We start from the raw sequence: 144179 nt of genomic DNA on the forward strand, positions 1-144179 counted from the left end.
TATATTATCAATAGTCCCCAACACTAGCTTTCTTGTGGGCTCAGAATAACTCATTATATTTTATTCTCCCAAGCACATAAGACAGCGCCCTGCACACAATAAGCACTCAATAAATACCATTGATTTCTAATAATCCCATACAGGAATATAGGCTAATTTTGCAGAGTTTATTTTCAGACCAATATCATTCCTTAGAATTCATTTCTGAATGTTGATCCTAGTTTCTTAATAAGTTCATTTCATAAGATAATTACGCTTTTGTCACACCGAGAGCCAACCATAAAAATAGCACTGGCCTGTCGGTTGATGGTAAGCCTAAAGGAAATCGGGTAGTGGGCCCCAAACTTGGAATGTTATATACTCTCCTTCTTTCTTGTCCCTTTTCTTGGGATCCTGGTTTGTAAGAATAATGAGAGCATTAAGAGCTTCTTATGTGCCACCCTTGTGCTAAGCGTCAGGGTAGATGCATGCTATTCAGATCCAAAACAGCTACATGTGACTCAGGGGACTCACAGTCTTAAAATATAGAACAGGTATTTTTATTCCCATTTTACTGTTGAGGAAATTGAGGCCCAAAAAGCTCAAATAACTTGTCCAAGATCACACAGTAGGGAGGGACAGAGCCAGGACTATGAACTGGGTCCCTTGATTCCCAGTTGCATGCTCTCTTCATTAGACCACACTGCCTCCTTTCGCATGTTGTATGTAAGTTTTTTCATTTGGTTGGAAACAAAAACGTGAGCTCTCAGTCTAAAGGCATGAGAAAGCGGGAGTAAAAAACTATAGGGAACCTAGGAAGGGGACTAATACAAATGTTGGGGACAGAATGACTTTTGAGGTTCAATGATTATGAAAAATGATGTGTGATGTGGCACTTTAATAGGATTTTAAATAGGAGGTCTTAAAAATGACTTCCATCAAACTGGCCCTTGAACCAAATAGCATCCAGTGCTAAAATGAAATTCCATTTATGCCTCACCTTACCTCCAGATGATATAAGATCTTCTTTCCTTGGGACCCAAAATCAAGGGACAGGACAGCCACAGCTGTCACTGCTGTAGTTCCATGAGCATAGCGGGATTGTTCTTCCAGGGAAATTACTGATCTTCCCTTAAATAAATGCAGTATAGACATACATAAAGTGACAATTACTTACCAATATTACATTTGGCATCTTTTGAAATACAAAGTAATGGTTCATTTTGAAAATAACTCATTTGGTTGGTAGTTCAGGGTCTTTGATGCATCCCAATGTGTTAATATTTATAAAGTGGGAGGAGACTAGTGAAGGGGAGTTTGGGAGGAATAAAGAAAAAACTACTTTTAGAATTTGTCATTTCTCAAATTCCCATCACTGGCCTGGCAGAATCCTGGACATCATCATTAGATACTTTATTTCGTAACTGCCACCTGAAAGCACTCAAGATTTTAGAACTTTAACAAAGAAAATCTATTCTTTAAACCAGGTTAACAATTAGCATTTTAAATGAGTCTGTGAAGTAGTGAAAAAAACATGCCAACAGCAGACAATGCTGCCTTTTTACCATCAAAATCTGCTGACTAGGAACAACTTGTTTTGTTTTTTGTTCAAAGTTTCACGGATAAATTGGGTTAAGACCAACCATTAAGACAGCGAAGATAAGTTGAGGATAAATTGGAGGAGTTTTTTCAGAAGTTCTTCCTGGTTGGTCAAGTTGAAGTTGGCAGGAAATGGCATCGGGCCCTTCTAGAAACAAACAGGTGTGTGCGCTCCCTCTCCTAGTTCACCGCTACCATCTGCGCCCACTGCGAAGCATCGATGTAGAAACACACTGAACCCTCACAACTAGAGAAAAGGCCATATACGTGGGATACAAGATACAATCAATGGTGTTTACTGAATGATTCCTGTGTGCAGAGCACTGTACTAAGCACTCTATGTCCTGAGCAGTGAATTAATTGGGCATTTTTTTTTAAAAGTGTTGGTACTGTCCACTGATGGACATGAGCCACAGCTCAATACGTCACATCTTGTAATTCAGTGGGAGGAGATGAAAATGACACTGTTACTTTGAAATTGAAGAGCTCGCTCAACCTGTGGCATTTGCATACTGATGATCACATTCGCTGCTTTTTTGGATAGAAAAAGTAATTCTGGAATATACATTTTACTCCTTAACCAAACCTGATTTTCCCTACTGTTCCCATTATTTGTAAACATTGTGTCCATCGGCACTTCCCACTGGGTTGTAAGATGCTTGTGGGCAGTGTCTTTTGCTTCTGCTATTTTACCAGGAGTTTAGAGTACTGCGAGAGCTCGGTAGGTGCTCGAAAAATATCTTTTTAATCTTCGTATTGTGGGCACGGAATGCGCCTGTTTATTGTCATACTGTACTCTCCAAAGTGCTTAGTACAGTGCTCTGCACACAGTAAGCACTCACTAAATACGACTGAATGCATGAATGGATTGTAAACTTCTCACTAGGTTGGAAGCTCTTCAGGGGGAGAGGGGATCATGGTGACTGCATTGTGCTCTCCCAAGTGTTCAGTACAGGGCTCTGCCCACAGTAAGCACTCAATAAATTCAACTGACTGCCTCTTGCTACTAATTCAGGATTATCCACTTCTGGTTATTTCCCCCCAGAGTACTGTCAAAGCAGTGGACCTGCCCTGTCTAATTTCAAGAACCCAGTTAGAGGAGTCCAAGTCAAGAAAGACCCCGGGATAAGTAGCCTCATGTTGATGCTGAGGTTTTACATCGTTATGTGGCTCTGAGACAAAGGGGTGGGGCGTGTAGTGAGTTTATCATTATCATGCCTGGGCCCCATGATGCTGTTGTGAACCTCTGTGGTGCTGAGCGCCACCCCAGTCACGTGGGCCTAGGTGGATGAGGCCAGGAGAAGCACAGCGGGAAGAGATGGCACCGATAGAATCTGAAGCGGTGGCCAGGGATCTGGACTGGATTTTTTGTTGGATGGCTGGGGCAGGGTCCTGCCACCTCCCACATTACCCTCTATTAGTAGTAGCTCTAATTAGGTGATGTGAACATTCTGAATTTAAAAAAGACTTTCAACACCATTCCAGAGGCACCCAAAACATCTCACTGGCCTCCTCCCTCCCTCCCCCGCTTAAAGACGGGGCCACCTGGAGCCTGGGTGCACATCTATTAGTTCTGAGATCCACGGATCTTCTAAAACAAATAATGCAAGTTGTTGCTCTCTTCCGGCCCCCTAGGCTCTCCTTCGGCATTTACATCCCTCCAATCCTTTCCCATTGTTACCAACGGATATTATAATAGATACTTATTTTTATCATGTATACTCTTAAATAGGCAATAGCATGGACATAACAGATGTGAATACTTTTATATATAGGATTTTATTTTGCACTGTCGTAATCATTTTAGTATAGGTCCAAGGGAAGGGTGAAAGTAGGAGGAGGAGGGGTGTGAAGACAGAGGATAAAAACACCACGTTGAGTAAACTACCAAAATTTTTCCACTTTTGGCTTTTTTTTTTGAGTGTGGGGGGTGGATTTTCCACCTGGTAGTTTTACTGTCACAACCCCCTTCAAAACAGACAAGATGCTTATCATATACTAAAGATTACAGGTTGCCACTAAAAGAAAGACTTTACACAGTCACTGTACATCTAGATTGAAAAACTGTCCTGCAAGAAAAATAGACCTAGAATTCAAGTGGATAAATGAGAACACAAAACATTACTTTAAGAGTCGATTAAAGTCGTCATAATATGCCATTAGAATAAGGTTATTTCTTCCTCTTGGTGCTGTCTGAATATAGATATTTATTCCTGTTGTGGTTTTCTCTCATTACACTGTATTTTAACCTCTAGAATTCATTAAGGCAAACAACAATCTATTTCTGAAGAAGAGTTGGGGGGGAATTGTGGAAAAAACAGCAAACATTTGGCATTTAAACAGGTTTAAACACATGTAGCCTTTAGTAATATACATTAAGCACTTTTCTTGAACTTGAGGATAGTGACAAGAGAAAGATGAACATGCTAACTGTCAAAAAGGTTTAAAATTCAGCATCCAAGCGATTCCTAACAAAGCTTCTGAAATCTTCAAGCTCTAAACGGTAGAGAATTTATGCAAATGCATTAAAGAATTTTAGCTTGGCAATACACCCAAGCAGGTTATTAAACTATATATACAGAAAGTAAATGATAAATACAGAATTAAAAGAGTCCTTCTGTTTTTCTTTTTAGCCGTGAAAACTGACAAAACTTTTGAGGACAGTTCTACAATATTCAACATCAGGTAATCCGCAGGAACTGGAAACCTAGCTACACAAACTGATTTAAAATACTCAGGTGACTCTGTAGTGTTTAATACAATTCAGTTTGTAGTCAAGGGCACAAGACAACATTTAACAAAAATAATCACATCAATTGACCTAGAAATCAAATGCAAATAGATATGAATACAATCTCCAAAATCTGTCTTAAGTGAACATTAACCATTTATTCAAAGTTATACAAGAATTTAAAGGGTGAAGTCTTCTTCTGGGACAGAAAGCCATTTCACAATAGCTTCATGTCTCAGCTGAGCAGTAGAGGGGAGGGGAAAGGAGGGGGAAGGAGTGAAAGAACAAGTTAGTAGGCCCCCGCCAGGTGGCTAGAAAGTAAAAATAGGCTCAACAGCAGCCTCCACCAGCCTGCTGTCCTCCCTGATTGCCTGGGTGCGCTGTACTAGTAGCAGCATGCTGAGGGCCGATTTTAATGCCATTTGCCTGAAAATCAAAAAGGAAGAAGAAGTAAACTGGATGGCTGTCCTTCATCAATCCATTCCTGAATGACATAAAATCTTGCACCTTCAAAATCACATTTCCAAAAGGGCTCCTCCCCCGCCTCCTCCCAGAGCAAAGAGATCGAGCGAATACTCCCCAGTGACTGGTAGAGAACACAGAAGTCAAATGATAAGGGTCCTTTAAAAACAACAACAAAAAGCAAACAAACAAACAAAAACCCCAAACAAACAAAAAAAAAACACCTACCCAACAGCCACCCCATTCTCTAGTTTGAAATCACAATTCTAAAGTCTGGTCAACCGAGCAGGCGTTAGGGTGAGCTGGGTGTTTTCTAAACTCCTTACGTAAAAGCCTTCTAAAGACGAATACCAAATGAACGGCTAAAGGAAATAGAAAATGCTGGAAGCCTGCGCTGATCTAACACACGGTCCAACTTTTCCACTCCAGACAGCAGCGTTTCTTTTCCGTGTTGAATCAGCTGTACAGGCTAAGGGCATACGAGTGTTCTGTGTCATCAATAATTTCTATGATCCCCAAAGACATGGCAACTTGCCAAGAACCCACACACAGCGCAGTTCTTTCATTCATCAAACTCACACTTCTATCTTAACCCTCACTCCCTCAAGTGGATTTTACCTAAAAATACAGCACTTTGAGGGAAGTAATACAGTAGCTTCAAAAATTAAGCTCTTAAGGAAACTTTGCGTCACAGTAAAGCTCAGATTTATAGAGCTTGGCAGTTGTGCTGCCACGGTAGTAGCCTTGGGGTTTCTGGCACTGGCTCAGTATTGACAGCAGCTGATGTGGTTTCTTTTCGCTCTTTGACTCCTCTTTAATAAAAAGCATGCCCTATGGCTCATTGGTTTTGCCCCCTCTGGGCTGGTAGCAACTTCTTGAGGAATCGAGGAGCCAGACTTGGCATTAAGCCAGATAAATAGCATGGACTGTTGGCTCTTGACAGCATACTGCAATCAAAGCTCCATAAGGCACAGTAAAGGAGTCAGGCTACGTACTCTATGAAACTCGACAGAAACAATGACCGGGCCTTTTTAAATAAAGCCTCCAATTACTGGTCGATTTATATGGCCTCGGCCTCTGAGTGGCTCCTCCTTTCAACCACCTCCAGACTTACTGCCTCAGGATCCAGAGAGAACAGGTTGAAGGAATGATTCCTGGAATCCCGTGAGGAAAAGTCCAGGATACTCAGAAAGAGGGGGAGGCTTTGGGAAGAATTGGGACCATTCTGCATTTCATGGGTGGGTATTGCTGAGGTAACTGCTGCATCGCCTCCTGGGGCTCCGCTGACTTCTTTTGCTCTTGCTGGAGCGTGGGACCCCCACATCTTGAACGCTTTTAAGGGCCGGGACACTGAACAGTAAAATCCCCAAGTTCCACTGCTTCACATGTAAAGTGAAGCCTGAAGTACAGCCTCTGACAAAATGAGGCCCAGAGTCAGGGATGAACAATTCAGTGATCTTGTGCAAAAGCTCCACTGCCCAGAAGGGAGTTTTTAAAGGACCAGAGATCAACAGCTCGTATTAAAACAAAACAAAATCTGTTTATTCATTCATTTGAAAACCTGATTTGGGATGAATTTGGTCCTGTTTTTAAATTAGATATTTTTGCCTCTCACAAAGGGCGGCTCAGAGAGCACATCTGGCAGTGTAACATGGCTCTTCCATTTGTACTCTGGAAAATGATTCCTGAAAGCAGATGACACCATATGGAGAAGTGGTTGAAAGTGGATTTTCTTTTCCTCTTAAGGGGATTTTATATGATTTTGTGTGGCTGCATGGATGGAGAGGGTCACTTATTTTAATCCACTTTCATCACCACATTACAGGCATCAATACCAAACTGGAAAGCATGAATATATCAGTACTACTGTACCACTATAAACCAAATTTTCAGTTGGCTACCATAACCTGAGGTGTGGTACTTTTTCCAGATACAAAACTCAATAAATGTTTACCTCATTATTAATATCAAAGACTCCTTCTTGGATTTTTTCATAAATTTCTTTTGCTGTATTAATAAATGCCTGAAATGGAAAATTAGGAAATTAGGTCAATTTGAGGGAAAACCCCCCGCAACGCCATGAAACCCCCCCCCCCACTACCCCCGAAAGCCCAATATATAAATACAACACCCTCCACAATCCCTCCACTCCTCCCTTCCCCCCTGCACACTCTAGAACAGGAAAAAAAATGAACCCATTAAGCCCTTATAAACCATAACACACCTTTAACGTTATTGGTTGCCTTTGCCCCGAATGCTATACATTTCCTGTTATTTCACTCTTGGATGGCTCATCTACAAAGATTCTCACATTTCCTATGATGGAAAGTTATGGCTAACAAGATAATGAACGATATCAGACTACAGGGTATTCAAGATGAAGAAATGATCGGAAAGGGAACCGAGTGTCTGTTGCCACCTTGATGGCACACAGATTTTTCTATTTTTGTAATCCCCAAATGAGAACCTAGGATATGCGCTTCTGTGTAGATTGATTTAGGTAATTAAGCTTATCTCCACTGCCAGAATTAAATCCAGAACTGGTATTGCTACAACTATTAAGACAGTTACTTATTAGGTAGAATATAAGCTAACTGGTTGCACAGATGAAGACAGGCAAAAAAAAGTAGACGTTCGGATGTGAAGTCCTGAACTTCCACTGACAGTGGCTCATCGCGGTCACCCGAAATTATACGTCAGATTCTCTTTCGGCCGCAAGGGCCTCTGAAAGTTCACTCAAAAGGATGCCACCGTCTTCTGCCCTGGCCCGGTACCAGTGATACGGATCTAATTCAAACATAAGAAAGTAAACAGGGTTCATGGAGAGGAACAAATCATACCTTTCGTCATTTCTACACTGGAAGCATTTTCCTGCTGAACCTGCCACCAGAGCTTTGTTTCCTAATTAACAGGACTGATATGTTTTCACCTTTAAAGGCCTTACAGCTCCCCAGAGTAATCAATCTACTGCAGCTCAATTACTGCACCAAGCACACACCGCAGCCGGCAGAGGAGACTTGAACGACTGCGGCAGGCATAGGGAGATATGAATATGCATAAACTCTAAGTGGGTGATCGAATCATCACAGAGGGTCATGAGAATTTGCAGCAAAATAATGAGAAGAATTAATCATTGCAGATTCACAAGGCACTTAGGAAGTGAGTACGGTTTTCAGACGTGCGTTTAGGGTTGAGGAGAAGCAATTGGCTTTCGGCCAACGATGAATTGATTCACATTCCTCAGAAATGGAAGTTTTCCATATAAAAAGGGAAAACTTATCTTTATTTCCAATAACACACCAATTACTGTGATGGCCTCAACAAACAAGGCTAATTGAAAACTATGGTCAAAAGCTGCAAAAATTTCCCCAGCTGGGATCCCTCATGGGAGCAGCCACTTGTTCACATTTAACTAAAACAGACAGAAGCACAAAGTCTTGAAAACGAGTTTCGATAACATCACATAAACAAGCATTTGACATCACAGAGGAATGGGTTAGGCATTCCTCTTGCTGCACGGTAGCTGACCCCTTGTTCGATCAGTTGAATCTGTTTCAAAAGTAAGGACAAATTGGGGCATCTGGATGAAGAAAATAAGGCCATTTTAACCTTGATCGGTCACCACTAAACTTAGGGCTACTTTTTCTCTGTCACTGTAGGGGCATCTGTGTTCACTGTGTTTTAGGTCTGGAAGCCACATAAGTGGGTTCCAAGGGTAGAGGCTTTCATTTTTCGGTTCCTCCCGTAACAATTAAGGAGTCCTTAGAAAAACCAAAAATTCACAGATCAACCAGCCAAACAGGGGTAGTGGTGATTTGTGATCATGCACGCTGTGGTCATTAGATTAATATGATCCCGTATATCCTAAAACCGGGTTTAAACTGCAATCTCTCTGCCCCGGAAAAACTAGCCTTCCCAATCAATCAGTCAGTCAACATTTATTGAGAGCCTACTATGTGTAGAACACTTTAGTAAGCATGGTACAATACACAAGAGTTATTTGACACATTCCCTGCCCACACTGAGCCTATAATCAAGAGGAGGAAGCAGACATTAGCATAAATAAATCATTTCCACTCAAGCATCACCTGTTCCCCACATTACGGCGATACCCAGGGTGGTCACGGGCACTGGATGGGCATTATGTGCCACTGGCTTGACCCTAGTTGGAATCATCTCCCCTCTGGGAGGATTGGGTTCATCCATTTGAGGTTAATTAACCCTTAAAGGTCATCAAGGCTTTGTTTAGATGCCGGAAGAGATCATTTACCAAGTGCGACCCCAGTGCTCTGAAAGCGTTAATTCAACTCTCAGAGAACAATAGCCATTTGCAAGGTCAGAGTAAAGATGCAGACCAGACAGTAGCAAAGAATGCAGTTTTTGCTTCTTTTGGGCATTGTCTCCAAAATGGCTAGCTAATTTTCTGTGGGAAAGGCAACTGGATATTCAATCCAGAGTGGACCATCCAAAGGTATCATTTGATGGATACAAATAAAACTGAACCTGAGAAATAACAGGGATGCTACCTTTGTTTTCTTAAACAATTCTTTGTATAAAGACAGTAAACCATCTGGATCAAAATGTTGTTTACTGTAAAAAAAAAAATTTAAAAACTACCTAGAGGAGAGTTATTATAGATCTGATTAAAACAATTACTCTTTCGATGGGTATACCGGATCTCTAGCAATTTTAAGTACCAGTCATCTACTTTCCACAAAACTAGGTTCACTACAATTAGGAAACTTTAATAAATTTGCTACGAGGGTCTAAAACCATAGTAAACTGGGAAATGGGCTATGGGGACTGGGATGTGGGGACAGCCAAAAGACAACCGCCTTTCAGTCGACAATCCATTCAAACAAGATCTCCTATCTGAGGGTCAGAGCAGAGGCAACGCCTGCAGAACGTTCGGTGGCCTATTCCTGTTTAGATCCCAGGATCCTCGGACGGGGCGTATAAAGTATCAGCATTCTCTTCTAACTTCAGTGTGACCGCTGATTTCCAAACCTCTCTCAGCACAGATTCACTTGGACTAAATCTTTCGGCTCCCTTTCGGCTCTCCCGTCCTTTTTTAGCCCTTGGCATATCTCCAGGCCCACCCCACTTTCCCCGCGCTTAATGCCAGCTCTCACTTCTTGTCCCCTTAAAATCGTAGTTGTCTACTTTCAGTCGTCACTCCTTGCCCCATCCCAGTTACTGAACACCTCATACCACAGATATGACATCGGAAGACTGGAAGCGCTTGGACGACTGGTTTTTGCTGGCCTAACAGAAATGGTAGGAATGGGAGACGGGAAGGGGTATTTTAAGTAGTGCACTTTATTCAGGTAAGAGGTACCTTGGGCACAACTGCAATGGGACATTTTCATTTTCTGTATAACATACTGCCATCTGGTGGCTAAATTAGTATGAGAAAAACCTATGGAGAATAGTTTGCCATTTGCAAGGGTGTCTTGGACCATCTTGTGGGAACTACAAAGGCATGAATTACTTCTACTACAGAAAGCAAGAAACTAACTTGATATATACTAACTATATATTATAGTGTAATATATATAAAAAACATAATATAACTATATTGACCCGGTGAATGCCCATAATTGTGGTATTTTTTAAGTGCTTACTTTGTGCCAGGCACTGTACTAAGCGCGACAGTGGATACATGCAAATCAGGCTGGACACAGTCCCTGTCCCACGTGGGGCTCACAGTCTCAATCCCCTTTTTACAGATGAGGTAACAGGCCCAGAGAAGTGAAGTGACTTGCCCAAAGTCACACAGCAGACAAGTGATAGAGCCAGGATTAGAATCCATGACCTTCTGACTCCCAGGCCCACACTCTATCCACTATGCTGTGCTGCTTCTCAGGTGCAGCCGGAATTCAGCTTCTTTTATCACAGAGGAGTACTTTGCCATTTTGGGTTCAATCATGTTCTCATGCCATTCTTTCATTCATTCAGGCATTTTTATCGAGTGATTAATGCGTGCAGAGCACTGTACTAAGAGCTTTGAAAGTACAATTCAGCAAGAGAGAGACAACCCCTGTTCACACCGGGCTTACACACTGGAAAGCCATGAACAGCAGGGGTTACAGCACAACACCTCTGCACCCCTCCAAGTGGTTTTCACAATTTTGAATGGGATAATGTCAGGTATGAAGCAGCGTGACCTAGTGGATAGAGCATGGGCCTGGGAGTCAGAGGACCTGTGTTCTAATACCGGCTCTGCCACACGTCTCCTACGTGACTTTGGAAAAGTCATTTAACCTCGCTGTGCCTCAGTTACCTCATCTGTAAAATGGGGATTATGACTGTGAACCCCATGTGGGACAAAGAACTATGTCCAACCTGATTTCCTCATATCTACCCCAGCAATTAGAACAGTGCTTGACACCTAGTAAGTGCTAATTAATACTACTGTTTAAAAAAGTATAGAGTTTCTTCCAATTCCTCTTCTCCACCATTAAGCAGAAAGCCCTGACAGACAATGCTAAGCCAAAACATTACCATGCACCCGAGGCCTAAATCCTCCCGTCTCCCAAACACCAAAACAAAACAAAAAAGCAACCCAACCCCCCCAACAAAACCTCAAATAGACAAGCCCAGATGGAGAACTATAAATAATAACTCCTGCCTCACATTACTTTTTGGACCCAGATTTCACCAGAAGGATAAACTGGCATGACAGAGCTTGGGTGTGGTGAGAGAACACACAGTGACCTGTGGAACTATTTGTACAGTCAGGGATATAGGGAGCAAAGGCCGAGGAGTGGAAAGGTGGTTACGTTAAGCAGATGTGCCTGGCCAAATTTTGCAGGAAGGTGCATAAAGTAAAGATTTCTGTTACGAGGGCCTAAAAATAGAATAAATCGACAAACAGCTTTGGTTTGGAAGGGCGGGGAGCCAAATTAACTTTTCTCCGATGCTTAGTTCAGTGTTCTGCATATTGTAAGTTGCTCAAATACTTTTGAATGAATACTTTTTCAAACACCGGGAAGGAAAAGCTAGCTACTGGGGACAGGGATCAGGCCTATTAACAACCCTATCAATCTGTGGTATTTGAGTGCTTATTATGCATTCTCCCAAGCCTTGGTACAGTGCTCAGTACAGAGTAAACACTCAAATACTACGACTGAGCTGCTTCATCTCAAATTGCACTACCTTCCTGGAACTAAAACATTAGTTCTTTTAGAACCATTAATAGTCACTCTTCCATTCATCATATAAAAAACTCTTTATGGGCAGGGAACATGCCTGCTTATTCTCTTGTATTGTACTCTCCCAAGTGCTTAGAACTGTGCACGTAGTAAGTGTTCAATAAAAACCACTGATTGATTGAAAATGAATCCTGGCAGAGTACCTACAAATGAAACCTACTGCTAATTTTCGCTTCCAATTCTGGAGATCAAAGAAGCCTTTTGTCAAAGCTCACTTTTAGCAGTTCTACCAAAAGGTCTCCCTTTCCTTTTTAGTTCTGCCTCCCTTTATGGTGGCATCCTCTTATCCATGGGATGTGTTTTGCAAAATGCCTGTCTCACCTAGGTGGTCTGTGTTGCAGGGCCCAACGCTCCAATTAATCAATTTCCATCCCTAATGGGAAGAAGTTGGGGTGAATGGAAAGAAGCAATACGCTAGTAATGTCACGAATAGGGATCACAGGATCTCAGATATTCTTCTTGCTCCCTGGGCCCCCTGTAGAATTTATTAAAAAAAATCACCCACTGATCAGACTGCAGACTTCCTTGTTGCCTTCCCAACATGCTAGCCTGTTTGATTCTCAACACACTACCCTGTGTACAACTTTAGGGCATTTCGCAAAAGCCGAATGGTTATAATCCAAGCACAATTGACCAGGAAGGGTAATAATAAAAATAATTAAAAACCAAATAAACCAGTCCTCATCTAACCTGAAAGGCTCCAAGAGTTTAGGGGATGGCAAGCTTGAAAATCTAGCTCATTGAGACAAGTGTTTTCATACTGCTTCCAGGATTAATTCAGGGGTGTCTGTCTGACAACCTGAGCTTGTTTGGATGCTGGATGCTGCCGGTTTGGGCATCTTTGACTTTTCCTTAACATGGAGTTTTGAGAGAAGCAGCGTGGCCTAGAGGAAAGAGCTTGGACCTGGGAGTCAGAAGATCTGGGTTCTAATCCTGGCTCTACCAACTGCTTGCTGTGTCGCTTTGGCCATGTCACAACTTCTCGTTGCCTCAGTTTCCTCAACCATAAAATTGGGATTAAATACCTGTTATCCCTCCTATTTAGACTGTGTGCCACAGGAGGGACAGGGACTGCGTCCAACCCAATTAACCTGTAACTACTCCACCACTTAGAACTGTGTTAAACACTGATAAAGTGCTTAATAAATACCACTAAAACTGACCCCATGGAAATAAAGCATTATAAACAACTGGGTGTACTCCTGAACGATCATGGTCAGAAACAGCGAGAAAGGAGATGAAATCTGGGAGCAGCGATTGGCATGTAAGCATCTTGAAAACCGGGCCTATGTCTTGTGCTCTGGAGACCACCCAATTATAGCATGAGCATTCGATTAATATTAAATAACATATTCTACTGCAATGTTATTATGTACAAGAGCCTACAAAAAGGTTTCCATATTGTCTACTGCAACATGGGCAACCACTCATTTGACATTTTATAGTGTATCCATGATCTTTCTTCTTTAGGAGCACTACGAGAATTGAAAGTGAACCTTCCTCTCTAAGGTGTTTCACTTCGCAGTCATTTTGACCTCTTTCAGAGTGGCTTTCAACTCTCAGTTTTATATTAAGAGTATCTTTCCTCAGCAGTTCATGACTGGCTATCTACTGCTAAGTCTGAATTTCCCTTCTCATGTTCTTTTGATCCCATGGGTCTGTCTTACCTGACTGTCATCAACAAAACACAGCCAAGGCTGTTTCCATCACCTGAATCACTCTAAGGCGGAGTCTGCACAGGCCAAGCCTAACATGTTTGAAACACACTTCACAGAGTACATATATTTCTTAATCCTCTCAACAAAATCTGGCTCAAAAAGCCGGTCACAGGGCATTGTCAATTAATACTTTTGTACTGTAATCTAGCATGGGAGAAGTAGGAAACCCTTGGCTGAGGACACACAGGTGGGGTTTAGTTTCCCTGAGAAACCCCCGCATCTCACTGCCACCACTTTTGAGGCGGGGGACTCCGCAGAAGCAGGTCAGAGGCTCAGGGCTGGAAACCACCAGAAATCCTGGGCAGGGTCTGAGGGGGGGACCAGCAATACACTTGGCAATGCTTTCATGGGGGTAAGCCTTCATATCAGAATCAGAATCCCAGGGCCTTGAGATGTGTGGTTCCTGGCTGTGCAACTTTCCCTGGCATTGATGGTAGGAATGGGTTGCAAGAGAAGATGAGAATTGGAGGAAGAAGCAGGAAGAAGCAAAGAGAGTTGCTTTTACTCCCTGCACTCATCGTAGTCCCAACTTCCTGCCACCGGTGACAGGAAGCAGGGCCGAAGAGCATCCCAGAGTGGGTGTCTCTCCTCTGGGAGGGGCCTCCTTAGTATATGAGCTTCTGCCTCTATAATTTGGCATAATTTGATGGATCTGGTCATAAAGTCAGATAATAATAATAATGTTGGTATTTGTCAAGCGCTTACTATGTGCAGAGCACTGTTCTAAACGCTGGGGTAGATACAGGGGATTGAGATTGTCCCATGTAAGGCTCACAGTCTTCATCCCCATTTTACAGATGAAGGAACTGAGGCACAGAGAAGTGAAGTGAAGTGACTTGCCCACAGTCACACAGCTGACAAGGGGCAGAGTCAGAATTCTAACCCATGACCTCTGACTCCCAAGCCACTGAGCCACGTTGTTTCTCATCTGCCCTGTTAGGCCAAAAAGTTAGGATGGAAATTTATACCTTCTCACCTTAGATCCCAAGCTTGTTGTGAGCAGGGATTGTATCTGTTCACTGTGGTATTGTACTCTGCCAAGCACTTAGCACAGTCCTCTGCACACAGCAATCACTCAATACAACAATGAATTAATTATAAGCTCAAAATCAGGGAACTGGTATCATGTACACATACATAAAACTTGTACATGTATCTTGACTGTAAGCCCCATGTGGGACCTGATTATCTTGTCTCTACCCAGCACTTAATACAGTACTTGGCATATAGTAAGTGCTTAAAAATCATAATCACTGTAACCGATGAACTCTTCCAAGTACTTAGTACAATGCCTAGCACTCAGTAATCAATCCATGGTATTTACTGAGCACATTCTTTGTGCAGAGCACTGTCCTAGGCACTGTACTAGTACTACTGTACTAGGGAGAGTACAGTATAACAGAGATGGTAGACTCTGCCCACAAGGAGCTTACAGTTAAGAGGGGGAGACAGACATTAAGATAAATTATGGCTACGTACATAAGGATTGGGTGAATACCAATTACTTTCTCAGTAGATGATCAATAAATGCCACTGGATGATGAGGATTCTGCTCTTAACTTCATTCTCTCTATGGGGAACCTTCTGGCTCTGACCTAACATGGAATCCCTTCATGAGACATTTTTAATTCATTGGGCTCACTCATCCCACTGCTCCTGGCAGTTTCTGGTTACTACACTGTTCGGTACTGAAAGCCTCAAAAATTGAAAAAAAGTTACCTTCTGCTTTTAGGTAAAGAAATTAAATGCATTTCCAAAAGCCCATGAAGTTGAAGAACCAAGTCTGCATTTATGAAGGAGGAGCAAGTTAGTAATCTTTGTCTTCCTTCTGCTGATAAATGGCAAGAAGGCTTTAGCTTTGTGAATTAAGCTGAAGTTTCCAGGTACAATCCTAGGCTTTCAACACCTACGATTTATCAGAGTATCAGCTTGCCATTTGCTTAGAAAAAATCATGCTATTTGGAGAAGCTACTGCTTATCGCCACAAGAACTTGGCGGACTCTCACGCCCCAGAATTTCAAGCTAGAAAGCCACCACATGAACTCATAAAGCGGAGCTCAGATGTTTAAGCATCGAAATATTTCCATTTGATCCCTAGATTGGAATCAAATGATATTTATTGAGCACTTACTGTGTGCACAGCACTGTACTAAGCACTTGGGAGAATACAACACTACAGCTGATAGGTACGCTGTAACAAGATTACAATTGAGAGGGAGTGTGTCCCACCTAACCATTTGAAGTTGTCTTCTGCACCAAGACTGCATCTTTTTCTTCCCACGCAGTTCTTCTAAACCTTCAGTAATCTTTCAATTTTTGTCTGTATTTGGGCTGATGGAGTTACTTTGGAACATGTGCAGGTCATTCAACTCTCTAGAGAGTCTAGATTTTCCTCAGATAAGATCTGGGGGGGTTGGGAACCTCACCTATATGGGAGGACACTTCGAGAGAGAGAGGGGTGAACTTTGGGCTTCATCACCAATACTATAATTACTTTTTAAGCACACCATAATGGGTCAAGTACTGAATCACTATTATCACTAGATTATATAATCCTTGATAGCAGGGAACCTGGGTGCTTTCCTTTTTATCCACAGTCTCAAGCATATAACATAGTGTATTAGCCTCAGAAGGTACTCAAATACCACTGACTGATAACTGGGAAAAGCACCAAAAATTAAGGGTCCCTGCTCTTGAAGATATTCCAATCTAAAATAGTAAGCGCTTAACAAATACCAACATTGTTGTTATTAAAATGAGGACAGGGGCCCGCATGTATGAAGAAATCCAATTCTCAAAAAGTCCAACTCTCGAAAACTGCTTTGTATTAACAGGAATGCAATACAATAATATTATTAATGTAATAACAATGCATTTCCAAAGTTACACTCAGTTCTGCCAGAATTCATGTCTTCAGGATGCCTTTTGGCTACAGCAATGGCAGTAGATAAGGGTACATTCTTTCGCTAACTTGAGCCACGTAGGGACAGCAGAATGCACTGTTGAAAGAAAAGGCTGTATGAACTCCACAGTGTGAGTTTTCCTTAATGTGGGATGTCACAGGAGCACATTATAAGAGGCCTGGGTATACATGGTCTGAAAGACTGGGTGATTTTTTTTTTTTTTTGAGGCATTTACAGCTACAGAAGAGGTTACCAAGGGAAATTGGAATAAAGCCCTGCGAATCTACCTTATGCAGGCAGGGAAGGGTTAGTCAGGCAAGGAGGAAATGATTTGTTTGTTTCTCTTCTGGATAAGGGTCTCATAGTGAGCAGAGCAGAGATTGTCCTGAAACCACCCGGGGAGAAGCCTCACGACTGCCATACAGGTACAGTGGAATAAAAACAAACAAGAGGGAGGATGGTTTGAAGTGTAGAAAGAAAAGAGTCATCTTGGCATTTTCTCTTTCAACACCCTAACTGTTCAAGCTGGATTTGCTAAGGTTTGTGTCTTGAGAAACTCAATCTCAAGAGAGATCATGGCTTTTCTCCACTGATTTTTATTGTCACTTTAGATTTGAAACAAAACACCTCAAACATGATAGAAATTAAAAAGGAAAAAAAGATCTCACAAATCTTAAGGCCATTAAAGAGCAGAACAGAGCCATTCTCAAATCTCATCTCCTCCAAGCGGCTTTCCCCAGTTAGATTCTGTTCTGCCCAGTTTATATCCCTTGCCGACTACTTCAGCACGTCTGTGCCAATTACACACTCATAAACCCACAACTGCCGATAGGCACAGAAGTATCTTACACACCCTATTCCTTACTCATCTATATATCCATTTTTCTCCTATCTGTAAACTAGTTTTATTACCTGCCTCCCCTACTAGATTGTAAACTCCTTGAGGGTCAGGATTGCATATATTCTCTCTATTGTTCTTTTCTCCAAGTACTTAGTACAGTGTTCAGCCCATAGCAGGTCCTCAATACTACTGATTGCTGTAAGATCACTGCTGTTAACTATAAGACTGTAAGCTCACTGTGGGCAGGGAATGTGTCTGTTATAGTGTACTCTCCCAAGTGCTTAGTCCAGTGCTCTGCACAGAGGAAGTGCTCAATAAATATGATTGGCTGATTGATAAACTGCATGGGAACACATTTATGACACATTTATGTGAAAATTTACAACTTAAACTCTCTTGCTATTTCCAATCTCAAGATTCAAATATAACTGTTCATTTTCAGGCCAGGAAATAACAACTGAGAGGAAATCTGTCAGCAAAATCTGGGATAGTGTTTATCTTTTGAAATAATTTTGAATGGGTGTTCTTACTTACAGAAGGTTGTCATTTTGAAAACAGTCTATATGTTTAAGTTCAGGCCAAAAGAGGGTTGGATCAGTGCTTAGAACAGTGCTTGGCACATAGTAAGCGCTTAACAAATACTATCATCATCATTATCAGAGGTATTTATTAAGTGCTTGGGAGAGTACACTAAAATCAAAACAGAGCCTTTACTTACAAGGGTGCCCACAATCTAATGGCTCTAACAAGATAATGAAAGCTGTACAAGATAGATGGGAATTTTTAAAAAAGTCACTGGTATCTAAAATAGACAGTTATTAATTTCTTATTCTCTGATCAAACAGTAAAGCTGTCTAACTCATCCACCCTCTTCCTTGGTATTCAGAGTAAACCGGTATTAACAAAGGCATTCAGCTAAATCCAGTTCAGTAAAAATTTCCTTACATAAAGTAGATGTGCATCAAATCATCTCTGCTGATGTGACTTTTCATCAGAGACTCAGCAACATAAATTTTGGCCATAACCTTTTTGAATTACAAAATTAATAATGAGTACATTAAAAAAATAAATTTGGGGGCCTCAAGTTTTTCCTTCATAATAAAGCTAAGCTGCTTATTGTATTATTCCATGGTTGAATTTTGGGGGAAATTCCTAGCATTCTAGAACCCCATATTTGTTATACTGTTACTCCAAAACACTGCTAAACTGAATATTCCCTTTTTCCAATGGACGTTAGTTTGCTACACAAATTCATCATAACATCTGTTTGAATTTTCAGACTTTGCTTCACAGAGCAATACTTTCTCCTGCTTCTACATATTCTCTGGGTTCTTGAGTTCTGTGCAGTATTTGCCTTGAAAGTGTGTTCGGTGTCCCATGAATGCTTTCATTAGTCTGTTAGACCCATGAAGCTAACTACTTGGCACTGCCCTTGATTATCACTCTCAGGTACAATCAATTCCTCAGTCTTATTAAGGAATAATAGGGACAGGGTGGTTTTGTGAACTTTTTTTATCACAAAGTTCTCCATGTAACTCAAGAGCCTCTAATTATCTCTGCTGGCCACAGCTAGCACCCAGCAGATGTCAAGGAAAATGAGCAAAATATCTTGCCTCTTGAAGCTACCGAATAGGGGACTAAATCCAAGATTTGTTCCAAAGATCCTATTCAATTTTTACTAAAAAGGTTTTCACTGAAACCCTTAGTAGCTGGTTTTCGGCACTTATGCTTCAATTTGTCTTTTAGGCAAAATGCCTTACCAGATTCTATTACACTAGATGTCTTCTGGGAAAATTTAAGAATGCATTTATGAACAATTTTGGTTATTTTGTGAAGTGCTAAGTATCTTTGAGAACCAAACTGTTTTTAAAATGGCTGAAGTTGAAATCATTGTTCTAGTTAAATCTCCAAGGTCAAATTTCTGCCCAGAGCAAATTTTTAATAGTAATATAAACCACAGAAATGAAGTGTCATCATGACCCTAGCTATATTCACACTATTCAAATAAATTCCTATTTTCTACAGTAAATCAGGGTTCATATTCTGACCGAAAGCAGTCAATTCCTGACTACGGACTGATCGCAAGGAAACCTAATTCGGATCAGAAGACTGAGTGATGCGCTGCCAGCCTCTTTGAGCGACTCTCATTAAGTCTTCTAATCTCTGCATATAATTCCTCTTTTCTGAAATGGAGGTATTGCTTATGTGTCTCACAGGCTCGCTGTGATAAAGCAAACAAATGATCACCAGCATCTTGCCTTAAAAACAAAAATTAACTCTCCCCCATCCTTCCCAACCGACCCAATCAGACACTCTCTGGTACCTCCGCCCTGGCAGTAGGGGCCTCTAATAGATTTTTGTACCCAGCTGGCTGGAGGGGGCTATGAGCTTAAAGTCCTAGATAGGTCGGGCTTTGGGAGATGGGGTCACGTTCTGGGCCGGGCTCCTCCAGATGGGAAGAGAACTGTTTTTCTTCCTACTTAGACCAAGAGCCTCATGTAGGACAGGGACGGTGTCCGGCCCGATTGCCTAGTAACAACCCCAGCGTCTAGTACAGTGCTTGGCACATAATTACTAAGAGGACTGCACCGGGTGGAAGTTTGACAGTTGAGGATTTAAAGACTGTAGTAACCTATCTGACCATCCTCCCTACCTTATGTGGGATGGTCCCAAATGTCCCCTTGTTCTGCCACGCAACATGGAACTTTCAAGTGGGAAAACTATGGTGAGGGTAAGAAAGCCAAGGGGCAGTGGAACAAGAGCCCGGCGTAAGGAACGTAGTATTCATTCAATAGTATTTATTTATTCAATAGTATTTATTGAGTGCTTACTATGTGCAGAGCACTGTAACTAAGCGCTTGGAATGTACAATTTGGCAACAGAGACAATCCCTGCCCATTGATGGGCTTACAGTCTAATCGACTGATTACAGTCTAATTGACTAATCGGTAACAGCTGGATTGCTCCATAGCTGCCGCCACCACCAGTAGCTGCTGGAATCCTTGATTCTCCTCATCCAGAGAAGGATAGCCAACTGACTCTGTGGCGGCAGCCAAAACCGTGCTTAACCTCTGCCAGCTCTGTGTCGAGCAAGTAGGTGTGGGTCTCTCAGCCAGTTTTCCCCATCCCCTTGCCTGCTGTTTTTCCTTTCTTCTCCCACCCAAATGTAAATGGACCACTGGACTGCTCTCAATTCCCCTACGAGCAATAACAGTCTCCTTTCACTTCAGGACAACTGCCCAGGTGGATACATGCCCCCTCCACCTTCTCTTCTTCCCTTGGTCCATCCTGGGGACAGTTTTGTATTTCTGGGGACAGTCTCAGGCTTTCAGGTGAAGCAGGACTCTGCCACTCTATGGGAGGGATGGACCTCCCAGCTTTCTGACCTAGACTCCCAGACTTGCTCAGCGTAAGTCCTTGACAAGCCCTGAGAGTTTCCTATCAGGGCTCAAAAGCTACTCAAAATGGTAGCTTCCTGGCCTGGTTGCTCTCTGTAGTGTGTTCCCTCCAATTCTCGTCTCTCATAAAATTCCCATCCCCTTGTTGTCTCTGGCTCAAAATGAAAAGTTGGCACCTCTGTTACAAGCCTCAGAGATCCAGGGGATTTAGGAACAGGACAATTCACGACTCTGATGCTCCCAGGAAATCCAGAGCTGACCTGGGGGCCTGCACACCATTTCAAGCCAAATGGAGCTTTGGATTTCCCTCAGGGGAAACAAGTGAACTTCACATCCCAGGAACATCAATTAAGCACTAATAATGACGAGTTGATCCACTCTTTGGAGAGAATAAACAGTTATGAAGGAATACTTGGTCCTTGGCCGAAAATATAATAATCATACTACTACTACTACTACTATTTGTCAACCGCTTATTCAGAGTGCTGGGGTGGACACGAATTAATCAAAATTAGAAGCAGCATTGCCTACTGGATAGGTCATGGGCCTGGGAGTCAGAAGGACCTGGGTCCTAGTCCCGGCTCTGTCATTTGTCTGCTGTGTGTCTTTAGACAAGTCATTTCACTTCTCTGTTACTCAGGTACCTCATCTGTAAAATGGGGATTAATACTGTGAGCTCAATTATGTCCAACCTAATGATCTTCTACGTACCCCAGAGCTTAGTACAGTGCCTGGCAGATAATGATGTGTATATATCTATAATTCTATTTATTTACATTGATGTTATTGATGCTTGTCCACTTGCTTTGTTTTGTTGTCTGTCTACCCCCCTCTAGAATGTGAGCTTGCTGGGTAGAGATTGTCTCTATTTGTTGCCAAATTGTACTTTCTAAGTGCTTAGTACAGTGCTCTGCACAAAGTAAGCGCTCAATAACTATGACTGAATGAATGAACATAAGAGCTTAACAAATGCAAAAAAAAAAATCAGGTCAGACACAGTCCCCGTCCCACGTTGGGCTCACAGATTAAGTAGTAGGAAGAAGCGTACAATGGAATTAAGACTGTGAGCCCCATGTGGCTCCCATGTCACACAGAGACTGTGTCCAACACGATTAGCTGGTATCCACCCCAATGCTTAGTAGAGTGTCTGGCACATAGTAAGCACTTAACTAATACCACAATTGTTAATATTAATAAATACTTCATCCCCAAAATAGAGCTCCCATTCAGGAAAGGGTGAGGAAAGACACAGAGAAGAATCCATCTGTCATCACGTTATGATCAGTGGAAACCAAGTCTACACTGTCATTTAAAGGTAACTTTTGATAACAGTATGAATATCCTGAGCCACTTTTCCTCAACCTCTTGAGGACAACTATCGGAGAATACAAGAAACAGAGTTCACCTGAAGCATTTCTTCTTGACTATTTCTCCAATAATGGAGAAAAACATGGAAGACTTGTACAGATCCAAGTTATTTTCCTTCCAAATTAAAAAAACAGAACTAAAGGCACATTACTCACCTCTTCTACATTAGAGGCAGTCTTAGCTGAAGTTTCCATGAAGATAAGTCCGTGTTCTCGTGCAAAAGCTTCACCTTCTTCTTTTTTCACTTCTCTTCTAGATTCTAAATCACTAAACCGAAGGGAGAATAATTGCATTATTAACTTGGTACAAGATGAGTTCTCTATGGGCAGCACCTCATTTTTACAAGATTTAAATCTTGAACCACATAGATAATTTGGGGCTGCGACTAAGGGGAGCAGGACATAGAACACCAACACCACCACGACTCCTTACTACCAAAGTTCAAAAGAATTTCAAGTGCTTAAAAACTGTCAGATCATGACACTGATGGCATCCCTGATGGCACTATCCACAATTTGCCCACAAGGCATAATGGCTAGGCACTCAGAACTAGGGGAAGAGAGTGGAGGAGGAAAGCCAAAAGCAGAAGAACCTGGACCAAATAGGTCCTTTTCACATCCATGCAAGCAGGCCCTCAGGTCTTGGAACTGGTGGTGGGGAGAAAGGAGAAAAGGGAGTGGCAGGTCCCCCTTGAGGCAGGCATCTTTACTGGTAAATTTTCCCTTTGCGTCTACTATTCTCTTCTTTCTTATTTCCTTTCCTTTTTATCTTTTTCATGCTTAATCACTAGGGCAGGCAGAAAGCGATGGGTGAGATGGGTCACTGAAGCTCTCAGGTTTCCAACACTACAAGTGCAAAAATAAATGTGAAATCACAAACAAGCACACACGATCTGCTAAAGCGGGTAAGTCAAATGTCCCCAATGAATAGCCCTCATGGCGTGCCCAAATTCTTGCTGGAAGTTCAGTGTGCTTTCCATCACCAATTAATTTCTCCCTGTTTCTTCCACTTTTTGGGTGGCAGCAGGAGGGTCATCATCCTCTCATGTCCTACGAAATCTCATACAGAAGCCCAAATGGCAGACTGCTGACAGCAACAGTGACCAAATAGAGGAGCTTGGATTGGAAAATGGGGCAGTGAGATTTTGGCTGCCATTCTCGACAGTTTTGAAAAAATACTTCACCTATTTTCTCTGGGCAATCTTTATCCATATGAGCCTTAGGAGGACAAGAGCTGCTCTATGCTGTTCCTGATGCCCACTTGCGGCAACGCTGCTCAAAGCAGGGTCTGCAAGGACCCCCCAGAGGCCTGGGGGCCCTGCTAGCATCACCTCTCTGAGGTACTTTCACTCTTTGCCATCAGCCCCTTCCCCAGGGAGGCACAGCTCTGTGGGGTGGGTCTGTCTCTTTTTCAAAAAGGCCACTGCCCTTCATCCACATCTTTAACAGGGGGAACAGATGTGAATGGAAGCTGGCATGATCTGTCCTTCAATTGAGCTCCCTACGAGCAGAAAGATAGTCAGCAGAACCCTTCCAAATCAGCCTCAGACAGAAAGCTACCCCTGGCTCTTTTTATGGTATTTGTTAAGCTCTTATTAATTACTACTAACAGTATTTGTTAAGCACTTACTATGTGTCAGGCACCGTACTAAGTGTTAGAGAAGATACAAGCTAATCAGGTTGGACACAGTCCCTGTCCCAGAGGGCTCACAGTCCTAAACACCATTTTACAGAGGAGGTAACCGAGGCACAGAGAAGTGACTTGCCCATGGTGACACAGCAGACAAGTGGCAGAGCTGGGATTAGAACCCAGGTCTTTCTGAATCCCAGGCCCGTGATCTATCCACTAGCCCATGCTGCTTCTCTTGTCTCTCTCTACACCTTCGTTCCTTTAGAAATCTGGATGAGAAAGACTCCCAGACCTGTCTCATCCCCACCACCACTTCTTCCCACGTCACATCTCTTCCAGTTCACCTTTGTCTCCGCCTGTATATCTTCCCCCAGCTCATCTTTTTCCTGAAGGTGAGCCCAGAGTCCTCTCCGACTCCCTCCACTATCAAGGAGTAACATTTGCTGTGGCTGCCTCCTCTGCCTCACTTAAATCCTATGCCTTCCCTTTCATTCCTTAACATACTCATCCCCTAAATCCTTTCTCTAAGCCTTCTTAGAGAACAGGACTTCTACCATCACTATCGCTATAGGCACCTGCCTCCAACCTCCCTCCTCTCCAACTGGTTCCACAAGCTACAACAAATATAATCTCTCATCTGTCACTACGACTAGGTCACTGTCCTCCTCAAATCCTTTTACTGGCTCCCTACTGCTTTCTGAATTAAACTAAAAATTACTCACATTCAGTTTCTAGGCCCACCTCTAGTTCACCCCTGCCTCCTCCTCTCCACTTACTCTTTGCTACCATCAAACAGACCTCCTCCTCCACCGAGCCCCCACACTCCCCTTTCTTCGGCTCTGCTTCTTGTTTTACTCAACACCATCCCCACCTTATGTCAACTGATTAACCCGTTCCCTTTTCAGTAAGAATACAGCGGTATTTAATTCCTGTTCTCCGTCTGACAGACGATGAGTCCCTTGTGGGACAGGGATTGGGTCTGACCTGATGATCTTGTAATCACCCCAGAGCTTAGTATAGTGTTTGACACACAGTAGGCATTTAACAAGTACCACAATTATTTTATTATTAAAAATAAGGAAATAAGTTCATAGTTCCATTTATGCTTTCATGTACAATTTGGTCGTTTGCCTCTCCGTCCTCAGTTTAGGTTGTAATTCCTTGAGGGCAGGAACTAAGAGTTACATACAGTTCTATGAAGAATGGTGTCAGGCACTCTGCAGGGTCCTGTTAAATGTCTTTGATTGTACTACTTGAGACGAGGCTGATCTAGTCTACAGATGCCATCGTGCTGAGTTCACTGGTTGTATAAGTGGCACTTTTTATTGCACACAAGGATTCAAGATGATCTCATTAACAATGAAATTCTAAGTTTTGATTCAAATACTACTTGGATTAAAATACAAGAGTTTATTCAGGAGATAGATTCATGTATTACTCAAGTCATCTGTCTTGAAAGTGAACCTAAAAGGGTTCGTGTACCAAATATTGGGATCCGCTAACATAGCTTCACTATCTGTGGTGGATATCAGTCTGTATTTTCCCCAAAGAAAATTCAAGTAGAATCTAACCTTGGCCTTAAATTCAAAATGCTGTCTATCAGATGCTTTTGGAAGAAATGGGGTTTCCTCAGGTGACCTTAACTGTGTGTCAACCAAGGCCATCTTTCCAGATAAAACTTGAAATATGACCATCATGAAGTACATCTTTTTGGCAGAAATGAAGTTTGTTCATGAATGTGTTGAAATCATACATTTTAGCATAAAGATGACTGGGGAAGGCAGGAGGGGAGGGAGTACATTGTAGTGAATAGGAAAGACTCAACAGACATAGCCTAGACTGGGTTAAGATATGCTACCGGGGCTCCATAAGGTTTTGAAAGCAAAAGTAAAGAAAGAAAACAAGGGGGAGGAAAAATAAATCACATTCAGAAATATTTTACGAAACTTAGAAACTATAAAAATAATCTTTTAAATTTTTCAAATAAATGCTATGTCTTTCATTACGTTTACTTTAAATCATCTGTCTCTCTTGCCAAGACTTTTGATGTTGTTGCTAAATATAGTAAGAAAAGGATTTTGTTACTTCAAATTCCTTCAGGGAGTCTCATATTTCAATTTAGGAAGTAGATCATTTCAGCAGTAAGGGCACTGAAAAGTATCTGCAGTGGGGAAAGGAGGTTTCTGATTCCTACATTCACAGTAACTTCATTGGCTAACAAAGATTTGCACATGGAGGATTCCCAGTGACAGTCTCACGAGTTTGATGATACAGTACTCTTCTGTTTAAATATCATTTAATCAGTGGTATTCACTGAGTGCTTCCTATGTGCAGAGCACTATATTAAGGGCTTGGGACAGTATAATACACAAGAGACATTATCTCTGCCCATGAAGAGCTTGTGATTTGTTGGGGGAAGATAAACATTAAGATACATTATAGTCAGTCAGTCACATTTATTGTGTGCTTACTGTGTGCAGAGCATTGTATTAAGCGCTTGGAAGAGTACAATATAACAGACACGTTCCCTACCCAAACTGAGCTTACAGCCTGGGGGGTGGAGGGGCTCCATTATTGTGGTGTGGTGTAGGCGGGATGACTATCAAAGATCTTAAGAGGTACAGACCCAAGTGCATAGTCAACGTAGAAGGGAGGGTGAATACACAGGAGAAAAGAAAGGTTAGTCAGGAAGGCTTCTTGGAGGAGATACGATTTTAGTAGGGCTTTGAAGATGGGGAAGGCATTTAAGAAATAGTCTAGCTAATGGACAGAGCATGGGTCTGGGAATCAGGTGGCACTAGAACTGCCACCTGCCTGATGCATGTCCTAGGACAAATGACCTAACTTCTCTGTGTCTCAGTTTCCTCGTCTGCAAAATATGGATTAACTACTTGTTCTCACTCCCCCTTCAACTGTGAGCCCCGGGTGGGACAGGGTTTGTGTTCGACATGAATATCTTGACTCTACCCCAGCGCCTAGTCAGTAAAGTGCTTGGCACATGCTAAGCACCTAAAAAACCTCATAACTGTTACTAGCCTATTTTTTATTTTTTTTAAAGACCATTACAAATTCCTCACTTGCACATAATCTTGTCATTTCGGAAAATGAAGGGGGGAGAGGAGGATGGTAATAAAACCTCAGGGCCCTGGTGCTGTTGGACGTTGTAGTCCACGCCTACATTAATTAGTACATGCGTAGCTCAAGACAGCCATTGGCCACCTCAGGTCTGACATTTCTTTCAGGTTCCTGGGATCAAGAGGCTCAATGGGGGACTCAAAGTGATTTCAGTATGCTCTTGACAAGTGGGTTGAAAGACTGCCCAGCACAGAACTAGGAGGGGCCTTAGGAGCCACTGAAGGCAGCTCTTTGCTTCCCTCTCAAGAGGAGAGCCTTGTATTCCACAACTAGACATCAATTCCAGTGTGTAATGATCTACCTGATCAGATATCACAGATTTCTTTCTATCTAATCTACACCTCCACACACACCAACAAACTGAAATTCAAATTTCCTCCAGATTTGTTCTCAGTGGACATTGAACACGGCTGAACCAGGGGACATAAAACTCAATTTTTTCAGTCTACTTTAGCACACAAAGCTCAAGGAACATCATCCAAGGCACTGAGTGTCCTGTTCCCTTTTTTATAGGGTCTACAAATATACACCAACCCTCTGGTTTGATTCTGATATTTGTTCAATTTACTGACCCAGGTTTGTGCCCTCAAATAATTTACATGCGTAGAAAAATCAAATTTCTTAAAAAAAGACACAAAGGCTTACCGTCAGTCATGAGCTAAGCCGCTGAACAAGCCCTTTGCTAAACTGCCACATCAGCCAAAGTTTAGTTCAGAAGAAGAATGCCTTTCCCTGTCAAAACCCAGTTGTGATATTTCATTTACCATGATCTCCTCGACTTTGCTGTCCATTACCAACCATGGCAGCACTGATGAGGCCTTAGCCAGTTCCTTTAGTTGAGAACACCCATTCAGGAATCAGATCGCTGCCTTGCAAGACACAGGATAATGCTCTCTAATTTTTAAAGAACGATTATTAAATGGAAAATATGAATTTAATGAGTTTTGGCTAATTTGTGTGTACGTCAAATGATCATTGCTGACTACATTATACAGCATTCCACTGCTGCAATTATAAAGGAACTACGTCAGAAAAAATCTCATGTCTTTATTCTCCCTCTCTTAATTACAGTAGAGCTTCGTTGGAAGAGAAGGGAAAAAATGAAAACTAATAATAATAATAATAATGTTGGTATTTGTTAAGTGCTTACTATGTGCCGAGCACTGTTCTAAGCGCTGGGGTAGACATAGGGGAATCAGGTTGTCCCACATGGGGCTCACAGTCTTAATCCCCATTTTACAGATGAGGTAACTGAGGCCCAGAGAAGTTAAGTGACTTGCCCACAGTCACACAGTTGACAAGTGGCAGAGCCGGGATTTGAACTCATGACCTCTGACTCCAAAGCCCGTGCTCTTTCCACTGAGCCACGCTGCTTCTCTACCCAAATGGGTGTGGCATTTAGACTACAAAAAAATGTAAATCTAAATTCGGAAGCAAGTTTTGCTACTTCCTTTAATGCTAGGGCACATCAAATGATTTAAAAAGCTTATCAGGCTGATGTAACTCATACAATTATAGTTCAGTTTCTGAAGTCATCTTTGGTGAACTACGTACCAATGACGTGTACATAAGAGAAGCAGCACGGCCAGATGGAAAGAGCACAGGGCCAGGAGTCAGAGTATCCGGGTCCTAATCCTGGCTCTGCCACTTGTCTGCTGAGTGACCTTTAGCAAGTCACTTCTCTGTGCCTCGGTTTCCTCATCTGTAGAATGAGGATTAAATCCTACTCCTTCCTAACTAGACTGTGAGCCCTAAGTGGGACAGGGGCTGTGTCCAACCTGATTATCGTGTATCTGCCTCAGTGTTTAGAATAGTGCTAGGCACCTAGTAAGCACTTAGCAAATATAATAATAATAATGATTACATAATACATTATTATTATTAGGCTTTTGAAAAACTTCAAAATAAAAGATAGAATGTAAGTTAGGCTACAATGTCAAAATTTGAGAGGAGAGCAAAGACAGAATCCCTCCACAAGGTACCAAACACTGTCTTTCACAAGTCAGAGGGCTTTGAAACCACCAGTCATTAGTGGAGGTTTCTACGAGAATACTGGAATGGGGCAGGCGAAAAAACAGAGACCCCGGGGACTGGCTGGTAATCAGATACCTATTGTTTCGCTTCTTTGCCAATGGTGCAAAACCAGGACAGATTGATAACAAATGAAATTCATTACCATCTGGAAGCTGTTCGATGCTTTCTGGAAACGTGAAAAGGGTTAGTGATCTCAGCCCAATGGACTGGCTTGCAATCATCAAAACTGTCGATGGGAGTAGCCTCTAGAAGGGGCTGGCTCTTCTAGGGTGGGAGGGGAACACATTGGAAAGTTAATGAAAGTAGATGAGTTTATTAGGCCAACGAGAGCAATGGGTCTGTGGGTAAGCAGGTTGAAACTGGACTATTTGGCCCTTTTTGATAGGCGTTAGTTCCCGTATAGCAACATTAAACTCTTTGGGCACAATTAAAGAAGACTTAAAGGAACTGCAGAAGTTTCTGGAACAGTGTGGCAAGAAACTACACCTCATGCTTCCCCCATCTGCTGTCCCTTAAACTACTACCACACAGACAATTGAACATATTCCTTCATGTTGATGCTAATAATCCTCACTGTAATCAGAAACACAAAAAGGAAAACGTAGAGCAGGTTTAGAGTTACGAGAGGGCGAAATGTCAGACAGTATTTGAAGACTAAGATTCAAAGATATTTGAAGATTCAGACATTTGACACTCTTTCTTCTAAGAAACTAGAGTGGGCCTGGATTAATTCAACTCTAAACTAAGAATTTGCACAGATCACCGACACACTGCATCCTTTCCCCTAAAGGACAGTGAAACGCGGCAGCCTTGAGCAGTGAGCATGATGGATTCCCAGAGAAGTTGGGTGGGGGGGATGTTCGGTAATGTTTTGGACCCTGTGTACCATTTTCAGATTTTAAGTCAGTTAAAGGTTAGGGGTTCCAGCAAACTAAGCAGCTACCTGGGCACTGCCAATACTTTTTACTGTTAGAGGCAAAATCCTACATTCTAAAATATCAGAGTTTGTGTCTTTTTTTACCTTTTATTTCCAATAAGCATAATGACCATGTTGGAATTGGAATGCTGGCGAGCATCTTCTAACCAGGTTGTCAAATGGTTGAAGGTGTCCCTCCTGGATGGAAACAAGGGTGAAAGCTTGACTGTTGTTACCTTTAGACAAAACAATTCATTTCCTTCGAAGAGAACCACGTAGGATGGGAGGGCCCGGGGAAAAATTTGGCATTTTACTTTTCACTTCATGTACATGCATGAAGCATCACTGGAACCCAGAAATCCCCAAAACATCACGTAGCCCAAATTCATGCAATCCCCACTCTGTGGAGCTCATTTATTACATTTGAATATTTCAATTCGGAATACTTCAAAAATCACAAATCTCTTAATTATCGACCCCAAGACCTTATCCCACCTCCCCCTTTCCCTTCATACCCATCCCATATCAAGACGGAACCAAGCTACGAAATTCTCACCTTGTAATATCATACACTAGTAGGGCCCCTGCGGCCCCTCTGTAGTATGACCTTGTGATGGAACGGAAGGACTCCTGGCCAGCCTGGCAGACAGAAAAAAAGGTAGATTTCCTGGTTTAATACAGTTTCCTAGGAGGACCCACTACATTACTCACAAGCAGAATTTAAGTGAGTGGAGAAAAGGTGGACGACGGAGAGTGGCCACCTCAAGGGTATTGGGAACCAGCTAAGCACATGCATGAGACCCGCACAGCCATGTGAGCGCAAATACACAGACACACACACACACACACACACACACAAAACTGAGGAACAAGACCTCTAAACCTTTTTTGGCAATCCCTGACAACCCAATTTACTGAATGGCTTCACAATACATGAATCATTATTAAGGCACAGAATGGACTCCTAGCAACTAAGCTCTGAAGACAAATTTGAAAGGAAGCAAATAACCCAGAGCTTCACATTTGAATTCAATAACCCGCTCCCTGGGGCAGCTGTTGACACTAGAATAAATAAAGCCCATTGTAAATAAATGATGAATGACATCTTTACGCCCACCATCTGCTGGTGTAAAGGTTGTTGGAAGGCCAAGGATGCAGATTTTATCCGTTATATCATAAACTGCAGCCAGCTTTCAACAGTCTTCAGATGGAATTTTTTCAGTAATCATTTTATTATGAAAAACAGAAAATGGTTTTGAATTTAATTTTATCATTCTGCTCTACACTTAATCAATTTCCTCTGTTTCTGAAATACAATTCTTGTCAAAAGCCAACAGGATGTAAAAGTCATCTTCCTAACCCACTAGCGAAACAGACACCAGAGATCCTGAATAATTAGCCAATTTTCCTTTCTTTTTTTTTGGCAATATTAACATTCTGTTATAAAAGGTGCTTTACAGGGTATGCCCACTGCCTGGAGATTAAATGGCAGCTCCAAGATTTTATTAAAATCTGATGTCTTTAATCCTACCTAATCTTAGAGAATAAAAATTCACATCTCCACGCTAAAATAGCTAGTTTACCGTAATCTTTGTCCAAGTTAAATAAAAATTCAACAGTTACCTGAGGATTCGGTTCTCAGATCTACTCACACCTATGGCTCTACCTGTTTTCATCCCTACCCTCAATTCTTCAGTGGATCAAGTATCTGTCTCCATTTTCCCTGGTGCTTGAAGACCTCCATATAAAATGTTTCTCCCTGAATTAAGTGCCCCAAAGTAGCTCTTGTGAGCTCTTGTGAGAGAAGACCCTGATCAAATGTGTTATTTGGCAAATTACATTTGGGGTTTGCCAGGTTTACAACCAAACCTGGAGGCTAATGCTATCAGCTGCAAACAGGCACTAATTCATCTGAGGAGAGGACAGGGGGTCTGTAAAATAACCAGGCCCTAAATGGAATATGGCTTGGATGGCCCAAAGCTCCACCTCCCCAACTCATCAACTGGCAGTGGAAGCAAACATTAGCCAGCCCGGCCAAGCCTGGACCGGTCTGCTCCACTTCAGGGGCTGGTGGGCTGCCAATGGGATGATGGAATTGCCCTCCCTCTGCCTACCCCGACGGCCTTCCTTGGAAAGCTGAATGCCTCCTCGTCCGGGCCTGCGGTGAGAGAAAGGGAGCTTTCCTGGACCAGCGGAGATAAATTCCAAGGTGAATCACTGGAGTTGAGGTCTGCCAGACTGAAATATTAGTGTTCGAGTCTCAAAGGTATCTCAAATATGGGCTCCACTCTTCCCTGCCATTCCTCTGGTGGGGAGATGGCGGTGTCTCTTCTTACGACCCTGGATCCTACTAGCTTCTGCTGCAAGTTTTGGGGCAGACTTTGATCATAACAGCTCAGGCCTTGGCGACCTGAGACATCCCCGAAAGGGGGTTTATGTGATATTCTTCCTAGTCCAGCAATATTAGACCTTCAGGGACTGATTGAAAAACCTTCTTGGGCAGCACACCTATGTAGATAAACTGGGGTTCACTTGTCATTGGTGAAGAAAATTTTTATAAGATTTTAAAATATTCAAAAGTTTTACGTTTCCTCAAGTAAAAACAAATAAGTTAAGAACAAACGAGCTCTCCATGAGCCCAAGATAAGTGGCCTCTTTCCAGAGAGAGGTTAACAAAAAACAATTCTGTTCCAAATTCACACAGGGAGAGTAGGGGCAACATTTTCCTTGCTTGGATCCAGCTGGGAAAAATTAATTAAAGAATTAATCGGTCACACTGAAAGCCATCTTTTGGACAAGACATTGGATGCCAGGTAAAGATTCTTTGGTTAACATTAAGGACTCACTTCTCAATTTAGACAACGTACACATCAAATTCAGAGCTACATTTGAGGATTAAAAATGTAGAAGTTATACATAGTTCACACAAAAACCGAGAGAGAGACTGTATGTTGGAGCCCACAGTGCGTTTTTAAAAATACTCCAGATCTAGTTTTTCTTCAAAGCCCATCCCATACGTGGGACCCAAGAGTTGAAGAAAACACAATAACATCAATTAAAAAAGGGTTGAATTGCCTCCACTGCAGTTTTAAAAATAACACTTTCCCTAAAGACTGACGATTTCTTTCTCCACAAACAACCTATCCCACCCCAGGTGTTCCTAGTTGGAATTTGGCTTGATAATGACCTTTCTCAGATGGGTGATGAGGCCTGCCCGGGTGTGGAGAAACTGAAGTCAGGGCTCAGTTTGTGAGGCTCCTGAAGCAGACCCCAGCGGGCATGACCTATCACAATTCCAACTGGGCCGTCCCCTCCCGCCCCCCAGCTTGTACTCAACATCTGGTTCCCTCACTTGAGGCAGCTTTTTTGAATTGTATTTCACCCACAATTCCACACCTGCTCTTTAATTCCTTTCACCACAATGAGTTTGAGAAGGTTTTAAACCTTGAAGCTGCATCCTGGGGAGGACTCTTTAGGAGTATTAAATTTAACAGGATGCTACCTGTTATTTGATATGTCCATGATAGGTCTTTTGTCAAGAGCCATTAGCTGGGAAACAATAGGCTGGGCTGGAGGTTTAGTTTGCTGGCCTACTCTTCAGAGAAGAGGTGGTTTGGCCGCTCTTCACTGGGCAGGGTTTTGGGAGCTAGGTTACTGGGATTATTACTCAATTCTTTCTTAAATTTTAAAAAAAAGAACGGGATGGTTTACTGCAATTCTCCTAATGCAATCAGGCGTAGCCACCTTGTTTTTCAAACTTAAGCTGAAAAGGGAATAAACCTTTTTGAAAAAAAATCAATTTAACACATAGAAAACTGCCACAAGTTGTAAAAAGCCTGGACAGATTAATATAAGTAGCCTGACACTCACTGTTGGACAAGATTCACCTCAAGCCAAGAAACAGACGAGATACCTCGTCCAGGCAGCCATGGCCGAGAGAGGAGGAAGCAAAGAATATGGCTGCTGGGGAGAAGTTGCAAGGAGTTTTACACAAGGTTGGAGACCATCTCTGTCAATCAGATCACCAGAGGATGAAACAGCTCAGGAAACTGGGTGGAAAGCATAGATTCCATTTCAATATGAATTTAGCCAACTGGGGAACTGATTAATGACGAAATGAAATTGAGTAGTAGCATAAGACAGTAATGGCGAGAGTCCCTCCCAACATGAAACAAATACGGTAGAACTGCAACAAGTGGGAAGCTAAGGACAGTGGGACTTTGAACTGTTAGGAAGAGGTGAGGGATGATGGACAGGAGGGGAAGTAATGGGGAAGGAAAATCCCCTAAGTCTGGATCGTCATGGTTCTTTATGTGGCTACTACCCCGAACACCGGTGCCAGGCCTTGAGCAGAACGACCACAGGTTGGAGTGGGACTGGACGTTCTCTGTCAAGAAATATCTAGCCTGGAAGTGAGTTTTTACTTTGGGAGTAGGGGTTCTATAACCGGGGGCTGATTTTTAAATTTGAATTGCTTGTCATTGCAAAGCTAGTGACCTATTTGTGTAAAATTTCTATGGCCGATTTGAGAGCTGCCTAAAGGAGAAGACCCCTAGACAGGTTCACCTCTCCAAGCCAGGGAGGAGGAGGGGGAGGTATGAGAGCAGTTAGGGAGTTGCACGCAATCCTGGGGGTGAGGAAAAAAGTGGGGCGATCAGCCTTGCGAAGGAGAAGCAAGTGGGATCGAGGGGCCGAGACCCCCGCAGCAAGGAGAGAAAAGGAAGGAAAGGGTAAGGGGAGCAATGGAAATGGGCCAAAGAGGAAAAGGTACGGTGGATAAACAATCAAATGGAGAAGGGAAGTAGAGACTGGTAAGTCAAGACAAGGAGAAAAGAGCCAGCAAAGGCGAGGAACAGGTGAGAAGAAAGTCATAGAAAGTCACCATCAAAAAGGAGATCAGAAGAAGGATATATACTGCCTAAATGACAAGCAAACGGAAAGAGGGAAGAGGAAATAAAGGATGTGTATAGCTACGTAAATAAGGCACACTGTGTAAAAATCCTTAAATACTTCTCAAAGTTTTGCAGGACACACTCAAATAAATCACAGCCAGACATACATACCATAACTCTTGTATACATGGATGCACTCACAGAACCTCCCTACCACATACGGTCATGTTGGTGCAGACTTTTGCTCTCATATTCACCCATGCAACATGTTCCCCTTGGACACAAAAATACTCAAGCTACCCTATGCACATGCATTTCACACATGCATGTACTCTTAAGAGCAGCCTTAGAAAGACAGAAACTTCAAGGCACAGAGATACCCAAACAAATCAAGAGTGAAAAAAAGACAGAGAAAAGGAAAGAAGCGGAGGGAGGGAGGAAGACAGGGAGGGAGGGATGCACACAGAGGAGCCCCGGAGCAGGACAATAGCAGCAGAGGGAGACCATTACAAGAAAAATACAAACAGGATGGGAAAACAAGGCAAAACCCGGGTGAAGATGAGAATTTCTCTTTGTTCTGAACTAAAGAACCTGGGGTGGTAGACATCCCTGAGGTCTTTGAAATTGGTTCTTTAAAGTGAATGGTGGTCTGCACAATTCCATGTGGCAAAATAGCCATTCATTGTTGGAGAGAAATAACTCAAATGGTTTTATAACCCTAACCTATATAAAGGTGGGCTGGTAAAGTCTGAAGACTACTCTGTTTTTACACCAATTTAAGGTTATGTGGCATATCTTTCTATGTTCAGAAACCTCCTCTTTGCTAGAAGTGCTGAAGACTGAGAACGTTGCTGTACTTAGAAATGCAGGCAGCACTGATGCAGATAGATAGGGTCAGACACAACCTGAATGCCTCGATGCTTAAAGAACACTCCAACAGTTGGAAAAATGTTAGCCGATAATATTTATAGCTTTAGCTACAGAAAAGTACAAAATGAGAACCACTGAAATCCTTCAACAATAATTTTATTTCCATATTTTGTGAACTCAATGTTATACACTGATACACCACAGATTTTTTGATGAGTGGCCTTTTAATCAAACAATGGTATTTACTGAGCACATACTGTGTGCAGAGCACTGTACCAAGCACTTGGGCTCAGAGTACAATACAACAGAGTTGGTAGACACAATCCTTGCCCTCAACACAAATACAAACATAAGAACAGATATTATGTGACACTATAGAGTTTTTTTTAAAATACGAAGAACCGTACCACTCAAACTTCAGTGGCTTAGGTGGCCAAAATCTCAAATCCCATCCTGCACCTTAAACCAAGAGTTTCAAATCAACGAAAAAATTCTACGTTTTCTCCCTATATGTGAACTTGCCTTTAACACTCACTTATCCAACATGACTTGTCTTTCAAACTCAATGTTTCAGCTTTCCCCATTTATCAGACAGAGACTTTATGTACTACTTGCTACCTACAGATTTTAAAGGTGAGGGTTAGCGCATTAATGACCATGAAATGCTTTGAGATCCTTAGATGAAAGACACTGGTGAGGACAAAGCATGTGGCTTATTTTTCTGATTCTCTCCCCACCCCCTGACCCAAATCTACTTTCTCTCTTCCTTGGGCAAGTTAGATCTTGGAGCTAGTTTCAAACACCCTTGTTCTGAAGTATCAGCAATTGGGAAGTGGGAGCAACTTTACTCCAACAACCACCATCCCCTTTTAAGTTCCCTAGTTGTAGCCCAAAATGAAAGTCCATTTTTTAAGTTCTCAAGCTGCAATATTCCAAAACCAGCTGGAGCTTTAACACCTTTGAATATTTAAAACGGACTTTTAAGATACTTGGTCAGAGTCATAGCTTGCCGACGGGTTAGATGGAAACCCTGGGGGAAAGGAAAAATCTGAAAAGTCGCTGCTAGATCTCAGCCTAAGCCAAGTGAAACAGAGACAAACGTTTACATGTTGTGACCACTGAACTGCTAAAAGGTGAAGTAGGTTCTGGAAAGTGCGAGGAAAAAAATAATCTTCCTCTAACAACCTCCTCCCATTCCCATCCTATGGGGCAAGTCACTCTTTTCCTGCTGCCATCATTCACTGCTGCTTAGCACAGCCAAGATTCAGACAATCCTGGAATGAGACTAAACCCACTACCACCTAGACTAGAAAAAGGAAAAGGCAGTTGTTAACATCTCCTATACCAGCACGTGAGCACGTGCACACACGCCTCAATTTGCATTGTGTTCATCGTATAAGATTTAGCTGTGATGGAAAGAACAATAAAAGTCAAAGGAAAAATGATAATGCTATTAGTCCCCAGGCACAGTGCACTTGAAACACTGAATTGGGTAGCATTGCCAACAATTACTGTTAGGGTGAGCCTGTGACAAATGGGACTGCGATCAAGGAGAGGAAAACGAAAAATGCTAATTAGAGGGAGCCAGGATCAGTACCGAGACTAAGAAAGTCAGTGAAGCAGCGTGGCCTAGTGGATAGAACACAACCCTGGGAGGCAGTAGGACCTGGATTCTAATCCTGGCTCTGCCACAGGTCTGCTTGTGTCATTGGGCATGTCACTTGGCTTCTCTGTGCCTCAGTTCCCTCCTCTGCAAAATGGGGATTAAGACTATGAGCCCCATGTGGGACAGGGACATGTCCAAGTGTATGCCTCAGCGCTGAGTACAGTTCCTGGTACACAGTAAGCACTTAAATGCCATAAAAAACTCTTAATTTTAATTTGTATTTTTGAAGGCTGTATTATAGCTTTAGTCTAGGCTTCCCTAGTGGAGAGAAATCTGAACCAAAAACCAGTTCTTTTCTTAGAGCAAAGAAAACAACCACATGCTGTGGGTCTTTGGAAAGCAGTTTGGTCTAGTGGAAAGAGCACAGGCCTGGGAGTCAGAAGACCTGAATTCTGATCCCAGATCTGCCACTTGCCTGTTGTGTGACCTTGGGCAAGTTACCTGACTTCTCAGTTTCCTCATCTGTAAAATGGGTATACATTATTCCTATATATTATGACCCTCAAATAGGAAAGGGACTGTGTCCAACCAGATTACTTGGTAGTGTACTCTCCCAAGCGATTAGTACAGTGTTCCGCACACAGTAAGCACTCAATAAATACCACTGCTTGGTTACCTTGTACCTACCCTAGCACTTAGGATATAGTGCTTGGCACACTCTAAGGTCTTAATACATATCACAGGTGGGCAGAATTGACACTTAGTAGGAAATGAGTACAGTTGAAAATCCAGGAATTTCAGTTTCCAGACTCCATGAAAAACTTTTGAACGTCACCCAGCTTCTATCTAATCAACTTCGCTGCCTCTTACTTTACATCTCTTTCCTTAATTCCATAGTGAAGGAGGGTGGATGAGGGGAGGAAATTCCTTCCAGTTGCAAACCAGAATTAGAACTATTTCTTTCAGGGAGAGTGAATAAGTACTTAAAAGCCAACAGCTCAGAATGCTAGAAGCTATACTTTGCCCACTACAAACAGACCCCATTTAAAGCCTTCTTGGAGGATTTCATGGGCCTTATATAATGTGCTTTAAATTTGAGCCATGAACATGAAGAGAACTCCAATTTTCTTCACTCACTAGTATTTCCTTGGTCAATGGGATATTAGTGAATCCTGATTATTGAGAGCACAGGATGCTCTCAGAAAACCTAGTCTGAAAAATGACTGATGAAAAGAGCAAATGGAAACTTAACTTGGGGGCTTTGTATGGTGGACAGAAATATGAAATGTTATTGTATTAAATTCTACACATACCTTAAGGCACCTGGGTAAATTAATATAGGCTCAGAAAGTCAGGGAGGAGAAAAATTAGGCAGGACTACATCAGCCATTGAGCATATTGGAATCTACTAAGTAGTGAAAATGGGATACGATTCAGTCAAAGATCAAAATGGAAGAAGAAAGATTCTGCAGCTCTAAACGATACAAACAACAATTCATTTACCAGGCTTTTAAAGCACTGAAAAAACAAAACCACCTAGACTACCCAGAAGTACTAGAAAGTGTAAGGCACTGAGTTCTTCATTGAACAGGCAAGCAGGTTTGTGTCCCGAACCAGAAACCACTCTGAAGGACATATCGAGGCCAACCTCTGGAAGACCATAAACGGTCTTAAATTCTAGCCTTTTAGGTGGTTATGAGGTTTAGAGCCAGCCAGACATTTGACAGTGGCCTCACCCACCTGCTTTGAAAGATAAAAGCTAACAGAGATGTGGTTGAGAGAAAAAGCTATAGAGGAACTCAGACAGACTGTGAGCCTTATGTGGCATAGGGATTGTGTCTGACCTAATTAATTGGTATCTGCCCCAGTGCTCAGCACATAGGAAATACTTATACAATTATTATTACTATTACATTACTTTTAGAGAAATCTAAAAGGAGTTTACTTTCCACCTAATATTTGGAAAGTGTTCAGTCGCTCAAGTTGCCATAGGTTTTGACCTTCCTAATTTACCTAAAAATAGGGTGCAGGTACAGGAGGTAACCCTGAAGAAAAAAAAAAAAAGCAGAATCCTGACTTACTGTAGCAAGCACTAGATTTAAAGTTATTAATCGACAGTACTAGCTATACTTACTGTGTCCCAGATCTGAAGTTTAATCTGTTTTCCATCAATAGTTATCATTCGAGCACCAAATTCTACACCTGAATAGAATAAAGAAAAATTATTAGCAAGTGAAAAGGAATGCATTTGGCAGAAAAGGAAATAAGCTTACCAAGTCCACTGCATTTTAAGGTAAACATCTGTTACACTTTAGCAAAACAAAACAAAAAAACCCAGTTTCTAACAGCAAGGGCCACCTCGTTAAATATTTCTTAGAGTAGCAATAGTAGCTAAAATATTTACTAAGCGCTTACTGTGAGCAGAGCATGGTACTAAGCAGAAGGAAAGAATACACAGGTGGGAATTAGACATGTTCATCAACACAAATTGCTGATCCAAGCAACTCCAAAAACGATCAAGACAAAGACGCACAAACTAGATTCCACCTTGACCAATTGTGGCAAAGAGCCAAATCAGAAAGAGAAAGAATGTTTTATTATGTGTGCTCAATAAAATTCAGGCACTGAGAAAAAAAATACGAAAAGAGCCTCAAACTTGGAGAACGATAACAGTAAGTGGCTGGAATGTTACCAAATGCCAGGCTATCTGATATCCCAATTCTTGCTTCTAATCCTCGACCCTCATCACACATTCCTTAACTCACGACGTGTTAATGGGAAGTCTCACTAACATGGCCGGAGGAAATGAAGATGCAAGCTTGTGGCTCTTTTCTTCGATGCCTTATACAGTGACAACCAGCAAAGCAGCTACTGATTTCCTTCCAACACTTGAGCCACCAGGGGCCTGCTGGAACAGCACAGGTTCTAAAAATCAACTGAGGCAGGACTGGGCAATTTTCATATGAAATCACTGAAATTTGTGTTCTTTTAGGGACAGCCATCACTTGCTCCCCCATTTTGAACGTCTCCGATGAAATTAGCCGAGGGAGCCAGAAATCTTAGTTCAGTGCTCTGCAGACTGTAAGCACATAATAAATATGACTGATTGATTGACTGACTGATGGTCAGAGGAAAACAGTCTTTGAAGTACAACCTGCTCACCCACAAGGGTGGGTCTGAAGAGGATATTTATCTTCCAGGAGTGGGCAATACATGTGACTCCTCCAGGCCTTGTCTCACAGACCAAAAGAACTTAGAAATTTGCCTTTGAAGCCGAAGACAGAAGCCTGCGAGCAAATGTTCACCCGGGCTGAGGAAGGGGATCATCATGGTCTATAAGAAGGGGTCCAAGCCAGGAGTTTGGGGAATGCTCCGCTTAGGGAGTAAGATATGGGTGGCAGCAACTGTCCCACCTTTCGACCAATGGGCACCTGCACCTCAGGGCACAGCAGAAATCCTGACTCTCATGACCTTATTTATTCAGTCATAACTGGAGAAGGGGATGGACAGTGGTGAGGGAGGCTAATTTTGGAGCAGTGAACATCTGTGAAGGTGACTCCTGAAAGGAATAGCACATATTATCAAGTCATTACTGAGTGCACTGTGCTGCAGAATACTCGGATCAGAGCCAGGGTGGGAAGAGGATACACATGGCCCTCAGGAGCCAGATGTCATCTTGGCAGACGAACGGCCTGCAGTTGTCTAGGGAAGGGCAAGCAGCCCAGTGCCAGGATTCTATCTCTCCTCTCACACCAGGAAATGGCTCCCGGCACTCATTTCCCCAACTGTGTTTTGCGGGGAGAAAACAAAGGTCATTTTTTTCCCAAGATACAGCATTTACTGCTGCCCTGCCTGCATGCTTAATTGCTACTGCATTACCAGAGCCCAGCTAATGTGCTTTGCTATCTGCTTCTCAATATGGAAGACCTTCACCTAACCAATATTTTAATCACTGAAAATGCCAATCACAAACATTTCCTATGTAAAATATGAAAATGTATTTCCTGGCATTTAAATGCTGAGTTTTTGCCTGTGATCAAGTAGCTATTCCTGGAGATTACTGGTCAGAGAGGACATGGCCAGACAGAGAAAAGAGTAATGAAAAAGTCTTCAGTGAGTCTGTTTTCGAAAGGGAAGGCACTTGGGGTCCTTCATCTGAATTTCTGACTCTGAAAGGTCACGCTAAATCTTTCATGAGTCTCGGCTGCAGCCTATACAGGGCAAACACTTGCCTTTCCACTGGAATGGCCTTGTTTTATCCAAGACATTCACATCTTCTTGGTCTGTTATCAGGATTCGAATCTCTAGACTGGAAGCTCGTTGTGGACAGGGAATGTGTCTGTTTACTGTTACACTGTAATAATAATAATGTTGGTATTTGTTAAGTGCTTACTATGTGCAGAGCACTGTTCTAAGCGCTGGGGGAGATACAGGGTAATCAGGTTGTCCCATGTGAGGTTCACAGTCTTAATCCCCATTTTAGAAATGAGATAACTGAGGCACCGAGAAGTTAAGTGACTTGCCCACAGTCACACAGCTGACAAGTGGCAGAGCCAGGATTCAAACCCATGACCTCTGACTCCCAAACCCGTGTTCTTTCCACTGAGCCACGCTACTCTCCTAAGCACTTAGTTTGGTGCTCTGCACACAGTAAGCTCTCAATAAATATGACTGAATGAATGCATGAATCTTCCTTAGTGCATCAGCAAGGCCATAGCCGAGGCAGGCTGATGGCTCATTCAGCTCAGTATTGGGGCTCCGACAGCAGCAACAGGATGTTTGACATTGTTAAGCCCGTTTATTGTTCTCCATAAAGTCATTACTTTATTAAAGTCATTTCCAAGAACTGAAGTCATTTGGAAAAATAAATATTTTACGGTATAAAGGTCTTGGTTTCTCTTTCGTAAAATTACTTTTGAATGTTGTACTTCTTCCTGAACTAGGATTAATTTGCCTCTAGACAGTAAGCCCTTTGTAGGCAGAGACTGAGTTTACCAATTCTGTTCTATCATACTCTTCCAACCACTTAGTACATTGCTTAGCACACAGTAAGCACTCAATAAATGCCAATGATTGGAGGAACAGTTTTATTTTTTAGGATTATAGATGTGTCATCTAACATCCATAACATTTACCTAGAAGAATTTATGACAAACTTCTTGTCCCTTTTTGAACCAGTTGCTATTTTCTGTCCACATAATACTTTTTTGATAAGAAATTCTACCTTCCTATCACCCGCTGGGTGAAGTAGTGGTTCTTGTTGTTTTTGTCTTATATATTGCCTTCAACTTGCATGGATATTCCCTATGCCTTGTGTTGGGGGATTTGGTGAACAGTATTTCAATAAATCTGTTTACCCTGTCGATAGCCTTCATGATTTTGTAAACCTCATCAGATCATCAGTCCTCTCTATAGGCTTAACTAGCTTAGGCTAGATCCATGCTCTGGAAGGCATCATCAGAAATACAAATTGCTATGTATTTCTTCATGTAAAACAAAAATCAACAGTATTTTGTGGAGTGCTCTCTGTGTGGAGAGCCCTGAACTAAGCCCCTGGGAGAGTGGAACAGAGCTAGTTGATAGGATTATTGCCCTTAAGCAGCATGGACTGGTGAAGCGAACACGGACCTGGGAGTCAGAAGGACCTGAGTTCTAATGCCGGCTCTGCCACGTTTCCTCAAGTCACTTTACTTCTCTGCGCCTCAGTTACCTCATCTGTAAAATGGGGATTACGACAGTGAGCCCCACGTGGGGCAGGGACTGTGACCAACTTGATTATCTTGTATCTACTCCGGCACTTAGAACAGTGCTTGACACACAGTAAGTGCTTAACAAATACCACCATTCAGGAGTTGACAATCTAGCAGGGGAGACAGACTCTAAAATGAATTCAGGTAGGGTTTCATCACTCTCCAGTGGAGTCGATAATCGGGGGTGCTAGCACTAGATGTGCTGTCCGTGAACACCTGAGCAGTTGCATAAGATCCATCCAGGACTCAGATCAAAGGATACTGATAGTCCTCATGTGGTGTGGCATCCACTTTTGGGGCATTACCAGGTGAGGAACATTGGTATGCAGCCAAATTAGCATCCTGGGACTCCTGCACATTGGCAGGTAGAAATAGGTGGGGAATGGAGAAATAAATGGTCCCATGGAGCCCCAGTGATCCCAAGCTTCTATCACACAATCTAAAGTTAGCAGCCAATTCTGTATTTGGGATATAACTGGTGGAAAAAAGGCTTGGCTGGCCTAAGATGCTGAGCTGTTATCTTAACCCATCTGTAACTTTTCTAATCTCAAAAAACCTTCTAGAGTCTCCTACCCCAAACCAGGGTGTCAAAAATCAAGCTAGCAGAATGAATAGCTTTCATCTGCACCACTGGTTGCTGTTCTTTTGGTGTCTCTCTACTATCCGACGTACTCAGTGCCACCAGAAAACACTTGGACCACACTGTGAGGTGATAACAGGATGAAAGAATTGAGGAACATTCTGACAACTCCCATCCGTGTTGTGCCATATCCAGTCGGTGTTGGGAGAAAGGGTTGTATACATGCACAGAGTGCTGAACCCACATATTCCATAACGAGATATTGTGTGTGAATGCAACACCCGTGCTACAGAACTGTGTGTTTTTGAGATCTGGAAAAATCATTCAAAGGTCACTGCTGTGATTTGCATTACAGTACTCGGCACCCAGTAAGTGCTCAGTAAACACCACTGACTGATTTGCACTTGGTCTTCAGTAACATCCACGTAGCAATGGTGTAGAAAACACATGATCAACCAATCAATGGTATTTATCGTCTACTCTGTGCAGAGCACTGTACGAGGCAAGTCAATTTGTCCGATGTTTTAATCTGGGAGTCACAGAATAAAACCTATTTCCCAGTCTTTTCCCCAAAGCAAAGCTCCCACACAGCTAGCTGCAGAGCTGCAGCATTTGGTGTCCAGCTTCCAGGAGACAGATCATCTGCCTGGTCCTGGCTGCCTTGAACCTCAGTGGCTTTAACAATCCCTTCTACACTTCAACTTTGGCATTTTCTGTTGTGATCCTTTCCGTTTTGTGCTACAAATTCTATCCCAAAGTTGATCTTCTCTGGGAATCCGGTTCAGCTGTGGACGCTGGGATCAACACAGCCCAGCAATCGGCTCCTGGGAGGAGTTCCTAAATCCATAAAAGTAGCCCTACATCATAATAATAATAATAATAATAATGTTGGTATTTGTTAAGCGCTTACTATGTGCCGAGCACTGTTCTAAGCGCTGGGGTAGACATAGGGGAATCGGGTTGTCCCACGTGGGGCTCACAGTCTTAATCCCCATTTTACAGTTGAGGGAACTGAGGCACAGAGAAGTTAAGTGACTTGCCCACAGTCACACAGCTGACAAGTGGCAGAGCTGGGATTCGAACTCATGAGCCCTGACTCCAAAGCCCGTGTTCTTTCCACTGAGCCACGCTGCTTCTCCATACATACAGCATGGCTACTTTCAGTCCTGATTTGAAGACATTCAGCTAAGTGCCCCTAACTTGGATCTCCCAAGGAAATCACCGCCGAGTCCAATGGTGACCCAGTCTGTGCCCAGGTTCATTTCCTTACCCCCGATGGCTGGTGAGCTTGAGGGGAATCTGAATTTAGTCAGAACCAGGGCTCTGTTTGTTGGCTTCCCAGCCCGTTGTGGGCAGGGATTTTATCTATTTGTTGCTGAATTGTACTTCCCAAGGACTTAGTACAGTGCTCTGAATCCAGCAAGCACTCAATAAATATGACTGAATGAATGAATAATAATAATGATAATGATGGTATTTGTTAAGTGCTTACTATGGGCCAAGCACTGTTCTAAGTACTGGATGAGTATTCAGTGGCTTTTGGGAGAATTTGGGTAGATGAATCAGTGCTTTTAACTGTCCTATGAACTCAGATGGATTTGTTTTTAATAATTGTTGACGTATCAGGTACTTCAAGAATTTGTTTTAAAAACTATCGCTCCCATTTACTCCCGCTGTTATGTCGGTCACTTTTTGTACTTCTATTCACATCCTTTGCCGTCCACTTTTACCAAGGCTTATTAAAAATTATTGCTATTTAATAAAATCTTTCTGCCTCATTTCCCATCCCAATCTTTTCAACTCCTGTACAGATTAATTTCATGTGTGTAAAATCTTGCTAGGTTTTAGTTTGGTCTTTTGGATTTATTTCCCACAGAAATGAGCACTGCAGTTTGTCAGCTCCCCATATCTTAAGGAGCACGAGAAGGACCAGACACATAAATGCCCCAACAGCCAGATGCTCAAGGCCATGTCTGCTCCTGGGAAAAATGTCAAAAGAATCCAATTGGTCATTGCCTGCTACTCGGCAGTTGTGGTAATTGCAAGCCCCTTTTCAATCTGACTGGAGAGAGATTGGCATCCAATGCTCCCTCAAAACCCAGGACGGTTGGCCTTGAAAACAGCCGATGGGCTCGTGGAGACAAGGTAGGATGCGGGCTTCCCCTCTGGTGCTGGAGTTTGCAGGATTCACAAATGATGTCTGGGGCTGCTATGGCTCTGAATTCGACTACAGGCAGGAGACCGGGAATGGGGAACTGAAATGCCTGCAATGCTCTTTATTCATGCCTCCCTCTGGAACTTGCAGTTACACAGTCCCAAAGACTGTGAAAGTAGCAATTCAATCGATCACTGGTATTTACCGAATACCTGAATGCAAAGCACCAAATCAAGCACTTGCAAGAGTACGCCAGGACCGAGACACACCTTCCTAGCTCTTGAAAAGCTCAAGTCTACTAAAGTACACGTCTGAACCAGAAACTGTGGCTCAACCAACAGTTTCTTTAGTAGTACTGGTAAAAGGAATATATTTACTGTTTACTGTAATGCAGAGCACTGAAGTAAGCATGGGGAAAGAAAACCGAGGGGGGAATTCGACATGGTTTCTTTTCCCTGGAAAAAATCAGTTGGGGATAATACCGTTCCCTGGTTTGATAAGACACACTCAGAGGAATGATACACAATCCAACTGGCTTTTAAGGGTTTAAGGCTGAGCTTGCCAATAGTCAATGATCGGTGCTTCATTAGCTGTGGGCTTGCCACTGCCGCCCTGCCCTGTCCAGCTTTAGAAAGAGTGGGTTATTGCACTTCACCATTAAGGCTTTCAAGTGGGAGAGCTGGAGTCAAGCTAAGCCTTCCTCCCCACTACTAGCCGATCTCTACAAAGTTGCTGTTCCCTTCAAACACCACACTGAGGGAGTCTCCAAGGCAAGAATCTGAGTGCCACCTCAGCCCACACAACCTACACAAATTGGTACCCGAGCTGGGAAACCAGCACTGAAACAGACTGAATAAAGCTATGCTGCAAATACCTTGAGTTAGCAGTTTCCCAGGTTTACAACTAGGCATCTTGCTAGTCCCCCACCCCCCACCTTTTTTCCCAGTGGAATATACTCTAGAACAAATCTAAAAAGTAGTCTTTTTTCAAGATAAGAAAAATGCACTTTCAGAATCACCTTAAGACAAATGAAAAGAATCTTATAAAAATATATTAAATATCTTTACATTTGCCAGAAACAAATATTTTTTACCCATTTTTCCTTTAGAATTCTTACTTGTCAGTACTCAGTTACATTAAACAACAGTGAAACAGAATAACAATCTCCTCTTTCAACCACCTACGCAATTTCAGCAATTGAGGAATTATAACTGATACCATGAATCATGCCATCTTCCCCCCACAAGCTTCACTAAAAAAACCCAAAAACCTTTTCCTCTCCTTTTGAGTCTCCTTATAAATAGGCCATGAAAAACTTACCAATAGTAAGGTCATGTACTGGTTGAAACCTCTTGTCTGTAAACTGTAGCAATAGGCATGATTTCCCAACACCTGAAAGAAAGCAAGAAACACAAGGGTTATATAAAACAAAATGTTTAAATGCGAAGAAGCTGTGGAAAAGAAGAACTGAAAGTGTGAGCAGACAGGAGAGGAACATTTTTTTTTAAGGATCACACCTTTTCATTTCTTTAAAAAAGGTCAAGGGGCTGCTTGCTGTTCTTCATATTTTATAATGCCATTCATTTAGATCACTATTTTGCTCTTTTGCACTTTGCTCCTTTCCAAGTGTTACACTTGGAAACAAGGTCTTAGTATAGTGCTCTACATACAGCAAGTACTCAGTAAATACAATTGGATATATTGTTGTACTGTGTTGCTTCCCCTATCAGCACAGGTGACACACACCCAAGCATATAGACAACTACTGCCTGTAGTCACCCGTGACACCATGGGCCAGCTGAAAAGGTTAGAGAGCACACTCTCCTTTTAGGTCTTTTTGGAAAGATCACTACTTCAAAAATGAACACACTGTAGACAGAGCAGATTGTTTGAACTCAGGGGGTGGGGCGGGGAGAGGTGAAGCTGGGGGGTGAGAGAAAGAGAAAGAGAGAGAGCGTCTGCCCCATTTTACTGTTCAGAATACTTTCTACTATACTTTTCCCTACTTCTCAGCGTGGCTCAGTGGAACTATGGGCAAGTCACTTAACTTCTCTGTGCCCCAGTTACCTTATCTGTAAAATGGGGATTAACTGTGAGCCTCATGTGGGACAACCTGATTACCCTGTATCTACCCCAGCTCTTAGAACAGTGCTCTGCACATAGTAAGCGCTTAATAAATACCAACATTATTATTCTCAGTAAGACACCTGATGGCACTCAGCAGCAGTAGGCTGAAAGAGTACCTGTAGATGGTACTATAATTTCACTAAAACTGAGTTAATTTGAAATTTAGACCACCCAAAGGAAGTAGCTGTGGAATTAATGGGGCTCACATGGGCGGCTCATTTTGTCTGCAGGAGAGTGGAGCACTTAAGCTTGATTCCTCAGATAAAGGACTTCTGAATGGCCAATTGGTTAGCTGTCCCTAGGGAAGGGGAGGTGGGAGAGCAATCAAAAGCTTACTTTGTTTTCTCTTTGGCTCTCTCCCTTCACACAAGCAAGGAGGGTCAGTCTGTGATGGACAGCAGGCAAACCGCATTCTTGAGGGCCTCTGGCTTCCCCTCTCCTTCAGGTTTGACCCCTGGGGCACCTTTGCAGCCTAATGGAGACTTGGACCTCCAAGGGAAATCTGGAAGGACCCAGGTCTCTCCAAGCTACCTCACCAGGCTCCCTGGTAGCACTTCCTGGTTCACTTGATGCAGTCTAAAAGCAGTTAATTTGGACTAACCAATCACATCCCTTTTACTGCAAACTTCAGTTTGTTGTTTCATTGGTTCTGCCACCCCATTTATGGTTGATTCAGCCTGGCTATTTGAATAGGAACTACTTTTAATGAACACATATGTAATAAAGAAAATTTTATTGTAGTAAAATTTGTATAGATTCTGCCTAGACTGTAAGCCCATTGTGGTCAGGGGACGTGTCTACCAACACAGAGAGGCAACGTGGCCTCGTGGAAAGAGCCCCAGCCTGGGAGTCACGGCACCTGGGTTCTAATCCCGGTTCTGCTACATGTCTGCTGTGTGACCCTGGGGAAGTCACAACCTCTCTGTGCCTTAGTTACTTCATCTGTAAAATGGGGATTAAAGCTGTGAGCCCCATGTGGGACATGGACTGTGTCCAACCTGATCACCCTGTACCTACCCAAGTGCTTATTATGGTGCCTGATGCATAGTAACTGTTTAACAAATACTAAAAAAAAACCACAAAAAAAAACAATAAAAAAAAACCCACCGTTATAATGTACTCTCCCAAGTTCTTAGCAGAGTGCTCCGCACACAGTAAGCACTCAATAAATACCAACGATTGACTGATTATAGACCCACAGCCCCATTTGTTTTGAGGATGGTCTAATTTTTTTCAGGACCCAGGCTTCTTGGCCCACACTGACTTGCATGATTAAACGAAATACTGATATTGTAACTACTCTGATGGGAAACCAGGAAGCACTTTTACAACATTATTTCAATTTCTCAAGGACTCTGCTCATTTGGCCAGACCTGTCTCTACCACTCTGAATTAGCTCTCAAGAGTGACAGAGCCACAAAGGAATTTCAATGCAGAGACAGTCAGCAATGGAAAAATGAATAAGCCCATCCTATTTATCCACATTTCCTTCCTGCTCAGCTCCCTAGCTCACTAGTCTTCTCTCTCCTCATGCCCAGTTAACTGTAGAAAACCTAGCCATTTTCTCTGAGGGTAAGCCTTCCAACAAGCTGAAAATTTGCAAATAAACTTGCCCAGCAAGGTGAGTCACTGAAGATATCGTTAACCCAGTTGGACTTCATTTACAAAACATCATTTCCAAATCCTGCTGTATTTTTGAGAACATTCCACACTGCTTAGCATTATGGAAGGCCATCATTCATTCAGCACAAAAAACATATGGTAGAGTAAGAGTAATAGCATCTATTAAGTGCTTACTTGGTGCAGAGCTCTGCACTAAGCACTGGGAAAGAATATACCTGTGGGAATTAGACACGCACCCTCTCTCTTGAAAGGCTCGCAATCGAGGAATACAGAAGGTCAGGGAGGACTGCAGAGAGACACATCAGGAACAAGGAGGGAGGGAAGGAGGGAATTCTGGAGGGGGAGGGAGGATGAGTGACAACTTCTCCAAACAAAAGAAGATAAAGACCACTTAAGGCAAATTCTCAAACACTAAACTGTAATGTAACCATACGAATCAACCACGAATGCAGGGGTCTAAACAAAATACACCGAGGTCACCTTAAACTTTCTTTAGCTTCCTTCCCTGCCCTCAAGGTAGGTTCAAGCTGTAGTAAAAGGGGTGGGGGGCGTCTAGTAACTCCACCTGGACAATGCTGAGCAATAGAAATCTGCAAAGTCAAGATTCAGATACAGAGATACTACAGGTGTCTTCAAGATCAAGAGTCCATACTTCCTTCACCCCTTGTGTGGGCCCCTGTCTTCTATGAATAGATATCAAAGACAGCCAAAGGAATGTAGAGGCCCAACTGGTACAAGGGCAGGAGAGAATGAACTGTGGCTGAGTCATCATTCACCTGCTAAATCCAAGGCCATGAGGAAACCATCTTTGAACTCCTTTGTACAAATCTAATGGCATTAATAAATATTCCCTTTCTTCACAAAAAAGAACAGATGCTATTTGTTCAATTCAGTGCATTTATTGATCATCTACTAGATTTCCGGAAGTGTATTAGGCATATGCTGTTATAGTCTCCCAAGCGCTTAGTACAGTGTTGTGCACACAGTAAGCACTTAATACGACTGAATGAAGGAATATGAGAGGACAATAAAATGAAAGCACAGTCCCTGCTCTCAAAGAGCCTAGTTTAATGCTTGATACTGAGAAAACAATTTGCTTGACCAGTCCTGTAGAAAATTAGAGCCCTATTCTATGATAGATGATAAATTTGACTCAATTTCTCCATTTTGGGTAAAATGCTACAAATCAAATGTGTTTTAATTACTAGAGAAACGAGGAGTCCAATTGGAGATGTGATATAGTACAATTTGGCTGAATTTGAAACACAAAAGCACTCTGAAGATTTTTCAATTGCTGAAGTCTATGGGTCTCAAGTGATCTGCTCTAAGCAGTCTGACCACCACATACTAAAACTAATAAACCATGATGACAACCATCGGCAGCTGACCAAATAAATGGCACATGCTTGTGTGCTTAAGCTAAAGGGAAGACTACAATCAACAATCTTGAAAGGATCAATGTTCAGATCAAGTAGCTAACTTTAGAAGATCCACTCCGACATAGTTCTCAGCTGCAGGCATGTATGGATCTTTCAATGTGTCAGTTTGACATGAACCTTTCTTTAAAAGCAGCATGGCTCAGCGGAAAGAGCACGGGCTTGGGAGTCAGAGGTCATGAGTTCGAATTCCGGATTGGCCACTTGTCAGCTGTGTGACTGTGGGCGAATCACTTCACTGGGCCTCAGTTACCTCATCTGTAAAATGGGGATTAACTGTGAGCCTCACGTGGGACAACCTGATTACCCTGTATCTACCCCAGCGCTTAGAACAGTGCTCGGCACATAGTAAGCGCTTAACAAATACCAACATTATTATTATTATTATTAAAAAAGCAAAATAAAAAAACAGAAACAAGATGCAGATATTAAATCTATTGCTGGATGAGTTTAAGGATTTTCAAAATCTGTAATGACTAATTCAAAAGAGCTGAGTTTATATTTGATAGATCTCTTTTGAACACCTTCAAGCAGACCATCAGAAGAAAATGTCTGAAGCTAATCTGGTTCTGCTCTACCCCAGATGGGAGGAATGAGAGAGCGGGAAAGTGAAAAAGAGATGGGCCTTGCACAGTTGTTTATTATTACTGTTATTATTATTATTATTGTCCGACTCAGGGGTTCAGGTCAGAACTCAGAAGCAGCATGGCCTAGGGGATAGAGCATAGGCCTGGGAATCAGAAGGACCTGGGTTCTAATCCCAGTTCTGTCGCCTGTCTGCTGCGAGACCTTGAGCATGTCACTTCTTCTCTGGGCCTCAGCCATCTCAAGACTGTGAGGCCCACGTTCATTCATTCATTCAGTTATATTTATTGAGAGCTTACTGTGTGCAGAGCACTGTACTAAGTGCTTGGAAAGTACAATTCAGCAACAAATAGAGACACTCCCTGCCCACACGGGCTCACAGTCTAGAAAGGGGGAGACAGACATCAGAACAAGTAAACAGGCATCATCATCAATTTAAAAATATGGAACGCTTCATGAATTTGCGTGTCACGGTACATGGACTGAGTCCAGCCTGATTAGCTTCTGTCTAACCCCGGTGCTTTGAGCAATGCTTGGCACACAGGAAATGCTTAACAAATACCATAAGAAAAAAAAATGAGCTGTGGACACATCGTGTGTGGGTTTGGAGATCCCGGTTCATTTGGGAGGGAGACCAACTCATCCCTTGGGAAAAGGGCATGGACTTGATTCACTCTGAAAGCACTAAACACCCCAGTAGTCAAAGACTGACCTGTCCAGACCTGAATCAAGAGATACGGGTAGAATGAAATCACTTTTAGGACTCCAGAGAAGGCAATAGAGTTCAGACTCAGCTGTGTTTTCAGCTCCTTGATGGCCTTTTCCCCCCATACAGATGTAAACATACACATAGTAAGCACTTAAATACCATAATAATAATAATGATAAAAATAATTATAACATCTAATGTATGCATTATAATCCTGTAAACTCTACAAGTTTTTTAGGGATACCGACTCCTCTAAGTATCTGATCTTAAATTGTGGCCTAAAAATCACAAGTCCTGTACTTTCCCCAGTCTGTTTCTCCACAGCAAGCATTTAGAGAAAGGGGACAGGGTGGGAGAACAGGCCTGATGGACCCAGATCTGAGGGGATTCTTCTAAGAAAGTCAGGGACTTGAAACCACGAAGGAGCAGGAGATGATCTGCCACTGTAACCACACAGTGCACTGCATCAGTTGACTAATAATGGCTATTCCAGGCACTCACTTGGGTTGGAAACAGTATTTATTAAGGGTCCGGTATGTATAAAGAACCATACCAGGTGCAGAAAGCAGAGGTGCCCCAAAACAGAAGTGGCAGTCCTTCCTTTTCAGTGAGATGAAGATCTATCGCTATGGTCCGGTATAGTTTAGATGCCCGGGTGCGACCCATACCTCCCAGTGAGGGCCAGTAATTAAAGAACTGGGGGTCACTGGGAAGATGGGAGAGACCAAGAACCATAAAGTGCTGCCCCGTCTGCCCCACCCCTGGTCAAACAGTAGTGGTGACGTGACCCGATCAAGACAATCAACAGAGTATAGTTCCACCATTTTGCCATAAGCCAATGAAGGACAAACCCGTTGTTTAAGTGAGAGCAAACTGCATTTTTTTCCCTGCAGAAGAAAAGCCTGTGAAGTTTAGGAAATAAGGGGGCACTTGCTCAGATACCAAATGCATTTATCTTTCTAGACTGGAAAGAATGCATGATATTTGGCATGTGGCCCTGTGAGGAAACTACTTTGAAATCCACACACATCCATGACCGGCCAACATTGTTCACTGCCCTCACTGCAGGTCCTGACCAGTTTTTTTGTGGCGTGGGATTGTCTAGCAATGAAGTCGCTTCTCATTTATCACCAAAGCAGCCAAAAAATGTGCACTTTTCAATCTTCCAAAATATATACATATAAAAAACTTAGAGGGAATCAGCAAGTCCCATTTTAACAAAGAGTAAACTTGAAAGATTAAAGTTCTTTCTCCACAATGTTAATTTGGTTTAAGACGAGCTTAATCTAAAAAATCAAAACAAGGGCTAAACCCCACTCGATTTCCCATACCAAGTTTAAAACCCTGGCAACCAAGATTGTGGGGGATTTGGAAGAGATGGGAGGGGAAATAGAGCCAGCAGGATTCCCGGCGACCCTCCCCTGGCCTCTTCCCATTCCGGTAGAAAGTGGAAGTGGAAATTGCTGCCGTCTGGGACCACGGTCAGGTGATGCAGCCCAGCCCGGAGTGAAGCGTGGAGTTCCCCTCCACCCGCTCAACCACAGACACCAATTCCTTGTCAGCAGCTCATAGGTCCACTGCAGGACATCGAAGGGCCGGGGAAGACGATCCAAACCTTCAAGTTCCTTTCTCCCCGATTTCCTTAGTCAAGCCCCAGGTGGGCCAGCAGAGCTCTCGCTCTTTCCTGAGCATAGGGACTGGACTTCCCCACGAGCTGAAGATCAGAGGCAGGAACTGAAGCAGGAGATTATGTACTCTACATTCCCGGCGTGCACAGATTGCAGCATTTCGGTGTCCAAGAACGATAATTATGTAAAGATAGGGTGGTCTCTTATGCTCGTTAGAACAGGAGTTTACAGTCAGGGGCTGGCCGGCCACTGTAACTTCAGCAACAAACCCTTCTATTTAAAGCAAAAGGAGTTTCCACCAGCTTTTATTAAAACTTTAAAGGATTAATTTCTAAACACATAGTAAGAATTAGGAAATCATGTACATAGACAGGATCTAAGAACTGAATTTATTGCAAATGTTGGAAATGACAGCCAGGAGGGTTTTATTGTAGAAATACTTTTTTGTGAAGATTTCACCAATGATTTCATCTAATACAGGTTTGGTTTTCTTTTTCTAAAAAGCTCAGTGTGGGGGAGTAACATGTCTACCAACTCTGCTATATTGTACTCTCCCAAGCCCTTAGTTTAGTACTCTGCACTCGGTAAGCTCTCAATACCACTGACTGATAGGAATATATATATATATATTTAAATGGTATTTGTTAAGCACTATGTGCCAGGCACTGAGTTAAGCGCTGGGATAGATCCAAGCTAATCAGATTGGACACAGTCCATGTCTCACATGGGGCTAACAGTCTTAACCCCCATTTTACAGATAAGGTAACTGAGGCACAAAAAATTTAAGTGACTTGCCCAAGGTCACACAGCAGACAAGTGGCAGAGCTGGGATGAGAACCTAGGTCCTTCTGACTCCAAGGCCCATGCTCTAGCCACTAGGATATGCTGCTTCTCTAGTGAGGATGATTAACCTTTCAATTAAGAAGCCAAGGCATTTCATTATTGAAATACTTTGTTACAATCAATCTTTGCTAAAATTAATATAATTTGATTGTTTCCGACGGTAAAACAAGATCAAGAAAGGCAGAAAACTCAACTGCGGGTTTTTGGGGTTTTTTTGCCATTTAACATTCTTTTTATTTGTGTCCTATGACCAAGTTCTGTGGGGTACAGTGAACCATTGTCATACAAAAGGCTAAACCGGATCACAGATAAAGTGAGAGTGCACTGACTCCTACAGGACAAATTTTAGGGTAAAAAGCCCTCTGAATAGTATTTCTAAAAAGCTGAAGAATTTTTCTATGGGTCCAATTTCAGAAGAAAAAAAACTAAACATTTTGCCAAATTGGAAATTAATTATATCAACTGTTTTTTCTAGGTATAGATAGAACTAAAAATCACATTTAAAAACTATGTACGGTGGGGACATTGGTATTAACTAGATTTTATAAAACCACATATACATTTATCCATAACCTAAAGGCTCTGCAACAGAGAGGTTGGGAGTTTATGAACACTAATTGAATGTGGACATTACTAGGGCCAAATGGGGGGGGGGGGGTGCCAGCAATGCAGAAGTAGTGCTATGCAGGCAACTTATTTTACTAAACATACAGGGCAGGTAGTAAAGCCTGGGCAGCACAGTGCCCTCTGCTATTTCTGACAACTTCTTGACATAACTGTAGCATAGCTTTATCTCTCTATTGCTCCTCTTACCGCTCCCGGCCACACACATCTCCTTTGAACCTTTTCCACCCTACCCCACTCCATACCCCACCCGGATGTTGAGAAGCAGCATGGCCTAGTGGAAAGAGCCGGGGCCCGGGAGTTGGAGGACCTGGGTTCTAATCCCAACTCTTCCATCTGCCTGTTGGGGGACCATGGGCATGTCACTTTTCTGCACCTCAGTTCCTTCCTCTGTAAAACAGGGATGAAATGCCTGTTCTCCCTCCCCTTTTGTCTGTAAGCTCCATATGGGGCAGGGACTTTGCCTGATCTGATTAGCTCAAATCTACTCCAGTGTCAGTGATTGGCACAGAGTAAGGGCTTAATATATACCATTATTATGATTATTATTACTATTACTCAAGTAGTGGAATTTTGGGGTTTTATTTTCTTCAATCTGTCACCAAATCCTGTCGGTTCTACCGTCACAGCATCATTAAAATCCACCCTTTCCTCCATCCAAACTGCTACTATGCTGATCGAACATTTTATCATACCACTCCTCGACTACAGATTCCATCAGCCCCCTCACTGACACTCCTGCCTCCTATCTTTCCTCATTTCAGTCCATACTTCACTCTACTGCCTGGATCATTTTTTTAAAAAAAATTAAAAAAAAATTCAATGCACATCTTCCCACTTAAGAACTTCCAGTGGTTGCCCATCCACCTCTGGATAAAACAGAAACTCCTTACCATTGGCTTTAAAGCACTCAATCAGCTCTCCCGCCTCTGGGACTTCCCACTACGAGCCAGACTGTACATTTCCCTCCTCTAATGTCAACCTACTCACTGTGCTTTAATCTCAACTACCTTACCATCAACCACTTGCCAGAATCCTCCCTCTTGTCCTGGAACTCCGTCCCCCTCCAAATCCAATAGACCACTATCCCCACCTTCAAAGCCTTATTAATAAAATCACATCTCTTCCAAGAGGCCTTCCCCATTCCCTCTCCATTCTGCATCAGCTATGCACTTAGATCTGCAACCTTTAAGCACTTGATAATCACCTCATCCTCAGCCCCAGAGCACTTATGTACATATTAGTAATTTATTTTAAATGCTGTCACCCCCCCCCGCCCCCCGCATCTAAACTGTAGCTACTGGTGGGCAGGGAATGGGTCTACCAATTCTTCTGTATTGTACTCTCCCATGCATTTAGCACAGTGCACTGCACACAGTAAGTGCCCAATAAATACCACCTATTGTTAGGTTGGTTAGTCTGACCACAAAGACCTGGCCAGGCCCAGCTGGCTATGTTGGTTAATGGTTTAGCTGCACATCAAAGTTCTGGATGAAAAAATCTTACCCATAGACCAAAATTCGTACATACAAGGGTCTTAAACACTTCATCCTCCTGCAGTAGTTACTGAGGGCCCATGGCCGCATAAAATTGCGGTAGAAGCTTGCTTTTTATTGGATGAGACAAACAGGCGAAGATTGAAACAACTAAAATAGGTACATGAACTCCACGGTAATTACAAAATTGAGGAGGTCAATTTTGTGCTAGCAAGGAGATGGTATAGGTTTCCTGGAAGCGAATTTGAGCATTAAAGGGTGGGAGGAGCAGAGAAGCAAGGAGGTTGTTGTTCCATACCTAAGGGCTACTCTGAACAAAGAAGGTGGGAGAGGAAGGACAGGCTGGATGGATGCAAGGAGCAAAAACCTTGCTGGAACGAAAAGTGCAGGCTGGGATGGAGTAGAAGGGGACTGGGGAAGGGAAAAAAAAAATCAAACTGGCCCTGCAATATAGTGTGAGTCATAACATTTTAATCATAAAAAGGCATCTGTGATTTTTTTCCATATTCTCGATGAAACACAGTCTTTTCTAACCATTTCCTGTTTCTCACACCCTGATTAAACCATATACAGTACCATCACAGACCTTTTAAAGCCATCTGATTGCTTCAGCCTAAGCACTGACTTAGCAAGCAATCCTTTTATTGGCTTCATGCCACCCACCTCAAAAGGGGCATGGCAATAAGATGGTAGGCTTCTACTCCAATTCAAAATAGTACCTTAAGTGCTAGTCTAAAGAAAATCATAGGGCAACTTGCAAGTACAGAGGAAGCATGAGGAAGTTGGCTTGTTTATTTCTTTTTGGAAGAACCTTGCTGTTAACTATTCAATAAGGCTGCAGTCTGCCTCAAACAACATATAGACTGAAAGCAGACTACTGAGAGACACCGTGGCAGACAAAACAACTTGGTCTGCAGCAATCAGGAGAGGAATTGCTCTCCTTGAGCAGAGCCTTCAGTGGGTTCGGGAGACTGACGAGTTTGGAAAGAGAAACTGATGCTGTAAACAACAAACTCATCAGCACAATGAGGGACAATTTTGACACGGAATGGCGGCATGGGTAGACCTTTTCAGTCACATCAGTGGATACGATCTCCTCAGTTTCAGAGAAGCAGTGTGGGCTAGTGGATAGAGTGTGTGCCTGGGGGTCTGAAGAGCTGGGTTCTGGTCCTGGCCCTGACACCCGTCTGCTGTGTGACCTTGGGCAAGTAACTTCTCTATGCCTCAGTTACCTTATCTGTAAAATGGGTATTTAGACTGTGAGCCCATGTGGGACACAGACTGTGTCCAACTTGAGTATTTGTATGTAGCCAGTGCTCAGTACAGTGCTTGGCACAGATTAAGTGCTTAACAAATACCATAAAATAAGAAGATCAAACCTGGTTTCTACAAATACCTTGGCCCTAATACACTGTTCTCCCTCCAACAACATTCAGTGTAGTATTTACTGAATGTGCAGAGGACCTAACTAAGTGCTTGAGAGGCTACATTAAAATTAGAAGACACGATCCCTGCCTTCGAGGAGCACACAGTCTAGCAGGGGAGAGAGACACGAAAATCAGTTATGGATGGGAGAAAGAATAGGGAATTTGTACGCGAGGCAGTGCTTAAATAACAGGGTATGCAAGTTACGTAAATAGATGTTGAAGTGGCACTTGAGGGACATAAACTGGAAGTAACAGAAAGACTCCTAGAGGAGAAGTTAAGAATTTAGAAGGGCTCTGAAGGTAGGGAGAGCTATGGTTGATGAGTGGAAAGGGAAAGACTTCCAAGAGGGGGAGGATGGGAGCATGAGGTCGGGGGTGGGACGGGCATGAATGACACACTCTGCATATGCTAGTTTGAGAGGACTGAAAAGGGTGGGCTGGGTTGTAGGGGGAGTCCTCCTGCCACCTTGAGGCTCAAAGAACAGGTAGTGGAAGAGTGGGTGTTTAGTATATGTTTCGCTGATAAGGAGACTGAGGCAAAGAGCAGTTGAGTGGCTTTCAGCAGTCTGGCAGTAGAGCCAGGATTGGAATCAGGGTCCTTTGACTCCTGGACCCAAGTCCTCTCAGAATGAGAACGAGATAGAGAGAGTATGTGTGTGGTGGGGAAGTATCTCTATCAATTCATTCAATCATATTTATTGAGCACTTACTGAGTGCAGAGAACTGTACTAAGCCCTTGGAAAGTACAATTCGGCAACAAATAAAGACAAACCCTAGCCAACAACGGGCTCACAGTCTAGAAGGGGGTAGAATCTGACACTCAATCTGACAGTGTGGACAACACCCTCCTCTGTGTGTGATTCTGCTAAACCCATCCCTAGTCCCCTGAACCAGCTGTCTCCTGATCAAGAGTTGATGAGTCCTGTAATGGGCCCTGCAAGTAGTTTCAGGTTTTGCCTGCTGAAAGATTGGTTGGGCAAGTACACGGTGGCGACTCTCAGGCAGTGGCCCATTGAGCTTCACACTATTTGAGTAGCACATTGTTTTTTATAGTGCAGATTTTTGACCCAAGGAGGTAAAGAAAGGCAAAATGAAGTCTTCTACGGTGGCTCATAATTCACCTCTGCCTCAAAGGTGGCACAAATCTCTAACAAGCAGCTTGAAAAGAGCAAACGACAAGAGTTAGAGGACCTGGATTCTAATCCCAGCTCTGCCACTTGCCTGCTGTTTGACCTTGAGTAAATTCAATAGTATTTACTGAATGCTTACTATGTGCAGAGCACTGTACTAAGCGCTTGGAATGTACAATTCGGCAACAGATAGAGACAATCGCTGCCCACTGACGGGCTTACAGTCTAATCGAGTAAATCACTTCATTTCTCTGTATCTCAATTACCACATCTGTAAAATGGGGATTCAATACCTGTTCTCCCTCCCCCATTGGATTGGGATTCCCGTGAAGGACAGGGACTGCATCCAACCTGATCTTCTTGGACTTACTCCAGCACTTAGTGTAGTGCTTGGCACACAGTAACTGCTTAACAAATATCATAAATAAATATAACCTAAAATGGGAGAAGAGTGAGTAAGGAAGGGGGGGGGGGCGGGTAGGGAGAGAGAGAGAGAGTGACTGTTAGTTGAGTGACTTCGAGCTGATGATCAGGGAGGATTTCTGATTGATCAAAAAAATAATGGGTAATTGTTTCAATATTTCTGAGAAGTGAGCAGATGTACAGAATGACATTTTAGAAAAGCAACCTGGGCAGCTGAGTGAAGTACATATTGGAGATGGTGGATACTGTTATTGGTAAAGGGGATGCAGGGGTCAAGCCAGGATACAAGCATCGGGCTGGCATGGTGGCCATTTAGATGGAGAATTGGATCCTGGAAAAACTGGGGGAAAGGTTGACAAGATTTGGCACAGATTGAATATAGGCATTGAGAGGGAGAAGTCCAAATCAATCAGTGGTATTTACTGAGCACTTGCTGTGTGCTGAAGACTGTAGTAAGTGACTGGGAGAATACAATAATGTAACTAGACCCAATCCCCCACCTCAAGGAGTTTACAACCTAGTGGAAGATGATGCCAAGTTTGCAGGCTTCACAGATGGGAAGGATGGTGGTGATGTGATGGATTCCTACCCAAAATCATTTCAATCTTGGGATTGTAACTGCAATTTTATGGCATTTCTGGTTTTTGATACGTTTAAAGAGTGGAAGAGAGAGACTCGCAAACTCATTCTTGAAGTTGTCTAAATTTTAATTTTGACATGTAAGTAAATCAAAAGAAAGCCCTCAACATACCTAGTTTCTATGCATCCTTACTAAAAGGAATGAATTAATTGGGGTTCCCAAAACTTAAGACTTGAGAGTCTTTAAAGATAGTGTAGAACAGAGGTTTTATTTATGTATTCCAATTCAGAAGTAATCCACAATAAAAGATGCCAAAGGTACAGCCAAGCTGATAAAGTCAATGCTTTTGATAGTGGGGCTCCAGGAATTCACTCTTCCATGACACAGGCAGGGCACGCCTTGATAAGAAGTGCTCTGACTCAACCTCAAGAATAAACGTGAATGGGGGTAAGGAGGCCTTGGCCCAAGCATAATCCCTGAGTTGCTCACTCTCTGCAGGGCTCAGCTACCAAGTGGGCAGGCCCTCATCCAGTTCCCCACTTGACTGGGATGTGGAGATCCAGGAAGGCAGGCTGAGTCCTCGGCTGGGAGAAGCACTGTGCCTCCATATCGCCTGTCTCACCACCGACCCCCAGTCCACTTCCCGCCTCTGGCCTGGAACGCCCTCCCTCCTCTAATCCGACAACCACTCTCTCCCACTTCAGAGCCTTGTTGCAGGCACATCTCCTCCAAGAGGCCTTCCCAGACTAAGCCCCACTTTTCCTCATCTCCCACTCCCTTCTGCGTCTCCCTGACCTGCTCCCTTTGCTCTTCCCCCCGTCCCAGCCCCAAAGCACTTATGTCCATATCTGTAATTTTCCTTATTTATATTGATGTCTGTCTCCCTGTCTCTAGACTGTGAGTTCGCTGAGGGCAGGGAATGTCACTGTTTATTGTTGTACTGTACTTTCCCAAGCACTTAGTAAAGTGCTCTGCACAGAGTAAGTGCTCAATAAATACGACTGAATGAATGAAAGAATGAGAGATGGGTGTCCAGCAGCCCCTCGGTGGAAAAGCCCCATTGGCAGTATGGAGTCACAGCAGGGACTCAGGAGAGTAGGATGTGAGTAGCCTCCAATGCCAAAAGACATTGCCATTGTCTTGTGGAAGCAGCAGTCTCTCTGCTAGATGCTATCAAAGCTCCTTGTGCAGAGGGAATGTTTTCTGTTTTCTGTGGTACTTATAGATTGATTCCCAAAACATTTAGGATGGTGAATTGACACTCAGAAAGCATCATTACTACTAATAATAATAATTACGGTATTTGTTAAGCATTTACTATGCAGTGAGCGTTGTTCTAAGCGCTGGGGTAGATACAGGGTAATCAGATTGGCCCATGTGGGGCTCACATTTTTTAATCCCCATTTTTACAGCTGAGGTAACTGAGGCACAGAGAAGTTAAGTGACTTGCCCAAGTTCACACAGCAGACACGTGGCAGAGCCGGTATTAGAACCCACGACCTCTGACTCCCAAGTCCATGCTCTTTCCACTGAGCCACACTGCTTCTCCCATAGTACCACTACTATTATTAGCCTTTCTGCAGACTCAGCAGAGCCCTTGGGCCCCAGACTTTTGCCTTTCTCCACCCTCCGGGGTTCTGCTCTTTCTCCCATTCCCGCAGTTTCTCTGGGTTTTAGCCATCTCTCCCAAGATTGTGGCCCCACCTTGCCCTGTGGCTCTGGTTCTTTCTCTCTCTGCTCCCCACACCTGGGGCATCGTCATCAGTGGTATTTATTAAGGACTTACTGTGTGCAGAGCACTGTACTAACCGAAGTTGGAAGACATACTCCCTGGCTTGAGGATGGGACTATTACTTATACGATTATTCTCTGGGGGGGCTTGATTTTGATGAACCACATTATATTGTAATCTTCCATGAATTGAGGGGAAGCGCTTAGTACACTGCTAAGCCCTTAGGACAGTGCTCTGCACACAGTAAGCACTCAATAAATACGACTGAATGAACTGAATTTTTCTTCCTCTGTGAATTATCTTCACACAGTAAGCACTCAATAAATACGACTGAATGAATTGAATTTTTCTTTCTCTGTGAATTATCTTTCCATCTCAGATCCTAAGCAACTCCTACTGCCTTTAGAGAACACCTTTCTCAAAAAGGAATTTACCAAGATCAAGTACAGCTTGGCACCTAAGACTAAGAAACACGGACACATCCACCCACACTTGTCCTTCAACCTTTGTAGTCAACAATGCTGATTTTATAATACTCCATTCAAGATAACTCTGGACATCACTATAACCTTCGATCAATCCAGCAGTTTTTATAAACTGTGCAATATGGGATGAGATGAAGATTCATGAATAGTCTCACTAAGGGGCAACGCTTCCTTCCACCAAAACGTGAAAAAGTAAATTAAGCATCAGCCCATGAGTAATATTCTTAAAAGAGGGTGTAGTGACCATCTTTCCAGCAACTTTTCCCTTCCTGCCCTTCAGGAAGCGTCTCCCTCTGTCAACTAATCGATAGTATTTATGGAGGGTCTAATGTGGACTAGGCACATGGTCTCTGGATCTGACAGTCTTGTGGGACTTGCAGACACTAAAATAATTCACAAAATAATTGTCAATTTGTTTCTTCCAAATCTCATCCAATAGGAAATATTGACAATGAAGACCCAGTAATAATAATAATATAATAATAAGTGTGGTATTTGTTACATGGTTACTATGTACCGGGCACTGAACTAAGCACTGGGGTAGATACAAGATCACTGAATTGGATACAGTCCCTATCCCACATAGGGCTCACAGTCTTACCCCCATTTTACAGATGAGGGAAGTGAGGTACAAAGTTAAGTGATTTGCCCAAGGTCACAAAGCATACAAGTGGGGGGAGCTGGGATTAGAACCCTGATCCTTCTGACTCCCAGGCCCGTGCTCCATCCACTAGGCAATGCCGCTTCTCCAATAGGTATTTCATCCCTGTTAAACAGGTGAGGTAACTGAGGTACATAGAAGTTAAGTGCCTTGTCCAATGTCACACAAAAGACAAGTGGCGGGACCAGGATCAGAACCCAGGTCCTCCTGACTCCCGGGCCCACGCTCTATACACTAGGCCATGCTGCTTCTCCGATATGGGGAGGTGGGAGGGGAGAGGAGAAAGTGAAGGGTTCCTAGACCGCATGCTGGCTATTCTCCTGCCTTCTCTACTCACTGCATGGCTTAACATCGGCACCAAACAGGGAGCAGGGTGGATACTGGAGTGGGCGGCCGCTTCTTCACTCATTCATTCATTCAATCAATCACATTTATTGAGCGCTTACGTCGTGCAGAGCACTGTACTAAGCCATCGATCTTCTGCCTGTTGAATTCCTTATCAAGAGTCTGGTAAATTATACAGCCCTCGAGGGCAAGAAGCATTTCTAAATAGCACTTTGAAACCCCAAAGTACCTAGTGCCTCTCTTGCAGAAGATAGTCCAATAATGCTTGTGGCTAAAAGTGAGGGAAATTTTATCCCAGGCCCCCCATCCTCACTTGGTATCGTTGCCACCTGGCCGGTAGGGCATGAACATACGCAGGGCTAACCACTTACACTCACAAGCCTGTCGCAATGAAATGAATCATGCAAAAGAGGAAGGCCTTGAGAGAAGTTAAGTTTCATCTATGAGAAATCAGGCAAGTACGAGTCTATAGTGACTCACCGATTTTAGCTCTGTAGCTCCTGCTCGCTGTCAAAGGATGAATTGTTATGATACTTGTAAGTGTGTGAAGAGGAGGTGAAAATTTGGCAGGCTGGAAAACTGTGGGGGCTCGATGCCTTTTTGTAGCCCATTTGCAAAGATGAAGTCACATGCCAGGTGGTCCGGAGACTTTGAATCCCAATGGATTAAATCAAAGAATCACAGAATCACGGCGCTAGAAAGGATCTCGAGACCATCTGGTCCAGCCCCCTGCCTCTAGGCAGATGACTGTCTGTTCTTTTCTTCAAGATCTCTAGAGAGGGAGAACTCCATCATCTCTCTTGGCAATTTCTTAAGCTATTCTATTACCCTGCCAGCTCGAGTACTTCTAATGGCCAACAAAAATCTCTCTGGCTATAATTTAAGCCCAACACCTCTTGTTCAATCCTCAGTGGGCAAGAGGATCCTTCCACCTTAAAAATCCTTCAAGCACTAAAAGGCAATTTGTAACAGCAGACTCAAACAATGTCAGGTTCTCCTTTGTCAACACTTCATGGCATTGCCCTGTTGCTCTATAATCTTTTTCAGGTTCATGACCAGCACTGGACACAGTACTCGACTATGGATCTGACCAATCTAAAGTCTTAGCAGAGGGATGGCTTCCTGATTCTCTCAGGGTAGATGCCTGTTGATAAGTGGCTGTATCATATGGGTGCGATATTAGAAAAATTACAAGTTGCCATCTCAACCTTCTGGTCAACTATGAACCCCGCCGCCCCCTTCAATTCCTTGCAAGTCCTTTTCTGCTGTGCTGAGTCTAGGTAAGTTTATATATGAGTTGCTTTCTAATGAGCTGCCTTGCATTTGTCTATTAATTTTCTTCATCCTTTTATAAGACTTTTCTCTTATTTTCCAAGTCATTAATTAAAAAAAATAAACAAACCCAAACTAGTTGTGAGACTAGATCACAACTAATCTTTGTGGAACATCACTCAATACCATTATCACCAACACAATTACTAAGCATATTATTATTTAGCATGCATCATACTAGGCCTTGGATGAAAATACAATGAAGATTAACCGAGAGACCCTCTCCTTTAGACAGTTCACTACCTAAAACTGGGAGACGACACCCTTGAAAAGTCTAATTCTGAAAAGTTAATGAAGTCCACAATACCTGGTAACAGTGAACATACTACACCATCTCAGATCACATATCTCTCAATGGTCTCAGAGAAAGGAATATTTTTGTGCCAGCTCTAAGACCTTGAAATTTCCAACCCCAAATTACCAGAATCAGACCAGAACTTCAATTACATAGGTATTATGTGAGCAGGGTGGGGGTGGCCCAAGCCGCAGGGAAGGGAACAAGCCACAGTAAAATTGGGATTTCCATCAGCACTTAGAACAGTGCTTGGCACATAGTAAGCGCTTAACAAATACCATTATTATTATTATTAAATGGAAAGCCACCTGTTAGACAAGAAGATGCCTTAAATAAGCGCATGCACATTAAGTGTTCAAGTAAGCAAATGCTTATTACATTCAAGGGAAATATGTGACGATTCTAAGAAGGATACTTTAAAAGTTGATTTGAGAACACTGAAAGAGCGCTGTTCCAGAACCAGAGATATGTACCTGGCCATTTTCTCATACTGCTTCAGCTTTATAAGTGCTCTGTGTAGGAGAATTAAAGTTCTTCTTAACCCCAGAGAATCAGTAGGAGGCTGCCTATGCAAACACTCAATTATTGAGAACAATTAGGAACAAGATCAGCATAGAAAGGTAGAAAAGCACATCTCCCCCAGGAGGCCTTCACTGACTAAGTTCTCCTTTCCTCTTCCTCCACTCCCTTCTGCATCACCCTGACTTTCTCCCTTCATTCATCACCCCCCTCCCAGCCCCATAACACTGATGTAATTTATTTATTTATATTAATGTCTGCACTCAAATACGACTGAATAAATGAAAGAATTCCGGATAACGGAATTATTGTGGTTTATGCTATGCGCTGCCTGGGTGCCAAGCACTGGGATAGATACAGAAACTTCAGGTCCCACATGGGGCTCACAGTCTAGGCTAACTGTGGGCAGGGAATGTGTCTACCAAATCTGTTATACTGTACTCTCCCAAGTGCTTACTACAGTGCACTGCACACAGTAAGTGCTCTACAAATATGATTCAGTAGGAGGGGGAACAGGTACTGAATCCCCATTTTGCAGATAGGGGAAATGAAGCACAGAGAAGTTCAGGGACTTACCCAAGGTCATGCAGCAGGCAAGGGGCTGAGTTGTTGTTCTCAAAACTTAGTTACATGGGTTGTAACATTTGTAATGAAAAACATCAAACACAAAATTAAAGGATCGAAAAAAGGACCAAAAATCAAAGGACTTAGACATTACAGCACATTGAGCACTTTCCCTCTAAATAAGCTATATGTGGTTGGTCTTCACTGAGCTCTATGATAAAATAAGCTCAGTTCTCCTGTAACGTTGGGGTTATTTTCTTGAAGAAAATACACACAACTTGGCCGATGCCATGCACATGAGCGAAGCTTTTCTTCCTACACTGCACTGCGTACTATACAGATATCACACTTCTAGAAGAAGGTTCTCTAATCCCCTAAACATACTTTATCCAAAGCATGTAGTGAAATAATAGTCTTTGATAATTGTGGAATTTATTAAGCGCTAATATGTGCTATACTACGTACTGGGGTAGATACAATATAAGCAGATCAGACAGAGTCTATGTCCCACACGGAGCTCACAGTCTGTGCAGGAGAGAGAACAGGTACTTCATTCTCCTTCTTACAGATGAGGAAACTAAGGCACAGAGAAGTTAAGTAACTTGCCCATGATCACACAGCAAGGAAGTGACACAGCCAAGATTAGAACGCAGGTCTCCTGACTCCCAGTCCATGTGCTTTCCATAGGCTGTGCTGTCTCGCATGGAAACGTTCTTTATGGACGGAATGAGAGAACAGAAACTCATCCCTTCCTTTTCATTTTCACTATTTGTCACACTGCTTACATACTCTGTGTTTCCATGCCTTCGACACCTGGACCATGGAGAAGCAGAGTGCCCTGGTGGAGAGAGCATGGACTTGAGAGTCAGAAGGACTGGAGTTCTAATCCTGGCTCTGCCACATGTCTTTTGTATGTTCTTGGACAAGTCACTTCCCTTCTCTGTGCCTCAATTGCCTCATCTGTAAAATGGAGATTAAGACTGAGTCCCATTGTGGAACTGTGTCCATTCTATTTTGTATCTATCCGAGCACTTAGTACAATGCCTGGCACATAGTAAGCACTTAAATGCCATTAAAAAAAATAAAAAGTAGTACATAAAGCGTGTATCTCCAGAAAAGGTCTAGGTAACTCGATATGGAATCTGTAATTGTGAGTTTTTTGTGGAATTATATTTAGATGTTATTAAGTGATGCTATCAGATTAAAAACACGGGAAGGAGAGTAGAAAGGAGCAGAGATTGGAAGATGTGACGAAAGCAGGTCCATTCTGACAGCTCGCTCTAATATGAGTTCCACTTGGAGGTTCAACTCCAAGAAGCAGAGGGAGATTCAGCAGTGTCCTGGCCTAGGTGGTTAAGGAGAGAAAACACTATCCTCCTCACGCTTTAGCAGCCACTTTAGTAAATTTGGAAACTGAATTCTGAATTGAATTATATTCAGCTCTCCGCATTCAAAGACGAGAGGGAAATAATGAAACACTTTTTATGCTCTGCTTATCTGATTCGTTTACCGACACTATAATGAAGCAACTTCAGACTACATTTTCCCCAAACCCCGGTCCCCAGGAAGATTACTATATTACTTGGAAATCAATTAAGTCTTCAATTCTTTTATTTTGCTTCTCAGGAATTGTCACAGGGGATTTCATTTTGCTTTGCAAAGTGGCAATTCTCCCATTGTAGGCAACACTTTACTAATGCTTGAGAGGCTCACTAATTCAGCTCAATCAATATACTGATTTATTTACTCTCTGCAGAGCACTGTACTAAGCGCTTGAGAGCGTACAACAGAGTTAGCAGGCATGATGCCTGCCCCCAAGGAGTTTAAAACTATTGGGGGAGACAGGCATGGAAGTAATGGAGTAAAAGATATGTACAAAAGTGCAACGGAAGAGTGTGGAAAGCCAAATTCTTAAGTAAAGCAGAAGTACTCATGTAGTAGTTGTGAGAGAAATGGGGAGGAAAGGTGAGAAGTTTACAGAGAAGTCTTCCTGGTAGAGATGGGATTTCAGAAGGGCTAAACTCTGTCTGGTGCTAAATTGTGATGGGAGGAGGAGGAGGCAGGTCATGAGACTCTGGAGGAGAAAACATTTTCCAAATCTTAAGGGCTAGCAGGAGATGAGACTGGGCAGGTGTGGGAGTGAGATTCAGTTAGATGAGTCCCTGTGGAGCAGCAGGACCTGGTTAGCAGAATCCATTCAAGACAACTGGTGTCTTTCACTTAAACCATGTGCGTAGATGTCAGATCCCAGGTACTCTTATAGATCTCCTGGCTCCAGGGTATGTGCACCCCAGGCTTCTAACTGGGGCTTCCATTTAAAACCCACCACCTGGCTGCGTCCCAGAAGCAAAAAAGACTGTCGAGGATGCGGCTGAAAATAAAACCTCTGTAGACCTAAGGAGTGCACTCCTCAATAGTAGTATTTATTGAGCGCTTACTATGTGCAGAGCACTGTACTAAGTCTGGGAGCGGACCGGGTTTGGGAGGGAAGACGAGGAGCTCAGTCTTGCTCATGTTGAGTTTTAGGTGGCGGGCCGACATCCAGGTGGAGACGTCCCGGAGGCAGGAGGAGATGCGAGCCTCCTCAAAGACTCCTGGGCCCCTGCTGCGCGTGCTGGATAGCTAAAATGCCGTTCTTTCCCTATATACCTCTCAGGTTGGTGATGCCTCTATTTTAAGAACCCACATAGATTTTGGTGCTTTCGTCAAAAGGCAAAAAGATGCAATGTGGTCAACTGAGTATTACACTGAGGGAGTAACCTGAAAGATTCTGGTGGGCCACGCCAATAGGTGGAAACCAGTAGGTTCACTAGCCACCACCAAGTTGTCCAAGTATACGGAACGCTCACCATTGCATAGAATGATCTCTAATTCTTCTGATCCTTCATGTGCAAGATCTTATCTTTCTTCCAGGAATAAGCCCAAGCCCTAGGAATAGATCCAATACCTTACGCAGGTGTCTTTCACTTTCACCCTAAAATTAGAATGACCATCTAATACGACCAATCGTTTTGTGACCGCATATGTTAGGACATGTGCTTCATGTTGTGCATTAGCTATTGCCCATTTCCAGAATTCACTGAAAGTCTTCACCTTATGGGGTCCGGGCTCCCCTTAAAAGTTCATCCTTTCCTTTATATGCCTTCAGTCCTGCCAAAACATGTTACATTTGTTATGCTTCCGAAGCTGTATTTTGAAGGCCTGGATGCAATGTGCTCTCTGTGGTACAGGACTCTTGCCAAACTGGCACATAAAAAGAACATACTGAAATAGCTCTAACGTGTATCAACAGTGCTACAAAAACAAGGTCCCATGCCCTTCACGACTTTGTGATGGGAAGCAGGAGAGGGTAAGCAAATGGGAAGATGGAAGCATGCGGCACTTCTCCCAAAATCCTAAAACAAATATCCAAGAGAGTTTGAATTCTCCTGGGGACCAAGTGACTGCTTGAGGCTGCTGTGGCAAGGACAGTGGAGGGTGTCTATCAACTGCTATTGAAAACACTGCCTATTAGTGTACATTTAAAGTGCTATTAGTCCATCGGATTTATAAAAGCACCGCAGAAGTGGAGAATACTTTCAAACTTGCTATTATTTTTTTTCACCAAACCTGAATAACGTAGGCTCTTGGTGCTCTCAATACAGTCTGAGTATTTTGAATAGGAAGGCTTTGATACGACCAATTACCTTGTGATTGAATATTTTAGAACTTTATAATTCTGAGAGAAGTAGAGAGAGAGCATAAGAGATGACTGAATGAAAGTTACAGCTAGTTATTTTATCACAAGAGTTGCATGAATAAGTATTCTTTTGGTCTTTGTTAAGCACTTATTATGGGTCAAGCCCTGCATTAAGTGTGGGGTATATACAAGATAGCCAGATCAGGCACGGTCCCTTTCTCACATGCAACTCAGAGTCAAGAAGGAGGGAGAACAGGTACTGAATTCCTATTTCACAGAGGAGGAAACTGACACCCAGAGAAGTGAAGTGACTTGCCCAAAGTCACAAAGTAGGTAAGTGGCAAAGCTGGGATTAGAACCCAGGTCCTCTGAATCCAGGTCCATGCTCTTTCCATTAGGCCACGGTGCATTCTTGTGAAACCTTATGTGAAGGAGTCTGGTGCTGTAGTACTCACCCACTGCCACACCGCACACATGCGCATAAGCAGCTGCTTCAAAAAAGCAGCCCACGGAGCCCAAACAGGCTTGAGTGGGTGGAAGAATGTTCTCTAGTTCTCCAATGGCATTCTAGCCAAAATACACATTGAAAACATATGTTAGGGCTGCCCTGAGAGTAAGATACCACAGCATTTCAGAGGGCAGGGTTTAGGAAGGGAGGACTCTTCATCCTCTTGAAACACTTTAGGTTTCTTTTTCGGGCACTGCTCATTTTTGAGTAGTTCATTCATCTACAAATGAACTGTAGATGGGCAAACATCTCAGAAATGCATCAAACATCCTCCAGAGATCCTGGGAGATACCTTATCATGGAGTAAGGTACACTTTTACCAAAAGCTTTAGGAAGGTGACCACAAGAAATAAGAAGACATTCTAGAAACTCCCAGAATAATGAGGTTTAGAATTTTTTTTTATTATGAGGACTATATAAATATGGAGGTCCCTCATATAATTGCCTAAATGGGAGCTCATTAACCAGCTATTATAAAAACCACAGAGATTAATTAAGGGACACCACAGGGGAGTAACATTAACATTAACATTACAGGCTGATGTAAATATTTGACATCAGGCTTCAATATCTTAGGTGGAAATATCACTGAGGCCCAGACTGCCAAGTTCCCTGCACCACAATCTCACAATTCTTGTTCACCTTTAAAGTTTCCTCTACCTAGTCTTTCCATTTCAGGGATCAACATTTCAGGGATTCCTTCCTTCCTTGTCACCTTCACAGTCACTACCCTGGTGGTAGAGAAGCTCACGCATCATCCATCAGATGGATGACTAAGCTTCTGCACAGTCTCCTTCCCTCCAGTGTCTCTTCTCTACATTACCACTTTCCAAATAGTGCTTCTAAAACTCTCATCACAATACAGTACTTCTCTCCTCAAGAGACAACAGGATGTTGCTGAGTGGAAAGGGCATGGGCTTTGGAGTCAGGGCTCATGAGTTCGAATTCCAGCTCTGCCACTTGTCGACTGTGTGACTGTGGGAAAGTCACTTAACTTCTCTGTGCCTCAGTTCCCTCATCTGTAAAATGGGGATTAAGACTGTGAGCCCCACGTGGGACAACCTGATTCCCCTATGTCAACCCCAGTGCTTAGAACAGTGCTCGGCACATAGTAAGCGCTTAACAAATACCAACATTATTATTATTATTAAAAGATTCCTCATCAGTTGGCTTTCTAATGCTTACAGCTGCCTCTTCTGTCCTACTCAAGTCCTTGCTCTCTACTTCCTCCGGAATCCATCCAGTTTTCACTCTTCCCTCATCTACTTCTGACCACCTGCCACTCAGCCTGGCCAAACCATGACCTGCTGCACCTTTGCACTCTCTCAAATGCTTAGTACGGTTCTCTGCACGTAGTAAGCACTGATTAAATACGATTGATTAAAAGTCCTTCTAGAAGGCCACCTCCTGGGAGGCACCTGTTTTCCCCACCAGCCCAATTACAAGCACCTCAGCACTCACACTCAATTCTCCAACAGCGTAGAGGCGATGTTCCTGGTGAACTTTATATGAACGTTCTATGAACCTTATAAGAACATTTTAGGAAGTGTGCCTTGACCTGCATGCACTGCCCACCTGAGCAAAACTATTTCATTAGACATCGCCATCACGTCCCATCCAGGTGGATGCCTGCTATCGGAAGAATGTTCCCCGATTCTCTTACAACGTTCTAGCCCGAACAAGTAGTGAAGAGACACATTATGGCAGAACTGGGTGTGTTTTACTTGCTATTTAACTCATGACTGTTGTTTATATATTCACTGATTCTTTTAACTACTGTACAGCCATCAAGCTCTGCGTGCATGCCTTCTTTATTACACTGTAAACGCCTCAAAAGCACTGAGACCACAACTTTTAAGATCATCAGCATTGCTATTACTGAGTCAGACCAAGGATTCGGCCAGGATCCAATGTTGGCCACAAGAATCTCTTTGAGGAACTGGGTGATATCTGCTCTCTTTTGCATCCATCCTAATGTTTAGGGTTGCATCATTCAACACCTCTATCTTTAATCAGTCAATCAGTGGTACTTATTGAGCACTGCGTGCCAAAGACTATATTAAGCACTTGGGAGAGCACCTTTAGCACCTTTACTCACTTCACCCCCAATTTTCCCTCTAGTAGCCCATTATGGATCACTCATCTGTAAATTTATCCAAACCCTCTTGAACCTGTTGATATTTTTTGCCTGCACGACTTCTTGTGGTAAATCTAATCTGCTTACCACCCACATTGTGAAGCAGTTTTTCTATTCCCTAAGTGCCTATTACAGTACTCAGCACACTGTAGGTGCTTAATAAATTCTGTTGATTATGTTAAAATGGGATACATTATAATTTACATATCTTCTCCCTGGAGCAATGAAGATTGGCTGATCTCAAAACATTGAGATTGGAACTACGGTGGTTTTTTTTTCCCCACAATTTCTCCCTAAAAATAAATGCTGATTAGCTATTGAGGCTCTGAAGACAGAATGAAAATGAAATCATTAGATCAGGAGGCCAACTCCATGGCAGGAATAGTTATCCCGGAACTTCTTAATAGTACTTCTGAGGGGGCAAAAACCAGCCAAACTACATGACCTGTGCAGATTTATTTTAACCTGAGTCTGGAGAGTCTTTCATTTTAGAAGTGCAGATACCTCAATCAATCTCCCATGAAACTAATTTCTGTCTCTCGTCACAAGATTTACATCAGAGCCATTTCTCTTTGATGCTAGGGACTTGGTTCTTTATAAGTTTTCAACAGAAAGTATATTGTGGAAATTGAGCGGGGATCATTTTATGAGCAAGGATTTAAAGAAATAACTTTTTTCATTTGCACTGACTGAGTCTGGTCCATTCAGTAGGTTTCAAACATGAAGTTAAGACAACAACAATAATAATAATAACAATAACAACCACAATGATATCTATTAAGTGCTTACTATGTGTCCAGAAAAGTGGTAAACACTGGAATAAACATAAGATAATCAGATACCACTCCTGACCCAAAAAGAGCTCACAATATAAGAAGAGGTCGGGAGAACCAGCATTTCAGTCCCATTTTACAGCTGAGGAAACTCGGGTCCAGAGAGAATAAGTAGTGCAGATCACTGTATTAAGTGCTTCGGAGGGTACCACAGAGTTAGAAAACCCAATCCCTGCCCTCAAGGAGCTTAGACTTATAACAGAATTTGCCATGGTATCTGCACTATCTTAACAGTTTTCACATTTATAAATTACAGATGCATAAAACACTATGAAAACAAATCCAGCCTCTTACTCGAACTGCTCTAAAAGTGCTTGTTCACATATATTAAGTGCTATTACAGCACTTTGCTCTTCACTTTGCCCCAAGGAGCTCAAAGTGTTCAACATCCCAGGAAATTGCAAAAATTGGGGCAAATTTTAACTGAAATGAAACACAATAGATTTACTCAAATTAAGAGCAAGCAACAGAGCCAAAATAAGGAGTCTGTTTTCCCAACACACTTATCTATATCTCCAACTTCGGGTCACCCACAAAGTGCAAGCCTTTTGGGTTGTCTCCTAATCTATGCCTCCCTCCATATACTAATATTTACGCTCACGGTACTAGGCCGATTTATAGAATACATCCAGTCCTCCTAAAATATGGAGACTTCGCTCTCACAGAATCCCATGGGGTCCAATATTCTCAGGGTGCCCAACATCACACCCATGCACACATGTGCACAAGCCACTTCTTCAATCACTTTGGCTTCCTGAATCCAAACAGGCTCACACTGATGGATGGACGGTCCCTGATTCTCTGACAATGTTCCAGTCAAAACCTGTTGTGAAATTTGGGTGTGACTTACTTGGCCTGAAATAATAATTTTCTTCTTCACAGCCATGTTTAAGTGCTTTCATAAGGTCTCCTCATTGCTGTTTTATAACTAAAAGGTTTACTTCATTGTTATTGTAGTCAACTGTGATATGGTGTATTAAGACTTTTTTATGGTATTTGTTAAGTGCTTACTCTGTGCCAAGCTCTGTACTACCTGCTGAGGTAGACACAGGCTAATCAGCTTGGACACAGTCCACGTCCCATATAGGGCTCAGTCTTAATCCCCATTTTCCAGATGAGGTAACCGAGGCACAGAAAAGTTAGGTGACTTACCCAAGGTCACACTGCAAACAAGTGGCAGAGTTGGGATTAGAACCCAGGTCCTTCTGATTACTTGGCCTATTCTCTATCCACTAGACCACACTGTTCCTCTGACCTGACACATACTACTGCTCCTGACAGACTAGGTGAGAATAATGATTTTTATACTGATATTTAGATTTGTAAGATCCTCTCTCATGAATGTGAAGCCCTCCCATATTTTTAGAAGAGAGGCAAGGTTTAAGCTTCCCCATCTGACCTAGAGAGTAACTGAGGTATAGAGAAGTTACTTTCCCTGTGAGTGTGGACACACGAATGTCAGAATTAAAACCAAAAGTCACTTTCCCTAACGCATTACAATAGAGACCTGTAAGGAATTCACTTCTCCTACACCTTCCTTTTCTTCTTCGCCCCCACCCCCCACCCCAAAAACCCAAGACAGATTGTGGAGCTTTTCTCTGTGGTGCAATTTCCTCTAATGCAGCAATCAATACAACTCTAGAATTTATAGCCGGGGACTGCCACATCATCAGCGCTGCTCTAACCTACTCCATCTTTCAATCTGAAGTCGTGCAAAAAAAAAATCCCTTCCGAAATCAGATACTGGAACATTAATAGAGGAGCTGTGACACCGAATACCTAACACCTGAAGTGATCTGGTTTAATCATGAGACAAAGCACCGCCGGATCCCCTAAGTGAAACCTCAACAGCCGGGCTGACATGATTGAATGTTCGGGTGGGGGGGAGGGGGGAAGTGCGTCTGCAAAAAGACGTTGGCAGGGAGCTTTTAAGAAAGAATTTTCAAAGTAAGAGATCCATCTGCTTCCAGTGGAGAGCTGAGGGCCCCAAAATGAAGACGTGTCTAAATTTCCGAGTCTGGAGGGGGGGCATCCACGGCTCCCCGCCTGAGCTGACCGTCGTTAGGGCGTGATTAAAAAAATAAAAGCGAGGGAAGGGGGTGCTCGTCCCGGAGAGCTGTCGGGGGGCCTGGCAGGAGGGTCAAGGATTACAGAAGTCGAAGGTCACCGGTGGCCTCCGCCCGGACGCTTGGACGGAGCCGGGGGTGGGGGGGGCCTTCCCGGGCCTGGCAGGAGGGGGAAGGAAATCCGGGAGGGAAAGGCGGGATCGTCCCCGTCCTCCTTTCCCAATCCGGGTTGGGTTGGGGCCTCGGGGAGCCGGGATGGGGTCGGGAACGGGGGCCGGGCGGCGGGCCTCGGGGCCCACGTCACCGCCTCCACCACTGCGGAAATGGAAATCATGGAGGAGGACCGGCCGGGGGAGGTCGGCGGCCCGGCTCCGCCGCCCGGCCCGGCCCCGCGGGCCCCTCCTCTCGCTGCCCCCCGGTCTCACCTGTGTCCCCGATGATGATGTACTTGAAGAGATAGGCGTAGGCCATGGCCGCGACGGTGGGGGTCCGGGTCGGGGTCCGGGCCTGCCGGTGGGGCCCGCCGCTCCGCTCCGCCGCTCCGCCTCCCGCCTCCCGCCCCGCCCCGGCAGCCGCTGCCCGGGCCTCCCCCGCCCGCGGCCCGAGCCCAACACGGCGGGGCTGCCGCACCGATCACACCCCGCAACACAAACCCCGACCGACAAAAACAGCTCCGCCGCCGCTCCCCCTTCTCCTCCTCCTCCTCCTCCTCCTCCTTCTCTAGGCCGCCGCCACCGCCGACCCGGAAGTGCTGCCCACGGCGGGGAGGAGCCGCCGGGCCCGGGCAGAGGAGGGGACAGCCACCGTGGAGGAGGACTAGGCAGGAGAGGGGGAGGATGGAGGGAGGAGGATTAGGCAGGAGAGGGGGAGGATGGAGGGAGGAGGACTAGGCAGGAGAGGGGGAGGATGGAGGGAGGAGGACTAGGCAGGAGAGGGGGAGGATGGAGGGAGGAGGACTAGGCAGAGGAGGGGAGGATGGATGGAGGACTAGGCAGGAGAGGGGGAGGATGGAAGGAGGAGGACTGGGCAGGAGAGGGGGAGGACGGATGGAGGAGGACTAGGCAGAGGAGGGGAGGATGGATGGAGGACTAGGCAGGAGAGGGGGAGGATGGAGGGAGGAGGATCGATGGAAGAAGAGAAGGCAGAGGAGGGGGAGGACGGAGGAGGACTAGGCAGGAGAGGGGGAGGACGGATGGAGGAGGACTAGGCAGAGGAGGGGGAGGACAGATGGAGGAGGACTAGGCAGGAGAGGGGGAGGACAGATGGAGGAGGATCGATGGAAGAAGAGAAGGCAGAGGAGGGGGAGGACCGATGGAAGAAGAGAAGGCAGAGGAGGAGGAGGACAGATAGAAGTTGGAGGAGGAGAAATGGAGGATGGAGGAGGACCGATGGAGGAGAAGGCAGAGGAGGGGGAAGACAGATGGAGAAGAAGGGGACAGAGGATGAGGACGGCTGGAGGAGGACCTTTGGAGGAGGACTAGGCAGACAAGGGGGAGGACCAACGGAGGAGAAGGCAGATGGAGGAGGACCTATGGAGGAGGACTAGGCAGACAAGGGGGAGGACCAACAGAGGAGAAGGCAGATGGAGGAGGACCTATGGAGGAGGACTAGGCAGACAAGGGGGAGGACCAACGGAGGAGGAGAAGGCAGATGAGGGGGAGGATGGAGGAGGACCAGGCAGGCGATGGGGAGGACGGCAGGACAAGCAGAAGGGGGACAGATGGAGGATGAACGAGGACTGATGGAGGAGGAGAAGGCTGATGAGGGGGAGGATAGGAGGACGAGGAGGATGAGGAGAAGGAGGACAGAGGAGGAGGAGAAGGCTGATGAGGGGGAGGATAGGAGGACGAGGAGGATGAGGAGAAGGAGGACAGAGGAGGAGGACCAGGCAGGACAGATGGAGGGTGAAGGAGGACCAGTGGAGAAGGAGAGGAGGAAGGAGGAGGAGGAGAAAGCAGACGAGGGGGAGGACGGAAAGACAGATGGAAGAGCAGGAGGATAGGAGGAGAAGGCCGATGAGGGGGAGGACTGAAGGACGAGGAGAAGGAGGGCAGATGGAGGAGGAGCATGGGAGGAGAAGGCAGATGGGGAGGATGGGAGGAGAAGGAAGAGGGGGAGGACAGATGGAGGAAAAGGAGGAGGCTGGAGGAGAAGGCAGACAAGAGGAAGAACAGATGGAGGAGAAGGAGGACAGAGGAGGAGGAGGAGGATGGTTGGAGGAGGACCAGGCAGGCAAAGGAGAGGACAGATGGAGGATGAAGGAGGATCGATGGAGGAGGAGAATAGGAGGAGGAGGAAGAGGGGGAGGACAGGAGGAGGATGGATGGGAGGAGAAGGAAGAAGGGGAGGACAGAAGGACAGGTGGAGGAATAGGAGAAGGCTGCTGAGGGGGAGGATGAGGAGAAGGAGGATAGATGGAGGAGGAAGACAAGAGGAGAAGGAAGAGGGGGAGGATAGATGGAGGAGAAGGAGGATGGCTGGAGGAGGAGAAGGCAGATGAGGGACAGGACAGATGGAGGAGGAGAAGGAGGACATATGGAGGAGGACCAGACAGACGAGGGGAAGGATGGAAGGATGACGAGGACAAGAGAAGGCAGACAAGGGGAAGGATGTGAAGATGAGGAGGACAGAAGGAGTGTGAAGGAGGACAGGAGGAGAAAGAAGACAAGGTGGAGGAGGACGGGAGAAGAAGGAGAACAGGAGGAGGAGAAGGATGATGGGGAGGAGAAGGAGGATGGAGAAGAGCAGGAGGAGGGGAAGGATGAGGAGAAAGAGGACGGGAGGAGAAAGTGGAAGAGGAAAGGGAGGACGGGGAACAGGAGGAGGAGAAAGATGAGAAGGAGGATGGAGAAGAGGAGGCCAGAGGGAAGACTCCTTGTTGAAACTGCCTCCTCCGGCCCCTGCCATGGGCCTTACAGGTCTTGGGGTTCCTAGGGTCAGTGTCCTGCCCCGTCCCTGCCCTGACACACACCCATTCACAATCTCCCCATCCTCCTCGGGCAGCACCTGCACAGGGACTAACCCCAAACCCTTCGAGGGCCTTTCTGCTTCCTCAGTGTCTCTTTGCCCACTTGTAGAGGCCTAATTCTTTATCAGTAGTATTTATTGAGCACCTACTGTGTACAGAGTGCTGTGCTCAGCACTTGGGAGAGTGCAGTTTGGGTCTGTTTCTCCATCAGCAGCATGAACTGAGTCCTTGTATGCAGAGCACGGTATCGGGATGTTTGAGAACATGCGACAGAAGTAAGACAGTCATTTTTCGTAGCATTTTGACTCGTTGAAATTGATGTGCTTGTTTTAGAGGGTTTCATTTCTCTTCAATCAGTCTCTCCACACAGTACACACACACAACTACCCTCCACCTCTTTAGAGGATGAACCCATTTTGGGCACCCGATTTTGGCCTAGGGGCTGTGTCTGGATCAGTGTCCAAGCATCCTTCCCTGCACTTTCCTTAAAAAGCATTTAGCAGTGATGGATAAAATCATCAACCCACAGAAGGCACAAGAATGTTTCCTGCCTGAAAACATGGAATAGTTGAACTCAACTGATTAGTAGTAGAGGTTCAGTGCCAGAGTCAAATGAATTTCTATTCACCAATGTCCTACGTTAGTACAGCATTACATGTAGATTAAAAAGTTTCTCCACCCTACTGGGTCCTAAATGTTTTATGGCTTTGTTTTGACCATTCTGCATACTACTGTATCTAGTACAGAGTTGACACTAAGTAATATTGACTGAATGGAGATGTTTTAGTAAGAATATATTAGGTCACAAAGGGCATCAGTAAGTAGCCTGAAGATATTTAGTGCCATTGCTGAATCATTTGCAATTTTTAGTCACCACAACCTGATTGTTTGGCCTAATTTCTTTCAGGCCTTGAACCTGCAGCCTCTGCCAATTTATTATTTATGGAGCATCGTTCTCCATAATTATGCACTTTGTAGTGATCACAGTGTTACCTTAACTCAGGGTAGATGGAAGCTGTTTAAAAATATTCAGGCCCTTTCATATAAGGGAGTGAAGAAAAGGAAGCAGAGAGAAGCAGCGTGGCTCAGTGGAAAAAGCACGGGCTTTGGAGTCAGAGTTCATGGGTTTGAATCCCGGCTCGGCCACTTGTCAGCTGTGTGACTTTGGGCAAGTCACTTAACTTCTCTGTGCCTCAGTTACCTCATCTGTAAAATGGGGATTAAGACCGTGAGCCCCACGTGGGACAACCTGCTTCCCCTGTGTCTACCCCAGCGCTTAGAACAGTGCTCAGCACATAGTAAGCGCTTAACAAATACCAACATTATTATTATTAAGTCCTATAACCCTTTCGGAGAACAACATTTCCAAGAATGCTGAAGGATTGCATTGGCCGATCATGTGGGAGATTGGAACTTTTTGGAAGTAGTTCTGGTCAGTAGGAGCCTGGGAATGGCATAGCCAATTGGCAGATCAGACTTATTAAATCCAAAAGAAGGTGGTCCTTGGTCACTCATGCTATTCTTTGTGCGATCTGGTCTGTCTCTTCCATGTCTGAATGTTAAGTAGTTGCAACCCTGCTCGTATATTCAGACCCAGGAATGTTTGCGCAGTGTAAAAAAATTAAGGTTGGGGTTCTCTTCCTTTATATTCTTTCCTTCTGAAGTTCTGTATCCATGACTTTTGTGGATGATTTGAGGATAGAGGAACTGTGAATTTTTCCAGAGTTCTATCAATAGCTGTGAAATACCATCTAATAAAGTGTCACCTGGATCATAGTGGCAGCTCTGTGGTGTGAAACAGTATAGTAATGGTAGTATTAAGCACTTATTGGGTACAGAGCACCATATTATGTACTGGGAAAAAATATATAGGTGGGAATTAGACACAATCCATGTGGGGGCAAATCTAAAAATATAAGGGGAAATGGAGATTGGTGACAGACAGAAAAAGAGAGATGAAACAGAATGCTGGAATGACTTAAAGCATGGACAAATATATGAAATAATCAGTAGGGTACTGTAGCTAGAGAAGCAGAATTTCAGACTCCTCATGGCTGAGCTCATCAGTCCCACTGTGATAAAGGAGATTTTGAGGATCTCCAAATCGAAAACTTGCCCAAGCTAAGGGCAAATAGAAATGCAGTGCCAACCTAGAGAGGACAGGGACACTCGTGTCTCGCTCCCTTCTTCCTGGCGTCAACTGACTTCATATATACAGCTCAACGCATTAATGCATTTGCAGGGCCGACTTCATATTTACAGCTCAACTCCACTCATATCTGGCTGGGGTGCGTCAGCACTTAGGGAGGCCAGTGTTGGCCCTCAAAAAACTCCTAAACCCCTTGTGATGTCCCATGCATTTTGTCGAAACACAACAATGTGATGACATCATGCAGTCGCCATGACTGTGGAAACCTGCCCAGTTCCTTTGGAATTCTCCCAGACCTAGGCCTCTTCTCTGGGCTACTCTGATTCCCCTCCCCAATTGCTGCAGTGCATTTGTGCTCCCCTCCTAGGCCTTTCTGAACCCAGTTGCCATTCTAGTCCTTAGAACTTAGTGGCAGAGGAAGGCTGAATGTTTAAAATAAAAATACCAGACATAAATGTATCTGGTACCACGCAACGAGACAGTTGAATCCAGGACTGTCCATCTTAAACCCAGATGACTCACCTCCCTATCTGCATCAGTTTGAAAGGAATTGGTAGATTCTTCCCATTTAATGACATAATAATAGTAATAGTGGTATTTGTTAAGTGCTTACTGTGTGACAAGCACTGGGGTAGCTGTAAAATAATCCCACAGGGTACTCACAATCTAATTAGGAGGGAGAAGAGGCTAATAAAAGAGGCTTGGAAACAAAAATTGTTGCTTGTGGAGACAAGATTGTTCTGGTATTTTCATTCATTCAATCGTATTTATTGAGCGCTTACTGTGTGCAGAGCACTGTACTAGGTGCTTGGGAAGTACAAGTCAGCAACAGATAGAGGCAGTCCCTACCCAAGAGTGGGCTCCCAATCTAGAAGGGGGAGACAGACAACAAAACAAAACAAGTAGACAAGCATCACTACCATCAAAATAGATAAATAGAACCATAAATAAATGCACTTCATTAATGAAATAAATAGAGCAATAAATATGTACAAACATATACAAGTGCTGCGGGGAGGGGAAGGGGGTAGAGCAGAGAGAGGGAGAAGGGGCAATGGGGAGGGGAGGAGGAGCAGAGGGAAAGGGAGGGCTTAGTCTGCGAAATTCAAGGAATTTCTTCCTTGAATGTGCTTTCTGATTGGTTCCTATCCCCCTTGATTGATAACTTCTGCCCAGGGGTGCTGGCGGTCTACCATTTCCTCATCACTTAACTTTTCTTTGTCTGCTTCCTCTCCTGTAAAATGGGGATAAAATAACTATTCTCTCTCCCCCTTAGTCTCTGAACCTATGCAGGACAAACTCTGTGTGATCCAATTGTGTCTCCACCGCAGTGCTTAGGACAGTGCTTGGCATATGGTGAGCACTTAACCAATGCCACAAGTATTACCACCACCCCCCTGACTGCAGCCTGCTTGGAGTCAGGATACTCCCTTGAGACCACTCAGACCTGGAGCAGGATAGAGAGACAGAGGGAGAGTTGAAGATGGGGAGAGGAGAGTCAGAAATGTGCTGTCAATCAGGCAGATGTAAAATATCAGGGTTGTTCTCCTCCCAAAACCTCATTAATTGTTGATAAAGACTTTGCTCTTCTCTCTCCCTCTGCTGGGTAATGATAACCCAGCCCTTTGCCAAGGGCAGCACCCAAAGGACAATACGGGCAGTGTAACCGTCTGTCTTTTGGGTTCCCGGGGGCTGTTGCTTTGCAGATATTAGGAGATAAGTGGCAATGAGGGTTTCAGGATCACATTTCAGGCCTTCTCTTCCAAAGCTTCCCTCCCCATCCTCCTCCCCCACCCTCCCCCCTCATCCAATTGCCTTTATTTCTGCCTCTGACAGATCCCCAATCTCTGGGATTTTAACCAAGGACATATGGAGCTGCAAGTAGGACAGCTGACCATTGTAGGATCACATTTCATTTCTAATCTGGAGGCCGGGAAGATATTCGCTACCTTTTTTTCACTTCATTACCATTACAACGGCTACAATAACATAATAACGACAAAAACAAAACGCGAAGACATGCCTCCCCCTTACAAGGAAGGGTGTGAATTTGAAAGTTAATGGTGGCTGATTTAGCCAGAAGTCATAGATCCTGGTTGCTCTCTCATCTCACCAACTGAGCATCTCTATAGATTTATCTGTCAAGAGCCTGTTCAAGTGACCAAGAATTGAAAATAGTTGTGCTCATTACCAATAATTGTTTTATTTACAGGACAGAAAAATGAAGAAAACTGAAAAGGGAAGGGAAGTAAAGCCAGGTACTTAACTTGCTCAAAGTTGCATTAAATTGTACTGTCTCCTATTGAAAAAATACAACTGGGAACTGGTATGAACTATAAGAAGATATTAACAATCATGGTAATCATCATAGTTAGTATTTAAGTGCTTATTATGTGCCAAGCACTGTACTAAGTGCTAAGATAGATACAAGATCATCAGGTTGGATCGTGTGTATCAACTTTATTCTACTGTACATTCTCAAGCGCTTAGTACAGTGCTCGCCACACAGGAAGTGCTCAATAAATACCATTAATTGATTGATTAATTGATAGATCAGACAAAGTCCCTGTCTCCCATGGGGGTCACAGTCTATGGGAGAGTGAGAACAGGAACTTAATCCCCATTTTACAGATGAGTAAACTGAGGTACAGAGAATTTAAATGACATGCCCAAGGACATACAGGAAGCAAGTGGCAGAGCTGGGATTGGAATCCAGTTCCCTTGATTCCAGGTCCATTTTCCAGTCCTCTGTTTTTCAGCTGATCCGTCCCCTGTCTGCCACAGACTTGGATTTTTTTTTTCTGCTCTATTATTTGAAGGGGAGCTATTTTCCCCTTGCCTCACAATCTTGGGTATCCAAAAGAGTGTGGTATTTTGGTGTATCTAATTTCAGTTTCAAGGAAAATATTCTGGTTTGGAAACTGGAACAGCTGTTTCTGTAAATAAACCCTAATTTGAAACAAAGACTGGACAACCCTCAATGGGCCCTGGACGGGATTCACATTTGGGAGCTACCTACCCCAGCATCATAAATGGGAGAGCTGGAGCAGGGGGAAAACCGCTTAAAGCTCCAGTTGATTCTGAGACTAATAGTTCTGGGACATTAAACTGGACGTTGAAATATAACTGTACTTCCAGTGTGCAAGTGCTAATTCCCAAATTCAGAAGTTCAGGAGATTTTTACTGCCGACCCACTGTGCTTTGAGGAATTCTAAAATGCCAGACTGTTGCAGCAAAATGAGAAGACTCTTAAGGACCCATAAACATCCAGGGCCTTAAAGCAATAAGCCTCTAGATTGTGAGTTGTTTGCTCTGCTATTTTGTCCTCTCCCAAACGTAGTGCAGTGCTTTGCACACAGTAAGCACACCATAAGATGACTGATTGTTTGACATTGGTAACTGTTAATTCTGTCCTCTACTTCAGAGTCCAAACCATTTCTTCATTTTTCCCCTTAAAGTGAGGGAGGTTACCCTCTGCCAGTATGGCTGGGGTCCAATGCTGAGAGAGTTGGCTCCACTTAGAATCTTGTCCTAGAGTATTTGGTACCGAGTCTATCAAGCGGAGGAAATTTTAACTTGAAAAGGACATTTTAGGGCCCTTTTTAGCAATCACTCATTTTTATTGAGCACCTAGTGTGAGCAGAGCACTATACTAAGCGCTTGGGAGGGTTTAATATGAGAATTGGTAGACATAGTTTTTGTCCACAAGGAGCTTTTATGGGTTCTATATTTTCAGATAACATCTCTTAGAAAAATGAACTCACCGATTCACCACATTCCAGGTCATTCAGTCATTCAATCGTATTTGCACTGTGTGCAAAGCACTGTACTAAGTGCTTGGGAGAGTACAATATAACAACAAACAGACATATTTCTGCCCACACTGAGCAGTTGGACTGTGAGCCCGTTTAAACTGTGAGCCCGTTATTGGGCAGGGATTGTCTCTATCTGTTGCCGAATTGTACATTCCAAGCGCTTAGTACAGTGCTCTGCACATAGTAAGCGCTCAATAAATACTACTGAATGAATGAATGACTTGGCACCCACCCTTAGAACTTATGTTTTTTATTCTTATGCCCAGCAAGTAGCAGTGATAGTAATAGTGTTTATTAAGAATATACTGTGTGCAGAGCACTCTACTCAGCGCTGGGAAAGAATATACAAATTAGAATTAGATGCTAAACATGCACATGTATATATTTTATATTTCTATTGAATTATGCAGCTATTTTATTTGCACTGAACTATTCAGCTATTTCATCCTGATATATTTGTGTATATTTCCTGTTGTGTCTTTGTTCTTCCTTCTGCTCCCATTATTTGTAAGTAATTTTTATCTGCCTCCCCACAGTAGACTTTAAATTCCTTAAGGTCTGGGTACATTTATCTTATGTCTGCCATGCTCTCCCAAGGGCTTAGTTCTGTGCTTCACAATCAGTAGGTACTCAATTATAATAGTAACTGTGATATTTGTTAAGCCCTTATTCTGTGCCAAGCACTACACTAGGCCCCGGAGGAGGTGCAAGATAATCAGGTTGGACATAGCCTCTGTCCTCTGGATTCACAGTCTAAGTCAGAGGGAGACCAGGTATAGAATCCCCATTTTATAGATGAGGAAACTGAGACCCAGAGAATTTAAGTGGCTTGCCCTAGATCACAGAGCAGGTAAGTGGCGGAGCTGGCTCCCAGGTCCTCACTTGTTCCTCTAGGCCATGCTGCTTCCCTAAATGCCCTGGTGGATTGATTTGCAGGACTGTATTTAAATTCAGTGGTGCTTTTTGTGCTCTTAGTAGAGGATAATTGCTGTTCATATTGGCTTTCCTGGTTGGAAAATGAGTAGTGTCAAGACTCTTTGCCTGGAAATAGCTGAGGAAGCATTTCATAGTTTCTTTTCCCTGCTTTGACCCCCAAAGAGACCAGATTCCAAAATGACTACTTCTCTGAGATCCTGTGGAACTGGAGCCTTGCTATTAAGCTCTTTGTTTGCTTTGTTAAAGACTTGAAGTTGTCATATAATTCATCCAAATGCCAAATATATGCTACTTTTTGCCACTTTTCCTTGCACTGACATAATGCAAGATAACTAGAGATTTATCGGTATTAGAGAATTTGTATGTATCTCTCCATGGATTCGGGCAGAGATCACGATTCCTTGATTTCAATATAAAAATGGAAGCACAGAACAAAAGGAAAAGTTCCGTCTTGGTGAGTTAGAGTATACTACCTTGGTTATGACCAGTTGAGTTTTTCTTTAAATGTTGCCCTCAGGTTCTGTGAGCCAGAAGGGCCAGGGAAGATTAAGGTCTGAAAGTCAGTCTAACATTCGAGATCTAAATCTGCCTTCTATGGTGACAGAGTGACCTGGCTTTTATGAGCCTCATCATCTGTTCGTTTATCCAACTCCCACATCTGAGGGTCACCCCAGGCTTGTCCACGCTAACCCAGGTCATGTCCCTAAAGCGAAAATAAATTAGTGAAGGATGATGGAAGGTCTACTAGGAGGGTCTGCGTGTGAAACTGCTTAATGGGGCTCAAACCCCCCAGATAGTTTCACCTCCTCGATTTTGTGATCCGCATTTGAAAGTTTCATTGTTTATATCCGGGTCACTGGCTACTGGGAGAGTAGCGAATGGTTCATTTGTTTGAATGTTCCTCTTAATGGCACTTTGCCACATAAGCACTAACAGGTTTAAGTCATGAGCGCTGTCTTCAGCCAATCCAAACCTCATCGCTATGGCAACAAGGCCCAGCTGAAGCACCCGGACTCAGAGAGCATGGCGACATGACATTGACTATTCAGAGCATATTGGCTGCTGTCCCTGGAAACATGATTAAAAGCCAGGGTGAGTGGTAAGCCCCGTTATGTTTAAATAAATAAATGACTGGGCTCTGACCATTGCCTGATTAAAGCATCATTTTATTGCATTGATTCCGGGGTTCCGAATTCGTGAACCGCTTCAGTGGGACCGCCCGATAGCTCTCCAAGGACTGACCTCTCTGCCCTGAAGTTATGCATCAATTTGACTTCTTATCGATACATGATCAGAAGCGGCGATGACCGAAAAGTATTGATCTCCCAATCTGATTGCCGCTTTCTGCAACAGAGCATTAATGTTTTTTCCACTGATATTTAGTGTGGCCCCTGTCAGAGAACTTGATCTGTTGTATGTCTAAGTAGCTAGTATCATCATCATCCAGATTCATTAAATACATATGCCTGGTTTTCCTTATAATATAGAAGCTGCTCTGTATTGTTGGAGTTGAAGAAAAACTCAAAGAAGGAATACAGTCTAGTAGAAACAGCATGACCTCGTGGAAAGAGTCTGGACCTGGGAGTTAGAGGACCTGGGTTCTAATCCTGCCTCTGCTGCCACATGCCTAATAATAATTGTGGTGTTTGTTAAATGCTTGCTATACTCCCAACACTGTACTAAATGCTATGGTAGATACGCTAATCAGATTGGACACATTTCCTGCCCTACACAGGGATGCTGTGGGACCATGGGCAAGTTGCTCAACTTTTCTAGGCCTCCATTTCCTTATCTGTAAAATGAGGATGTAATACCTGTTCTTCCTCTTACTTAGTTGTGGGGCCGAGACTGTGTCCAACTGATTAGCTTATATCTACCCCAGTGCTTAACGGATACCAAAATTATTATGATTATGTAATTCTCAGCCTGTGTTAGCTGAACCGATTTCATCCAGTACCACATCATGTTGTTTCCAGAAAGACAGATGCACATTGGCAGAACATCCCCTAGTTCTGCTGGTGGGTTCTAGCCTAAGCATAGACTGAAAATTTTCATTCTGGCCAAACAGAGTGTACTTTGTGCAGAGCAAAGCAACAAGGCTCAGTGGAAAGACGGGCTTGGGGGTCAGAGGTCTTGGGTTCTAATCCCGGCTCTGCCACTTGTCAGCTCTTTGACCTTGGGCAAGTCACTTCACTTCTCTGTGCCTCAGTTACCTCATCTGTAAAATGGGGATTTAGTCTGTGAGCCCCACGTGGGACAACCTGATTACCTTGAGTTCTCCCCCCCTCCCAGCGCTTAGAACAGTGCTTGGCACATAGTAAGCGCTTAACAAATGCCATCATTATTATTATTAACCAAAGCTCACGTGACATACTACCGCATATCTATGCATTTGGTCTCAGCTCGCCTGCCACTGAGATGTGTGGGAGAAGCCCGAAGCTTACAGGTGTAGCTGTGTTTGTAAAAGTGTGAGCAAACAAGAGCTTTGGTTTTGGCACTTCCAGGCTTTGTCAGGGTGAGCCAGGTTAATGACCTTGAACGTGGGAACCACTTGTGGTTGCTGTGACCTCTGGAGGGGTGAAGTCATGAGCAAACAGAAGGGCTGCCACTGAAGGGACAAGTCACCACTGCTGCTCCCCTTTGCTGTTACCCAAGGGTCACAAAAATGTTCTTTCCCTCCTTGCTGGTGCAAGGGAGACTAGTGGAGAATCCTCAGTCACACTTTCCCCCCCTTCAAAGCCCTACTGAAAGCTCACCTCCTCCCAGAGGCCTTCCCAGACTAAGCTCCCCTTTTTTCTTCAGCTCCCCCTCCACTCCCCATTGCTCCTACTTGCTCCCTTTGCTCTACCCCCCCCCCAGCATTTGTGTATGTATGTACATATCTATAATTCTATTTATTTATAATTAATGCCTTTTTACTTGTTTTGATGTGTATAGATCTATAATTTTATTTATTTATATTGATGCTAGTGATGCCTGTTTACTTGTTTTGATGTTTGTATCTCCCCTTCTAGACTGTGAGCCTGCTGTGGGTCGGGATTGCCCCTCTTTATTGCTGAATTGTACTTTCCAAGCACTTAGTGCAGTGCTCTCAATAAATACTATTGAATGAATGAGAAGGAACAGGAGCTGTGTCCATTCTGATTGCCTTGTATGTACCCCAGTGATTAACACAGTGCTTGGCATATATCAGTCAATAATCATATTTATTGAGCTCTTACTGTGTGCAGAGCACTATACCAAGCACTGGGGAGAGTACAATATAACAAACACATTCCCTACCCAAAATGAGCTTACAGTCTGGAGGGGGAGACAGATATTAATAATGTTGGCATTTGTTAAGCGCTTACTATGTGCAGAGCACTGTTCTAAGCGCTGGGGTAGATACAGGGTAATCAGGTTGTCCCACGTGGGGCTCACAGTGTTAATCCCATTTTACAGATGAGGCAACTGAGGCACAGAGAAGTCAAGTGACTTGCCCACAGTCACACAGACAAGCGGCAGATCTGGGATTCGAACCCATGACCTCTGAGTCCCAAGCCTGGGCTCTTTCCACTGAGCCACGCTGCTATAAATAAATTATGGATATGTACATAAGTGCTGCGGGGCTGGAGGGGGGGGTGAATAGAAGGAACAAGTCAGGGTGACTAAGAAGGGAGTGGGAGAAAAGGCAATGAGGGCTTAGTCAAGGAAGGCCTCTTGGAGGAGACGTGCCTTCAATAAGACTTTGAATTTGGGGAGAGTAATCGTCTGTCGCGTATGAAGAGGGAGGATATTCCAGGCCAGAGACAGGTTGTGGACGAGAGGTCAGCGGCGAGGTAGACGAGCACCGGGTGCATTGAGTAGGTTGGAATTAGTAGGGCAGAGTGCAGAGGCTTGGTTGAAGTAGGAGAATAGTGAGGTGAGGAAGGAAGGGGGCAAGTTGATTGAGTGCTCTATGACTGTTGGTAAGGAGTTTCTGTTTGATGCAGAGGTGGATGGGCAACTACTGAAAGTTCTTGAGAACCTGGGAAACATGGACTGAACTTTTTTGTAGAAAAATGATCTGGGCAACAGAGTGAAGTATGGATTGGAGTGGAAAGAGACAGGAGGCAAGGAGGTCAGCAAGGAGGCTGATATGGTAATCAAGGTGGGATAGGAAAAGTGCTTAGATTAACGTGGTAGCAGTTTGGAAGGAGAGGAAAGGATGGATTTTAGCAATATTGTGAAGGTTGAACCAACAGGATTTAGCGATAGATCGAATATGTGGGTTGAATGAGAGAGAAGAGTCAAGGACAATGCCAAGGTTATGGGCTTGTGAGACAGGAAGGATGATTTGATGAGGAAATCAAGGGGAGGACAGGGTTAGGGTGGGAAGATGAGTTCTGTTTCGGATATGTTAAGTTTGAGTTAATGATAGGACATCCTAGTAGAGATATCTGAAAGGTAGGAAGAAATGTGAGACTGCAGAGAGGGAGGGAGAGCAGGGCTGGAGATGTAGATTTAGGAGACACTGCATAGAGGTGGTAGTTGAAGCCATGGTAGTGAAAGAGTTCTCCAAGGGAATGGGTGTAAATGGGAAATAGAAGGGGACTCAGAACTGAACCTTGAGGGCCACCTACGGTAAGGGGGTAGGAGGCAGAGGAGAAGCCTGCAAAAAAGACTGACAATGAGCAGTCCGAGAAGTAGGAGGAGAACCAGGAGAGTGTCAGCGAGGGGAGTGGTCGACAGTGTGGAAGGCAGCTGAGAGGTCGTGGAGGATTAGATTGAGGAAGATATCGTAAGCACAACAAATATCACTTATTATTATTACTGTATCAACCCCAGTGCTTAGTACATGCTTGGCACATAATCAGTGCTTAACAAATATATTTTTTTATTCCTAGTAGTATTAGTTCACTTCAGCACTTAGTACAGTGCTTAGCACATAGTAAGTGCTTAATACTGGTATTACTATTATTGTTATCATCATTACTATTTTGTTATTAACTTGTGGTAAGAAGTGTCTTCCTGTTCCAGGGCTCACTTATCCTCTATGCTACTCAGCTGGGCAGTGGCCAGGGGACTAGGAAGCTGTCTCCAGCCACTATTCATAGTGGCAAATTACTGCTTTGAGCTGAGACTGTCTGTCATCATTCTTTAAGGCCCAGATTCAGACTGGTTCACAGGTTGGGTTGGGATGAGCCAAGTAAAATCATTCTGAACTCAGATTTTGGCCCAAGTCCATCCTACGTCACTCCTATTTGTGGTCTTCAAAAGCTAGGGTGAGCAGAGGAGAGGAGGGTGGAGGATATATAGGGTAGCGGCTGTAGTTTGGCTATTTGTGCATAGTACATTCACACTCAAGCTCACAGATTGTTCAACTTTCCTCCAGAATTCTGCTGTACTGGGTTCGGTGAGGGGCTGCTGAGCTAAGTACTGGTCAAAGAACCCAGGCCCAACTTTATTATTTTTTTTATGGTATTTGTTAAGAGCTTACAGTGTGTTAACACTGTATTATGTGCTTGAATAGATGCAAGATAATCAGGTTGGATGCAGTCGATGTCCCACATGGGGCTAATAGTGTTAATCCCCCATTTTACAGATGAGGTAACCGAGGCCCAGAGAACTAAAGTGACTTGCCCAGAGTCACACAGCAGACAAGTGGCAGAGCAGGGATTAGAACTCAGGTTCTTTTTTACTCCCCTGCCTGTGCTCTATCCACTAGGCCACATATGGCTTCCATGATCATAATCCCCATCATAACATCAGGTGGCTGCAGGCCAGCAAGTCAGACTACAGAAAGAACTACATAACTCTCCCTCCATCTCTTTCTAGGCTCTTCCTTGCGGCTGGCCTGATGTCGTAGGAAAGAATTCATGTCCCAGAATCCACTGTGGTACCACCAGCTCCGAGGCCTTGTAAGTTTGAATAGGGTGACCCCAGGTTATTTTTTGTTGGGGGAACTGTCAGAGCCGCACCCTCTGGCAACCGGTTTGGGGGGGGTCTCGTTAACATCAGTAAACCTGTGACAGGTGCCTCCTTTGCCCTAGGATCGATATAGGCTTGGCACAGCCGTACTGTTGGTCAGGTGAAAAGTACCCAGCTCTGGGCATCTCCTGATCTCTGGGTATCACCGTCATTCAAGGAGGGGGAATTCCTTGTGGGATTATGTCAACAATGCTGAATGAACAATCTAGGATAGATGTGAGGTGGACAGGCCCATTATTGGAAAATAACTTGCTAAACCAGCTAATATGTTACAGCTACCAAGGCGACTAATTGTTGGGTCGTGGTGCTATGGCTCAGCATCATCGTTCCTATGCTGGGTCTCTTTGTCTGTAAATGGGTCCTTCATGGAAAATTTCTCTTTGGGCACTTTGCAATGTACTCTATATAGTATACAGTACACAGTATATAGTTGTCTCTGTGCAACTATGAGTGGCAGCAAAGAATATGAGAGTCACGATGCAAATCACTACTGCAAATTTTGGGCCAGACTCTGCCGCACACAGGGCTCACAATTGATAATAATAACAATGATTGTGCTGGTTTTTAAGTGCTTGATACATGCCAAACACTGCTCCAAGCACTAGGGTAGATACAACATAATCAGGTTGGACACGGTCTTTGTCCCACATGGTTGCTCTTAATCCCCATTTTACAAATGAGTTAACTGAGGCACAGAAGTGAAGTGACTTGCCTAAGGGCCCACAGCAGTCATGTGCAGAGCCGGGACTAGGACCCTCATCCTCTGACTCCCAGGCCATGCTACATCCCAGAATTGATCTTATCCCCATTTTATAGATGAGGAAAGTGAAGTCCAGAGGGATTAAGTGACATCTTCCAAATCCTAGCAGACCAATGGCAGGCCTGGAACTAGAACATGGATCTTCTGGCTCCCATTCCCGTGCTCTTTCTATGAGGCCATGCTGCCTTGCAGTTTCTTCCTGGCGTTTTGATGGGACACTCTGTTATCCTGCACTTAGCACAGGACACCGTAAGCGCTCAATAGATATGATTGATGATTGATTGATTTGAGCTTGGTGAGGTGACTGTCTTAGGGCAGTCCTGTTTTGTAACAATCAGTTCAGCAGTCACTAGCATCCCATTTGTTGCTCAGCTTTTGCACCTGTGCTAACATTCACAACACGGCTGAGGGCTGTCTCTTCAAGATCCCTTCCAAACTCACCAAGGGAAGGGACAGAGGTGACCAGACTACAAAGCCTGAGGAACATTAATCCTTGTTTAGGAAGGTAGGGAGCTCAGAGGAGTGAGAAGTTGCTAGTCTGCTGCAGAGGGAAGATCTGGTGGTGTATTTCTGGTTGACTGTGGGCCTGTGCATCTCCTTTTCTTGCTTTATATTCATTTTCTTTTTTTACTTTATTTTCACTTTCCTTACACCGTAAACTCCTGGTGAGCAGGGATTGTGTCTACCAACTCCATTGAAGTGTACTTTCCCAAGCACTTAGTACAGTGCTCTGCACACAGTAAATACTCAGATGCCATTGATAATAATGATGGCATCTGTTAAGCACTTACTATGTACCAGACACCATTCTAAGGGGTGGATACAAGCAATTCAAGTTGGACACAGTCCTTCTCCCAAGTGGGGCTCACAGTCTCAATCCCCATTTTATAGATGAGGTAACTGTGGTACAGAGAAGTGAAGTGACTTGTCCAAGGTCACACAGCAGATAAGCAGCAGAGCCGGGACTGGTTTGATCGATCGATTCTCTGCATTTTTCTCCATCCTCCCAACCCATCTCCCTTTGCCATCTCTCTCCAGAAGCCCCCACCTCCAGTAGCTTCAGAAAATCTGGTGACTTAATTTCAAGATCCCATAGGTCATGTCACTGTCCCCTGTGCCGTTTCATCCGTCGTTTGTCTTCCTTCCCACCGTAGTTTTGGCTTTGGAAACATTCTGCTTCCAGCGGTTCGAGCTGCTTGAGTTCAACTCTGGCAGCTCCATCTCTCATGTGCTCTCACTCTCACCAGCTGCACCACTGCATTTTTCTTGTGATTAATGATCTCTTCTGATTGCCAGCTGCTAGGTAGGAATGGATGAGCCTGATAAGAGGGAAATAAATACATGCCCAATTCTGCTTCCCTGTGGATATTCAGACCCAGTCCGTTGTTAATATAATACCCTGACCCCCTTCACCATAACACCATTGGCCACCAAAGCGCTTTATTACTGAAACTGTGAAATTCACAGGCGGGCAACTGGGTGGGGGTGACAGCGTCCAAGGTCAAGCTGTTAGCTGGTTCTGCCTTAAGTCAAACAGACTTGGTTTCTCATTACTTTCAATCTCTCAAATCCACCAGAAAGACAGTGACCTGAAGAGCCTTGTATGGAAGGGCCACACCCTGCAGAATGATTAAAGCCATTGTGAATCAGAAGAGAACAGTGAAGAGAAAAGATAGGCCCTCTGAGCAAAGTTTTCTTTTGGGGGAGGGACAGAGAGAGAAAGAAAGAAAAGGAAAGAAAGAAAGAAAAGTGCTTGGGAGAGTTCAGTAGTGTAAATAGACATGATCTCTGACCTCCATGAGTATACAGTCTAACGGGGGAAACAGACACTAAAATACATTACAGTTAAGAGAAGCAATAGACTGTAAAGTCATTACGTGCGGGGAGCATGTCTACCACTCTGTTAGTGCTTAGTACAGTGCTCTGCATACAGTAAGCATTCAATAACAAGAGACTGAGAAGCAGCATGACATAGCGGGTAGAGCATGGGCCTGGGAGCCAGAAGGACCTGGGTTCTAATCCCAGTTCCACCGCTGGTCTGCTATGGGACCTTGGGTAAATCACTTCATTTCTCTGTGCCTCAGTACCCCCATCTGTAAAATGGGCATTAAGACTGTGCGCTCCATCTGAGACATGGACTATGTCCAACCTTTCATTCATTCAATAGTATTTATTGAGTGCTTACTATGTGCAGACCACTGTACTAAGCGCTTGGAATGAACAAGTCGGCAACAGATAGAGACAGTTCCTGCCATTTGACAGGCTTACAGTCTAATCGGGGGAGACAGGCAGACAAGAACAATGGCAATAAATAGAGTCAAGGGGAAGAACATCTCATAAAAACAATGGCAACTAAATAGAATCAGGGTGATGTACATCTCATTAAACAAAATAAACAAAATAAATAGGGTGGTAAAGATATATACCATATCTACCCCAGTGCTTAGTACAGAGACTGGCACATTCTAAGTGCAGAAACAATATGATCGATGGATAGTAGAATGTATAGATTTGTTATGGAGTGCTATGGGAGGGGTTGGAGGACAAGGTATGAGCCCCCAATCTACTCACCCGTTTTGACACCTGTGGGGTGTCCTGAGGAAATTGCCTCACTCACATATCCCCTGAAAGGGGCTCTGACTGCTGGCCTCTGATTTCCAGCTGGGAGGAGTATCCGGAATGTGTTGGGGGAAGTGAGAGAAGAGGGGGGTAGGCAAAATGTTCTTTCTCCTTCAGGAGCATTCAGTTTGCATCCCACTTGACTTTAGCATGCAGCCCACCTGAGATTTTGAGCATTTTTTTCCTTCACCCAATTAGTTTGCACATATAAACTACTGGGCACTTTGCCTAGTAGATAAGCACTTTGATACCCCAGCTCCACAGCAAATATGTAAATATCCTTATACTCTAGTATTTTCCCTGTAATTCTTTTTAATGTCTGTCTCCCGCTGTAGTGAAGATCCTTATGGTTAGTGATCATGTCTAGCAGTACTATTAGATTGTACTCTCACAAGCGCTCTGCCCCCGGTAAGCATTCAGTAAATGCCATTGATTGACTGATTAGGCCTAGAGTCTAGTGAGAATTGAGTTGCCTCTTGACTGAATACACCCCACAGTTCTTCCATTAATCAATCAGTGATATTTATTGATGGCTTACTATTTGGGCAAAACTACATAGAAGTTTACCAGAGCAGAAACATTCATTTTTTAGGGGGAAGAAAGTATGTTGGCTCCAGAGTGAAAATTTTCATAGTTTTTGATTGAAAATAGATTTGCATGTCTTCGATTGAAATTCGACTGGATTGAGAAAATGTACAGTTATGTGTGAATGTCAGATTGCATGAACAGGAGCTAGGCATGTTAGAGTAAAAGGAGAATCCTCCAATTAATTTTTCTTCTCTCCAGATCCCATTTATCCTGTCAACAGAACACTTTTACACCAGCTCAAAACTTTACAAAGTGCTTTTGCACAAATCTAGTTACGTACTCAACTATTTAAGTACTTCTTCTTCCTAGCTGTAAATTACGCTGTATTGTCCCCCTGTTACACTGTAACATCTAAATTGTCAGGGATTATATCTACTCTTTTTTTTTCAACTGTACTCTTCCAAATGCTTAGTGGAGTGCACAGCCAACATTAGGCGCTCAATAAATATTATCAATTGATTGAAGCCCAAGGTTAAGATAATAATAATAGTTGTGGTCTTTTTTAAGTGTTTGCTCTGGGGGTAGATACAGATGATCAGGTCCGACACAGTCCTTGTTCTAATAATAATTATGGTATTTGTTAAGTACTTACTAGGTTCCAGGCACTGTACTAAGCGCTGAGGTAGATATAAGATAATCAGTTCAGACACAGTCACTGTCCCACATAGGGCTCACAATCTTCATCCCCATTTTATAGATGAGGTAACTGAGGAACAGAGAAGTGAAGTTACTTGCCCAAAGTCACACATCAGACAAGTTGTAGAGCCAGGATTAGAACCCACATCCTCTGACTCCCAGGCCCATGCTCTTTCCACTTGGCCGTGCTGCTTCTACGTAGGGCTACAGACTAAAGGGGAGGGAGAAGAGATATTCAATCCCCATTTTACAGATGAAGAAACTGAGGCACAGAGATGTGAAGTGACTTGTCCAAGGTCACACAGCAGGGCAGTGACAGAGCTGGGATTAAGACCTGGATCTCCTGACTCCCATGCCTGAGCTCTTTCCATAAGACCACATTCTGATCACTTTGTATTGGCTAGTGGGCTTTGCAGTGGGTAAAGGAGTAGGATTCCTACTAATATATCAGCTTCCTGATAATCTGCAACTTAGATTTCACAAACACAGCTCAAAATGAACAGGTGGCACAATGTGTACAACAATCTGCAAAAGGCCTCTATCACATTTTTGATTGACTATAAGGAGTGAAAATCCACTGGGCCTGAATCTCCAGGTGCTGGAGAGTGGCCTAAAGGAACCATGGTGTTGTGGATAGAACAGGGGCCTGGGAATCAGAAGGTGATGGGTTCTAAGCCGGGCTCTGCCACTTGTCTGCTGTGTGACCTTGGGCAGGTCACCTCATTTCTCTGTGCCTCAGTTAACTCATCTGTAAAATGGGGATTGAGACTGTGACCCCCACGTGGGACAGGGATTGTCCAACCCGATTTGCTTGTATCCACCTCAGTGCTTAGTACAGTACCTGGCACATAGTAAAAGTTTAACAAATACCATAATAATAATAATAACAACCAGAGCATGCAGAGTGGGGACAGACAATCATTCAGGGCCCCTGGATGGGCGAAGCTTGATCCCCTTGGAGATGGGCACTATTCTCAGCCCCTTGGTCAGTCAGTCAGAGTGTTTATCATGTCCAGAACACTTAAATACTAACTGCTTGGGAGAGTACAATATAGCAACATAACCGACTCATTCCCCGCCTACAATGACAGACCTTAATATCAAGAAATAAAATTTCATAAGTAAAGTACACAAGTGTTGCGGAGCTGGGAAGGGGGATGAATAAAGGGAGTAAACCAGGGCAACACAGAAGGGAGGGGGAGAAGAGGAAAGAAGGGCTTAGGGAAGAAGGCCTCTTGGAAGAAATGCCTTCAAATAAGACTTTGAAGGTGAGGAGAATAATTGTCTATAGGATACGAAGAGGGAGAGTGTTCCAGGCTGGAGGCAGAACTTGGGTGAGAAGTCACTGGCGAGACAGGTGAGAAGGTAGGCATTAGAAGAATGAAGCCTGTGGGCTGGGTCGTAGTGGGAGAGCAGGGAAGTGAGGTAGGAGGGGGGCAGGTGATTGAGGACTTTAAAGCCGATGATAAGGAGTTCTCTGGAACAGATGCACAGTTTCACTGGCAATCGGCGGTGCTGGGAGGCCACAGCCACCGCCTCAGGTGTCGGGGGTTGCTAGGGACAACTGTGGAAATCCACATTTCTACCACCTCCATTTGGTCAGGGTCATTTAGTTGCATCTGTTTCTGCGGCCTTTGGACTTTTCAGTCCTCTCTAGAGTCATACAAAGCAGACAGCCATTTGAGGAGCAGCGCTGGCAACAGCAAAGCAGTCAGTCGCCTGGAGACCACAGAAGGGTCAGGCTCAGCACAGGCAACAGAGAGCAGACGGGCTCTACAGAGCCCCAGGCTGCTGAGGTGGGTGGGAATGACTCAGTTTTGTCTCCTGTTTGACCCTTACTTGGAAGCGCTGGACTCCGTAGACCTGAGATGAGTGGGGCTTAGTACCTGACCTGCCTGGGAGTCGGAAGGTTGTGGGTTCTAATTTCACGCTGCTGCTTGTCTGCTGTGTGACTTGGAGCAAGTCACTTCACTTCTCTGTGCCTCAGTTACCACATCTCTAAAATGAGGATTGAGACTGTGAGCCCCACATGGGACAGGGACTGTGTCCAACCCGATTTGCTTATATTCACCCCAGCGCTTAGTACAGTGCCTGGCACATAGTAAGCACTTAACAAATACCCCAAATATTATTATTGTTATACCAGGTTGTCCAGTTTTCTTCCAGTCTGTTACCTGTCCGGTCCAGATATGGCATCAGGTGCCTTTATGTCCATCAGAGATTTTCATTTTAAATGCTTAATCTCCCTCCACCTCAGCCCCTGCTCTGAAGTCCCATGGCTCTGAAGGGGAGCCTGTGTTTTTAGGGACCTGAGAGGAAAAAGCAAAGAGGGGTTGGTGGGCAAGATAGGGAGTTATTGGGAATGGGAGGACTCTTGGGAGGCAGTGGCCCCTTAGTTTGGTAAAAACAGCCAATAGGAAGCAAGTTCTAATTCCGGTCTGGGAAAGCAGTGAGTTCTTTCAGATGGCCAAGTTCCAATCCCATGATGGCCACTTTGAGAAGTTTTGCTGTTATAAATAGGTGCCCTTTGGGTTTGAAGATAACCTGCTGACCGGCTATCAGTGTGTGGAAATGAAGCCAAAGAGGTTGATGGGTGATCAGGATCCTTTTCCATACTGGGTATGTGTCAAGACTGTCCTCTAGTTTGCAGTCAAAACTTGTATTCGGGGGGCCTACTACTGAATGCACATCTACCTCCTCATATCACAGGCTACCTGAGATATTCATTCATTCAATCAATCACATTTATTGATCGCTTACTGTGTGCAGAGCACAGAGATCCTTGCATCCTTCCTGTATTTTAGGTTGATCTGTTGATGGCTGTGGTTTCCCAACATTCCAAACTGGGCTTACGTATTCCTCTTGATGGATTGGCAGTTGCTACTGTACTGTAATTTCTTTGCCACACACCTCCTTCCCAGGGAAACTGACATTCAGGAAGATTAGCTGCAATACCTTGTTACAGAATCTCCTCGGTGCCACTCCTGTCTTAATAATAATAATTCTGCTATTTGTTAAGCACTTACTGTTTACCAGGCATTGTACTAAGTGCTGGCGTGGATACAAGCAAATTGGGCTGTACACATTTTTTCCATTTTTCTATTGAGGTAACTGAAGCACAGAGAAGTGAAGTGACTTGCCCAAGGTCATATAGCAGACAAGGGGCAGAGTCGGGATCAGAACCCATGACCTCCTGATGTTTCCCAGGCCTGTGCTCTATCCCCCACACCATCCTGCTTCTGCTTCTTGCTACCCTAGTTAAGTGACATTAATGAAATTGTTCAAAATGTTGTGTATACTCCCTGAACAGAACTAAGACTTCCTATTAATTTTCCTAAAGCAATCTAGAATAAGATTTAGCTTTCAAAGAACCAATAACAGAAACCATTAGTGCTTGGCCATCCTCTTGTAATAGATGACTTGAGAACACTTGAGAGAGTTCTCAAATCTAATTAGGATCATAAACCAATTGAATTTACACTTGATGACCAACCTGTAGTACCCTGATCACATCTCCATATGTTACGTAGAGCCCTGGGCAAGCTGCTCTAGTCCTGTGACAAATAACTGTGATGTTGAGTTGAGTCAAAAGCTCATACCTTTTCGGTTCCTCACACTAACAAATTTGCAGAGGACTTGGCAACTGAGTGGGTGCCAGCCTCTGGTTGAGTTGGGGTAGAAATTTGATTACACTCCTGGAAACTTGTTCCCCTGTGACTAGTTGCTTTCTGGAGTCCATCAGGACTCCCTCCAAGCAGTCCATTACCAGTCATCATTCGATCATCATATTTATTGAGCGTTTACTGTGTAAGAGCTCTGTACTAAGTGCGTGGGAGAATACAGAATTACAGAAGTGGTAGACATGCTCCCTGCCCACAAGGAGCTGGCAGTATAGAGGGGGAGGCAGACATTAACGTAAATAAATAAATTACTGATATGTACAATACGTTCTGTGGAGCCAAGAGTAGGGTGAATAAAAGATAGAAATCCAAGTGCGAGAGCGACACAGAAGGGAGTGGGAGAAGAGGAAGTGAGGGCTAAGGAAATAGGAAAGGCCTATTGGAAGAGATGTGCTTTGAATAAGACTTTGATGGGGGGAAGAATGCTCATCTGTCAGATATGAAGGGGGCAGAGTTCCAGGCCAGAGGCAAGACATGGATTCCCTAGAAGAAGATACCAGTGTGCCTCTGACAATGTCTCTGGGTCTTAATCTCTCTTTTCTTTCCCCATATTTTTTTTTCTCTCCTTCTGCCCCTACTAGACTGTAGGCTCTTTGAGGGCAGGGATTGTGTCTCCTTACTCTTCCGAATGCTCCCAAGCCCTCAGCATAGTGTTCTCTACATTGTAAGTGCTCAATAAATGCCACCGATGTTAAGTGCTTCTTGACCTGTATTCAGATCATTGACCCAGCTCCAGGAGCCAAGGAACATTTACTTCTCACTGTAGGCTTCAAGCCTCTCCATCACCTTGCCCCCTCCTACCTCTCCTCCCTTCTCTCTTTCTACTGCCCACCCCGTAGGCTTTGCTCCTCTGCCGCCCACCTCCTCAGCGTCCACCGTTCTCGCCTATCCCTCCGTTGATCCCTGGCCCACATCCTCCCACTGTCCTGGAATGCCCTCCCTCCTCACCTCCACCAAACTAATTTTCTTCCCCTCTTCAAAGCCCTACTGAGAGCTCACCACCTCCAAGAGGCCTTCCCAGTCTGAGCTCCCCCTTTCCCCTCTGCTCCCTCTGCTGCCTCTCTGCCCCCCCCACCTCCCCTCAGCTAAGCCCCCTTTCCCTCCTTTCCCTCTGCTCCTCCCCCTCTCCCTTCCCCTCCCCTCAGCACTGTGCTCATCTGCTCATTTGTATATATTTTTATTACCCTATTTATTTTGTTAGTGAGATGTACATCCCCTTGATTCTATGTATTGCTGTAGTTTTTGTCTGTCTCCCCCGATTAGACTGTAAACCCATCAGTGGGCAGGGATTGACTCTATCTGTTGCCGAATTGTACATTCCAAGTGCTTAGTACAGTGCTCTGCACATAGTAAGCGCTCAATAAATACTATTGAAAGAATGAATGAATGAATTTACCCTGCCTGCTCTGAGGTGCTCCATGGAGGGACTCCAAACCCGGCACAGTGGGTAGATAATTTTCTCCCTTTTCCCTCCCTGCTCCAGATTCTCCATAAAAAATGGGTTATTCTGTTGCTATAAATTCAATGTAAGAAGCAGTGGGTAGTGATGGTGCAGCAAAGCAAAGACCTCAGGGTAGGTACTATGGACCCTCCCCCTGCCTCACCTTTATTCATCCCCTCTCCCAGCTCCACAGCACTTATGTGCATATCTGTAATTTATTTAATTATATGAATGTCTGTCTCCTCCTCTAGACCGTAAGCTCACTGTGGGTGAGGAATGGGTTCATTTATTGTTATTTTGTAGTCTTCCAAGCATGATGCTCTGCACACGGTAAGTGCTCAATAAATACAATTGACTGACTGATTGATTCACACTTGGTCATTCTCCCTTATAGCTAATAATGACAGCAATAATAGTAATACTTATATTTAAGTGCTTACTATATGTTAAACACTGGGGTAGATCTGGTCCAGTCAGATCAGACACTGTCCCTGTCCCACTTGGGGCTCACTGTTTGGGGAGGTGGGAGAACAGACATTTAATCTCCAATATACAGATGAGGAACTGAGACTCAGAGAAGTTAAATGATTTACCCAAGGTAACTCAGCAGGCAAGTGGCAGATCCGGGCTTAGAACCTAGTTCTCCTGATTTCTATTCATTCATTCATTCAATAGTATTTATTGAGTGCTTACTATGTGCAGAGCACTGTACTAAGCGCTTGGAATGAACAAGTCGGCAACAGATAGAGACAGTCCCTGCCGTTTGACGGGCTTACAGTCTAATCGGGGGAGAAGGACATTCAAGAACAATTTCTAGTCCTGTGCTCTTTCTACTAGGCCACACCTCTCCTCCAAGTCTGTGAGAAGACAGCTCTTTTTGCCCTGGAGGAGACAGAGAAATCACCTTCCTTATCTAGGAAAAGCCACAAAGGACTTTCTTCATGGCAGCCTGCTCTCCCCCTGTATCTGTGGGGGAGAATGAGCTCCAAATAGAACAGTTTGTTCTGAGAGGAAAGTACCAGAAACCTGAACTGATGATTCAGGCTTCTTTCTGGGGTCACCACCCTTTCTGCAATATCCTAAGCGGCTGATGTTGCTATAGCAACTTTACCAGAACAATTTCTGGGGGAAAGTCACAAGCGCAGATGGACAGAAGGTTTTTCCACACAAAAAAACAAGATTTCTGAAGTGAGCAACATGAAAGGTATCTTTGGTATACTTGGTGACCTCGTCATAGAAAATAAAACCATAAGAGTAGGTTCCACAAATAAATTTTAAATACACAAAATATGTCTTAACAGCAGGCACAGAAGGGTTCGCATTGACTTTTCAAAAGTTTTCATCATTTAGCACCCAATTCCTTGCCACTTTGCAAGCGGTCTCTCTGGAGAGATGTAGTGTACCATATGTTCGTCTTATAACATTGGAGAGAAATTGTCTATGGTGTTTGTGTGGCTTAGACCAAGAAAAGGTGATTAAATCTTGTACCACATGGTACAAAGCTACTTTATATTTCATTTAGTGAAGTTTTTTTTTAAGTCCATATAAATTTAGCTGATTAAATGTTGGAAATTTCTTCCAAATGGCCATATCTATCTTTAAGATTGGCTGTTCTATCCCTTATGAGCAGTATTTAAAAACAGAGTTACAAACTATTTGAAAGTACTCCAAATTTAAGGACAATTTCCTGGAGGACTTCCCTCAGAACTGAAATGGATCCTTTCAGAATTTTTTTCAGATTTTATGTGCTCTTGCTATGAACACAGCAAAGGTGCCTGCCTAAGTCTTCAACCTCTATAACTCACTAGTTCCTCAAATGCATAACTGAAGCCAGGGACATTTAAAAGGGAAGCATATGGATTCTGTTTAAAGGTTTATCTCATTCTGTGATAAAGATCAAACAAGTTTTCTGCCATGTTGTGCAGTAAACAGATGCCTGACCTTGTCTGGAGGGGATGAATGGATTCTTCACATTTTTGAATGTTTAATTGGCCTCTGAACTCTACAGGGGAAAAAAAAAAGAAGAAAAACATCCTATCCATTTGAATGAATTCCTCTGAACTTGTTTTGTGTGACACTCTTTAGAGGAACCTTCTGTGAAAATGAAACTTTCCATAGTAGACAATCTTCTAAAACCGTCTGGCCATTCCTTAGGTTGCCCCAGAAGAGCTTGTGAAATTGTAGTTCTTCTGGGGTTCTCCCTGCCATCCTGTGTCCTCTCTCATTCCTCCTGTTTTGTTATAGCTTTGTAAACCGGAAACCTACCCATCTTCAAAGCCCTTCAGAAAGCACATTTCCTCTAGGAGGCCTTTCCTGCTTATTTTTTTCTTCACTCCAGGTCATATCTCCCAACTACCACCTCGGCACTCCTATACCAATAGCCCACTTATGCCCTCATACCTACTAATAGCACTACTATGCCCATCAATTTACATGATCTACTATTTAAAAACTTATCTTCACATTCATCTTCTATTTTGAGTCTGCCTCCCCATCTAAACTGTAGGCAGCCCGAGGGGTGGGATGGTATCTTCTAATGTTATGGTGTCTCCCCCAAGTGCTTATTAAAGAAGGTGTTCCAAAAACACAATTAATTGATTGAACCCTTTCCAAGATAGATTCCATAAACTCACCTTTCGGGGCTCTTACTCCTTGGGTCGTCATCCCTGTCTCTCTCCCCAGCCATCCCACCCCAGTCCTTTCCAGTTTGAATCCTCTGCTGCACTCTACACTACTCCACAGGTCATCTGAAATCTGAATTCTTCCCCAGAGATCATTTGTGGACTTATTTCTCTGACTTCTCCACGAATACTGTGAAATAACCCCTCCTTCTATGGATACCTGGACAGTTTAAGGGGTGAGGGTTGTGGCTGAACCCAGCACATGTCTCACTTCCAGCCTCTTTTCCTCTCTTCTGGTGAGGGAAAGTGCTGGTGAGGTTGTGGGTCTAGGGTCCCAGTTGCCAGGAGACAAGGGTTAGGGGAAGCTCGAGAATGAGGTCACGGAAACTGTTGGTGAAAGCTGGTCTGGAGAGATACAAGGGAAGGGAGGGGAACAGAAAAGATTGGAAGAACTGTGAAGAACGGTTTAGTTTGTGTCTCTATGATACCCGTGCATTACTTCATTTACATTTCAGAGTCCGCAAAGGATTGGTGGAATTCTTTAGTGCCATGAGTATCTGTTGGGCTATAATCACACTGGCTCAGTCTGAGATACTAGCACTCACTGGGATCCCTTCCCTCCGCTTTCTGTTGGCGCCACCTCGGGGGTTAAAATAGACTTGATCTGGCTTCATTGCAGCCATAACTGGGCCACTCGGGCTTTAGGCAGCAAACAAGAATGAGCATCCCACTAAGTAGTATCAATTGATCACCTACTGTGTGTGGAGCACTGGAGTCAGCTCTTAGATTACCATAGAGTTAGTAGATGTGATTCTCAGGCTGAGACTTTGTTCCTACAAGCTAACCTAGCCGTACATCGTCCTTGGCTCACCTGTCTCCATCCCTGCGCTAATGCTGTTCCTTCGGCCTAGCACTCCACCGCCCCCGCCCCCCCGCCCCCACCATTCCAACACATTACAGCTCACCCTCCTTTAAATCCATGATAATATTCTTCTTCCTCCCCTATAGATTCTAGGCTCCTCATGGGCAGGGATCATGTCTACCAATTCTGTTGTACTATACAGAAGCAGTGTGACTGAGTGGAAAGAGCCTGGTCTTGGGAGTCAGAGGTCATGGGTTCTAATCCCGGCTCTGCCACTTGTCAGCTGTATGACCTTGGGCAAGTCACTTAACTTCTCTGTGCCTCAGTTACCTCATCTGTAAAATGGGGATGAAGACTGTGAGCCCTACATGGGAAAATGTGATTACCTTGTTTCTCAATCAGGTCTGAGCTCCCCAAAGTCACCCCTCCGCCTCTCCCCTCCCCACCACCAACCCTCTCCCCTACTTTCCCATCCTTCCCTGCAGTATCCTCAGGAGATCTCCTCCCTCCTCGCAAGTGCCACCCCCTCCACCTGCGCCTCGGACCCCATTCCCTCTCACCTTATTAAAACCATCGCCCCTGCCCTCCTACCTTCCTTAACTTCTATTTTTAACCACTCAATCTCCAATGGCTCCTTCCCCTCTGCCTTCAAACATGCCCACGTCTCCCCCATCCTAAAAAAACCCGCTCTTGACCCCACATCCCCCTCCAGTTAACGCCCTATCTCCCTACTACCCTTCCTTTCCAAAATCCTAGAACGAGTCGTCTACAATCGATGCTTAGAATTCCTTAACTCCCATTCTCTCCTAGACCCCCTCCGATCTGGCTTCTGTCCCCTCCACTCTACCGAGACTGCTCTCTCTAAGGTCACCCATGACCTCCTTCTTGCCAAATCCAATGGCTCCTACTCCATTCTGATCCTCCTTGACCTCTCTGCTGCCTTTGACACTGTCGACCATCCCCTCCTCCTCCATACCTTATCTCACCTTGGCTTCATGGACTCTGTCCTCTCCTGGTTCTCCTCTTACCTCTCTGGCCGGTCATTCTCGGTCTCCTTCGCTGGAGCCTCCTCCCCCTCCCATCCTTTAACTGTTGGAGTTCCTCAAGGGTCAGTTCTTGGCCCTCTTCTGTTCTCCATTTACACTCACTCCCTCGGTGAACTCATTCGCTCTCACGGCTTTGACTACCATCTCTACGCAGATGACACGCAGATCTACATCTCCGCCCCTGTCCTCTCCCCCTCCCTTCGGGCTCGCATCTCCTCCTGCCTCCGGGACGTCTCCACCTGGATGTCGGCCCGCCACCTAAAACTCAACATGAGCAAGACTGAGCTCCTCATCTTCCCTCCCAAACCCGGTTCTCTCCCAGACTTCTCTATCACCGTCGATGGCACGACCGTCCTTCCCGTCTCTCGGGCCCGCAATCTTGGTGTCATCCTTGACTCGTCTCTCTCGTTCACCCCACACATCCTATCCGTTACCAAGACCTGCTGGTTTCACCTCTACAATATCGCCAAGATCCGCCCTTTCCTCTCCACCCAGACGGCTACCTTACTGTTACGGGCTCTCGTTATATCCCGTCTAGACTACTGTGTCAGCCTTCTCTCTGACCTCCCTTCCTCCTCTCTCGCCCCGCTCCGGTCTATTCTTCACTCCGCTGCCCGGCTCATCTTCCCGCAGAAACGATCTGGGCATGTCACTCCCCTTCTTAAACAACTCCAGTGGTTGCCTATCGACCTCCGCTCCAAACAAAAACTCCTCACTCTAGGCTTCAAGGCTCTCCGTCACCTTGCCCCTTCCTACCTCTCCTCCCTTCTCTCTTTCTACCACCCACCCCGCACGCTCCGCTTCTCTGCCGCCCACCTCCTCACCGTCCCTCGGTCTCGCCTATCCCGCCGTCGACCCCTGGGTCACGTCCTCCCGCGGTCCCGGAACGCCCTCCCTCCTCACCTCCGCCAAACTGATTCTCTTTCCCTCTTCAAAACCCTACTTAAAACTCACCTCCTCCAAGAGGCCTTCCCAGACTGAGCTCCTCTTCTCCCTCTACTCCCTCTGCCACCCCCCTTTTACCTCTCCGCAACTAAACCCTCTTTTTCCCCTTTTCCCTCTGCTCCTCCACCTCTCCCTCCCCATCCCCACAGCACTGTACTCGTCCGCTCAACTGTATATATTTTCATTACCCTATTTATTTTGTTAATGAATTGTACATCGCCTCGATTCTATTTAGTTGCCATTGTTTTTACGAGATGTTCTTCCCCTCGACTCTATTTATTGCCATTGTTCTTGTCTGTCCATCTCCCCCGATTAGACTGTAAGCCCGTCAAACGGCAGGGTCTGTCTCTATCTGTTGCCGACTTGTTCATCCCAAGCGCTTAGTACAGTGCTCTGTACATAGTAAGCGCTCAATAAATACTATTGAATGAATGAATGAATGAATGAATACCCCAGCACTTAGAACAGTGCTCTGCACATAGTAAGCACTTAACAAATACCAACACTGTTATTATTATTATTATTGTTATACTCTCTCCAAGCACTCAATAAATACCATTGGTGGATTGATTGCATCGTCTCCAATGAACTCCCAGTACCCCATCACAACAGGACTTATGCAAATATGTGTGATTGATTGTATAGTCAATTTATTGACTGATTATTCCATTTGTAAATAATTTCATATCTGTTTCTCCCATTTGACTACAAGCTCCTTGTGGTCAGGGAAAGTACCTTATGCTTCTGCTGTGCTTTCCAAAGAGCTTAGTACAGGGCTCTGCAGTTGGAACCTTTTATACTACTGTCAAACAATGAATCAGTGGTATTTATTGAACACTTACTGTGTGTAAAGCTATTGTACTAAACGATTGGGAGAGTTCATTACAGCAGAGTTGGTAGACACGATACCTGCCCTTAGGAAGTTTACAATCTGGTGAGGAGTTTACAGTTTAGTGTATTTACAGTCTTTTGGTTCATTCATTTATTCATTCATTCGATCCTATTTATTGAGTGCTTTCTGTGTGCAAAACACTAAGTGCCTGGGTAGACACAATACCTACCCTCAAGGAGTTAATAGTCTAGTGTATCTACAATCTGTTAGCAGATGCATACCTGCCCCCAAGGAGTTTACAAGATAGTGAGGAGTTTACACTCTAGTGTAGCTTTAATCTACTACTGTGACTATTACTATCAATCAATGGTATTGATTGAGAGCTTACTGTGGGCAGAACACTGTAGTCAGAGTACAGTACAACAGAGTTGGTAGACACGATCCCTGCCGCTAAGGAGCTTAAAGTCTAGAGGGGGAGGCAGATATTAAAATAAATTATGGAAATGTACATAGGTGCTGTGCAGCTGATGGTGGGGTGAATACCAAGTGACCAAAGGGTATGGATCCAAGTGAATAGACTACGCAGAAGGGAGAGGGAGTTCAGGGAAAAGAGACCTTAATTGGAGAAGGCCTCTTGGAGGAGAATTTATTATGGCTTTGAAGGTGGAGAGAGTGGTAATCTGGCATATGTTTAGTGGGAGGGAGGACGTGGGAAAAGACAAAATAGACAAGATCGGGGCACAGTAAGCAAGTTGGAACTAGAGGAGTGAAGTGAGTGGGTTGGGCTGTAATAGAAGATCAGTGAGGGAAGAGTTTAGTGTAATGCTCTGCACAAAGTAAGCATTTGATAAATGACATTGATGATAAGGGGGCAAGCCGATTGTTTTAAAGCCATTGGTAAGGAGTTTCTGTTTATTGCGGAAATGGATGGGCCACCACTACTACTGTCCTGCAGTTTGGGCCCCACTAATGGATCTCAGCTAGTTTATTTTTAGGGCAGTCGCTACAACAACCAGCTGAGATATGTGGTCTCATATCTCAGTGGGTACTTCTCAGATTCAGCAGTTCCGTTTCTGGAGCCACAGGGAGAACAAGAACTAATAGTATGAAGCTGGCTTGTTCTGAATTTCTGTGGAATCTCTGCAACAATATTTATGGTTCCTCACTGAAATATTATTTGCATAGGAAAAAGCTTGTGGTTAATTGCAAGTTGCCTGGAAAACATCTGTGAAAAAGAAAAGTTGTTTTCATTTTTTACCATAGCGCTCTGCAGTTTCTAAGATGCTTTTTGAAACGTAGTAAAATACCTAATCTTTATTCAGAAGCTACAGGCATGGTTTTTGTTTTAAAATAAGATTTTTTTTTAGTAAGGATATGAATAATTTTAATGTAAAAAACTCCATTGACCCATTGTTTCAATAACTCAGATAACACTAAAATTAAAATTTGTCAAAATTTTGCCTTGGGGCTAAAAATGAATAGGGGAGATTTCACTACAAGAGTAATTTTTCCAGACAGTTAGTTATATGCATCTGAAAAATAAGAAATAAAAGGGTTCGCTAAGCCATTGCTCTATCATCTTTATCTCTCTTATTACTTCATTATTCAAGAAATAGCATAAAAGGTGACAATCCCTTAATTCAAAGCTTTCTCAAGTCAAAGATACATTTTACATGCATAATTGATTGTGCAGTATTAGAAGCTGGCCAGGGTTACCTATTTGAAACTTCATAAGATAGCAGAGGCCCTGTCCCCTAGAATGGTAAATAATACAGAAAAGGAGCTTGGGTGAAGAGATTTTTTGGGGGAAAAAGCTAATCTCTACCACTTGTGAACCTACTTATATGCATCCCCAGCACTTATGTATCTTTGTTTATTCAATTATACAGTCATTTATTTTCATTACTCAGTATATAGATATTTTTAGGTCTCTCTTCCCATGTAGGCAGGAAATATGTCACTTGCCAGTTGTGTAGTTCCCAAGAATATAGTACCCAATGGGCACTGCTTCCGGGCACTCAATAATGTTACTTCTACTACCACTAATGAAGATTGAAGTCCATCCAATAGGAAGATATTTCATGAATGGCTAAAGGCCACTGATAATAGAAATCCTGGTGCCTAAACATTTAAAAACTAAAACATTTAAAAATTGCATTTGACTTTGTGGCACACTGATGAAAAGAAAAAATGAACTCGCATGACTGGCTGGGAACTGGAGAGATGATATTGAGTTGCGTATGTGCTTTTCAGTACTTATCAGGGGCTGACAGTTACTTCTCAATTGGGCTTTTATCCTGCATTTTGGAGAGAAGATGGTTATACCTGGCTAAAGAGCTGAAAGCCTTCAACTTCATAAACATCTTTTCATATTATTATAATAGACCCTTCTTTTTGGTTTTAAAAAGTTCCCCACTTTTTATTAAACTCTTCTCTCCTGGCCCCTCAATTAATCAATCAACCCATCAATCAATGGTATTTATTGAGTGCTTACTCTATGCAATGTGGAGCAGCAGCATGGCCTAGTGAAAAGACAATGGGCCTGGAAGCCAGCAGACACTGTTACTTGCCTGCTGGGTGACAGTGGCCAAGTTACTTAACTTTTGTTTGCCTCAGTTAACTCATCTGTAAAATGGGGGTAAAATACCTGTTCTCCTTCCCCCGGTAGATTGTAGGTTCCATGTGGTACAGGGACTATAAGTGCACTGATTTTGTATTTACCCCAGTGTGTGGTAAGGTGTTTGGCACATAGTAAGTACTTAACAAATACCCCACTTATTATTATTACTAAGTGCTTGAGAAAGTATAGTAGATTGAGTAGACATGATCCCTGCCCTTAAGGAATCTACAATCTAGTGGAGACGTTTACAAGCTACCCACCCCTTGGTCTCCGATTATAAATTCTACTTGGTGGCATTGTTTCCAAGTGGGGCATTGCTGGTTTAAGATGGCAGATACAGAGGCAGGAGATGTAGGGGGATGTAAAGAGGCCGATGATTCACATTCCCTCATAATTGGGGCTGTGGGGGCAAAGCTAATAGCTTTACTTCTCAACTTCTTGGGCTGCATGGGGGTGAACCAGACCTGGGGCCTCAGGATAGGGACTCTATATCCAGTTTGCCTTTGTGGCTGATGGATTCCTCCACTAGACTGTAAACTTCTTGAGGATGGGGACAATATCTACCAACTCTATCATATTGTACTCACCCAAGCAGGTAGTATAGTACAGTGCTCTGCACACAGTAAGTACTAAATGAACACCACTGTTTGATTGAGGAGTTTGTCCTGTCCTCCCCACACCCAGTCTTTAGGCCAGAGTTGGGGTGTATCTTGCCCCACTGTGGTCCAGATTCAGGGCTTGCTGTGATCTAGGATTGGAGTGGGCTCTGTCTAGCCTATACCAGGTTCTGGGGCTAGGAGGACTCACTGTAAGCTCCTTGAGGCAGGAACCTCATTTACTGACTCTATTGTACTCTCCCAAGTGCTTAGTACAGTGTTCTACAAGGACCTCCATAAATACTTGTGTCTCTTCATGCCCTTCTGGGCCCTGGGGGGACGATTGGGGAATTCTTCCCACCTCTGGACTTCAGGATGACGCTATGGGCTTTTCTCGTCCAGGATCTATCAGCTGGGGACTTTTTTTGCCTGGGAGGTGTTTACTCCCTACAACCCCCACCCCCTTCAAGTCTTGCCCCGGTCCCTCCCCTTTACTAAAAATCAAATTTAAGCACAGAGGTCAGCTCACTGTACAGCTATCATTCACCTTATGGTGCAAAAGTGACTGAAAAGGCCAATGAGAGAGGTGAATATTTTGACCCAATTTTTCCTGGCTTACTAAGTAGCCCTGCAGGTGTTGGATTAAAACCCTCCAGCTTCTGAGGTAAAAGAAAATCCTGTTTGTTTGGTAAATAGCGGGTATTGTTAAAAGGAAGTAAGGGGGGAGGGGAGGCTGTTTTTTTAATTTGGTGGAATGTTTAAGGAGCTGAATGTTTGCTCTGAGGGGCCATGAAATAAGCTTCTTTCCCACACTGTCTGAGAAAATGGTGCTTCATTAAAACAGCAATACGAAGTATGGTGAAAACACGGTGAAACGAGGAGCACTGAAAAGACGCATTCACCACATTCCCCTTAAAATATAACAAGAAGGGTAAAGAAAACAAATGGACATTTTCTAGAGGCAGCTGAGCCCTATAAAACACAGGCAGCTTTGTCTACTTCTTTAACGTTTCCACAATGCCTACTCTCCTTTTCTTCCTCTTGAGTAATCTGCCCTTCCAAGAGGTGTTGAGTTTCTGCCAAGCTTTTTGCTGCTCTCTCTTCAAAAGCTGTTCGTCTCCGGAATAATCAACTATCAACTGGCTCACCTAATGATCCTCTCACTCCCTCCTGACTAACTGACTGCAGGTCATTCCCTATAATTAGTTCTCAAACAGAATTTCGAGGTTTCCAGGAGCATTAATCACATGGCGGCGAATGTGAGTTCCCTGTGTGGGAACTGTGGGAGTCAGAATGAGATCACACTCCCGCTCCCCTTCCACCCTGTCATCACACATCCGCCCATGTGATGTTTTCTTAGCTACCGATTGCCCAGAATCTGCTGTTTATGAACAGGTTTGGCCAGCCAGTCACCAGATATTCCAAACCTACAGCTCAGGATCCCCCAGAAATCGGAACGGGATATTCCCTAAATGGTGAACAATGCCAAATACGCAGTACGTGTTTAATTTCACATTGTGTTCCCACCTTGTTCCCCATTATGGCTTGGTTCTAATGTCTATTTTTTAAAATTTCGCTAGCAGCAGTAATATGCAGATGGAACGCAGAAGGGCTCTGTTTCTCATCTGTTATTGAACCTTCTGAGATTTTAGGATTCTAATTGCGTTCTGATTCCTTGACAGCAGGTTGTAATCTAATCTATAGCCCAAGAGTCCAGTACAGCAATGTGTACCTTTGTTGACTGATGACCTGCTTACCTGACCTAACTCATTTACTGAATTTCTTTGTGTTTTAATCACTGATTTTATCTGTGTCTGATAGTGGTAAGATAAATCTGATAGGTGACTGACAGTCCCTCCCTAACCGGGGGCAAGTAAACATTGGTCTGTGTAAGGTATAGATGTGTCTTTGTGTACTTCCGCTAGACTGTAAGCTCCTTGTGGACTGGAATCATGTCTTTTTCTAGTGTACTACCTCCAGAGCTTGCTAAAGTGCTCTGCATTCAGTAATGATAACAATAACGACAATAATGATAATGATAATTGTGGTATTTATTCAGCACTTAGGTGCCAGGTACTGTACTGAGTTCTGACGTAGATACACAGTCCAAGTCCCACATGAGGCTCACAGTCTTAATCCCTGTTTTACAGATGAGGTAACTGAGGCATAGAAAAGTTAAGTCACTCGTCCTGGGTCACACAGCAAGCAAGTGGGATGGAATTAGAAGCCAGGTCCTTCTGACTCCCAGGCCTGTGCTCTTTCCACTTGGCCATTCTGCTAATCTAGGAACAAAATAAACATCGGTTGATTATTCATTCTCCCACGACTGACCTGCATCAGAGCTCACAACTGTTGTGCCCCAGTCTGGTCTGAAGCCACATGGTGATTCTGGAAGCACATGGAGAATGATATCCATACCGGCCCAGGAGGATTTTGTGTGTGTCTTGCCAGCAGTCGAGAACAATAAGATCTTTTTCTTCTTGAGGATGGTGATATGGGTGGTGCCTTTGAAATCTTGTTGCAATTCCTGGTTCTTTCACCTGTGGGAGAGGCATCCCAGCAGTACAATAAATAGAGTGGAAGTATAGGTATCGTCTTTTGGAGATATTAGGCCTGATGGGAGATGTAGTCTCCTGCTATACCTCAGTCCCAGAAGTAAAGGAACAACTTAGGAGCCCCAAGACAGGTCTTCTAGGCTGCAAGGGCACTGGGCCGAGTATTGCTTCCGTTCCAATGCAGTGCTGCACATCTGCACAGCTGAGAGGAAGCAGTGATGATGACCCCAGTCTCCTGTGGGAGTTAGAGAGCCGTGGTGGACACTGGCACCTCCCCCTGGAACAGAAAGCAAGAGGAAAAGGTCAGAGGGGCGAAGGACCTTATCTAGAGTGCAGTCATTTCTGCTCTAACACTGCAGTTGTGTTTTTGAAGAACCTCATATTATGAGAATATCATGTTCTGGGAACCAATGTTTCAATGGGGCTTAATAGATTAGGGGGACTGTGGTTCTAAGATATCACCATAACTGACCGTTTTTTAACAGATACAAATAGAAGCCTCTGGCACTTTAAGATGAGATCAAGTTCCCCAGAAAGATGCTTTCCAAAAGGCTTAGGATCAAAAACACCACCTGTAGACTAAGCTTCTGTGGGCATGGATCATGTCTACCAACTCCATTGTATTGTTCTTTCCCAAGGGCTTAGTACAGTATTCTGCACACAGCAAGCACTTAGATATTCATTTCAATTCATTTGATTGTATTTATTGAGCGCTTACTGTGTGCAGAGCACTGTATTAAGCACTTGGAAAGTACAAGTCACTCAACTATTTTGTATCTCAGTTTCCTCATCTGTAAAATGGGGATAAAATACTTGTTCTCTTTCACTTTTAGACTTGGAACCCCTGGTAGGGGCAGGTACTAAATCTGAACCCATTATCTGTATCTATCCCAGTGCTTGGCCCATAGTAAGTACTTAATCAATATCACTATTCTTAAGCTAGGATCACAAACAACCAAGTCAGTCTCTCAGTATTGAAGCTATATAGTTTTTCCTTGTATTCAAAGACCCCTTCGGTGGTGAAATTCACCTATGAATATGACCCAATCCCATCCACATTGTGTGAACAAAGTCTTGCTTAATGTTTGTAGTCCCCAGCACTGTTTTCTCTTTTGCCTCGTCTCTCTGTCCTTACAAAATTTTTGCTCTGAAGAAGCTGTTGGTTTTTTTTTTTTTGCTAAGAGGTGCCTATGTTGCTCTTTCCTTGGCAATTGAAGCACTTACTGTGTGCAGAGCACTATACTAAGCATTGGGAGGGAATACACAGGTGAGAAGTAGATATGGTCATTGTCGCTTGGGGGTCTACTAACTCTATTGTATTGTACTCTCTCAAGTGCTTAGTACAGTGCTGTGCACACAGAGAGCATTCAATAAATTGATTGAATGATTTACTACCCAAAGAGGCATAGAATTAAGCATGGTTTTGCTGCAAAAGTGGGAGGCAAATGCTTGGCAGTGATCACAGTTAGGATGGGGTGGCAGGGAAAGCAGTGACAAACAGCTGTGCTGTGCCCGTGCCCCTGTCAGGACCTGTATTGAGTAGGGTAGCTAGGTATCATATATATTGCTCCTTTTGCTCTTCCCTCCTCTCCCCACCCTACAGCACTTAAGCGCTTAGTACAGTGCTCTGCACACAGTAAGCACTCAGTGAATACAATTGAATTAATGAATGTATATATATGTAATTTTATTTATTTATGTTGATGTCTGTTTATTTGTATTGACTCTAGACCGGCCTTGTTGTGGGCAGGGATTGTCTCTCTTTATTGTTGTATTGTACTTTCCCAAGCTCTTAGTACAGTGCTCTGCACACAGAAAGCACTCAATAAATATGATTGAATTAATGAATTATATATATATATATATATATGGACACACACACACACACAAGATTGTCGTCTTTTGTTTATTCCTTTGTTTCTCAGAAAGGTGTTCCAGGAAGGACAGCATGGCCTGGTAGAAAGGACATAGGTTTAGGAGTCAGAAGGACTTGGGTTATAATCCCAGCTCTTCCACTTAATAGTAGTAATAATAATAATGATGGTGTTTGTTAAGAGCTTACTATGTGCCAGGCACTGTTCTGAGTGCTGGGGTGGATACAACCTAATTGGGTAGGTAACAATCCCTGTCCCATGTGGGTCTCACAGTCTCAATCCCCATTTTACAGATGAGGTAACTGAGGCACAGAGAAATGAAGTGACTTGCCCAAGGCAACAGACAAGTGGCAGAGCTGGGAGTAGAACCCATGACCTTCTGAGTCCCAGGCCTGTGCTCTATCCCCTACACCATGCTGCTTCCCATGCTGTGTGACCTTGGGCAAGTCACTTAACTGCTCTGTGCTTCAGTTCCCTTATTTGTAAAATGGGGATTGAGACTATGAGCCCTATGTGAGACAGGAACTGTGTCCAATCCAATATCTTGTGTTTACCCCAATACAGTGCCTGGCACATAGTAAGCAATTATCAGTTACCATAAAGAAGGACACATAATTGTCTTGCAGCTGAGGGACCCAACATTCATCTCTTTGCAGGAGCAGGGGTGAAGCCGGACGGTAGCAAGTGCCTGGAGTTCTCCGAGTGAAATCTGAGAACACGTAGGCTTGATCCATGTCTCTATAGAGAAGTCAGATGAATGACTCAAGTGAGATTTCCTCATTTCTCCATTGAAGTCCCATTGCATCCGCACCACATTTCTTGGTCCATTAATTTTGTAATTCAGTTAAAGAAAGGTTTGAGAGCTTTAAACCCACTCATGATATGGTTTCTATGACAAACATAAATCTGCCCCTTTGCCCTTGTAGAAAGGGGAACATTTGGGCTTGGACAGAAGCACAAAATGCTACGTGCATGTTTGGAGTTCAAAGGTGGCTGTGGGAATAATATCTTTGAATTTCCTGTCTTTGTTTATTGCTAGTCTGCCTCCCAGGTTTCCATTAATCCTGTCTTATGGCCTAAATGAAAATATTGTCAGCTTTCTGATTTGCTTTTCACCCAGAGCTTAAATGGGTAATAAAAGCCAAGAATTCCCAAGCAGAGGAGAGAGGCTGCATGTCCTTTTTCCTTCCTCTTTCCCCATCTGCAGGTTGAGTGTGCATCAGCCCACGGCAAGCTCTGAATCAGGCTTTGTGTGAGTCTCTGGAAAGATTCCCCGAGACCTTGTGATAGAGAAAAAAAAAATGACAGTGGCAGGGACATCTGCAGAGCTAGCCCCGTCACTAGCGGCGCAAAATGTGTTTGTGCATCATTTATGAGAGCAGTTCAGGCCCGAATAGAATGGAGCTTTTGACAACCACTGAGTCCAGGGCTCTTACAATGGGAAGTCTGGTGGTCACAGGGAAGTCTGTTTAATGAACTGGGAAATCAGAAGCTAGCCCGGGCCATCTGTAACCAGAGTTATCAAAGTAGCCCTTTACTGTAACCAGCTACACATAACCAGATTACTTTCTTAAGTAAAGAATCACGTTTTTAAAATGGTGACTTCCGAAACGGACTCTTCTCTGAGGAGAGGCATTATACAAATGACAGCAGCCATTATTTATTAGCAAATGAACCCGGACGTAATCTCATCGGTGGCCCTAGGGCTGATAATGGTATTACCTTTTACTTATAACCTAACTTTCAGAGCATTTATACAAACGGAACTCGTCAACTGCCTGGCACGCAGCTGGTCTGTCACCACTGGACAAAACACCAGGCATGGAAGGGTCAGTGCCTTGGCCAATGTCACAGAGTGTGCATGAAGAACCAAGAAGCCAAGCCGGGACTCTTGATTTCCAGTTTGGAAAGGAAATCAAAGCCTCCCTTTGACTTTGCTCCTGAGTTTTGTCTTTCTCAGGCATAGCACAGGCGGCAACATTGTATTTCAGAGAGAGTTTAATTTTGCTTTGATGCCACACACAGAGCATTGCATTGCAATTTCATATGTGACTTATCTAGGCAGTGTTTTCTCTAATCAGCCAGTAATTTATTATTTCCCTGGTAAAGAAGGCCTAAATTGGTAACTAGCTTCCTTCTCTGGTTAGTAACTGTGATTTACAGAGACTTTTTGTTTTGAAATAAGTGTAAAAGTGCCTCAGCCTGGCCTGACTTTTTCTCCTCCTTTGGCCAGTCGTAGTTTACTTATAGTGCAACTGTGGGGTTCCTGAGCCCAGATCCAGCCAGATAATTTCATTTTTTCTAAAACTTAAGCTGGAAATGTTTCCCCATTCCTTCTTTCCAGAAACGGTGGTTCGAATTAAGCAACCAATCTCAGTCTTTAATAAATTGAAATCCATTTTGTTTCATCCATTGCAATTTACATAATGATAGTACCATATGAGCACTTTCTCTATGGTAAACACTGTACTAAGATTCAAGATACTTCAGATATTGGAATTGGCTCTGTCCCATACAGGGCACACAGAATAAGAGGGAGGGAGAGCAGAGAGTTTATCACCATTTTATAGATGATAAACTGATCTCAGAACTGATAAACTGAGAAGTAGCGTGGCTTAGGGGAAAGGGCACGGATTTGGAAGTCAAAGGATCTGGTTTCTAATCCCAGCTCTGCCAATTGCTTGCTTTGTGACTTTGAGGCAAGTTACTTAACTTCTCTGTGCCTGTTTCCTTATCTGTAAAATAGGGATTCAATTACATAGACTGTGAGCCCCATGTAGGACAGGCTGTGGTCAACCTGATTAACTGTATCTACTGCAGCACTTAGAACAGTGCTTGATGTGTAGTAAGTGCATAACGAATACCATTAGAAACCACCCCCAAAACAGAAGAAATGTCCAGTGACTTGCCCAAAGTAACACAGCAGGCAAGTGGCAGAGTCTGAAACTTTTGACTTCCAGTCCTTTGCTCTAATAGGGCAATATGTAGCTACTTGATGCCACCACTTTATCTCCAAGATCAGGGCCAAATACAGTTAAGTAAGCAAATGAGAGAGTATTTTTTTAATGGTATTTGTTAAGCACTTACTTTATGCCACATGCTGTACTAAGTGCTGGGATAAATATAAGCTAATCAAGGTTGGACATAGTCCCTGTCCCACATGGGGCTCACACTCTAAATCCCTATTTTACAGATGAGGGAACTGAGGCACAGAGAAGTAAAGTGATTTTCCCAAGGTCATGCAGCAGACAAGTGGCAGAGCTGAGATTAGAACGCAGGTCCTTCTGCCTCCCAAGCCCATGCTCTATCCACTAGGCCATGCTGCCTCAGGGTGTACTGTCAGTGGGGTGCTAGCGTAGCAGCAGGAAAAAATCAAAAAAGCTTCCACTGTATCCTGTGTGAACAGGACCTGGGTGGGGGGAGCAATGTCTCTGAAGCGAAGAAGGAAGGGAGTAGTGAGTCCCCTGGAGAATCCCTTTAGGTTCTCAGGGTTTCAGTCAGGCTTGGTTATCGTGTCATATAGAATGGAAAGTGGCAGCAAATTTTCCTTTCCTCAGGGCAGCCAAATTTCTGAGACATCCCTGCCCACTGTTCCCCAATTCTTGTTCTCAGGAGGTTACTTTTTACCTCAAACTCTTCTGTCTAGAGTCTCCATTGAAGTAACACAGAGAGCCTTTTTTATGTCATTGTTAAGCACTTACTATGTGCCAGGCACTGTACTAAGCACAGGGGTAGATACAAGCTCACCAGGTTCAAAGTTCCGCATGAAGCTGACAGTCTTAATCCCCATTTTATAGATGAAGTAACTGAGGCACAGAGAAGTGAAGTGATTTGGCCAAGGTCACATAGCAGACAAATGGTGAAGCAAGGATTAGAAGCCAGAACCTTTTGATTCCCAGGCCCACGCTCTATCCACTGGGCCACACTGCTTCTTCGGTTTACCTAGCTGCCCCTCAGGCTTTGCTGTGAAATTAATGAAGAGCAAGAGTTTGACCCCCAAATTCTGAAGAATATTTAGTGAAAGATCGAACAAGAAAGGAACAAAAAACACTTCAAAAAATGCGTTTGGAGAAGAATTCCAAATTCTTTGTGCTGTAAATAGTTCCCAGTTTACCTCTTCGGGAAATGGAAGTTAGTGATACCGCCCAAGAACTTATTTCTACGTCAGGTGTGTTTCTAGTTGCATAATAATGCTTTCTGCTTTCCTACTACATTTAGTAGCAGTAGACATTAAAATTGCTTTCAGCTGTAAATATTGGGTAATAGGAAGCATTGCTCCTTTTTCGTATGAATGGACTTCGGAGACTTGCACTGTCACAATGAAGAAGAATAAAATTTCCCAGACAGCAGGGGTTATAATAATGGAGGCAAAGGAGCCTGAGGGTGGGAGATTGATAGATTGATGCCTGCTTAATGTAACACCGGGGATACATAATGGCATGTACCATCATAACTCAAGTATTTATAGTATTTATTTTAATTTTTATTGCCAGTTTTTCTGGGATGATGTTGAAGATAGGCTGAAATAACATGGGTGGATGTTTTCTTGGAACAGGAAGATTTACCCAGGTTCGTAAATAGGTGGCTTCTAAAAGCTACCCATGCCCAAGAACAAATGAAAGGTGGAAGCTTAATTCTCTGATTGGATTTTTCATGGCCTCTGAGGTATTTCTCAAGTTTCACATCCTGAAAGATGGGTTCTGATTTATTTGGAAGTTGCCTGACAAAAATGAATGACAATGAAGGTGTGCTAGGCATTGTTTCATTTTAATTGTTGGTAAGTCCAAATTCATTTAATGCCAGGACTTCTAGCTGACAGTGTCTCACCACATGCATGCCATGCAGAGTTCTCATTTAAGATTTCAACAGCAAAATAATGAGCAACCAATGAGGTCAGCCTGATGCCTATATTTTGAAAGTGAGGTAAAAGTTCCATGAGCTTGGGTCAAGAGTATGACCTGAGGTGAAGTAGATGAAGAGCTGATATGTAATATGGAGGAAAGGGGAGAAGAGCCTTTAAGTCAGTGGCTGAGAAGAGAGATGGGTAGCGAGTGGAGATTTTTGCAGAGTGGAATGACATGTGCTGGAGGATGTTTGAGAAAGTCAATCCGGACAGCTATGTGGAATACTGGCCGAAGTGGCAAGAGATTGGAAGAGGTTGACCCAAGTAGCAAGAGATTGGAAGAGGCTGATATGGTAGTATAACTGTGATAAAATAGAGGGGCAACATGAGTGCCATGTGCGACAGGGACTGTGTCCAAAGTGATTAACTTGTATCTTCTCCAGGACAAGGAACAGTGGTTGACATAGAGTGAGTGCTTAACAAAAACAATAATAAAATAATAATGATAACTTTGGTATTTTTTCATCACTTACTATGTTCCAGGCACTGTACTAAGCACGGGGGTGGATACAAGCAAATTGGGTTGCAGTATTCTACTCACTAATGTCTAAAATAAGGATGTTTCTTGAACTTGAGTTATTCTTGCTAACTTAGTTGCCCCAAATAAGGCTGTTTCTTGAAATTTACTCATGCTAACTTAGTTGCCCAGTGGCAGATAGTTGAGCCTAGGCTGTTCATTGACATTTAAAACTAAGAAAATTAACATTCAGGTCCATCCAACCCACTCCTGACAAGTGGCTATTCACAAAGTTGATCTGTATGTAATTGTAGAAAGCTCCAATTATTATATTACTGTGGCTCACTTCAACACGAAAAAAGCTGAATGTTTGAAAGCTAAGTTCAGGAACCGGGGTCTTCCTGGGTTCAAAGGTTGGTTCTTTTAACAGCTGGAGAGGTCGGCCTCCCGGGCTGTCTCAGAGCAGAAGATGTATTACATGAGGCACAGTCTTGTTGCTCTGCAGGGTAAATCACCTCATTAAGAATGGGGTGTCAGAGGGAGGCTCCTCTGTTCAAACAGGTTCAGGCATAGATCAAGGTGAGAGGAAGGATGGTCACCTGGAAATGTGTCAGAGAGCAGACTTTTCAGTCTTTCAAAACCCCTTGCAGAAGGTTGGAAGGGAAGGGGGCATTGACCACAAATCCCACCGTGCCAACGGGGCTGGTTATGCCTCCCAGGGGCACTGGGGGAGAAGACAGGCACCTCTGCCATAGTGGAAAGTCCCCCATCCCAAGGTGGGCAGGGCCCACTTCTCCTAAGAAGGGTATTGAGAAGTTGGAGCTTCCTGTGGGATGCTATTATGTGTTTGAAGATCAGCTCATGGCTGAGGCAGTAATGATAACAACAATAATAATGGAGATAAAGATGGTGTTTGTTAACCACTTACTATGCGCAAAGCACTGAACCAAGAACTGGGTATATCCAAGATAATAAGGACCTGGGTTCTAGTCCCGGCTCCCTAACGTGTCTGCTGTGTGACCTTGAGCAAGTCACCTAACTTCTCTGTGCCTCAGTTGCCTCATCTTTAAAATGGGGATTAAGACTGTGAGCCCCTTGTGGGATGTGGACTGTGTCCAACCTGATTATTTTGTAGCTACCTCAGTGCTTAGATGGTGCTTAGGATATAGTAAATGCATAACAAATCTCATAAAAAAGATTAGGTTGTACACAGTCCCTGTCCCACCTAGGGTTCATCTACATAGGGAGGTTCAAGGGAAATAATTGATCATTGCTCTGCATATATTTACACATTAATAAGGGAGACTGAGTGTCTTAAAGAAGTTTTATATTAAAATGAATTTCTATTTTGTATTCTCAGTGTGGCTCACTGTTGTTCCCAGTGTCAGTGAACATGTGCAGTCCACTGAAGTGTTTTAGCCCAGATGCAAGTTAATGGAGCTTCTATGGGAAGCAGTGTGGCCTAGTGGAAAGAGCATGGTTCTGAGAGTCAGAGGACATGAGATCTATTCCTGGCTCCAACACTTGTGTGCTGTGTGACCTTGAGCAAGTCACTTAGCTTCTCAGTGCCTCATCTGTAAAATGGGGATGAAATACCTCTTCTCCCTCCTATTTAGATTGTGAACCCCAAATTTGACAGGGGCTATGTCTGACCTGATTAACATATTTTTAATGGTATTTGTTAAGCACTTAGTATGTGCCAGGCCCTGTACTAAGGGCTGAGGTAGATGTGGGCTAATCAGGTTGGACACAGTCCTCGTTCCACTCACAGTCTTAATCCCCATTTTACAAATGAGGTAACTAGGCACAGAAAATTTAAGCAACTTGCTCAAGATCACACAGCAGGCAAGTGATGGGGCCGGGACTAGAATCCAGGACCTCTGGCTCCCAGGCCAAAGCTGTTTCCATTAGGCCGCTCTGCTTCCAATACAGTGCTATGCGCACAATAAACTAGTTGAAGGACCTGGCTTCTAATCCTCGCTCAGCCACTTGTCAACACTATGATCTTGGGCAAGTCACTTAACTTCTCTGTTCCTCAGTTACCTCATCTATAAAGTGGGGGTTAAGACTGCGAGCCCCATGTGGGATAGGGTCTGTGTCTGACCTGATTATCTTTATTTACCCCAGTGCTTAGGGCAATGCCTGGCACATAGTGAGTATTCAACAAATACCACTAAAGGAAATAAATTCTCAAGAAATACGATTGATTGATTAATCCACTTTAATGTCCCTCTGTTAGGCTGTAAACTTCTGTAAGTCAGGGATCGTTTGAAGTTAATACTACCGATGGATTGATTAATCTTTCAATAAATTCCTCGGACTCAACAGCCTCTCCTACTGCTGTCACTCTCCCATGTCACTCTTCCCACTCCCTTATGGATTTATGTTTCATTCCTTCCATCTCCCATCATGTGGCAGGACCCCTCAACTGGTTTGTCACAGTATCTGCGCGGAATCATTTTGGTTTTAAAATGTACAATTGTAGCCCACGAGGTGGCGGACTTGCATCAAGTATGTCACTGGAATCTAACCAGAAAGCCACTCCCCTTGGAAAAGTGGGATTCCCACTGTAATGAAAACATTTTTTTTATAGCATTTGTTAAACATAGTATAGGGTTATACCATTCAGGTGAATGCTTTTAAGTGGGGAAATATTTACTGTGCAAATACGGTGCTCAAGTTCCACTGTAAGTTTTTTTGTTGTGTATTATTTCTTATATATTTATTGTATTATTGTATTGTAGTACAGTGCTCTGAGCACAGTGAATGCTCAGGAAATACTATTGATTGATTGACTGATTGCTCATTAGAAGCATTTTTGTTGCAGCTTGCTTCTGGGCCCAGTTTAGCCAGCCTGAATTCTAAGTATTCACTAAATGGAGGCTTTTTTTCAAAGCTCCTGGAAAAACATATTAAGGGAATCAAATTTGTAGAGTAAAACAAAAATGACCAATTGGGTGTACCATATCTTGTCCACAAGTCCGTTTTAGACATATCATTAATCAAATGCGGTGGCAGATGTAATCATTCCAGATCGTCCTTCTGCTGATTGCTGAGAAAGGCTCACTGAGATAGTGTGTAGTACAAAATGCCCTCTCAGGTGATGTTAACCAGATGAAATATCATAATTGATTTCAAGTAATATTTTGCAAATCATCACTAATCCCCTGTTCATTCCTTTTGTTTGATGTTGATCTGGTAATTGTTTTTCCCATTATATCGATATTTCAGTGATCAGATAGGACTGTCAGATGGAAGGTGGTGCCATTTTTCAGGAGAACCCTGGTTTGACTGGACTGGAAATTGTGATCAGAACAACAAAAGTAACCTTGTGGTAGAATGTCTGAAGACACACACACACACACACACACACACACACACACACACACACACAGAGTAAAACAGCATCATTTTGATGTCACTGGCCAAGCCGTTTAATATTGACTAATATAGACTAATGAAACTATTTCTTCCTACAACACTGAAAGACTAACCTAATTATTAAGATAGCCAAAAGGAGACAAATGTGTAAACATGATGTCTAAAACATATTCCACGATCTTTCTTGTTCTCTCTGTAGTTTTTGAAGACCTGATCTTTTGAATATGTAGTAAGGGAAATGAGTTTACAGTATTATTATTTATAGCCTTTACTGGGTATTAACTAAGCACTTAATCCAAAACCATGCATGCCACAAGCCCTCAATAAATATCATTGATTAATTGATTAAGTTTGTATATAACACTGTAAAAAGGAAAAGGAAGGACAGGGAGAATCATTCATTCTCTCAACAGTATTTATTGAGCACCTATTGTGTGCAGTGCACTGTATTAAGTGCCTTGACAAGGTACAAGGATAAATGTTAATTTAGAAATATTTATTGTGATCCTACAGTGTGAAAAACACTGTTCTTAGCTCTGGGGAAATGTGTGAGGTTGATTATCAGGATAGTATTGCAATTCATAGTGGATAGACCACGGGCCTGGAAGTCAGAGGTCCTGGGTTCTAGTCCCGGCTCTGCCACTTGTCTGCTGTGTGGCCTTGAGCAAGTCACTTCACTTCTCTGTGCCTCATTTACCTCATCTGTAAAATGGGAATCGAGACTGTGTCCAACCCAATTCACTTTTAACCATCCCAGCGCTTAGTATAGTGCCTGGCACATAATAATAAGTGTTTAACAAATGCCAAAATAATATTATTAAAAACCTATGTGCCAAGTCCTCTGCTAAGCATTGGGGTAGATACAATACCATAGAATTAGATACAGTCATTGTCCCACCCCTGTCTCACAGTCTAAGTAGGAGGGAGAACCCCTTTTACAGATGAGGAAAGTGAGGCCCAGAGAAATTAAGTGACTTGCTCCAGGTCACGTAGCAGGTAAGTGGTGGGGCCAGGATTAGAACTCAGTCTTCCTGACTCCTAATCCCATGCTCTTTGTACTAGGCCACACTGCCACATGATCCCTGGTCCCAAGGAGGTCACAGTCTAAAAGTTGATGGATGGGGCAGGTGGTGGGGGGGTGGGGGGAAGCTGATGGGAAGCACACAAGGAGAAATCAAATAATCTTCCGGCTTCACCACACTGAGCAGAGTACAGGTGGTGAAGCTGAATAGGGCATGCTGAAGGTTAATTTTTATAGTATTTGTTAAGCTTTTACTATGTGTCAAGCACCATTCTAAGTACTTGGGGAGATACAAGCTAAGCAGGTGGAACACAGTCCCTGTCTAAGTAGGAGGGAGAACAGGCATTGAATCCCCATTCTACAGTTGAGGAAACTGAGGTACAGAGAAGTTAAATGACTTGCCCAAGGTCACATAGCAGGTAAGTGGTGGAGCAGGAAGTAGAACTCAGGTTCTCTGAGTCCCAGGCCTGTGCTCCTTCCACTAGACCACCCAGCTGAGAGAAAGTTTAGTATTCAAGACAGGCCCATGCTATGATGAATTGTGTATTATTGTGGTGGCCCAACATACTGCTGACAACTTAATGACAGATAACCAGTTCTGCATCCTGAAGTGAGGATTGCTTGCTTCCTAATTCTCAATCCACGATAAACACATTTGTTGGCTGAGCGGAACATTCTCCTTTGTTAGCTGTGGTGGAAAACGGCCTAGCCAATATAGGTTTTAGTCTCGAACCTGTTCAATGTTTGAAATCTGAGTTGAGACACATTCATTTCAGAGGTGAATGTTGGAGGAAAAGCTAGCTGACTGAAAAGTAAAACTTATGCGGAGGAAACAGGTTAGGCGGATCCTATTATTTGTTGTAAAAGGGGACTTTTTGTCTTGATGATCATGCGGGGTCAGCAGGACAAAGGAAATCTCGGTGAGGGGTCTAGTTGAATCCCTGGGGAAGAAAAGAGTGTGTTTCCTGATTGATCTTTCAAAAGGTGGCTTTGAAACGAGATCCTTCACCTAACCGCCCCAGGGTAAAAGTCCAGGAAATTAGCACATTTGATAGGTAAAACAGTAAAGAACAATAGTCCCTAACAGCTTCATCTAATAGAAAAAACCTGGAGAAAGACCAAATAAAATAGGTGACATACATAAGTATGTAAACCAAAAGAAAAAAAAAACCTCCAGTAGGTACAAAACTCATCTGAACCCTCAGCTCTGCTTGGGAATGAAAAGGAGGTGGGGATTTAGTCAGTTTCCTTCCAGTAAAGCCAAGGATCATAACTGCGTTTCAGGTACCAGGCATATCTCCCCACTGAAAGAAAGATGGCCCACACTATCAAGACAATTATAGAAGCAGGGTGGTCTAGTGGTTAGAATATGGGCCTGGGACTCAGAAGGATCTGGGTTCTAATCCTGACTGGCACTTGCATGCTGTGACCTTGGATAAGTCACTTTACTTGTCTGTGCCTCAGTTACCTCATCTGTAAAATGGGGATTAAAATTTGGAGCCCTAGGTGGGAAAGAGACTGTGTCCAACATGATTAGTTTGTATCTGCCCAAACCCTCAGTACAGTGCTTGGCAGATGGTAATCATTTAACAAATACTATTAAGAAACAAAAAACCAAAATGAAAAAAACCTCCCTCAACACTATTACTCTGCTCCTTCCCAGTGGAAACCTCTTCAACACATTTGTAATAGGGTGTCACCCAGGTTAGGAAGGCCACCTCGCTTGTCTTTACATTAGCAAGGCTATTATTGGGTTAAGCCAGTGGCCCATCTGGTCTGTATTCTGCCTCCAGTTGTGGCAACAGGATAATCAGAGGAACTATGTGATGCTTGCTAATACTGACACCCATCTTAAAAGTAACTGATGAACCTTTTAACTTTCCCCACTATACCTTACCTTTCCTTGCAGTCACCCATTATGGACCCCTTATCTATTAATATATCCAAATCTCTCTTGAACCACTGGTAATTTTAGCCGACACGATTTCCTGAATTAAATACCAGTGTAGAGCTATGACTAGAAATTATTAGACCCTGTCGTGTACACAAGTGTGGCCGGGATTGTTGGTCCTACATTGGTCACACATGCACTCACAGGTGAATTTCATCATCAAATCAATGTATCAATCATATTTAGTGAGTGTTTACTATGTGCAGAGTACTGTACTGATCGCTTGGCAAAGTGCAATATAACAGAGTTGTTAGATGTGGTCCCTGCCTGTCGGTGCTATTTACTTTTAACACAAAGCGTAGCTATGTATAAATCAGTGGGGGTCCATATTGGGTACTTTGGGATCAAAAGCTTGGAGAGCAGGAATCCTCTCTGTTCAAGCGCTTAGTACAGTGCTCTGCACATAGTAAGCGCCCAATAAATACTATTGAATGAATGTTCTAGTTAGTTGGTATTGCATCTTAAGAGACAGGCTGGTAATGCATGCCAGCATTGGTGATGATGATAACGGTGATGAGTCCAAGTATTGTTTGACAATAGGAAGTGAGACAAGTGTTAAAACGAGTGAACTGGGAGTTAATGACATTTTGGCTCTTTCCTGTTTTGGTGCTTCTGAGTCGGCCCAGAATGAGACTGGGTTTCTGAACTACCAAAAGGGGCAGATCAAACCAGAGGTCATACATGGCTCCCGGGTGGGCACTTTTTATTTTATCTGCAAAGGAGAAAAAATACAGAGCGGTTCCTGGCCACCCGAAGAAATAGATAAGTAGCAATTTTTCTCTCAGTATAAATCCTCTGGCCTAAATTTGCAACTCATTTGAAGTTATAAAGGAAAATTGCATTTCAGCGACACGATCCCCTTGTGGCCCTCTAGTGGCTAGAGAGCGGCACTATCCCTCTCTAAAAGCAGCACTTGTTTACAAGGAGGGATTCCAGATGGTTGTAATAATAATAATGATAATAATAATATTGGTATTTGTTAAGCGCTTACTACGTGCAAAGCACTGTTCTAAGCGCTGGGGTAGATACAGGGGATTGAGGTTGTCCCACGTGAGGCTCACAGTCTTCATCCCCATTTTACAGATGAGGGAACTGAGGCACAGAGAAGTGAAGTGACTTGCCCACAGTCACACAGCTGACAAGGGGCAGAGTCGGGATTCGAACCCATGACCTCTGACTCCCAAGCCCGAGCTCTTTCCACTGAGCCATGCTGCTTTCTTTTTATTATTATAATTATTATTCTTATTACTCTTACTACTATTATTGTAGTAATAATAATAACGCTGGTATTTGTTAAGCCCTTACTAAGTGCCGAGCACTGTTCTAAGTGCTGGGGTAGTCACAAGGGAATCAGGTTGTCCCACGTGGGGCTCACAGTCTTAGTCCCCATTTTACAGATGGGAGAACTGCGGCACAGAGAAGTTAAGTGACTTGCCCAAAGTCACAGAGCTGATAAGTGGGGGAGCCAGGATTAGAATCAATCAATCAAATTAATCAATCAATCAGTGGTATTTATTGCGCACGGTACTAAGTGCTTGGGAGAGAACAATACAATAGAGTTGGTAGATACAATCCTTGTAGTCATGGAGTTGACAATCTAGTAAGGAGCGGGAATGGAGAAGCAGCATGGCCCAGTGGGTAAGAGGAGTCTGGGAATCAGAAGGATCTGGGTTCAGACTTCACCACTTGTCCGCTGGGTAACTTTGGGCAAGTCGCTTCACTTCTCTGTACCTCAGTTACATCATCTGCAAAATAGGGATTAAGACTGTGTATACTATGCGGCATAGGGACTGTGTCCAAATTGATGAGCTTGTATCTAACCCAGGGTTTAATTCAGTGGTTGGCACATAGTTAGGGTTTAACAATTACCATGTAAGCCCCATGTGAAACCTGATTATCTCTAATCTACCCCAGGGCTAATTACAATGCTTGGCACATAGATTAGGCTGTAGGCGCCCCCCCCCCCCATTAGACTGTAAACCCGTCAATGGGCAGGGACTGTCTCTATCTGTTGCCGATTTGTACGTTCCAAGCGTTTAGTACAGTGCTCTGCACATAGTAAGCCCTCAATAAATACTATTGAATGAATGAATAGTAATCACTAATAACTACCACCACAGTTATTACCGAGTCTCTACTGAGTCTCACTTAACTTCTCTGTGCCTCAGTTACCTCATCTGTAAAATGGGGATTAACTGTGAGCCTCACGTGGGACAACCTCATTACCTTGGATCTACCCCAGCGCTTAGAACAGTGCTCTGCACATAGTAAGTGCTTAACAAATACCAACATTATTATTATTATTACTATGGGTACTGTACTAAGCACTTGAGAGAGTACAGTTGACATAGAGATATATCAACAAGCTTATATAACAACGAGCTTTCACTTATGAGAAGCAGCAGAACATAGTGGATAGGGCACAGGCCTGGGAGCCAGAAGGTCATGGGTTCTAATCTCAGCTCCACCACTTGTTTGCCGTGTTGCCTTGAGCAAGTCACTTCCCTTCTCTGTGCGTCAGTTACCTCGTTTGTAAAATTGGGATTAAGACTGTGAGCCTCATGTGGGACTGGGACAGTGTCCAAACTGATTTGCTTGTATCCATCCTAGCGCTTAGTTCAGTGCTTGGCACATAGTAAGCATTTCATCTATACCACAGTTATTAATATTATTATTATTAATAATGGATTTCTTTTCAGACCATTCTCAGGAGAATGGCAAATGATGCCAAAACCTCACTGACATAAATAGGATCTTGTCCACAGTACGATCAGAAAGTGTTTGCGATTTCTACTACTGTCTAATCATACACCTGATTTGAGAGTTGAGTTTCTTGTCAAGATGCATTTTTGGAGGGAAATATTAGTTGAGTCTGATCAAGCAGGACCTTTTCAGCCTTAGCTAAAGTGGCCTTGAATGCTTTGTGCTTCTGTCCACCCATCCAAGCAGGGACTGTCTCTATCTGTTGCCCATTTGTACATTCCAAGCGCTTAGTACAGTGCTCTGCACATAGTAAGCGCTCAATAAATACTATTGAATGAATGAATGAACATTCTTGGATCAATATATGCTGTTGCTGGAACAAAGGATCCTCTAACAATGTGCTTTCACCCTTTCTTAAGATGCTTGGAGTCATGTTGACAAAACAAGTTCAAGTTTAAATTTTGAGACTCCTATTTCTGCCACCCCCACTATAAATTCCCAAATGTCAGTTGTTCTCTCTATACACTTGCGATGATATTTTCAATGGCATAGGAGCATATTTCACGTCTCCAATTTTTATCCAGTGTCTATCAACAAAATGAATTTTGGAATTTGATGGAAGCCATGTCTGTATCGAAAGCACTTAATTCTCACTCTAATATAAAAAGTGCGAAGTTCTATCTAGTTCTCTCTATTGCTCTCCTGACATTCATTTCTTCAACCCAGGTAGTGTTATTGAAGTAGGCATAATAGCACAAGTTTAAAAAAAAGGTTCACAGCTTTTGTAGTGATTGTTGATGCAGCTCTGTCTTTCACTGAGGCCATACAAAGCGTGGACTGAATATCCCAATTCTGTAATATTATCTTTCCAGACTACTTTTTTTATAGAGTGCATATGTTTGTCTGGAATCGATATTATTTTCCAACTCATATCAACATCACTATTTGTACCACAAACTACAATAAACACATTAGTAACAATAGGCGTGAATATGATTTTAGTGTGAACAGATGGTTCACATTTATTGACTAGGTAGCATATTTAAGCTCACTGTGGGAAGGGAATGTGTCTATCAATTCTGTTATATTGTACTCTTCCAAGCTCAAAAAGTGCTCAGTAACTACAATTGATTAATTGATTTTGGGGTTATGTTGTGTTGAGTATGTCCTCTTCCCAGTGGGAACACAACCATCTTTGTTCGTGCTATTTTTATGATTGCAGCTGTCATCATTCCTGGCTTTCCCAAACTTTAAACTTTCCTCTTTTCTTTTTTGCCTCTGAAGTGGGCATGCACTGGTATACCTCAATTTGTTCATCTGTAAGATTGGGATTATACCTGCTGCTTTCCTCAGTGGGTTGTCAAGAAGTTCATTGAGCTCAGTTAAATTGTAAAGTATTTTGAGCTTCTTGGTTGCAGTGAGCTGTAAACTCTGTAGGAAATGATTGATTATGCAAATGAGGTTTCTTTTTTTTGGTATTCGTTAAGCACTTACTATGTGCCAGGCACTGTACTAAGCACTGGGTAGATACAAGATAATTAGATTGGACCCGATCCATTTCCCACATGGGGCTCTCAGTATTAATTCTCATTTTACAGACGAGGTAACTGAGGAACAGAGAAGTTAAGTGGTTTGCCCAAGGACACACAGGAGACAAGTGGTGGAGTCAGGATTAGAACCCAGGTCCTTCAGACTCCCAGGCCTGTGCTCTATCCACTAGGTCACGCTGCTTCGCAATCCAAATTATGGTCTATTGCTTTCCCAATCTGTAAATTTATTTTAGTCTCTTTCCCACTCTATGTAAGCTGCTTGAGGACAGGGATCATATCTACCAACTCTACTGTAAGCTCCCAAGCACCAAATACAGTGCTCTGCATGGAATAAACACTGTGAAAATGTGATTGATTAATGGATAGAAATTATGTATAATAAATGATCCCACGGTATAAGATTGAAAAGGATGTAAGAAATCAAAACACTATTATAAGATAATGTCCAGGTACTGTGTCTCTTTATTGTTGTATTCCATAGTTTAACTCTTGCTCACTGTACTTAGATCATTTCTCTTTAAGTTCTGGGGTCAATACAATTTTTCTAGGAGCATTTGTAAAGTTGGGCAAATATCCAGGATCTTAAACAAATGCCCCACCCCTCCAAAACAAAAAGAAAATCAAAAACAAAACAAAAGTATTTATGTCTCTCAACATTTTTCAAAGGCTCCAAATGCAGTATCACCTCTCTATACCAATAATCTCTTGCACGGAATAGAATAACCTTAGAAATTCTGAACTAATTCCCTTTTATCCCGTTACATGTCTGTGCATCTGTATATGTGCCTCTGCACTGAAAGGCACAGTACAGAAACAAAGAAGCAATTTCTAAATATACATGGGCTATTTGTAGCAATAGGAAATGTAATTACAAAAGGCTTGGTTTGCAGTCACTTAAGTTTGGGAATATATAAAGAATGGATGGAAATGAACATTTCAAATGATACATTAATCATAGGATTACAAAGGAGCATGACCTTATCCAATAATAAAATGTCAAGCTTTCATGGGGAACTGTTTCTGATGGAAGACTGTGTGCTCCTTATGCACAGCTGGGGAAAGTAACAAAACTATTTGAGTGTAATTAGGTAATTAAGCATCCACAAATATGGGATGAGTAATTATATACTAAACAATAAAAAGTTCATTTTATTCCATAACCATTATGAAAGCAACTGAGTGCTGAAAGTCAGATTTTGTTCATACCACATCTCTGAGCTGATAGCAGAATAGTAATTTAGTCATATTTTAGAAACCACATATAAAGTTCCAATAACTATTATGATTAAGTCATCACATTGCAAATATTTTATTGATTATCTGCCCAAAACACAGAGTTCCAAGTGATTTTTTTGCTAAGAATTTACTGCTCTCTTGATTTACATTTACAATGATTGTGAGCTACTGCAATTCAATACACTTAGTTCTCTTCTACTGAGGCAGTTACGTTCTTGACAAATCTCCATGCGCAGTCTCAAGCCCCACTTTACAGATGAGGGAACTGAGGCCCAGAGAAGGGAAGTGAATTGCCCAAGGTCACACAGCAGACAAGTGGCGGAGCCAGGATGAAAACATGGGCACCTCTTCTGAGCCGTGGGATTTAGTGGCAGGAGCCCAGGTGGAGGGAGGCTTGGTGTTCATTGTGGGCAGGGAATGTGCCTGTTATACTGTTCTATTGTACTCTCCCAAGTGCTTAGTACAGTGCTTTACACACAGTTCGTGCTCAATAAATTCCACCGACCAACTTGAAATTTTAAAATACCAGACGTAAAGTTGTCCGATGCTATAACAATACTGTTAGGGCATAGGACAGCTGAAAACATGACTGTCTGTTAAACAACTGGATGGTTGGCCACTCTATTGTCCCCATTGGCTCCCATCCTGTTGCAGGTCAGAATGGCCATATTTCTGGGAGCTCAAAGTAGGCCAAGTCAACCAATCACTGGTATTCTGATTGAGTGAGGGGATAAAACACCCCCTCTCTTCTTCCCTCCCTGATCGCTAGGGATCAATTCCCCAGATTGGGATATCTAGAAATATCCTCCGTAAAAGTTGTGCTGCTCAAGGCTTTCATACGTAAGACTACATAAAAAAATTAAATACATTTTGAATAGATATAAATTGGATCAGGCGAGAGGGACAACTAATTCTTTTTTCATATCTACAACTTTTTGATCTCTCACCCTATTTTTGAACTGGACCTTTAAGATGTAGCCTCAAAAGTTACGAGCTGGCTTTGAATTGATTCTTTCTAAGTAAATCATTTGAATGTCTTTGAGGAAGTTCAGGCTTCTCTTGGCACTTAGCCTGCCTCTTTGGCACGCAGACCTCCCCTTTAAGTACATGGAGGCTCTGTGCATTGAAGATGAATAGAATATAGATGAGATAAAGAACCTTGCCTGTAACTTCAATTAAAAAATGGAATTGACTATGTTAGTGCCCTTGGTTTTTATTGATTCCACTTCACCTGTAACTAGGAATTTCATGGACTTTGGTTTAATCTCCATAAAACAAGGTCTGTGAATGATATTTTAAAATTTACATTGATCCACACTTTGGTTAATAATTCATTAGAGGGTATACTCCTTGAAGGCAAGGAATGGGTCTCATGCTTCCATTGTACTTTGCCTCAGGAGGGCTCAATCAATGCTATTAACAATAATAATAATAATAATGGTGTTTAAGTGTTTACTATGTGCCAAACACTGTTCTAAGTGCTGGGGTAGATACAGGTAATCAGAGTGTCCCACATGGGGCTCACAGGCCTCATCCCTATTTTACAGATGAGGTAACTGAGGCACAGAGAAGTTAAGTGACTTGTCCAAAGTCACAGAGCTGACAAGTGGCAGAACCAGGATTAGAACCCATGACCTCTGACTCCCAAGCCCATGCTCTTTCTGCTAAGTCACACTGCTTCTCACTACTATTACTGCTACTATAAGGACAAAGTTAGAAAGACCAGGATAACATGGGCAAATTTCTCAAAGCATGGAATAATGATTTATCTTTGATAATAAAACCTGGAAGTGAGTGTTGCAACTGCTCTAAATGGTATTTATTGTTTTGTGGTATTTGTGTGGCCATACAAAATATGTAATGCTTCAGCTTTCTCTTCCGTCTCCAGTCAATCAATCAATTGTATTTATTGTATACTTACTGTGTGCAGAGCACTTAATTAAGCACTTAGGAAAGTACAGTACAACAGATTTGGTAGACACATACCCTGCCCCCAGTGAGCTTACAGTGTAGAGGGGAGAGAGGCATTAATATAAATAAATTATGGATATGTAAGCAAGTGCTGAGGGCTGAGGGAGGGGTGAATAAAGGGAGCAAATCCAAGTGCAAGAGTGATACAGAAGGGAGGGGGAGGCGAGGAAATGAGGGCTTAGTCAAGGAAGACCTCTTGGAGGAGATAGGCCTTCACAAAAGCTTTGTGAAGTCTATACTTCACTTTTCTGCCCAGATCATTTTTCTGGAAAACCCATCAGTCTTTAAATCCCTGTTCTTCAAGAACCTCCAATGGTTGCCCATCCATCTCTCCATCAAACAGAAACTCCTTACCATTGGCTTTAAGGCACACAGTCACCTCTCTCCTTCCTACCTCACTGATCTACTAACACCCAACCCACACACTTTGCTCCTCTGACACCAACGTACTTTCTGTACCTCAGCTTCATCTAACCCGCCTACAACCCTTTGCATACACCCTCTCTTAGGTCTGGAACTCCCTTCCCCTTCATATCTGACAATTCATCATCTTCAAAACCCTCCTAACATCTCTCCCAAGAAGCCTTCCCTGATTAAACCCTCTTTCACTCCTCTAAACCTCTCCTCTCCTCGGCATCGGCTCTATACTTGGCTGTGTGTCCCTTAAGTCCTATGATACTCATTTCAGCCCTTCAGCACTTATGTCTTGTCTTATGCCATCAAGTCGTCTTTGACCCATAGTGACGCCGTGGACACATCTCTCCCAGAACGCCCCACCTCCATCTGCAGTCGTTCTGGTAGTGTATCCATAGAGTTTTCTTGGTCAAAATACAGAAGTGGTTTACCATTGCCTTCTTCCTCACAATAAATTAGAGTCTCCACCCTCAACTCTCTCCCATGCCACTGCTGTCCAGCACAGGTGAGTTTGTAGCAGATTTCCTTCCAGTCGCTAACCACTGCCCAAGCTAGGAATGGAATGGATATGCCTCTGATTGACTCTTCCTCCTGTAGTCGAAACTGGTAGAGTACTGGAAACTTTCCAGGTGAGAGGGGGTCAGTACTTATGCATAGATATTTATACTTTACTGATACCCCTCTCTGTACTTTATTTTATTGTCTGTTCCCTGTGTAGGCATAAGTTCCAGGTGGGTAGGGATTTTACCCACTCAATTGTATTATACTCTCGCAAGCAGTTAGTACAGTTCTTCTCACACAGTAAATGCTCAATAAATACCACTGATTGATTGATTGATTGGGTTGTAGTAGTCATGGTAATAGTATTTAGTCACTGCCTGCAGAGGGCTTCTAAGAGCAGGTTAAAAGTACATGGAGGAGAATTAGACATGGCTACTGATCCTCACGGGATTCATATTCTAAATATACATCTATAATGGAGAGGGTCCCCATAATAAAATTTTTATGATATAATAATGATGGTATATGTTAAACACTTTCTATGTGCCAGACACTATACTAAGCACTGGGGTTGATACAAGGAAATCGAGTTGGTCCCTGTCCTATGTGGGGCTCACAGTCTCAATCCTCATTTTACAGATGAAGTAACTGAGGCACAGAGAAGTAAAGTGATTTGCCCTAGGTTACACATCAGACATGTGGTGGAGCCACACTATCCCATGACTTTCTGACTCCCAGACCTCTGCTTTATCCACTACACCATGCTGTGCTGCTTTAGAAATAAATTGGATTTATGAGGAAAACAGGCTTATTTGTCAGTTGTATTTTTCCACTGAGAAATACACAGATTTTTCATTACAATCTCACAATAGAAGAGATACTCAACAGCGAAACTGCATGAATTCCAGTTGGAGTCAGGAAGTGGTAGAGGGAAAAAGTACAAAATGTAGTATCCCTTCTACGGGCTCTTGGCAGGACACAGACATTTAGAGTGCTGTTTCGCAAAAGCTCCTTATCAGCCCATTTTATAAGAGAAAATTAGATTCTCACCCTTGGAGGTAATCAATCAGTGGTGTTTATAGAGTGCAGAGCACTGTACTAAGCACTTGGAAAAGTGCGAGAGTTGGTAGACACAATCCCTGCCCAGAAGGAGCTCACAGTTTACAGGGGGAGATAGACATTAAAGATAATATTGGAACTGTAACCACCAATGAACTACTGCATAGATTGAGTTGTTTACACATGTCTGTAGGCCACCTTACTAGATTGTATCTAACTGAAATTTATGGGATTTTTAAAAAGGCAATGAAAAAGTAGTTATTGGTAAAGGTGAGAATTTCTTTCTCCCAGGATGACTTTGTGATTTAATTTTATTATCTTTCTCTTGCCTCTGGTTTAGGCTGCTATCTGGAGATGCCCAATAGATTGAATACATTGATTGATTTATTTTACCATGGGAAGCAGTGTGGCATAGTGACAAGAGCACCACCCCAAAAGTCAAAGGACCTGGGTTCTACTCCTGGATCTGCCGCTTACCTGCTGAGTGACCTTGGGCAAGTCACTTAACTTCTCTGTGCAAAATGGGGATTCAGTATCTGTTCTCCTTCCTACTTAGACTATGAACCTGATGTGGGACCCGATTGCCTTGTATTAACCCTAGCACTTAGTACAATGCTTGGCCCAGAGTCAGCTCTTAGCAATTATTAGTTAGGATGACATTTTTTTTCCACTTGAGAAAATTTAGAAAAATTTAGAAAATTTCTGCTCTCTGAGGTGTAATAGGATTTATGGAGTATTCACATTCTCCATCAAAGTTATTCATCAAGAAAAGCATTTCAGATTTGTTACTGGAGCTTCTCCATGAGCTGAAGACATTTTTGAAATGTATGAGTGAGCTGAAGGAGGGGAGAATATGCAAGACAGAAGAAATGCTTTAATGACATCAGAAGCATAATTTCAGGTGAAGTGGCATTGCCATGGACAGTTGAGGAAACAGTAGCACTGGGCAGACCAAACTGGCTTGCAGCAGTTGGGGATGGGGAGAAGGGGGTGAGAATACACAAAAGGGGAAGACTTAGAAAGGATCATGACACCAAAAAGGAGAATAAAAAATAACTCTGGTTGCTCCTCATTATCTCCCCTCCAAATCCTGTCCTCCACCTAACTTGTGCATCACAATTGACAATATCACCTTCCTTCCTGTTTCCTAAGCCTGTGCAATCTTGTCATTAGCCTTTGATTCCTTGCTGTCTTTCAAATGTCTGTGGCCAAATCCTCAGGGTTCCCATCCACAGCATTTCTGTTCCCGTCCAGAACATTTCCTGGATCCACCCATTCCTCTCCATCCAGTCACTTCCATGCTAGTCCAGGCACCCGTCGTATCTTAGCTTGACTACTGCATCAGCTTTCTCACTGATTGTTCTGTCCATCCCTGCCACCTCACTGGGCTGCTCAGACCATCCTTCTAAAATGTCATTCTGCACTCTTTCCACTCCTCAAAAACCTCCGGTGGTAATTTGTTTTTCTGGCCGTTTTGAGTGGTTATAGTCTATTTCAATTTAACATTAGATTTTTAACATCTATTTAGCATAATTATACTAGATCTGTTAGGCCCAAATGCCCATTTGGTGAGTAGAATGTTAAAGATAATACTCTGAATGAATACTCTGAAAATTTAGTGCTGTATTTATGGTATTAGAAAAAAAAAGTCGCATTAAAAAGCTCTCATATTTCCATTCCTATTTGATCATGTAATTATGTTGTTTTTTTATCACTTTATCATTACATTTAAATGGTTTGAATCAATTTTTGGACCTTGGGAACATATTAATGTACTTTACAATATTCCCTACACATTTTTAGACTCTTTTTGCTTGATACATTATTTTCACAAAAGCAATTAAGAATGATAACTTGGGGAGAGAAGTAATAAACAGAAATCCTCCCCTCCTTATGTTTGTCTAACAAGAATAAGAAAAAATTTGAAAAATAGAAGAGGATGTGAACCGGCCTTAGAGGCAATCTGTGTCTGTGCCCCTAATTAGGAATCATACATTAGCTGAGTCTTGTACAGGGGAAATGTTTGGCTGGAAAAAACAAACAAACATAATAATTGTGATCTTTGTTCTGCACTGTGCTAAGTGCTGGGTTAGAGGCAATAAAATCAAAACAGAGACAGTCCCTCCCAGCTGGCGCTCACAGTATAATGGGGAGTGAGAACAATAGGCATTTAATCCCCATTTTCACATGAGAAAACTGATGCAAAGTAAAGTGACTTACCCAAGGTCACATAGTAGGCAAGTAGAATAGCTGAAATTAAAACCCAGGTCTTCAGACTCCCAGTCCTGGGCTCTTTCCATTAAGCTGCGCTGCTTTACATAAGTCTTTGCTGCCTCGTTTTTGCTTGAAAGGAGATTTACAGCCAGTTGCTTTTGTCTTAATTTTTATAGATTGGAGGATTTTGAAAGCAATGTGCTTCTCAGCACTGCGTGTGCTTGACTTTGGCAGTGGAGCCATGCACGACCAAAATCTTCCATTCTGAACAAGGTCCAAATGAAGATATCAGTGGGACACGCCGAGGAGTCCGAGGTTTGGTGACAGCTCTTTAATGATAGTGATGTTGATGATGATGGTAATAATATTGATATTGACAGTGGTATTTGTTAAGCCCTTACTATATGTCAAGCACCGTTCTAGATGCTGGGAAAGATACAAGATGATCAGGTCAGACACAGTCCCTCTCCCACAGAGGGCACACATCTAAGTAGGAGGGAGTACAGGTAATCGAATCCCCATTTTACAGATGAGGTAACTGAGGCACAGAGAAATTAAGTGACTTGCCTGAGGTCACACAGCAGGCATGTGGCAGGGTTTGGATTAGAAGCCAGGTTCTCTGACTCCCAGCCCTGTGCTCTTTCCACTAAGCCATGCGGATCCTCTATAAAGAGTGCAGTGGGGAGAGGTGAGGCCATAGAGCTCACAGGAGGGTAGTCAATTATCCTGTCTGCAAAACTGGACCCGAAGAGCAGAATATTATATGTGCTGGAGACCGGGAATGTGCCGGGCACTTGCACTGTTAGAAGGTGTTGGGCTGAGATGGGTGCAGTGAGGTTTCAGAGCATCTTAATGATATGTCATCGACTTGTATTCACAGAGAAACAAACAAGGATGAGTTGAATGGGAGGATTTAAAAAATCACATTTGCATGATTTGCAAGCACTTAGTTCAGAGCTCTACACACAGTAAGTGCTCAATTAATACCACTGATGGAAAGATTGATTAATCACAAGGAACAAAATCAATGCTCCTTAATAAAGAACCCCAAAGCAGTGTATTTCCCAACAGAAACATATGTTTCCAGCTCTTTTTTTCTCAAAATCTGCAAATAGCGCATTTTCTCATAATACTTTGGAATTGGAAGGTGCTCATTTGCATCTCTGCAGATGGATATTTGACTGTAAAACTGCAGCTCGTGCATTCTTTCCGATTGCCCGAGAATCAACCTGAATGACAGTCATCGTGCAGAAGAGGGAGGACTCTGAAGTGCTGCCTGCTTGGCTTTTTGCATGCCCAGACTTGGGACTTTGCTCCAGAGTAGTAGCAGGGTGAAGACAAGACTCAGGGCCAGAAACATCCTAACTGTTCTTCATTATTCTATCAATCAAAAGTATTTATTACACTCCTACTGTGGTAGGAAAGCCCTGAATTAGAAGGCAGGATCCCTGCCCTCAAAGAGTTTGCTATCTATTTCAGAGGATATTCTGACATCCAAACTTGGGTGGTCTCCTAGTTGTGATTTGGGGGGCTCGATCTGCCACCCCTGGGAACAAATTCAGATTTTGAGGATTAGATTGGGCTACTGTGGACTTGGGCAGCTTTGGAAACAACTGTCATTCATTTTAAGCAGCTGGTACCATCAACAATGCGGCAAAAAGCAGTTCATGAAATGATAACTGAGGAAACCAGGGTCAAAGGGTAAATGACCAGAGTTCAAGAGGCCCTGGGTAGGTTGGTCCTTTAGCATGAAACTCATTTAAGGTCTAGGAGAGTGAGTCTAGGCACAGAGCTCTGAAACAAAACAAAGTAGGCCTTCATTCTCTCTGGCTGTTGTAACCATGTGGATTGACCTCCTGGGTCACCTTGGTTCACTAGGCAGTGTAACCAACAAAATAAGATGGCAGCTGGAATGGCCAACTGTAGCCTGCAGCAGGCTCATATTTTTAAATCTTCTGGTAATGCACAGAGTTGCCACCTCTGACCTCAGTAAGGTCAGCTAAGTATTGAATGCCTAGCAGCTATCCTGCAAGTTTACTGGATGGGAAATCAAGCTGTCAGATGTGGTCTGATTTATAAATAAAAGTAAAATAAATAGCAACATTCTAACTGTGCAGCCAAATGGTGCTATCAACCTGCTAAAACCTGCAAAACACACACACCCTACACTTAGCTTTCATTTTCTTCTTCCCATAGCAATGTTGCATCTGCAGGGCCCTGGAAGAGAAGCCCTGTTGAACAACTTTCAAAGCTCAAGTTGATAATTCAAGTTCATTCATTCTTTCATTCAATCAGTTGTGTTTATTGAGCACTTATTGTGTGCCAAGCACTTTACTGAGCATTTGGGAGAGTACAATACAGCAACAGACACAATTCCCTGCCCATAAGGAGCTCACAGTTTAGAATGGGAGGCAGATACATATGAGGATAGGAGGGAGGATGAATGAAGGGAGCCAGTCTGGGCAATGCAGAAGGGAGTGGGAGAAGAGGAGGGGAAGGCTTCTTGGAGGAGGTGTGCCTTAATAAGGCTTTGAAGTGCAGGAGAGCAATTATCTGTCTGATATGAGGAGGGAGGGCGGTCCAGGCCAGGGGTAGGATGTGGGCGAGAGGTCGGCGGGGAGATAGACGAGATCGAAGTACAGTGAGAAGGTTGGCATCAGAGGAACGAAGTGTGCGGGCTGGGTTGTAGTAGGACAGTAGCAAGGTGAGGTAGAAGCGGGCAAGGTGATTGAGTGCTTTAAAGCTAGTGGTGAGGAGTCTTACATGAGGAATTCGCCAAGTGTGGGCCAAAGGCCAAATGCAGCCCCTGGTGATACTTTGGGTGCCCCACAAACATTTGGAACAATGCAACAATAAAAAAGAGCAATCTAATAGACTTAAATTGGAGAAAAATGCCTACAAAGTAGATAGAAATTAAAAGAAAAGAGAGAACAAGGAAAAAAACATACCAATGTTTTGTTGTCACTGTCGCTTTATGATAGGCAAATTTTGTTATGTCACTCACCAATTAGGCCCTCTTGAACAAGTTTTCAACACTCCTCCTCAGGGATCTGGTGAATTTGCATCTCATAAATTTCTTTTGGTCCCGGAATTTCTCACTGTCCCCCGTTTTGTGCTGCCGGAGCACATAACCATATGTGTTATAGGAAACCTGATCTTTGCAACCCATCAGGTTCAGGAAAGATGAACAATAGCAAGAGAGCATTAGTTCAACCCCGCAAATCAGCCTGAAGGCCTTACCTGACCTCTTTGCTACCTTGACTCAGACCTACAGAACTACTTTCCAGGCAGGGGCTCAGAAGTGTATTAGAAAGCACATGACAGGGGAACTGCTTTCCATCTTTCTCTTCTTTCACTTCTTTCTTCAAGCAGGGGGTACTCCTAGCTCTCACATTCAGGGAGGTAAATTATGGGGAGCTTTCATTTAGAAAAATCCCCAAATAGCTCCCTAAATATAATACTAAATGGAACGCATATAAATTAGTGGTGGGACGTCGACCGTGGAGTTGAAGAATTTTAATTTCAAGTGGATTTGTTTCCTGTTACTATAAAGTCAGCATTGCTTCCATCTACTGCTCACCATATATTGGGTGGAGCTGTGGACAAAATAAATCACCCAGAGGAATCCAGAAGTTTAGAAATATGGGCAGGGAAAGAAAGCCTAAAATAAATTTAAGCTAATACCTATGAGGAAGTCATAGGAGGAAACTATAATTGCTAAGTAGGGCAGAAATATGAGAAAAGCACTTTAAGATTCTCAAGAGGACTGAGAGGCCAAAAGCTCAAGGGTGAAGCAACAGATTGTAAATTTTCAAGTCACCTTGCCATCAGCTTACGGTGCAATCTTGGCTAAACGACATAGCCCCTTGGTGCTTCAGTTTTCCCATCTGAAATAATAATACGCCAAGCACTGGGCTAAGCACACAAGCAGTGAGGCCTAGTGGCCTTGCAAGAGAAGCAGCAAGGCCCAGTGGAAAGAGCATGGGTCTGGGAGTTAGGAAAACTGGGTCCAATCCCAGATGTGCCATTTGTCTGCTGTGTGACCTCGGGCAAGTCACTTAACTTCTCTGAGCCTCAGTTACCTCATCTGTAAAATGGGGATTAAGACTGTGAGCCCTCTGTGGGACAGGGACTGTGTCCAACCCGACTGTCTTGCACCTACCCCAACACTTAGTACAGTGTCTGGCACATAATGCTTAAAAATACCATAAAAAAATTCTGGAGTGGAGAGAAGGTAATAGATCTTGTTCTTGTCTCTTATGAGACTTGCAACTAAGAGGGAGAGAGAACATGTATTTTATTCCCCTTTAACAGATGATGAAACTATAAAATGAAGTTAGTAATATTAACTTTCTTCCTGGAGCCCTCCTCTGAATTCTTTCCTTTCCATAACTTGTTACAATATTCTAGCCTTTTGCTTTACCTCGAGCAGCCTTGTTCTCTGTGCAGTGTCTTTCATCAATGAAAACACCAATAGAAGCATCTGGACTCATGTATTTCCCTGGTCTTGTGTTTCTCTGGCTGGCGGACATCTTTTTAATTTGGCTCTAATGGATGCACAGTGTAGCCTAGTAAGCAGACCATGAGTCTGGAAGTCAGACGACACAGATACCAACCACAGTTCCATCAATAGACTGCTGGGTCACCTTGAGCAAGGCATTAACTTTTTTGGATGTCAGTTTCCTCATCTGTAGAATGGGTGTAGGAAATGTGTTCTACCCAACTCTTAGACTGTGAGCCCCAGGTGGGACAGGGACTTTGGTACAGAGTAAGTGGTTACCAAATGCTTACTGGAGAAACGGTGTGGTCTAGTGGAAAGAGCATAGTCCTGGGCATCAGAGGACCAGGGTTCTAATCCTAGCTCTGCCAGTTGCCTGCTGTACGACACATTTAATGTCTTGGAACCTCAGTTTCCTCATCTTTAAAACGGAGATTCAAAACCTGTTCTCCCTTCTACACAGACTATGATCCTCATGTGGGACAGTGACTGTATCTGGCTTGAAACATGGTAGCGCTTAACAAATGCCACATTAGTTATTATTAGTACTAAAATAGCATAATAATAATAATTGCTAAGTTGACAAAGGTCTCTGTAGTCATCTCATTCTTGTTACGACTAGATCTGATTCTCATGCGTTCGAGTGACTGAGGCTTTTCCAGTATCGATAAACTACTGTGATGATTACAAGGTAGTTCTCTGATACTGGGTGACCATTCCAATAATGGAACTGAAGTTTTGTGCAATCATCGCACCTCGAGAGTTAATAATTTTCTCGGCTGAGGTGGTTCTTAAATGAAGGAGCACCTTTCATAAGCACGCTTTAGTGCTTCCTTGAGGGGGACATAGAATTCCTTCACTGATTGTGTTGCAAAAGCCCTTTTTTTTCTGACGGAGTTTGTTTTAAACACTCTCTCCTGAGTAAAAGACACTCGTTACTTTATTGTTTATGTTTCCATCAGCCCATTATTTTTGGCAAAATTTTACCTGTATTTCAGGGTTGGGTCCAGTGCCGCCGGGTTTCTTTCTTTGCTCTTTCCCGACATCTAGGTGATTGGATTGGAGAACATGACAGGTGTTTGTAGTCTCTCACTTTGAGGCCAATGAACACAAAAAAGATCTTTGACCGTGGTTTGCATTTGAATTTATCCTCCTTCTCCACTCTCTCTTTCTCCCTTCCCATCCACCTTGCCTGGCTACTCATCGTCTTAGTATATTTTCAGCTGAAACAGGTATAAATAAACTGGCAAGTTTCTTGGTA

General features: G+C 43.4%; 1 protein-coding gene across 1 annotated transcript; it reads right to left on the bottom strand.

The window, feature by feature from the left end:
• Nucleotides 1–3338: 3338 nt before the first annotated feature.
• On the bottom strand, nucleotides 3339–76110 carry RAB2A (RAB2A, member RAS oncogene family). Its single transcript, XM_001513411.6, has 8 exons — nucleotides 75993–76110; nucleotides 47101–47172; nucleotides 39430–39497; nucleotides 30484–30566; nucleotides 30033–30125; nucleotides 22369–22480; nucleotides 6726–6794; nucleotides 3339–4735 (listed from the first exon to the last, which is right to left on the bottom strand). The coding sequence occupies exons 1-8, from the start codon at nucleotides 76036–76038 to the stop codon at nucleotides 4640–4642; spliced, it is 639 nt and encodes a 212-aa protein (XP_001513461.2). The 5' UTR covers nucleotides 76039–76110; the 3' UTR covers nucleotides 3339–4639.
• Nucleotides 76111–144179: the final 68069 nt, after the last annotated feature.

The sequence above is a fragment of the Ornithorhynchus anatinus genome, chromosome 7, assembly GCF_004115215.2.
Source record: "Ornithorhynchus anatinus isolate Pmale09 chromosome 7, mOrnAna1.pri.v4, whole genome shotgun sequence".
Classification (NCBI taxonomy): domain Eukaryota; kingdom Metazoa; phylum Chordata; class Mammalia; order Monotremata; family Ornithorhynchidae; genus Ornithorhynchus; species Ornithorhynchus anatinus.

Bases quoted from the DNA above. Each gene is read 5' to 3' on its own strand.
- RAB2A (XM_001513411.6), bottom strand. From the start codon at position 76,038: ATGGCCTACGCCTATCTCTTCAAGTACATCATCATCGGGGACACAG. The intron at 22,481-30,032 runs GTAAAAAAAGAC...CCTTCGGTTTAG, and splicing joins ATGCTTATTGGAAATAAAAG to TGATTTAGAATCTAGAAGAG. The intron at 4,736-6,725 runs GTAAACATTTAT...TTTGATTTTCAG, and splicing joins TCTTTGATATTAATAATGAG to GCAAATGGCATTAAAATCGG.